General features: G+C 31.6%; 2 protein-coding genes across 3 annotated transcripts; both read left to right on the top strand.

The window, feature by feature from the left end:
- Positions 1-568: 568 nt before the first annotated feature.
- LOC111642287 lies at positions 569-2206 on the top strand. Its single transcript, XM_023388618.1, has 2 exons — positions 569-627; positions 1061-2206. The coding sequence occupies exons 1-2, from the start codon at positions 569-571 to the stop codon at positions 2007-2009; spliced, it is 1008 nt and encodes a 335-aa protein (XP_023244386.1). The 3' UTR covers positions 2010-2206.
- A 2988-nt stretch (positions 2207-5194) lies between these two features.
- Positions 5195-96223, top strand: LOC111642282 (centrosomal protein of 120 kDa-like). Of its 2 annotated transcripts, none has more exons than XM_023388613.1 (19): positions 5195-5502; positions 21484-21816; positions 26855-27052; positions 30213-30332; positions 37063-37164; positions 39229-39466; positions 42541-42727; positions 42851-43000; positions 51315-51435; positions 57879-57946; positions 58046-58151; positions 59380-59490; positions 60436-60525; positions 70587-70679; positions 76592-76704; positions 82200-82248; positions 85529-85651; positions 90802-91043; positions 95899-96223. In XM_023388613.1, the coding sequence occupies exons 1-19, from the start codon at positions 5296-5298 to the stop codon at positions 96221-96223; spliced, it is 2976 nt and encodes a 991-aa protein (XP_023244381.1). In that variant the 5' UTR covers positions 5195-5295. The 2 variants fall into 2 exon arrangements, with proteins under 2 accessions (XP_023244381.1, XP_023244380.1); XM_023388612.1 differs by having other exon boundaries at positions 58031-58151.
- The last annotated feature ends 10223 nt before the right edge of the window (positions 96224-106446 follow it).

Here is a 106446-nt window from a genome sequence, read left to right as displayed (position 1 = left end):
AAAAAATTGTAGACCTATAAATTTCCACTGTCGTCCATCCGTCGTTTGTCTGCCTGCCTGTAGCGTTGCCAATTTAGCGAAAAAGTCGCTATATTTGGCGAGTTTTTGCTTTAGTTAGCACCCTTTTTTTTTGAAATTTAGCGACGGAGATTTTTCTTAGAGATATATTAGTAAATTTAGCTACATTTTAGAGATTTTCCACGAAATCAAAAAATTTAATAAATTTATTAATTTATATTATTTTTAATGTGCAATAATTACATGCATGAGTCGCAAATCTTATTTTTAATAAGTGGCAACACTAATCAGAGCTCGAGTTTTCATATCATGACCAAATATGGTAAATATTTTTAAAGGGGACGGAGCTTAGTGGGTATTATCGTCGCGACTATCGGTAACAGGTCTAATCCCGATTCAAATAGTTTATCAAACTTTAAGAAAATTGACAGTGATCGTTGTTACATTCAAAATTTTGGAATCCTTATATAAGTTACCTATCCCGGGTAAGAATCAAGTGTTGCCTGAGGGGGCGGGAACCCCACAGTGTCGACCCCCGTGTGATCAAATAATGTCAAATGAAAGAAAATACACTCAAGAATTTCGAATAGAATGGCTTCGTGACGATAGGTTTAAAAACTGGTTGCAGAAAATAGGAGAAATACAAAGTGTCGCTGTAAATATTGTAACTGCATTTTGAAAAAGTAAGTGATTTAGGAAAGCATAGGAAAACTCAAAAACATATAAAGGCTAAGCCATCGTTTAGCATTCAGCGGAGTGCAAATATTCTTCCATTTATGAAAAGTTCAAATGTTCATAGAACAGAGGGAAATATGACGCTTTTTATAGCAGAAAGTTGTCCTATTAGTCATGTAGACAAACTAACTAAATTCTGTACAACAAATTTTTCAGATAGCAAAAGTTGTAATAATCTGACTTGGACGAACAAAATGTTCAGCCATAATTTCAAATGTTTTAGCATCACATTTTAAAGAAAATTTAATAGTTGATATAGGTGATAGCAACTATAGTTTACTAATTGACGAAAGTAATGACATTTCAGTTTCCAAGCTTTTAGGTATTGTACTGTAATTAGATATTACTCTCAAAATAGAAAATGCATAACTACAACTTTTTTAGATTTAGTACCACTTAAAGAGTGCAATGCTGATGCAATTTGTGAAGCAATTAAATTTTCCTTGAGAAATAATGCCTTGGATTTGCATAAACTCGTTGCAATTGGAACAGATAACGCTTCTGTAATGATAGGAATCAATAATGGTGTATATGCTAAACTCAAAGCCGAAGTACCTGCTTTGATTCTGGTACGTTGCCTCTGTCATTCATTACAATTAGCGATTTCCCACGCTACAAAAGAAGGCCTTCCAAGAAATATAGAATTTCTTATTAAAGAAACATTTAATTGGTTTTCTCATTCTGCGATTAGACAATCCAAATACAAGGAACTCTATTCTTTGATGAATGATGGAAATGAATCATTGAAATTAGTACAAAGTAGTGAGACTCGTTGGATGTCAATTCAGACCGCTATTGATAGAATTTTGAGACAATGGAATGATTTAAAGGCAAATTTTAAATTGGCCAGAACAAACGAAAGATATTATACAGCAGAAATTTTGTTCTCAATGTTTGATGATCAAAGAAATTTCTTATTTCTTAAACCTGTACTTGATGAAGTTCAGAGATTAAATAAAATATTTGAATCTGAGAATAATGATCCTACGAAGTTGCTACAGGACTTGCTAAATTTAATAGAATCTTGTTGTTCTAAGATTGTTATTCCAGGAACAAAAATAACAAATGAAGTAGTAATTGAAAACCATTTAGCACTCAATCCATATTTGGGTTATCAGTTTGAAACTGAAATAAACAATTCTGCACTGTTAGATAAAGAAAAGAAAAATATTCGTAGTCGCTGCATTGCCTTCCTTTTGTCTCTTATAAAACAACTTCGGCAAAGGTTACCTGACAATACAGTATATCAATATTGAAAACCATGACGTCACTAAGTATTGACCAATACCTCAACCCAATTAAAAGTGATATAATAAACTTTGCGAAAATGTTTCTCACTGATGATGCAATATTAACTCGCATTGACTTTCAATGGAGGAAAATCCATACAATTCAGTGGAAAGAAACTTCCAGCACGATAAACCTGTGGATGGAGGTAGCTCAATACCGAGATGCTGCCAGAGATTTTCTCTGGCAGCATCTCGGTATTGACTCGGTATTGAGCTACCTCCATGACGTCACTTTCCTTTCATGACCCTTTCAAGACTTGGTCAATTTTGTTTTAAAAATTCTTTTATTACCTCACTCAAACGCAGAAGTAGAGCGTTTATTTAGTCAGATGAATATTGTTAAGACCAAACTGCGGAATAGATTGAATATTATTTCACTCAGTAGCATATTAACGATTAGATATGGTTTGAAAAGATTAGGGAAATGCAGCTATGATTATGAATTGCCAGCAAATGTCATTCGAAAAATAGGTACTATGAAATCATATCAACATTTACAGTTTGAAGCAGGACCATCTTTTGAACACAATGAAGAAATTGAAGAAGTAATGGAATTTAGCGACGAATTGACTTTTTGAATAAAGTTAAAAATAGATTAATTAAAGGTAGGTTTTTATTTTTTGTTTAGCCATTTTTTTAGCGAATTTTGAAAAATTTTTTAGCTATTTTTAGAGAGTTGTTTGTTTGCTTTTAGCTACTTTTATTTTTTTGAGTTGGCAACCCCAGTTTTAATTGCCTTATCTATATTCCTGCATTCTCACTTCAAATTATAATTTTAAGAAAATCTGTAAATGTGATGTGGCCCATGTGAATCTTGCCAGTTGCATTAACTGGCTCATCGTTTAGATGAGTTTGACACACCTGGGTTATAAGAATGCCAAAGTACTGGAATATAAAGAAAAAAGCAGTTTTTTTGAATGAATAATTATTCTAACATATTTTGAAAATTTAAACTCTATTATTAAAAATTTATTAGTATTGTGTAACTCTGGTTTTTTAATTTTAATAATACAATATTGCTTTAACATGAAAAAGAACTTTTGCTTTCTTTTCTGGCACTCAAACCATTAGGAAGTTTGATAATTTTCAGTTATACTAGGATATAAAATTTAAGCAATAACAAAAGCTGTAATTAAAGGAGTAATTTTGTTAAGTTATGATAAAAATCTCCATTTAAAAAATATCCAAGTTTAAAAAACATTGACACTAACCAAAAGTTAAAATTGTGTGTGGTGCCATCTGTTATGAGATGTTATTAAAATTAAACTTCTATATTATTAATTATTGTAAAAAGGTAAAAATGGCTTAATTTTATAGGTTGAGATGAGTCTAAAATTTTATAAATGGCAATAATGAGTAAAATTTTCATTTAGTCCAATCCCACTCAAGATATGACATTTACTCTGACTCTTCTTTCCCTCCCCACCATCTCAAGTTTCATACTCCAAAATTTAATAGCATCAATGACCCTTATATACAAATTACGATGTGAAATATTATGTCTTGATCAATATTCCCTCCTGAGATATTAAATGAAACACACACATTTAGTCATTCACTCATTGCAAATTTTTAATTTTTGCCATCTGTATTTTTATTCATGAGTCTCAAATATTGAGATTTGCAAAGAAACTTGGTGGGTCAAATTTATATGATTACTATACTTTCTATGTTATAACATCCAGGAAAGTAAAACTCCAAGGTATCTTTTAATATCATTTTTATTAATTGTCATAATTATGTAAGTAGTAATGCATTTATGGAACTTGATATCTTTAGTAAGTTTTTTATCATTTGATTCTCTTTCTATATGTAATGTCCATATATTGTATATATTGATGATATTCTGATTATATGGAGTTGGATAGTAAATATCAGTTATTTGTTGCAGTTTGAAATATACTTATGACATAAGTGACTTTAAAATTAAAAAGAAGAGCAGCTCAACACCACCTTCTTCAGTTTGCTATAAAATAACCAGATTTTTTAAAGATTTATGTTAGAGGATTTTGTGAAAATTTTGAAGCTGTATGATTTCCTAATGTTTCTCTTCAGATTATGAGTAACAACTAATTTACTTTAATTCATGTAATATATTTGTGGAACTATGTTAAATGTATTTGTTCTAATACACTTGTAATTTTCACAGCTGATGATCTTATAAAAGAACAAAAACTGTTCTGAAAAAAAAAAAAAAACTTTAGTTTCTTGAATTAAACATTTTTCTCATGTTTTTTTTTTTTTTTTTTTTTTGTATTTCTTACACTGACCTTGTCTGACTTTTTCATTAAATGTGTTAATAACAATATAAAAAGAGACAAACTAAACTATTATTATGGTGGAAAAATTTTTGTCATAATACTCAAGGATACACAATTCTGTAAAAGATGTTATGATTCAAATTCACTTGCTTAGAATTGAGTCTTATTCAAATTTTTTGATTTAATTGGCTATGATGTATGATGATATACAGTCGACCCCTTATAACATGGTAGATACATTCCATTCTTTATGAAATTGATGTTTTACAAGTACATGAGCCAATCACAGCCAGGCACGTATGCAGTTTACAGACTACGGCTGTTTGAAAGGTTTTCTTCCATAAAATTAATCGATTCTAGACAAATTCGACTCAACATTTTCAAAATACATATAATTTTTTGGGAATAATCCATATAAACTATGCTATAAACAAAAAATTGTAGGAGTACTTACCGAGTGTGCATCGTTTGACAATGCCATTGCTTAAGCTTGTTTTCGTCGTGGAGCTTGTCATTGAATGGTGTTTGCGTGCTTCCTGATAAATTATTTTTTTTGTGAAAAATTCACTGAACTTTGGAGACATCATTAATATAAATGTAATTTTTATGGACGTTAAATAATAAATGGTGTTTAGTATGTTCGCTGCTTGTTTAAACTCAATGGTTTGTACAATATCCACTATTGGTCTAGATTCGACCAATCCTGTCACAACACGCGTTGGCAATGACGTTTTACCGAATTATACGAGTTTTTTTAGCGTGTTTGTACGAATACTGTTGCAATTTTTTCGCCGTGATATAGGAATCCGAACTATATGAACTTGTGTTATAGGGGGGTCTACTGTACTTTCAAATATTGATTAGCTGATATTAGATTTTTGCATTATTTTACATTTTATGTTATATTTTATGTATTTTAAATTTTAGGAAGAAATTTCCCACGTCGACAAGATAAGAATTTAATTATAGAAGCAAAATTTGATGGTGAATTAATGTGTACTGATCCCGTTCTTCATGATAAGACTCCAACTTTTAATACAGAATTGGCATGGGAAGTTGATCGTAAAGGGTTGCAATTGCATCGTTTACAAAGATCACCCATTAAAATACAATGTTATGCTGCTGATATTGTAAGTCTTCAGAAGGAATTGATTGGTTATTTAATTTTGGATATTCGTTTAGCTCATGAGAAGTTACAGGTTTGTTGTTTTGAATTTTATTTGTATTATACAGTATGGATCAAATAAAATGCAATCCAGGAACAACATGGAAATAATAAGACATTGCAGACAATGACATTTTATTATGAAATCCTTATAATAAATATTGAAAATTGATCTTCTTCAATTTTGTCTGTGGTACATGGATTATTTTGTAAACAATATTTTTAAATACCATATTTACTTGCATATAAGATGAGATTTTTATTCATTTTTCATTGCTTCAAAAACCTATGTCATCCTATACGTGCAAGCAAAGGATTCTTTGCGTTTTTGCAATAATTTTTGTGAACCATGTGTTCGCATTTTTTATTGGATGCTCAACCTCTGGTGTTTAAAAACAAAAGTATTTTATCTGGGTCATTTAAATCATTCTTGTGTATTGTCAGGAGTAAAGATGAATATCAATGGGAGAAGCAAGGCTTTTGAATTGAATTCCAGATTGAAATCCAAAATCACACAAGAGCACGATATAAGTTTTAATCCATTCCCACACGAAAACAGATGATTATTTGGAAATTGAAATTTGGAGAAACCCTACACACCAACCGAATGCCGAAAATCTATCGGGCTAGTATAAGGCTAATTATTAAATGAAATTACGTAATCAATTTGGCAAATTGATTACGTAATTTCATTTAATAATTAGCCTTATACTAGCCCGATAGATTTTCAGCATTTGGTTGGTGTGTAGCTTTATTATATATCGGGTTTAGAGATGTTTGGAGAAACCCGTAAGTGTAATTGACAAAGAGTGGATTCAATGGTTAAGAATTGGCAAAAAAAGTTTCCCCGATTGTCCAGCTTTACATGAACAAATTATGTTGTCGATTTTACAAGATTTTTCTTTACTGTTTAAAATGCCAGTAATTTTTGTGANCACCCCCTTGCACCCCCTCGCTACGCCACTGCCCTTGGTTGCCCCAAATTTATACCCTTTAACTTTCTTTACCACTGAGGCGCCCCCTAGGACTTAGCGCCTGAAGCGGCTGCTTTTTTCGCCCTATGGTAGGACCGGCTCTGCTCGTGCCCATCTTTATCTCTGCCTCCTGTCCTCGAATCGACATCTTCCAATCACCGGAAGTCGACTGATTTGTCCCGGAGTTGTCGAGACGGCGAGGGAACCGTCATTCGCGAACCACGGACACTCCTCCTTTTGGGACTATCTTGGAAAAGAGAGGAAGATCGACGGTTCGCTGCCGACTAAGAACTTCCAAGATCGCGTAAATCTTGTAAGACCCTTTTGTGTCAAATAAACGGTTTCTTGTAACCGTATTCTGTCTCAATGACCTTCGCACCCACATACCCTCTGAGCGACCCCTCAATTCTCTTGACATTCTCTCCGTCGGAGTCTTACACTTATATTTTGTACAGTACAAGTAGAAGTATAATGGAATGTCAACAGAACGTTTATTTGTACATTTTTTTTTTTTTAAATCAATTTTAGCATTTTATCAGTCGGTATAAAAGTATAGCTGTTAGCAAAATCGAAAAGTATGAAAAAGGTGATTCTTATAATCGAACAAAGACTTTCGAAAATTTAGTAGCCGTCTAATGGAGACTACCGGATGGCCGAGCGGTCGAGGTGGCAGTCCAACGCTCTGAAGGACCCAGCATCGAATCTGGGCGGGTCGAAAAATCCCCAGGAATATTTTGGGGGTGGTCCGACCAGATATGTCGGCCCTCGTCCCTCACCACCCGGCTGCCTCATGTGGATCTGGCCGAACCCATAATAGGCTTGCTACAAGAGGTGCTCTTAGCAGTGGCGTAGCTTAGTGGGGGCGTCCAGTCCCGGGCGGCACTTTTAGGGGGCAAAATTTCACAATAAATAATAATAATATCTTGTAAAAATTTGAACCATTTCATTTCATATTTTTGTCGCACCTACGATCCGGACCGATTGAAATGAGCACGGAATTTTTCATTACTTATTCTGTGACGAAACTGAATTTTAGTCTTTTAAATTGAGATACCTAAATAAGGGCGAAATTTTTCTCCGCCCCGGGCGGCTGACACCCACGCTACGCCACTGGCTCTGGGCGAAGAGTTAAAAAAAGCGCCCTCTAACGGAAAAAAGACACGAAATACCAATGAGAAGGCGATATGTACTGTACAGTACAAAAATGCTAATTGCGAATTGAATTTTTTAAATAGTTAACGGTTATTTTGAGAATAAGGCGTATTTCTGAAATTATCGTACATCGTACGGCCCCCGAAATAATCGTACAAATACGATAATTATCATACAGTATAATTGGCAAATCTGGCATCATGCATTCCAGTCTTCAGATACCGTGTATCTGACGGCTGGATGGCATGACACAAAATAAACTTATTTACGTACGCTTTCAAAACTACGCTTGAATTATTTTTTTATTATTTACACGAGAAATATTTTATATTTCTATAATGTAAATTATAAATAAAAATTTAAATATGTATACCGTATAAATTAATCTAATGAAATTTTACCGAGTTGCGCCCTCTGTGGTTTGACAAAATGGCGGTGTTTTGAAAAGTCGAAGTTGTGGTTGGGTTGTTTTAGTATACATGGCATGTATCATCGAGTTTTAAATAGTTTTTAAAGGAGATGATATGGGGCCTAGTTTTCTAATTGTCGTCTCAATTTCGGAAGGTAAAACAGTTTTGATTTTTATGTATATAAATGCTGTTTTGGAGATAAAATTATAAATTTTTTTAAATTGAAAATAACGATGTATGTCTTTAGCGAGAAGTATAAATAATAAAAGTTTGATATATATTTATAGATTTTATTAAACTGGTCAAATGTTTAGACGATATATTAAAGTAGTTAAATGGTAAATTAATAATTGTAAATTCATAAACTGGTAGAACTCTTTAGATAATTTATTTGTTTATGAATGTACAGGGTGTTCCATAAGCCTGGCGCCCAAAGGAGTTATATTATAATAATCATGTTTGATTATTATATTATAATAATCATGTTTGATTATTATTTTACAGATGAAGTGTAGAGCTGAGTAAAGAGGAATGAATTCAAGTTATTTGGATGATGATCTTCAGTTGGCTTGGTCACGTAAGAGTTTGAGACTTGTAGCTGAGTGCTGTGTATGATTGGTGGGAAGTCTGCATGCATCCTGTTAAACTCTGGTGGCTTCACATTAACCAAGTCCTCATCATCAAAATTTGAAACTTGAATTTGTTCCTCCTTATTTGGTGCCATGCTTCATTTGTAAAAGAATAAATAAATAATTAACATAACTCCTTTGGACTCCTGGTCAGATTTATGGGACACTCTTTATAAACAAATTACCTAAAAGTAAGTTCTACCTGTAAATTAAGAATGTTTTGAATTTGATAGTTTTAGATTATACATTTCTAAAGTTTTCTATGGATTTGTCTGTGTTTTTTATTATAATACATTTTTTCTTTGATTATTTAATTTTGAAATTTTGCATATGTTGACTGTCATTTTATTGAAGCGGAGCTTCTTCTAAGAAGCTTACAGAATTGTGTTTGTTCTCAAAATCCGTTTGATAGATTTTGATTAAACTTTGCCATTTTCCTTTAATTGTGATGCGGAATCCAAAAATGGAATAAAAAAGGGGGTCCATGACTCGAGATATAAAGTCATTTCACAAGTGCGTGACAAAGCGATGTCGCATGAACTGTGCAACTTTGTTGTACGATGTTTCATGGTTGCTAGCACGTTTTGTATGGGCTTATAGAATTGAGTTTGTTCTCAAAATTTAATGGATTGATTTTGATAAACTTTGACATTTTCCATTAATTGAGATAAGGAATCCAGAAATGTAATGTGAGTCCATTTAAATGTAAAAAATGCAGCAACGAATTAACTTTTCCAGCAATATTTAAAATTCTGGTGGTGCTATCTGTTACAATAATTCATTAAAAACTGTTTACATTTTTAATTACAGTACTAAAAAATAGCAAAAAGTTTAATTTTAAAGGTTTTTGGATTTAAGGATTTGAATGTGTTATATAAAAAAATTGTAAGTGCTGATAACGAGTAAAATTGTCATTAAGTCCAACCCTACTCAAAATATGACACACAACTACCCTTTATCACTCTACCCTGTCGACCTTAAACCACTAAAATTTAATAGCATGAATCTAATACACAAACCTTCCATCAAAATTTCAGAAATTTTCAAAAGCACAGGAGTTATTAAGCTTCAAAGAGTTTGTTCTCAGTCTTTGAATCCAGATATTGGAAAACTAATAGGAGGAAGATAGTGCTGGCAAGTTTCTGATGAAAACAATTAATTTTCGTTTTATAAAAAGTTAAATAAAATAAATGTTTAAATAAAAGCAATGCTATAGCAATTATACAATGTATATTGTTGAGTCAAATTCACTGAACTACATAATGTGTTTTAAGTAGCGTTGCCAATTTAGCGAAAAAGTCGCTATATTTTTGCTTTAGTCGCGAGTTTTTGCTTTAGTTAGCACCTTTTTTTTGAAATTTAGCGATGGAGATTTTTCTTAGAGATATATTAGTAAATTTAGCTACATTTTAGAGATTTTCCACGAAATCAAAAAATTTAATAAATTTATTAATTTATATTATTTTTAATGTGCAATAATTACATGCATGAGTCGCAAATCTTATTTTTAATAAGTGGCAACACTAATCAGAGCTCGAGTTTTCATATCATGACCAAATATGGTAAATATTTTTAAAGGGGACGGAGCTTAGTGGGTATTATCGTCGCGACTATCGGTAACAGGTCTAATCCCGATTCAAATAGTTTATCAAACTTTAAGAAAATTGACAGTGATCGTTGTTACATTCAAAATTTTGGAATCCTTATATAAGTTACCTATCCCGNAGTGTAATTATAAATTCAGTTGTAAAATTAGAAAATAATTATAATTACAACAATTAAAGGTGCCAACAAATAGTTTGATGAGTTTAAAATGTTTACTTCCAGTGTTAATTTCTACATAATTGTCCATTTTTCATTAGTTAAAGTATGATTTTTCTATTTGCACTTGAGAAGAAATCATTTTATCATTTTACATGATATAAAGGTTATATGAGAAACATTTTGCAGCAGGAATATGCAGTTAAATTGAAACACATTAGAAAACAAATTCAATTGAAGATAGAAATCCTTGTAATACTGTAAAGTTATTTTAAATGAGAGCAAGAAAAATTGTTTTTTTAAATATAACTTTAAAAATTAGTTAAAAACTGAACACTAAATCAGTAACACTACTTCCATGCCACCAACTTGTTTTTATATATATAATTTCTAAAATTTTTCTTCTTAACCAAGCAGACTGAAAAAGAAAATATATACTAATATTATAAAGAGATAATGTTTGTAAGTTTGTATGTAGGAGGTAATCTCTGAAACTACTAATCCAATTTCAAAAATTCTTTCACCAATATTTAGAACGGAACTTCATGATGGACATAAGCTGTATACTATTCCGTTAAACATTCATATAAATTAAAAGATATCATCTAGGGTTAAGGCTTTTATGTCCAACAGATGGCGCTACGAGTACAACAACCTAAGTTTGCTTTTCTGTGAGGATGAACTAAAGCAGATCATCATCTATCTATCTACATAAATAAAAATGTAATGTTCGTTTGTTCCTACCGATTCCTTTGAAATTTTGACACATTACTGCATTCGAATACGCACGTGTTTTTATATAATATACATGTTGAAATTCCCCCCACTGGGGAGAGATGGACAGGATTAAGGCTTACCGTAAAGAACTCTGCTATTTTAGATGCGGTGTTTTGCGTTTTTAAATGCATTTTAATAGGGTACATCAAGAGAATGTACACTAAGAAGGGATTTTTCAAAAATTCCCCCCACGAGGGAAGTGTTATATATTTATAATAGGTACATTTTGAGCCACAACAACGCGTGGCAGGGTCTGCTAGTTTTGAATAAAGTTGTTTTACAGTTATATATTTTCATATATATTTTGAATATAGAAAGTTTGTATATCTGTTTTATAATTAAATATCAAACTCAGCTTCTTTTAAAACACTTAATAAAACATTTAACATACTTAATAAAACATTTTATGTTAAATGTTTTATTAAGTATCTGTTTTATATTTTAGACTTACTTAATGCACAATATGAAATACATTTTATGTGCAAATCTTATTTTATAATATATAATTATATTAAAAATATTTCTTGCCTGAAGGAGGTTTGTTGCAAATGCTATTGTCACTGAAAATATGAATTTTTCAGTTTTCTCCGGATTGGTGTCACCTATATAATATACACCATTTTCTATATTTAATTGTGGTTTCAATTCCAAACAGGATTGTTGTCTATCAGAAGCACTTGCTGCTTTTGTTGATATTTCAGTTTGCGTACTGCACTTCACATGTGGTTCCTTTTTTACTATATTACTTGTTGATTGTTCTTCTGGCTGTTTTTGTTCATTTTTTTCTAAGTGAAGTGAAATAAGTATTTCTGGCCTTTGCCTTTGATATTTAGAATTTAACAATGGATACCATTTTGGAGGCTGAAAAATAATTTAATAAATTAGTATTTTTAACATATTTAAATAGAACAAAATAAAGAATAATCAGCTTATTCATTTAATACTAACAATTCCATCATTAACATTTAATCTTAAGAAACAACACTGCTAATAAAGTTCAAGAAATCATCATCTATTATGATTAAATGTTTCTTGAGATTTCTTGAAATTTACATCTCATCAGCAGATCAAAATCACAGAACAAACACACAGTATTCTAACATATTAAAACAGAACAAACGACTGATTCAAATATAAAATCTTTAAAGATTAATTCTTTTGAAGACAAAGTCCTTTCCAAAAAATAGGAACCACCATTTATTAACTTTGTGTTCCAGACATTACACTTTTGGCAACTGACCTTTTCTTTTAGGCTACTGGCTGCCAAACAGTCCTTTAAAAAACACAAAAATATCCAGTTAAAAATATAAACATTTTTAAAAACCAGGAACTGGTGATGTTCAGACGTCTTCTATTTCCCATCATACCTTGCTGGGGTTGTTTCGGCTTTTATCTACAACAAAATAAGCACTGGTAAAATGTAGATGAGAAAAACTGGCCCCTGGTGACTATACTTTAAAATTCTTTTTGTAAATTTTTGTCCGATATAGATAAATTTTACAAAAAGAATTTTAAAGTATCATCACCAGGGGCCAGTTTTCCTCATCTACATTTTATCAGCGCTTATTTCGTTGTAGATAAAAGCCGAAACAACCCCAGCAAGGTATGATGGGAAATAGAAGACGTCCGAACATCACCAGTTCCTGTTTTTTAAAAATGTTTATATTTTTAACTGGATATTTTTGTGTTTTTTAAAGGACTGTTTGGCAGCCAGTAGACATGCTTTGAAAGCCATACTTAAGGAGTCAATATCCATAAGAACCAACAATGTAGCAATTCATATTCATAATACTGTGATATTAATGCTATCATGACAATACTATATCTTGATTATTTTCAATCAGTTAAGTTTATTTAGTGCATTGACATTAGTAGTATACAATTAATACACTCTGACATAATTACACAATTTTTAATATTCACCAACTCAATATTTGATATCGCCTATCTCAATACTGTAATTATTCCAGTATGCATGGGGATCCCACTAAAATGGGCATTTCCCCGGCCCTGTTTGATACATACTGGCATAAAATGACTAATTGATATTGAATATCTAATATTTGATTAGCAAATGTTAGAAATTATGTAATTATGCCAATGTGTATCAATTGAGTTGAATGAGCACCATCTTGGAAATTTTCTAGCATAGTCATGATATCAGATAATCGAATATTTGATACTGACAGAAACAAGGCTGTGTCAAAAGTTGACCAATCAGCATCTGATACATTCTGGCATAAAGTTTCATAGCCTACTATTTAATTATAATTATTAAATCTAATAAGAGACAGCACTTAACACCAAACTCTAGGCCAAATTATTCGGTATTTAATTATTTAATCCAGCAATCATTTGGCTTTACTATAACTATCAGGCTTAAATATATTTATAGATAGTCTAATAATTTTGTCTTTGATTTGTTTTTGCTTTTTCTTTTGTAATGAAACATGTAACAAGCAATGCATAAAAATATTGAATAAATCTCTATAGATGTTAGTGGATCATTGTGTATTTATATTCATTTCTACTTGCTCTCACTTAGTGTCTTTGGAGTTAAAAAGTTGTGTGTTACATTTCAATTCTGGTAGTAAAATACTTATGTCTTGGGATTGTATTCCTCATAGGATCCATCCCAAACAATTATTGCTTCATCTTTGTATTGCAAGTATAAAATTTAGTAATGTGTGATGAGAGAGTTTTAAACACCTTTCTTTCTATACTTCGCACAATTAAGTTCCACAAGTACAGCTGATAATAGTAAGCCATTAGATACCCCCATTTGTTGAATAAACACTTTTCATAGCAGTTGTAGTTGTTCTGAATAATAAAATTGAGTGCTTCATACATGTGTAATATCTATTGGGAAGTGAAATCTTGTTCAAGTAATAACATGTTGGGCAACATCACAGCTTCAAAGGGTGGCACTAATGGGTAGAGAGAGACTTCTATCTAACTGGTAAAAAGCATATGATGTTATGTTAGGTGTGTCATCACCAGTAACTTTATATATATACAGTAGGCACCAAATCAGTTATCCAAAAAATAAGTTATCTGAACAACCCCAGTCCCCAATTGATTCGGATAAACAACGCTCTACTGTATATCAAGATAAACTAGATTTGCCTTGCACTGACAAAAGATACTTAAGGTCTAAGTAGGTCTACTAAAGTTCTGAAAATGATTATGAAAATAGGGATTGAATTTTACTCCAGAGATCATTTTACATAAACACAAGGTTTAAAAAAATCTATGAATATTAAAACTCATCATTTGGATAACATTTAGTGTGAAAACGTAACAAATTTTAACAAAAGTGTGTCTAAAATGTGTGTTTAAGGTAATCTCCTAAAACATACCTGTACACCTTACAAGTACAGAAACTGCCATCAAGCATGAGTAGATCAATCATTTTCAAATTATTATCATTTTATCTCAGATGTACAGTACATGAAACGCAATACAGTACAAAACCTTCAAAGACTACATTTTACATTCATAATTATTTGGCTATGGTAAGTCCTGATATCAGGAATGTCAAGTAATCATTTCAATGTCAAAAGCTGTAATAGTAGTGTCAAGAATTTTCATTATATACAATTTTGTATTGGTGCCAATGTTTTTTGATAAAAGCAATATTTTGGTTTTCATATGTACATTTGGAAGTATGTTCATTAGAGATCAGAATTCCTTTCACTGTTGCTTTAAAGCAGTGGTTCTTAACCTTTTAGTGATGAGGGACCATTTATCAAAATTTTTGTCTTGCCATGGACCACAAGCTGTTTGCAGTAATATAGATTCTTATAAGGTTGTTCTATAAATTAAACATGTATAAAATTATTCGGAACCACAGCTTTAAAGTCTATATAATATGATAATAATTCCTTCAAAATGTTTATAATAAAACTGTATTTTACAACTTTGAAATAATTAGTTATGAAATAAATCTGTAATGCAAAAATATTTCTAAAATATTTAAATGCTTTGAATTATTCTATGTTTCATTTCAGAAAACTCTCTAACCCATTAAATACTTAAAAATTCAAATCTATCATAACTAAATCTGAAAAATAATATTGTTATTTTTTTTAATGAAAATTAAAATTTGGTTTGAATATTTGATTATACTGAATTTATATTCTATATTACATAATAAATAAATTAACTGTTTTTGTGTCAATACTGAATATTAAGTATAGAAGTTTCAAATAAAATGCAATGCAGTTTATGTGCATGCATTGCTGAGCAATGCAAACAGGTGATGCAACCACTGCATAGAAAGTATGTGACCTTCAATCACAGCATGCTATCATAGTTGTCTAGTTTTTGTTTGCAATTGTTATTTGTCATTCACTATTATTGTAACAAAGTCTGATATGATGCTTTTTCCAAAGCAATGAATTTTCATTATTATTTACTATTTCTCTTTTTGTTCATACAGGACTGTTTGAGAATATGAAACAGTTTCCTTCTTTGCAACTAATCAACAAAAATTTAATAAAGTATCCAGTAGACAAGTTTTAATATGAAGATGCAATGGGTTTTCTGTTACAGCAACAGTGTAACAGAAAATGCACAGTTTTGATATACTAAAAAAGTGTCAGAAATTCACAAAAAATTTGGCAAAAATCTAATTTATTTGTTCATAAACTAACAATCATAGTTAAAACATCTCCTAAGTTGCATGTCTCTATACTATGTACATATCCTTACAAGAACTGAAATCCTCCAATTGTGAAAAAACTGCATTTTCCTAATTGGGTTGATAAATTAACTAAAGATGAACTTGGTAAATTGAATAAGATATGATTTCCTTTGTCAGGATATTTCATTACTCAAGCATCTTGGTCTGCTGAAAACCTGTAAACATTTTGAGGAAAAAAAAACCATAGTCAAAAAACAATTAGGGCAGGGTGTGAATTTCTTAGAGAAGAATAATGGGCCAGTACCGTAAACAGTGCAACTTCCTAGAACATTATCACTCAATTCATTAGCATGTTTGAACCACTGAAAAAATTTTGATGGTTTCAACTAGATAGGACAAACTAACACACAAATGTGAAGACAATAGCTTTCTTTTCCAAATTTTTTGGTGAAAAAATTATTTTGACTGGTGATTAGTTTCCAAGAAATCCCAACTTATCACCTCCAAATTTTTATGCAGAGTTACCGTATTTACTTGTCTAAAAGACAATCTCGCATATAGGACGAGGTGTGACTTTAGAGATCAAAATAAAGAAAATTAGATTTATTAATACAATTTAATTTTATTTCATTTAATCACAAATAAAATGTCAAAATGCATGTAAATGCACACATTGTCTCACAAAAATTACTGGCATTTTAAACAGTAAAGAAAAATCTTGTAAAATCGACAACATAATTTGTTCATGTAAAGCTGGACAATCGGGGAAACTTTTTTTGCCAATTCTTAACCATTGAATCCACTCTTTGTCAATTACACTTACGGGTTTCTCCAAACATCTCTAAACCCGATATATAATAAAGCTACACACCAACCAAATGCTGAAAATCTATCGGGCTAGTATAAGGCTAATTATTAAATGAAATTACGTAATCAATTTGGCAAATTGATTACGTAATTTCATTTAATAATTAGCCTTATACTAGCCCGATAGATTTTCAGCATTTGGTTGGTGTGTAGCTTTATTATATATCGGGTTTAGAGATGTTTGGAGAAACCCGTAAGTGTAATTGACAAAGAGTGGATTCAATGGTTAAGAATTGGCAAAAAAAGTTTCCCCGATTGTCCAGCTTTACATGAACAAATTATGTTGTCGATTTTACAAGATTTTTCTTTACTGTTTAAAATGCCAGTAATTTTTGTGAAACAATGTGTGCATTTACATGCATTTTGACATTTTATTTGTGATTAAATGAAATAAAATTAAATTGTATTAATAAATCTAATTTTCTTTATTTTGATCTCTAAAGTCACACCTCGTCCTATATGCGAGATTGTCTTTTAGACAAGTAAATACGGTAACTCTGCATAAAAATTTGGAGGTGATAAGTTGGGATTTCTTGGAAACTAATCACCAGTCAAAATAATTTTTTCACCAAAAAATTTGGAAAAGAAAGCTATTGTCTTCACATTTGTGTGTTAGTTTGTCCTATCTAGTTGAAACCATCAAAATTTTTTCAGTGGTTCAAACATGCTAATGAATTGAGTGATAATGTTCTAGGAAGTTGCACTGTTTACGGTACTGGCCCATTATTCTTCTCTAAGAAATTCACACCCTGCCCTAATTGTTTTTTGACTATGGTTTTTTTTTCCTCAAAATGTTTACAGGTTTTCAGCAGACCAAGATGCTTGAGTAATGAAATATCCTGACAAAGGAAATCATATCTTATTCAATTTACCAAGTTCATCTTTAGTTAATTTATCAACCCAATTAGGAAAATGCAGTTTTTTCACAATTGGAGGATTTCAGTTCTTGTAAGGATATGTACATAGTATAGAGACATGCAACTTAGGAGATGTTTTAACTATGATTGTTAGTTTATGAACAAATAAATTAGATTTTTGCCAAATTTTTTGTGAATTTCTGACACTTTTTTAGTATATCAAAACTGTGCATTTTCTGTTACACTGTTGCTGTAACAGAAAACCCATTGCATCTTCATATTAAAACTTGTCTACTGGATACTTTATTAAATTTTTGTTGATTAGTTGCAAAGAAGGAAACTGTTTCATATTCTCAAACAGTCCTGTATGAACAAAAAGAGAAATAGTAAATAATAATGAAAATTCATTGCTTTGGAAAAAGCATCATATCAGACTTTGTTACAATAATAGTGAATGACAAATAACAATTGCAAACAAAAACTAGACAACTATGATAGCATGCTGTGATTGAAGGTCACATACTTTCTATGCAGTGGTTGCATCACCTGTTTGCATTGCTCAGCAATGCATGCACATAAACTGCATTGCATTTTATTTGAAACTTCTATACTTAATATTCAGTATTGACACAAAAACAGTTAATTTATTTATTATGTAATATAGAATATAAATTCAGTATAATCAAATATTCAAACCAAATTTTAATTTTCATTAAAAAAAATAACAATATTATTTTTCAGATTTAGTTATGATAGATTTGAATTTTTAAGTATTTAATGGGTTAGAGAGTTTTCTGAAATGAAACATAGAATAATTCAAAGCATTTAAATATTTTAGAAATATTTTTGCATTACAGATTTATTTCATAACTAATTATTTCAAAGTTGTAAAATACAGTTTTATTATAAACATTTTGAAGGAATTATTATCATATTATATAGACTTTAAAGCTGTGGTTCCGAATAATTTTATACATGTTTAATTTATAGAACAACCTTATAAGAATCTATATTACTGCAAACAGCTTGTGGTCCATGGCAAGACAAAAATTTTGATAAATGGTCCCTCATCACTAAAAGGTTAAGAACCACTGCTTTAAAGCAACAGTGAAAGGAATTCTGATCTCTAATGAACATACTTCCAAATGTACATATGAAAACCAAAATATTGCTTTTATCAAAAAACATTGGCACCAATACAAAATTGTATATAATGAAAATTCTTGACACTACTATTACAGCTTTTGACATTGAAATGATTACTTGACATTCCTGATATCAGGACTTACCATAGCCAAATAATTATGAATGTAAAATGTAGTCTTTGAAGGTTTTGTACTGTATTGCGTTTCATGTACTGTACATCTGAGATAAAATGATAATAATTTGAAAATGATTGATCTACTCATGCTTGATGGCAGTTTCTGTACTTGTAAGGTGTACAGGTATGTTTTAGGAGATTACCTTAAACACACATTTTAGACACACTTTTGTTAAAATTTGTTACGTTTTCACACTAAATGTTATCCAAATGATGAGTTTTAATATTCATAGATTTTTTTAAACCTTGTGTTTATGTAAAATGATCTCTGGAGTAAAATTCAATCCCTATTTTCATAATCATTTTCAGAACTTTAGTAGACCTACTTAGACCTTAAGTATCTTTTGTCAGTGCAAGGCAAATCTAGTTTATCTTGATATACAGTAGAGCGTTGTTTATCCGAATCAATTGGGGACTGGGGTTGTTCAGATAACTTATTTTTTGGATAACTGATTTGGTGCCTACTGTATATATATAAAGTTACTGGTGATGACACACCTAACATAACATCATATGCTTTTTACCAGTTAGATAGAAGTCTCTCTCTACCCATTAGTGCCACCCTTTGAAGCTGTGATGTTGCCCAACATGTTATTACTTGAACAAGATTTCACTTCCCAATAGATATTACACATGTATGAAGCACTCAATTTTATTATTCAGAACAACTACAACTGCTATGAAAAGTGTTTATTCAACAAATGGGGGTATCTAATGGCTTACTATTATCAGCTGTACTTGTGGAACTTAATTGTGCGAAGTATAGAAAGAAAGGTGTTTAAAACTCTCTCATCACACATTACTAAATTTTATACTTGCAATACAAAGATGAAGCAATAATTGTTTGGGATGGATCCTATGAGGAATACAATCCCAAGACATAAGTATTTTACTACCAGAATTGAAATGTAACACACAACTTTTTAACTCCAAAGACACTAAGTGAGAGCAAGTAGAAATGAATATAAATACACAATGATCCACTAACATCTATAGAGATTTATTCAATATTTTTATGCATTGCTTGTTACATGTTTCATTACAAAAGAAAAAGCAAAAACAAATCAAAGACAAAATTATTAGACTATCTATAAATATATTTAAGCCTGATAGTTATAGTAAAGCCAAATGATTGCTGGATTAAATAATTAAATACCGAATAATTTGGCCTAGAGTTTGGTGTTAAGTGCTGTCTCTTATTAGATTTAATAATTATAATTAAATAGTAGGCTATGAAACTTTATGCCAGAATGTATCAGATGCTGATTGGTCAACTTTTGACACAGCCTTGTTTCTGTCAGTATCAAATATTCGATTATCTGATATCATGACTATGCTAGAAAATTTCCAAGATGGTGCTCATTCAACTCAATTGATACACATTGGCATAATTACATAATTTCTAACATTTGCTAATCAAATATTAGATATTCAATATCAATTAGTCATTTTATGCCAGTATGTATCAAACAGGGCCGGGGAAATGCCCATTTTAGTGGGATCCCCATGCATACTGGAATAATTACAGTATTGAGATAGGCGATATCAAATATTGAGTTGGTGAATATTAAAAATTGTGTAATTATGTCAGAGTGTATTAATTGTATACTACTAATGTCAATGCACTAAATAAACTTAACTGATTGAAAATAATCAAGATATAGTATTGTCATGATAGCATTAATATCACAGTATTATGAATATGAATTGCTACATTGTTGGTTCTTATGGATATTGACTCCTTAAGTATGGCTTTCAAAGCATGTCTACTGGCTGCCAAACAGTCCTTTAAAAAACACAAAAATATCCAGTTAAAAATATAAACATTTTTAAAAAACAGGAACTGGTGATGTTCGGACGTCTTCTATTTCCCATCATACCTTGCTGGGGTTGTTTCGGCTTTTATCTACAACGAAATAAGCGCTGATAAAATGTAGATGAGGAAAACTGGCCCCTGGTGATGATACTTTAAAATTCTTTTTGTAAAATTTATCTATATCGGACAAAAATTTACAAAAAGAATTTTAAAGTATCGTCACCAGGGGCCAGTTTTTCTCATCTACATTTTACCAGTGCTTATTTTGTTGTAGATAAAAGCCGAAACAACCCCAGCAAGGTATGATGGGAAATAGAAGACGTCTGAACATCACCAGTTCCTGGTTTTTAAAAATGTTTATATTTTTAACTGGATATTTTTGTGTTTTTTAAAGGACTGTTTGGCAGCCAGTAGCCTAAAAGAAAAGGTCAGTTGCCAAAAGTGTAATGTCTGGAACACAAAGTTAATAAATGGTGGTTCCTATTTTTTGGAAAGGACTTTGTCTTCAAAAGAATTAATTTTTAAAGATTTTATATTTGAATCAGTCGTTTGTTCTGTTTTAATATGTTAGAATACTGTGTGTTTGTTCTGTGATTTTGATCTGCTGATGAGATGTAAATTTCAAGAAATCTCAAGAAACATTTAATCATAATAGATGATGATTTCTTGAACTTTATTAGCAGTGTTGTTTCTTAAGATTAAATGTTAATGATGGAATTGTTAGTATTAAATGAATAAGCTGATTATTCTTTATTTTGTTCTATTTAAATATGTTAAAAATACTAATTTATTAAATTATTTTTCAGCCTCCAAAATGGTATCCATTGTTAAATTCTAAATATCAAAGGCAAAGGCCAGAAATACTTATTTCACTTCACTTAGAAAAAAATGAACAAAAACAGCCAGAAGAACAATCAACAAGTAATATAGTAAAAAAGGAACCACATGTGAAGTGCAGTACGCAAACTGAAATATCAACAAAAGCAGCAAGTGCTTCTGATAGACAACAATCCTGTTTGGAATTGAAACCACAATTAAATATAGAAAATGGTGTATATTATATAGGTGACACCAATCCGGAGAAAACTGAAAAATTCATATTTTCAGTGACAATAGCATTTGCAACAAACCTCCTTCAGGCAAGAAATATTTTTAATATAATTATATATTATAAAATAAGATTTGCACATAAAATGTATTTCATATTGTGCATTAAGTAAGTCTAAAATATAAAACAGATACTTAATAAAACATTTAACATAAAATGTTTTATTAAGTATGTTAAATGTTTTATTAAGTGTTTTAAAAGAAGCTGAGTTTGATATTTAATTATAAAACAGATATACAAACTTTCTATATTCAAAATATATATGAAAATATATAACTGTAAAACAACTTTATTCAAAACTAGCAGACCCTGCCACGCGTTGTTGTGGCTCAAAATGTACCTATTATAAATATATAACACTTCCCTCGTGGGGGGAATTTTTGAAAAATCCCTTCTTAGTGTACATTCTCTTGATGTACCCTATTAAAATGCATTTAAAAACGCAAAACACCGCATCTAAAATAGCAGAGTTCTTTACGGTAAGCCTTAATCCTGTCCATCTCTCCCCAGTGGGGGGAATTTCAACATGTATATTATATAAAAACACGTGCGTATTCGAATGCAGTAATGTGTCAAAATTTCAAAGGAATCGGTAGGAACAAACGAACATTACATTTTTATTTATGTAGATAGATAGATGATGATCTGCTTTAGTTCATCCTCACAGAAAAGCAAACTTAGGTTGTTGTACTCGTAGCGCCATCTGTTGGACATAAAAGCCTTAACCCTAGATGATATCTTTTAATTTATATGAATGTTTAACGGAATAGTATACAGCTTATGTCCATCATGAAGTTCCGTTCTAAATATTGGTGAAAGAATTTTTGAAATTGGATTAGTAGTTTCAGAGATTACCTCCTACATACAAACTTACAAACATTATCTCTTTATAATATTAGTATATATTTTCTTTTTCAGTCTGCTTGGTTAAGAAGAAAAATTTTAGAAATTATATATATAAAAACAAGTTGGTGGCATGGAAGTAGTGTTACTGATTTAGTGTTCAGTTTTTAACTAATTTTTAAAGTTATATTTAAAAAAACAATTTTTCTTGCTCTCATTTAAAATAACTTTACAGTATTACAAGGATTTCTATCTTCAATTGAATTTGTTTTCTAATGTGTTTCAATTTAACTGCATATTCCTGCTGCAAAATGTTTCTCATATAACCTTTATATCATGTAAAATGATAAAATGATTTCTTCTCAAGTGCAAATAGAAAAATCATACTTTAACTAATGAAAAATGGACAATTATGTAGAAATTAACACTGGAAGTAAACATTTTAAACTCATCAAACTATTTGTTGGCACCTTTAATTGTTGTAATTATAATTATTTTCTAATTTTACAACTGAATTTATAATTACACTTATAAAAAAATACATATAAAATTACACTGAAACATTAAACATATAGATTAAAGAATATCTTCATTATACAAAATATAGATGGATGTTCTGTTCCATTGGACAGGGGAAATGGTAGATGACCAGCTGAGAGAAGATTGCATTATAGCTTGGCCAGCTAAATGACCAGTTACTGTTATATAGAACATGTTTATTGTCTATTACATTATTATATTTAGCATTTAATTGGTGTACTGTGCCAGTGGAAAATTTAACTAATTTAACTTGTGCATTTAAATTATTTAAAGATATTAGTAAATGTATGTAATTTTTTTTCATATGAATATAATAATAATTTGATTTTTGGTAAATTTTTAAAATAATATCGACTGGCTGACCTGTGTTGCTTTTGTACAGTTTACAAAATTAACATAAACAAGATGACAGTGGTAAAGGGTTAATTTAGACATAATGATAAATGTAATATTTCACCATTGAAAGGAATAGAATATTTTAGAACCAAAATAAAACATTATGTTAATGTCAAACATGTAAGGTAAACGCACCGGTAGTGGACACTGCGTTAGTAGTGGACACTTTGAACTTCAAATATGAGTAATAAGGTTGTAGACGGCTTCACTGTTCAAACATACAAATCATTCAGTAGACAGAACCCTCTAGTGGTGGTAACTCGCACTGATCCTTTTCTAGTGTGTCATGGGATGTTTTCCTACGCTCATTAGTGATGGCATTCCTGCTGATATAAGAAGACAAGTGAGTCTGCTGTCTGTTTCCTTAAGGTCTAGGTAATTTAAATCACGCTTGCTGTATTAACAGTTAGTTTCACGGAAGTTTTTTGGTGATATACTATTAATATGAGCTTCGTTGGTATGTTTTAAGACCTTCCTGATAGTATTTTTATTTTCCAAGTCAATTGAATGAGATGTCCACTAATGAAACAAAAATATCGTATATTTTTAGTAGTGGACAAGAGGTGGCCACAACTAGTGAAAATGAACTTTTCACTTTTAATCAGTATCAAGTCAAAAATTAAATCACCTAATGTTAAGTAACATACAGTATTGATTCAAGCATTTTTTGGTTACTCTGTCTAGTCATGGACAGGGGGTGTTCACTATTAAACCGTGAATGTCCGTTTATTGAAATGAGGTGTTTCAATAGTGGACAAAACATGGTTTGGTGCCATGGGATCCTACAGCACCCGGTATGCTAAGTAGGAAAATAATGTGCAAGAAGAAGTCAGACAGTACTCTCACGAAAAGTGATGTAAGAGTTGGTTTTGAAACATTAAAAATATACATGGGACCTGAGAAAGTGGGGTTATTTGAGACTGTAGTTTCTTTTGAAGATGTTGAGGCTACAGACAAGTCCCTGTTCAATTTATGGCACCAGATGAAGACAGACATCATGAATCAAGTAACAGCTGGAAACAACAGCAAATCCTTCAACAATAATGAATCAGAACATGAAGATTCGACGGTTGAAACTTCAAATCAATCGCAGCCATGAGATAAATGATGTCAGTAACACCAGTGCATTTAGTGATTCATATATTCATGATATTCATAATGACTACCACTATCAAAATGAAAGACCTAGTACTTCAAACACTGGCAATACCATTGTTGCCACAAGTACACACAATAGCCGCAATAACAGTCAGATCTCTGAAACAGTACCTAGTCCTTTCAAAAGGTCACTTCTCTGGTCAGAACCCAGGGAAATCACTAACAAAAGGAAGAAAAAGGAAATCATACCTTCTGTAGTTACGTCAAAAGCTTGGCAGGAATATTATGAAAATAAGGAAAAGAAGAAAATAGTGGAACTAGAACTGAAAAGGGAGAGAGCTTTGGCAAGACAGAGAAAGAAAGAACAACAGACTGCTGAGAATAAAAGGAAAGCTGAAGAGAAAGCTATGAAAATGAAAATGAAGACTACAAAGCAACGAAAGAAGAAAATGAGAAAGGAAGAGACATCATCAGAAGATGAAGGTTCTTGGATTCCCTCGGATGGTGGTAGTACAAACGATGTTACGTTAGATGTAGAAGACACTATGGAAGATGAAGAAGAAGAAGACGACATTATGCAGTTTCAGGAAAATATTGAACCCCCTTCAAACGAAACTATTGGACCAAGTTCAGCAATTAAGGAATCGAAAGATACAGAAGAAAGGGGAGAAAGTATTGAAGGGACTTTAAATTGGACTCGGAGGAAGGATATGTCCGAAAGACACAGTCGGAATACCATTGAAAAGGAAAGGGAATCAAACATCCTGCATGAGAATGATTTTGTAGTTGCCACCTTGTCTGGTAAGAAAAGAAAGTACAAATGTGTGTGCAAAATTACCAGTTTAATCAGTGATAATATCGCAGAAGTGATTGTGTTTAATTCCATAAATAGGATGAAAAGCGTATTTGCTAAAAATGAAAAAGATGTACAAACGATAAATATTTCTCAAATTGACTTGAGGCTTCCTAAGCCTCTAATTTTTGGAAGAGAGAGTCACTGTCAATTCTCGAAAGGCATTGACATAGATAAGTAGTTCAACACAAATTAACAATGCAACAATATTTCCTTAAACTATGCTGACGTTAATATTTGAGTTCTCCTAAATGTAACTTAGAACCCAGTTTTATACTATTATTTTTAAGTGTTTAATATTGAGTGTAACAATAATCCATTCCAGTATGTTAAAACTGATCTCATTTATTTCAACATTTGTATTCGTTAAGAATAATGTAACAATAACAAAATAAGAAAGTTTCTTATACTAACTTTGTAATGTTTTATATTTATGTTTCATAATACTTATTAGTTCAATTTTCATATAAACATTACAAACTATACACATGTAATTTACATTTGTACAATTTGATATTTTAATTAATTTAATTAAATTATGAGTTGTCATTATAATTAACACAGTGTTCTTGTTCTTTATAGTAAAGACTGTCAAATTCTGCAAGTTGTGAAAAATAAAAACGATTTCATCTTGAATATAATCATTTCTATATTCCTTGTCCACTACTGGTGCAAATGCCTGTCCATTACTAAATATCTCAATTTTTTCAATGTCCACTACTGAAACATTTTCAACCTTACAAAATAAATTAAATTAAAATGTATTCGACGAGACTGACATAATTAAAATCCTTACAGTGAGTGAAGAAAGATTTTGTCTAACAGACAATATAACTTTTAAGCCATAAGGTTTCCAAATAGGGGTCCAGTTTCAAAAAAGTCGAAAAATTTTCCTTAAAGTGTCCACTACCGGTGTGTTTACCTTAAATGATACTCCACTGTATTTATATTTGATAGTTAAATTATTTATTAAGATAAATTTAATGGGAAGCATTAATTTCCAAAAATAAAAATTAAAAATTAACTTTCTTATAGCAATTTAAACTATAATGTGTTTACTAACATCAAACCTTTCTCACACTTTCAGCAATGAATATTTGTGATGATAAATATTCATTGTCGGAAGAATGAGGTGTGGTGTTAGTGACTACTTCCAGCCTCTGTAAAGTGATACTATATTCTATATTAGAAGAAATATGTATATACGTTTATAAAACCATTTTAATTTGAAAAAATTAATTACTTAATTATGTATATTATCTTACATAAGAATTTTTTTTTCTGTTAAACTATTTTTTAAAAAGTTAAATGTAATAATCGTTAGTTTTATTTATTTTAGTTAGTGCAGTTATATCCATCAATTTCGAATTCTTCTGGAAATTTTTACTTTTATTACTCATTGTTTGGTAATGATGTAACAACTGAACCATTTGGAAATTTTCAAAATCCTGATTTTCCTGCTGAAAGAGCATCTGTCAAAATTATTAGCAGTGTTGATGTTTTAAAAGACTTCTTCATTCAACAGCCTAAATTACAGGTAAAATATATTTTCTAGAAAAGTGAAATCTTTATGATGTAAATGTTATTTATAATATATACTGCTAAAAACACTAGAGAATGAAATGTATATGTAATTAGATTTATCTTTAATTATAGATATAATATATAAATTGTTTTTTACACGCGCTATGTCGATGATATTCTTATCATTTGGAAATCCAAGCGAGATCTAAATGCTATACTGTAGATAGTGAACAACAACCCATTCGGACTTAAGCTAAAGTTAGACCAGCAAGATGATGAGATGGCCCATTTCCTTGACCTCAATATTTTCCTGAATCTTGGCTGCATAACCACAAACGTTTTCCTTAAGCCTAATCTTCAATCTTTCTTCATCCCTGCAACCTCAAATGACCCATTTACTTATAAAATATCCACTTTTAGGGCTCTAATCTGCAGAGCTTTTACTCATTGCTCTAACATTAAGGACACGCTATGAGAATTCCAACGCATCAAGCACCTCGCCCCAGCCCATGGTTACAACGGTAAATTTATTGATAGGCTTGCACAAAAAATTCATAGATGCTTAACAACCGAAGATGTCAATTCCAAACTTCTAAAGCAACAAGGTAAGTGCATTACCGTCGATTTTGACTCTAGAATGAGCCGAGCTTTTAAATTCACAGCAAAAAGGGTCAATGCTACTCGTATACAAATGCAACCCTATGATTTATAAACTTCTGGCTAATACCAAGGACAAATGCAGCGAAGCCAGGAGACCAGGAGTCTACACGGTTCCACTAAAGAACAGCAGATCCAACCTGTGCAAACAACTAACATACATTGGCTCAACCAATAGATTGCTTAAAAGGAGGAGAGCTGAACACAAATACGACGCATACAACAAAAAGTTCATTTCCACCCTAGCCCAGTTTGCAGGTGAACCTAGTATAATGACTAAATGGAAAGAGGCGAAGATTATTATTCCTATGCATGACTATAGCAAGCTTAGAACAGTTGAAACCATTGAAATATTTACTCATTCCCTCAAAGAGAGTTGTATCAACAGCAGAGATGCAGACTCGCTCTCCTCCGCATGGAAATCACTCTTCGATAACCCCTTAAACTAAATAGACCAACCCACCCTCAGCTCTTACAACCGTTACCACTTTTTACTTGTTGCGTTTATTTTTCCAATTCTGCTTTCCAAGCATAGCACCTTTCCCATCTATGGTCATTTGCACGTCTTTTCTTATTATATCATAAGTTATTTAACGATGTCGACATCGTCTATGCTCCATTATCAACTATGACATCACTTTCCATTAACCCCCAATCATGATAGTGCATCTTCTTTACTTAGCGCGTTTATTTTCTAATTTTATTTCCCAACTTTAGTGATTATCTTATCATGAACTATCCACATACCTTTCATTTTTACCAAAAGAAAGAAAATTTAATGCCCTCAGTATCATCTAAGCCTTATCATCAACGATGATGTCACAAGTAAGACAATACCTATATATACATTGACACCGTTTGAATTTCTACCAACTGACGCTCTAACAGATCACAGTGTACCTGAAGAAGGCCGAAAACGTTCGTTCTCATGTATAAATGGCTAGAAACAAGTGAGAAAGGTTTTGTCTTGGTTATGTTAACAGTAAACATTCAATTCCACTTTTCCAGTTTCCTAATGTTTATATCAGGTGTGTCAAACTCATTTAAACAACAGGCCATTAATGCGACTGGCAAGATTCACATGGGACATTTACAAATTTTCTTAAAATTATAATTTGAAATGAGAATGCATGAATGTAGATAGGGCAATTAAAACATATTATGTAGTTCAGTGAATTTGACTTAACAATATATAATTGCTATAGTATTGCTTTTATTTAAACATTTATTTAATGTATATATTTATAAAACTAATATTAATTATTTTCACCGGAAACTTGCCAGCGCTATCTTCCTCCTCCTAGTTTTCCAATATCTGGATTCAAAGACTGAGAAAAATCTTCATTATGGAAGATAAATGTTTATCAATTAATCTCGATCTGTCAGCCATTTTATGTAATTTCAGAGCATCGTGGCATGCAGGTCACTAAAAATTGCATTGGGCCACCAGTTTGACAACCCTGGTTTATATCATGAGTATATTCACTTTTCATAGGTGATAAAGCAAGTAGACAGTAAACATAAAGTTATAATTTAAGAAACATAGCCAAACAATCATCTTAAATACTCAAGCTACAAATCCACTATTTTTAATAATAAATACTAAGTAATTTGCTACTAGAGGTAGGTGCACAGCAAGTGGAGGTTGTGGGTTCAAGCCCTGCCCTGAACCAATTCTTTTCTTCCAGATAATTCTAAATTATTTAAATTATAATTATTAATTTAGTTAAGAGATGATGCCTAATGTCTACCACTAGTAGCAAATTACTTAGTATTTATTATTAAAAATAGCAGATTTGTAGCTTGAGTATTTAAGGTGATTGTTTGGCTTCGGGTTGTTTAATTTACTTATATAACTTAAGAATAATAAAATCAAAACTATAAAATTATTAATTATTTGAGTTTGTTAAAAATAAATTTAAAGTTTATTTTTAAGACTGCAATTCTAAAACTGAATTTTCAAGGAAGAGAAAAATTTACATTTAAAACAGAAAAAAATTAGGCAAAATATATAAACCCATGTAATTTACAATTATTTTATGTAAAAATTGCATTGAGTTGAAAAAAGTTCTCATGGAAGAAGTCTAAAGCCAGTGATCTTTTAAATATGAGTAAGGCACACTGCCACTGAACCACAAAGTCTCCAATGAAAGATTTTGCAAAACTTACCTGTAAATTGCTTGGAATTTTTAAAACTGATTTTCATTTTCAAGAAAATCAGTTTAATTCATGTTTTTTCCTTTTGCTCAATAAGGTTTGTACCAAGGCTAATCCAAATAAACAATATTATTAAAATCTCCAAGGACCATGTCATAATCTCTCTTTGTTAATTATTTATACATTTTTATGAATATATAATAAGATCTGATAAAAATTTATGTATAAAGAATTATAGAACACTATTATTATTAGTTTTAAATGTAATTAATTTTTTGGAATTTATTTTAAATTAAAAATAAAATTTATATAAATTACTAGATTTAATTAAAAGATCTATTATTATATAAATTAAATAGGTATTCTTTTGCTGTGCTGATGTTTCTATTGGAATGGCTGATATACCAATTTCTCACATTTTAATGGAAGATGCTACTAGAATTGAAAATCATCCTGTGTCAATAGAGGGGACTTTTGAAGTAAGTTAAATTTCAAATATTTGTTTATATTTATGAAAATCTATATAAATATTAGCAATTATTCATTGTGACATTGTCACAATGCAGAGCTACAATTTTTAATCATATTTTTAATTTATTTAATTTAAAATATATGTATCCACCTCAAATTAATACCATATTGTCTTACCCCTGTACATCATAATTTTCCTTTAACAATAGAGTCATGCCAGTCTTCTATTAACTGCTTTCAGGGGAAAAGTTTTGAATTGAAATAATGTGACTTCTGGTTTTGATTAGAAGTTCGTATATAGTTAATTTCGGCCTTCTGCCACTAATGTTTTTATATCTGGTCTTGATGTTCATCTATCTAACTCCATTCTCAAGATTAAAGAAAGATATAATTAATAACTAAGCAGACACAGTCCTGTTTCCACTCCAATGAAGACACAGTACATTCATTGCTTGTAACATTAGGAAAATTAGAAATTGAAAATTGAAAATCTGGTAATTTTTTCTGCAAAATAGGAATTGAAATTGTTATTCAATGTTTCTGTGATTATTGTGCATTGTCCCAAGTAAAAATTAATGCACTCATATCAATATTAACATTAACAGAGGACCAGACCTAGTTTCTAAATGAGGGTTACTTGTTTTTAATGTATACATTTCTCAGAATAAAATTCACAGACAACAAAAAGTGATTATGAAATCAAACTTTTATAATAGTTATATATACACTTTTTTAAAATATTTTTAAAACTCATTAGTCTCCAAAGTTGCAAATGTTGATTTTCAAAATATTTTCAGACTCTTTTACAAAAATATCACATCACCCAACTCAGCCAATGTTTGTGAAACAAGCTGGTACTATTGTACTTATGAATGTGATTTTACACATAATGTGATGAATGTGTTGTTATGTTATTAGTGCAATGTGCATATCTGACAAGGCAATTACATTGTACATATAGTGTACCAAGAAAGATTGGAAGTGGTTGGAAATTGTGTGTGTGAAATGGTCATTGTAATGTAATTCTGTTTATTCAGACAATTGCTTTTTACAGTAGAGCCTCGATTATCCGACCCCTGATTAACAGACACCTCAGTTAACCGACCGTCCTAGTCGGCAAATTTCAAATGTCCACTAGTGATGTGGCGCTATAATATTTGGCTATGTCTTGGCTACTTTAATATTATTTTTACATGTTTTAGCTGACAGCACTCATTCGACCATGAAAGGAAGCCAGTATTTAAACGAGGCTTAATTTTCTAATTTTTAACGATACAATAGCAACGATTATTATTTTAAAAAATTTTTGTTAGGCTTAACATTGATGAAAATTCAACACAAAGTAGGTTAATAGCAATATACTAATATACTAATTACATGGGATATAATAATATACTACACTAGTAATGGATTTTTTCATACTTTTCGGTTATCTGACTTTTCAATTATCCGACCAACCCCAGTCCCCAATTGAGTCGGATAATCGAGGCTCTACTGTAAAAGTATTTATCAATTTTTGTGTGTCATTATTAACCAAGAAGAAACCATATTGAAAGTTTGCTTGCATTTAACCCAGGCAATGCTGGGTCTATCTGCTAATATGTAAATACTCTGGAACAAATCATATGAATCAGAAAAAATATTCTAAAAACAATTTTAATTTAATGTGTGTGTCAAACATAAATTGCTTCAATTGTTTAAGGATATAGTTTATTAAATTTACAATAAATCTTTAAATTTTTTATGATTGTGATACTTAGTGACTTAATAAGGTTTTGATATTGAGAGGAATTTCAGATGGATGTTTTTAAATGGTTGAACCACATAACTGGCAATCTTTACATCATAACTGGTTTAACACTTACAACATTATCATCATCTTTCTTGCTTTGAGCTTTTTTGAATTTAACATCATATTTATATTTCTATTCAATATTCAATATATTATATTCATATTTATATTTCTATTGCAATAACCAATGTTTTACTGTTTTGAAATCTTTGTGATCTAGCTTTTCAGCCAACTCCCATAATTTAGTTTTTAGTGTTGAATTATTGGTATACATACTTTATACAGTTAGGCATCATTGAGAGCTTCACTGTTTGTATCATTGTCTTCATGTTTCTGTTTTTTTGGATATTTCTTTTTGCACTTAGCATAATACACATTCCTCCCAGTTTATCTTGCTATCACACATGCAATTATAGATTTAAGCATTCCAGTAATCTCTGCCAGCTTTCGCTGGTATTAGATTGTTAAGTTCTGATTTGTGTAAGTAAAGCAATTTTGTTTACTAATATCAAATCAGTCCATGCCATCTTGGTAGGTGTCTCAAAGTTTTATAAAATTATTTTCAAAAATCAAAACAAAATCACTAGACTGAATACATTTTTTTCTTACTGAGTGATTCAACCCAAGACTACATATCTGTAGTACAGGTAACCCTTGTATAACATGGGAGTTACATTCCAAAAAATTGCCATGTTATGTGAATCCATGTTATACGAAACAAAGAACTAGTGCGAAAAGGGAGGTTAGGTTCTAAAAATTAAAAAACATGCTGTTAAATCCTTATTTAAATTGGATTTATTATTCATTTTTTTTATAGGTAAAATACTTATTATTTAAGTAAATATTTTAGCAGAGGATTATTCATCCTATATGATGATCTCAGCATGACCATCATCAACTGGTAACAGTTTTTGGGTGCATTCGTTAATAGCAGTCGCTCTGCAATGGGAGTGCGCTGCTGTCTGTAGGCATTTAGAAACGATGGTGAAAGAAAGATGGCGGCATCCACACTATCAATAGTATCGTGATGGAAGAATCTATAATTCTAAAATGAGCTTTTAGAGGCAAAAGAAGGGTCCCAATTGTAAAATTTAACCATTAAATGGATTATTTGTTGAAAGAGCATTCAAAGTAGCCACAAAAACAATTAGAATGCTTGCGTGGAGTTCCACGGAGGTATAAAAGAACGCACCCTTTATTACATTTCATGTTGTACGAGGGTTTTACCCAATTCCTGAACCATGTTAGAGTGAACCCGTGCTATAAAAGCACCGTGTTATACGGGGATGTTCCCAATTCTCAAACCATGTTAGAGTGAATCCATTCTATAGAAGTGCCGTGTTATACGGGGTTACCTGTAATTACAAACAGATCATCTAATAGTCAGTGCAGGTAAAATCATTACATTGTCTGAAAAATGCATGTTCATTACTGAGTGATTGAAGATGATATACTCAATAAAGGCCTACATGTTACATGTCACAAGTCACAAGCCAAGCATGCCATATATCACTGTCCTGATTAAACAGTATGGTGTTTCAAATAACTGACACAAATTGTCTATTTTGTTTTTAAGATAAACATCTGCTTTGATTAACTGATGATCCATTAGCCAGAATCTGCTATATATTAAAAAGTGTTCTTGATGATTTTAAATTTTAGAATCAAAGTTATTTTATTGATTTTATTTTCACATTTAATCATGAATCCAAAATCTTAGATCCAAACTCAGCATATCTTATAATTTGCTAATTCTCAATTTTTCATTACATTTTAACTATAATTTTTCAGCTGTTCAAAAAAGAGAGAAAAATCTTTCTGTAAGATGTTAGCTTTGTCAATCTGTCTTATACTTTTTCTTTTATACTACATCCAACAATATTATTTCATCTTTTCCTTAAATTTCTGATATTCTTGTATATTCTCTACATTTTTATATTGTATTTATCTGTATTTTTGGCATAAATATCAGAGTTTATTGAATATTTTTTAAACTAACTAATATTTGATTATCTATTATTCTGCTGTTTTTTGCTATCTTTCTGGTTAACTTTCTTACACAAATTTTCTTCCATNACAAAATAACAGTAACAATTTAAACAAATATTAAAGTCATTGACTTGCAACAAAATTCAAAAAATAATTGATGATGCATTACAAAATTAAAATATCAAAACAAGTGAAATTTATAATGAAATCCTATTTAAAAGATTACAACATTTTGAACAAAATTGAACAGAAGATAAATTTAATAATAATAAAATTATTTTTTGTTTAATTTTTACCAAGTTCATTTTATTATTACTACTGGACAAAGGAAGTTAGTCATAAAATAAAAATGATGCATTGTAATTATTTATAATTTTTTTTTTGGTTTTCTCTATGAAAAATTAAAAAGAAAGAAAAAAATTAAAAAATCTATAACATTCACCAAAAATTAAAAAAAAATTGATTTACCCTAAAATCTCGGTTATAACTGCCCTTTCATATAAGCTGCAAAAGCAAAATTTGTACAGGAATGTTGACTTTTTCACAAATAAGATGCTCTCTTGTAAAGGCCTTAATTTATAGCCAAGGATTTAGGATATAATCCAGAACAAGAACCAATAGGAAAGGAACATTGACAATACAATGAATTTCATGAATAAGTTTATAACCTTTGTTATAGGCTATGGCATGTAGCCAAGGTTATAAATTTATTCATTAAATGAATTCAATTTATTCATAATTAAATAATTCTTTGAAGAAAGATTTTACCTTTTCTTACAACATTTAATTAATTCAAGTGTTTCTGAAATATAAATTTTTTAGTATTTTTGTTTTTGCAGTAAGTAGGTTAAATAAAAAAAATATAAATAAATAAAAAACTGTCATTGAAATATAATTAATACAAAACACTTTATCAACATAAAAATACTAAAAATAATGTTTTGAGTTAGGAAAATCTAAGTTTATCACTTCACACAAATGTTGAATTGGACATGTTTTATCAACAATACTATTAATTAAATAAAATCACAAACTTATGATTTAGGGGTCAGGTATAAATTATTAATGAATGTTTTTGAATCTTTTTTCCTTTTTCAGATTAGTACTTTATTCTTTTCTAATTGGAACATTGAAAATAATTATGAAAATTTGAAGCAATTAGAATGCACTTTTGAATAAACTGCTGGTAAATTTTTTAAAATTTAAATGTTTCCAATATGATGTTATAAACATTAAAATTTTTCATGATGTTAATAGTTTTGAAAATAAAAAAAACTAGATATATCTATGATTTTAGGATATAATGTTACTGATACTGTAATGTCTTTATCACTCAGATGTAAAGCAACATAAGTTTTAATAATATTTTAGACAAAATTGTTACTTTTTTAGTTATTTTAGGTTCCTCTAATTATTAGTAATAAGTAAAAAAAATTCTTGCAGTACAAACTGTAAGTAAGGATGTTGAGATTAAATGGTCAGAAGCCAGAGTAGGTAAGTACACCCCTGAGAAGAATACTTTTGCTATGAACCACTAAAGAGCTTTGCATTGCACTTTTTAAAATAAAGTGTAACCCAGAGGAAAAAAAGAACATTGTTGGATGCATGGATGTGGGTGCTAAAATAACTATGAAATAATAAATTTTAATGATATGTTACACAAAAATATGTTGCTTTAAATCCAAGTGATAGTCATAGTATTTGTAGCATTATATTGTAAAATAATATAGATAAATCTACTTATAGTTTTTTTTATTTTAAAAACTATTAACATTATGAAGAATTTTAATGTTTATAACGTCATATTTGAAGCATTTACATTTTATAAAATTTGAGAGCAGTTTATTTAATGTTTATAATTTTAATTTCAGTTAAAATAATGTTTTTAAATAAAACGTGAAAAGAATTATGAAAATTTGAAGCATTGTTTCAATTGGGAAAGAACAGAATAACAAGCTGAAGAAGCAAAAAGCTATAAAAACATTTATTGACAATTTATTCCTGGTTTCTGTATTATAAGTTTGTGGATTTTATATAACTGTAACTTAACAGTTTGTATATTTTTAAATACTGTATATATTTGATTATAAGCCAACACTAATTGTAAGGCAACCCCAAAATATCAAAAAGAAAAAGAAAAATTTATTAATCAAGCATAAGGAATAAATTTTATACCATTTAATTGTTCATTTGCTGTCATCAGATGACCCTGTTCGAAATATTGATTTGATTTATGTTCTTCTGTTTTTTCGGTTAAAATTGTTTTCAAACTACGTGTAATCAAACTGTCTTCAATTGTACATACTGTAAATATTGCAATTATTGTCTGTATCTGATGGCCAGGAGCCATATCTGTATGTTTCATTTGATTCTTAATAAAACAGGCTGGGCGCCCATGAAACTTTCCCTTTTCATCCCCTTTCCTATCTCGCTTTACTCTTTCCCCTTCGCCTCTTCCCTTAACTACCTTTCCTCTACTCTTCTTCACACTCAGGCAATACCAATGAGTAGTCCCGAGTCTTCATCCCCTTTATGAAAATGAAAATGTCATCAGATGACCTGGATTCATAATCACTTGATTCTTTATCACTGACTTCATACAGAGCATCATCATCTGTGCCATCAAGTGCATTTGAGATTGAACACTTTCAGAGATGACTTCTCTAGAAAGACTTTTCCATGATTACATACAAAATTTATAGAAGCTTATCTGTGGTGGTGATATTTTTGTTATTGATTTTGTTTTGATATTGTGGTTTTTAGTGATATTTTCTGAACTTTTGATTATGTCAGTAAAGGGCATCACCTAATTTACCAACCATATTAATGACACCAATTCTAAGCCAAGGGACATTTTTCTGAACCACAAAAAATTATAAAAAGGTTGGCTTGCAATTGGGTAAATATGATATTAGAATTGTTATGTTGTAAAATATTTATTTTTATTTTTATCTTAGATAGTGCCAATAACAGAAAATAAAGTTGACTCATCTTCATTTGAATTTGACTCAAGACCTGAAATTGGTATTTGTGTCATGTTACACAAATTAGAGAATGAGGTAAGATTTAGATTGTAAATTTATATATATATATATAGGGTTGTTGCAAATAAAGTGGCTGTTTTTAAAATTTAAATTTTCCAGCCCTTGTAGTTTAACTTTGTTCCATGTGCTGTATCTTTGTAATTGGAAGAGCACACATATAATATGTGAATTTAAAATGTAATCTCATTTATATTGTGAGTTCCACATGTTTAAAGAGTACTTTTTCTGTTGGCGTGGAAAAAATAAATTGAATAATTTTCTTTTTCGAGTATAAGTATGGACATAATGCAGCCAAAGCAACCTGAAATACCAATAAAACTTTTGGTGAAAGTTCTGTGAGTGAGCAGGCCACCAGGCATTGGTTCAAAAAATTCATTCTGGGAATACAAATCTCAAAAATCAGAATTGAATTGAAGAACATCATTGAATCAGAACATCAACTTGACTGACCAGGAAATCATGGAATGGTTGAACATAATGGACACTATTCTACCATTTCTCGACATACAGAGCATCATGTTAGGGAAAGTCAAGAAACTCAACAAATGGGTATGCTACATGAACTCAGTAAGATAAATAAGGAGCATCATTTGGTCTGAAGTTCTTTAATTATTCATCACAAAAATGAACGTATTCAAATGAAATTTGTCCCCATTCACATTATTCTCAGGACTTCTTGCCATCACTTTTTTATACATTTGGATAGGTTTTAGGCAAAGAAAGTCTTCAAGGAAGAGAATGCAATAAGAAGTGCCTTTAATGGCTTCTCATTCTAGTGATTTCTATCAAATTGATGTTAATGCATTTCTATTGTATTGGGAAAAGTGTATTAATGTTGGTGGAGATAATTCTGATTGAATATATAAATTTTAAATTAAATTAATAAATGCTTGAAGTCAAAAATAAGAATTGGCTATTTCATTTGCAACAACCTAATATACCAGGGTATAATACACACAGATCAAACTTTCCATGTAACTGGAAATCATTGTTATCTGTTGATTTTAGCACCACAAAACTAGGTCATATACCTAACATTATGTTAGATTCTGAGGTAAATTAATTTATCTTTAAATATGGTAATTGTATTATAGTACAGTGGTGCCTTAACTTAAGAGTTTAATTCGTTCCGTGACAGAACTCATAACTCAAATTACTTGTCTGCCAAATCAATTTTCCCCATTGAAATGAATTGAAATGCCATTAATCTGTTCCAGACACCCTGAAAACATTGCAATTTTTTTGTTACGTGTTTTTAAGTAAGAAAAATATACTTAAAAATAATGAATATTGTATAAAAACACAATAGAATGTACTGAAATAAACCGGTTTTGTGGATGTCATAACATTTGCTGCATAGATAAAGAAAAGGATGGAAAATTCGAGAAATGAGAGACTGTGGTGCCACACACAACATGAAAGTGAACTAATGCTTACATTACTTGATCACATGTTTTTCTATAAGCTATCCTGTCAGGCATTCAAAGAGTAATGAAAATGATGAAATTATGGCAGTTTTCCATCTTTTTTTAATCTATGGTTTGTTGTTGTGTTTGCTGCACCCTCTAGCAGTGGGGTATCTGAAGCTGGCTTGAAACCTGAATTTTAGCTCTCAACTCAAAGCAAAAAATCGGCTGACAGATGGCTAATATCTTGAAAAGCTCATAAGTTGGGACACTTCCATTGTATCAGGTTCAGGTTCATTGGTATCAGGTCACAGGTTCCATTGTATTTATTATTCATGAAACTTTAAATGCAAGTGCTTGATGTTGTACCCAAAATACAAAAGCATGTAAGTTTCTGATTATCCAAAATTTCATTATTTGAAAGATCCTTGATCTCATCAGGTTTGATAATCAAGTTACTACTGTATATAAATGAATTCTAAAATTAATCATAAAATTCAATTAGAATTAAAATTAGTATTTATTTATATAAAAAAAAAATTTACATTTGTAATTGAGATTAAGAACAAATGTAAGTTCAGATCATTGTTAGAGATAGTTTAGTTTAATAAATGTAATTAATTTCGTTTTGTAAGTTTTGTAAATAATTTTTATTACAATATTTATTCTGAAGGATCACCATAAAAATATACTGTTATCATCCAATCACATTAGTGATTCATTAAGTACTTCCACTTCTGATGCATCAGAAATATTAAATAAGGTTGCAGATATAAATATAGGAAATGATGCTTGTCCAGTTAAAGAAAAAATTCATCTAGAGAGTTATCCTTCACCACCTCAAAGATTAAGTAAAAGTGAAGATTTAAAAGAGAAAGTAACAGAAGTTCCAACACAATTATTAAAACAAAGTAAGTATAGATTTCAATTGAATGCTATTTTATATTTATAAAATACTTTTAAATAAAAATAAATTAGACTGGTGATTACGTAGAAATTTTGTTAAAGAAATTTAGTTATTTTATATTAGATCAAAATATTTGACTTCAAGTAGAAAAATCCACTTTAATATTCATTTTATAAGCATTTGAAAGAGACTGTACATAACATTTTTGATATAATAATTATAGTTTTTTGTTCATTAAGTATTTGTATTTTTGTACTAAGATAAGATAAAGAAAACTTTAAATAAATTAGAAATTTAAAAAGATTGAGAAAAATATGATGATAATAACTAGATAATGATTTACATAATATTGATATTATATTAAATGAATTAGTATAATGTTTACTATTGTTTCTACTTTAAAAGAAGTGATGAAAATTTTTTTAATATGTACTCAATTTGAATATTTTGTAGAAAACTTTATTGCAGAGAATTGTAAAAATCTTGTTTCTGGAATAATTAATTAATTACTAATCTTTATTTAGCTGTTAGGAATATATTTTGTCTGGAGCTTTTTTATACATATGAATAATATATGTAACAATTCTTAGATACCTAGCTTTAGATTTTTTAATATTAATAAAAGATATAAATTGAAAAATATATTAACTTTAATACACAAATTAATATACTGGTATCATAATTGGCTTTCAGTTTTTTTATAACTAAGATAATTAGGTATTTCTTCAATTTTGTTAATCTATAGTTAACATATAAAGTACAGTCAACCCCCTATACCGCGGTAGATACATTCCACTTTATAAGAATTTCACGTTGTAGGAATCCTTAAATATATGAGCCAATCACAGCCTGGCACATGTGCAGTTTATGGGCTACGGCTGTTTGAAAGATTTTCTTCCATAAAATTAATCGATTCTAGACTAATTTCACTCAACATTTCCAAAACACGTATAATTTTTTGGGAATAATCTGTATAAACTATGCTATAAACAAAAAATTGTAGGATTACTTACCGAGTGTGCACTGTTCAACGATGCCATTGCTTAAGCTTGTTTTTGCCAAGGAGCAGCACACCAAACGGTGGGTGCGTTTTCTGATAAGTTATTTTTCTGCAAAAAATTCGTTGAACTTTGGAGACATCATTTAATAGAAATAATTTTTATGGCCGTTGAATAAGAAATGTTTTTTTCACAAGAAATGTATAAAATTGCAGTACTGTATTAGACTTACAGTACCTAATTTATGTACAGACAATAGTAAACTCAACTTACCCGCCTAAACTCTCTGTAGCGTGTAAGTATTGAATACTTCGGCTGCTCGTCCACTATTGGTCCAGATTCGACCAATCCTGTCGCGACATGAGTCGGTGATGACGTTTTACCGCATTTTATGAGTCTGTTTTAGCGTCTTTATACGAATACAGGTGCAATTTTTTTACTGCGATATATGAATCCGCATTATATGAACCCGCGTTATGGGGGTCGACTGTATAATGAATATATTCAAAAATTAAATTTGTTTAATATTATCTATAGTTGTTTAAAAATATACGTTACAAAATTAAAAATTGTAGTTTTGTTTTAGACAAGACTTTCTCAAGCTTTAAGTTCAAGACAAGACTTTAGACAAGACAAGCAGTTCTCTATTTGAGACAATATTATAGAGAAATCTTGTCTCAAATTTCATTTAACTATTATTGGTATTTTATATTTATTATGTTTGTAAACTAATTTAGCACAATCTTTTATAATATTCAGCATTGATAAATATGGAAAATTACACCAAAAACAGTTGGTTGCACAGTTAATACATTTATTAGTGATAAAGGTTAAAAATTTATTTAATCAAATTTAAATAATTAATTGTTTAAGAGATGTTAATTTAGAACTGCTGTGAGTAATCGTGTATGGTTATATCTAGGGTTAAATATATCTGGAAGCGAAAAATTACTTAGAGGTTCAAGTGGCATAACTAGCAAGCACACCACATGGTAAGCAAAGGTTGTGGGTTCAAATCCTGTTCTAGGCTAGTTCTTCCAGACGGTTCTAAATTATTTAACAAATTATTAAAAATTATAATTATTAATTTAGATAAGAGATGGTGCCTAACATCTACCTCTTATACCAAATTACTTAATACCTAATCATTAATAATAGCAAATTATATCTTGATTAATTACAGCAATAGTTTGGTTTACACAATTTGTTTTGATCTAACACATTTCAATAAATCTGTCTTTTTAAAAATCTCCATTTGGTTTTAATCTGAATAAAAAATATTCATACTTTTTTCCCTAAAAAATTTTTTTATAGTTTACATTCAAGGCTGCTACACATAATTAAATTTTAACATTTGATTTTTTTTACATTTTTTGACTCTGTGGGTCTTTTAATCTTACCCATTATGGATTTGGTCAGGCTCACAATGAGAATGGCCAGGTGGTGACAGACAGAATACACCTTCCAAAAATTCCTGGTGGTTTTCAACCACTTTTGGATTTGATCTCAGACCCTTCAAAAGTTGGAAGTCAACTCCTCAACTGCCTCAGTTATCTGATTGTCAATTAAGATTTGACTGCTTTATATGACTTATTTGAACATGTGTAAGGACAGTCTTTCATTCTGACTTCATTCTGCAAATGAAGTAGTCAGAAAAAGTTTAATTTGGAGTTTGATGATTTGTTTTTATGATTGGGTTTCTTTCAATTTCTTTTGATACAGAATAGTTATTGTATGCCATTTAATATTAAAAGTTAAGAAGTATTTTGGTGTTTAATTGAAAAAGTGAAATAAAAAATAAATTATTGTGATAAAATAAATCATTAAATTTTACTGTTGAATAAGTTACAATTGTCTTTCTCCTGATTTATTAACTAAATAAAATATTTTGTTTAAACACATTGGTTTAAACATACATTAATTGGTTCATCATATTATTTTTTAGTTTTTTAAGGTCTGGAACCAATCTTTCATTTTTCCATACAGACAGTATTTTTCTTTTTTTTTAGGAATATATCTACCATTTTAAAACAAAATTGGATGTATATAACAAATATAAATTTATTTTATTTTTTGACAGTTCCACAAAGTACTGATGTGCCAAGAGTTTCATTCATTGATAATATTGTACATGGAGCCTCTTCTAATATCAAAAAAATTGAATGTCCTTCTCAGTCATTACTTGTTCCACATCATTTTTGCTTTACAATTGATTTAAGGACATTAAAACTTATTCAGCAGAAAGCTTATTTAAATTGTTTTCTGAGGTTAGAATTATAATTAAATTAATAATGTATAATTTAAAAATTGCATGCTAATTGCTATGTAGGTATTTTGCATTTTGATATTTATTTAAGATATATATTTTGTTTTAATAATATATTTTTTAGGTATTCTTATCCATTTTTTGGAAGCACTGTTCCAATTTTAACCCATCCATGTGTTGATGTTCGTTCTGGAATCGAAGTAACTCTTCCTCATGGTTATTGTGCTTTTAATTTTGCAACACTTCATCATCAATTAGAAAGTACATTTAAAGAGTAAGTATTATTTCAAAAAGTTAATTTTTTTGTGTAAAAAGAATAAAATTTTAAAATAAGATTTAATACATTTTTCTATTTTTAAATGATGATACAATAATCATTCTATAATAATCATGCTGATCTAATACAATACATATTATTTCTTTAGATTAGCATGAATGTATGATTATGGTAATTTCAGACTGATAATCTGTAGGTTATTTGTGTTTGAAAGATAATTTGAAAGGGAGTGTAGTTATGGAATGGGGTGCGTTATATGCTGATTTTAGATTCTTATCACAAATTACAGTTGATTTAAATTGTACACAATTTTTACCCTGGATTCATTTTCGAGACTACATGTCTTATCATCAGAGCATAAAATATGAAAAACTGAAACAAAATAACAGTAACAATTTAAACAAATATTAAAGTCATTGACTTGCAACAAAATTCAAAAAATAATTGATGATGCATTACAAAATTAAAATATCAAAACAAGTGAAATTTATAATGAAATCCTATTTAAAAGATTACAACATTTTGAACAAAATTGAACAGAAGATAAATTTAATAATAATAAAATTATTTTTTGTTTAATTTTTACCAAGTTCATTTTATTATTACTACTGGACAAAGGAAGTTAGTCATAAAATAAAAATGATGCATTGTAATTATTTATTTATTTTTACACTTAATTTATTTACATAATTGAGACTGATTCAAAAATACCTGCGATTGAATTACAGAATGGCTAGTTGAGAACAGGGATGAATTTCTCAGCAGCCACTTCCCTGTTAAGACCAAGTATCACACATACAAGGCATCTTCAAATATGCATTATTAAGAAACTTAAAGCAGCAAATACACATAATTTAAGGTAAAAATAACACAACTAAATGCCCTAAGAATAAATTAAAACACAAATACAAGAAACAAAATAAATAGCGTGTAATAAAATGAAAATTGCATTTACTGGTCGCATACTATTGAGTTTGGCATCTTAATTAAACATAGCTGCCAGATTCACCACATGTGTACTGCTTTCATGCTTTGCATAAGTTCCTTTTTTCATCTCAGCCTTTTTCAAGCTTTTCTTCTACCAGTTAGACTTTGTTACTTTCTTACACTTCTCAGATGCTTAATAAGTAAAAACTATATTGGATTGAACAAAAAGTTTTTTGGTATTTTTAACAGTTGTTGTTACTTAATATAGATGTGTGGTTTAATTATAACAGAATTTTAACACATTATTACTAATTTGAGATTATAGTCTTTGTTCACAAGCTTATTTCATGCTTTGAGTGCATTTTTAATTCTGTGTGCAGTTTTGAACTTTGAAGTATCATTTGAAACTCCAATGTGAATTTTTGTCAGTTTTGGTATTCAAACTCTAAAGTGTTGAGGTTAGAGTCATTCAAAGTATGAGGTATTTAATAAAATTATTTATTGGCAGAATTTTTACATACTTTTTATGATGTACTAATTTTTGGTAAAGAGGCTGTTTTTAAACAACAATGACAAACTTTTAGGGGTGATAGATGATGCTAAGGGCCAGCATTTACAGGTAGCCCTCGGTTTACGCCGGTTCAATTTACGCCGATTCACAATAACGCCGCTGCACAATTCGTCGTTTTGAGGTGTAATTCCCCTATTTTCCCTATGCTAGACTGATTTTCATTTCAGTGTTGGCTTATTTACTGAGCCGCGACATTGTACATTTGTTAAAAAAAAATATTTTTATTGAATATATTTATTTTTTCTGTTTAATATTTTTAGGTATGTATACATTTGCATTAAATTAATATTAAAATACTAAATGTTTAGGTACCCACGAGTCAAGATATTAAACTTAAATAGTCCAATAAATGGCGTCTGAATCCATAGCTCCAATGAATGTATCCCGTATCAGTTCATTCAGGAAAACACCTTACGACGCAATAGCACTTCCGGCGAACACAAATTATCGTTAGTGAGACAAATCTACTTCTTGTTGGCCAGATGATATTTATCTCTCCTTAATTTTCCCGCTCAAACTGACCTTATATATGCGCTACGGCGACCGGTGGTCAACCAATCAGTGTCTCTGCTCGTCCGTAGCTCTACGTCGGGTTAACGTATCCTTTCAACCAAGGAAAGTTTGACGGATGAAGTTTGTGAGTTAGACAATGGTTGGGAGCGAAGTGCAAATGTAAAAAGGAGCATCATATTCGAGCATATTCCAAAATTCGTAATGAAAGAAATCAAAAATATAAACAATTAAAGATGGATACTTTTTTCCGAAAAATGTAAGAAATTTGAAACTAAAATCTTTAAATAAAAACATTTTATTTTATGTTAAAATACATTTTAAAAATTAAATTTATATGTATTTTGTATTATATTGTATTAATAAACAAAATTATTAGCTTATTTTTTACTTATATAGAACCTAACCCTATACCTCACTGTAAATATGGGTTTGTTTTACGCCGATTCGATTTGCGCCAGCTTTTGTAGGAACGGAACTGCGGCGTAAACTGAGGGCTACCTGTACTAATAAACTCTGGGGTTGAAACCAGGGCTTTGGAGCAACCATTTTTTAGAGTTGCTCCACTCCAACTCTGCTCTGGCATCAAAGTATTTGCTCCAGCTCCGCTCCGTGCTTCGCTCCATGATCCGGTTAAAATATTCTTATAGGAATTACACTAATTTTTTCTTTGATATATAAGTACATAAAAAAACTTGTTTATTTACAACTAATTTATTATTAAAAAAATTAACATACAACCTCATTGATTTTAATAAATAAAATGTCAGACAGCAAATTGTCGTTCATTGACTGCCTATTATCACTTAAAAGCAAGCTTAATCTGGAAAATAGATACTCAATACTTGCTTGAGAAGTTGGCATGCTTGAAGTGATTCTGCATTCTTTTCTGATGACTCTTGCTTAAATAAAGCTTTATCTGTGAAGAGCACCATACTGGAAAATTGTGGCTGTAAAGCACACTCTTACAGAAAATTACTGTGCAAATTGTACCTGATAGTCATTTTTAAACAAAGCCTGGTCTGCCTGCCTATGAAGTGATTACATCTATACCAATTTCTTAGGCATCTGTCTATGAAATGGGTATATATGTATAGTACAGATTAGGCTATTATTCAGAACATAAGCAGCAGCCATTCTTCTGTTTCTAATCATATGAACACATCCATTCTAAAGTAACAACAACAGAATGATAAAAAGATACACTTCCTAGATTTATTAATAGAAGTAGAAAGAGGAGGAGAAATCAATACTAAAGTGTACAGAAAGCCCACTTATAATCCGTTATTAATACCATGGACCTCCACAATCCAGCAAGTTATAAACTGGCAGCATTCAGGGCACTTGTAAAAAGAGCGAACATGCATTGCAGCAAAATGCAGGACAGACATAAAGAATTAGAACACATCAAAAAGTTAGCATGGTAAGTCGGAGTCAATCAGAATAAAATAAAGGCCTTAATCAATAAAACAAGAAAAGATGATAATGAAAGTAATGAACAGGGAAGAGCAGCTACTAACAAAAAGATAGTATTTAAAAGGAACTTAACAGTATATCAGATGCTATGTATGGACAAAGATCTTATAGACCAGAACCTTATTCCTGGAGTTTACAGAATATCTGTACAAGATGAGAAGCGGCAAAAAGAACTGTACTACACTGGAGCTACAAGGAGGTCATTAAAAGAAAGAATAAAAGAGCATAAAAGGAACCTGCAGAAGGAGCAACTGTCATGGCTTTAGTGACATATGTTATAGCAGACCCAACAGAGGTATCAGTGTAATGGGAAAGAGCATAAATAATACATAAGGTTCAGGACAGGAGACATTAAATATGCAGAAGCCTGGCATATTCACAAGAGCAGTCTAGCAGTACAGGCTATAAACTTCAAAGAATCATATAAAGTATCTGCAGCATGGAGAGCAGGTGCATTATGAACGTATCAGCATAAAGATAAAAGCATGCACATACGTTAATAGAAGCCAGTTATATCATCTATTTCTTTATTATTATTATTAATTTGTATTTTTATTTTTATGTATTAATGTATGTGGATATTTGTACATTATAATTATTTTCGGACTTGTGCAATAAGCGCCGAGAAAGCGGTTAAAGTTTAAACGTTCTATAATCAGTTTCATTCATCATAAATAAAAAATTGTTTGTTTGATCCTGACAAAAGTCAATTAATTTGATCAAAAATATTAGATTACATTAAAAAAATAGACTGCATGTTAAAGGTTAGTAAAGGAAGGTTATATTTAAGTAAGTGCAGTTTGAGAAGAGCATATGAACAATGTCATGTGTACTGGTGAAAGGTAATCCTTTAATGTGCACCAATACCTCCTCAAAAGTTGTTATATAATTATGTTATGGACAACTTGTGCCATGTTATTTTACATGGTACTCAATACAAAATGTAATTTAGATTTGTACAATAATCTTCTGTATTCTTTAGCCTCCTTTAGCATCTTAAGGTGGTGTTTCTGCCTCAGAATTTATTAGTAAGAATTGACTGTGTTGTAACCATATATTACTTTTATAAATTCAATGTTCAAAAGCACTTTAGTTCATGATATGAGCATGAGTTCATTATAGAAATGATTGAATGTTCTGAACTTTCTGTTATGAAGGTGAACTGAAGCTAAAAACTCAAAATTTTAAAAGCATTCTTTAATTTAACCCCTTAAGGACATTGACATTTTTGATATTTTATAATTATTAATTTAATTAAACATAAAAAATATTTAAAACTGAAAAAAAAAACAAAAGAAATGCGTTAATTTTGAAGAAAAAGCTTCAAAGTTTAACTTTTTTTGTCTGTCCTTTCTGCGAAATTTGACACTGATGAGTCATTGTTTACACAGCTGGATGACCTTGAGAACATCTGGTCTTGGATTTCCTGGGGCATTCTCATAGACGTCTCGGGAGGACAAGGGTTTACAGTAGGGTGAATACTAGCTGGCCGTATATTTTTACATATTTTTAAAAAATTAAAATTTTTATTGCGATTTCCGACCCCCCAATTAAATAAACTTATATATAATAAAATATATTAATTAAAAAAATTAAAAAACTATTGGAGGTCGTTTTTGATATCAGAAACTAGCTTTAAATAACTTTACCGAAGTAAAATCGTGCACTACAACTTTAGAACGATTAATTAAATTTCATTAAAAAAATCCCATAAAAAAAACAATTAAGTGTTAATCATGCGTCATTAAAGGTTGATTAAAATCGCAATAAAATTTTTTTGTGCGGGAAAAAATTTTTGAAAAAATTTGGAGACTTAAAAAACATTCCAAAAATAAAAAAAAAATAACAATTTTTCCAGGAGGGCCTGAAAGACCAATTTTTCATCACGCTATGGGACATGCTCGAGTCAGACTCAAGCGTGGTGCAGAAGGGTTAAATTAATCTCTAAAATTTGTTTGATTCCATGTTAGCACTATCAAACATCCGAATACACTTATTACAACTGTAGATACATCTCACTATTACATTGATAATCCCGAAAATGAAAATAATATAAAAAGACTGTATATTACAGTCGAACTTAATACTAAAATACAGAAAACAACAATAAAGGATAATTACAGACAGAAGATTTGGCAGTTTATTGCTGCAACACGAAATAAAATGCAGCTAACATGAAATGCCAATGTAGCTGCAAGAATACAAAATAAATAAAACAAACAAACAAACAAACAAACCAACCATTGTAGCCATTTGCTGCAAAAGTCTTTGATAACCTAAGTTATCCATAGGAACAGACCCGACATCATTGTTAGCTAGAAAAACAAAATAAAAGTTTTCCTCAGAAAAGCATATTAACACAGTATCTAAGAATGGTAAGGTTCATTGTTGGGTTCTGCTTAGACGTTCGCACTTAAGTTGTAGTGTGATTACAGTACGAAGTTAACTCTGTTAATTATTCATGCCTTTACTCACTGATATACAGGACATGACCTGTCCATAGTGTTGTGGTTTTTTTTTAGGTTCTCCTTTATACAGTTAGCACATTTCACACTATTGTTCTTATTATTGCAGTCTTTATAAAGATGGTTACCACTACAATGGCTACAAAGATGTGATTCTGCCTGACAATCCTTTGCAAAATGCCTGCCCATATGCCAAACACTTAAAACATTGATGGACAGGAACAAACAGTCACTGGGCATCTGGTCCATTGGATACTTAATTTTTCCTCTTTTAGAATGAGATCCTGAATGTGGGGTGTGATCTTGATCACCCATGATGTATTATTTGCACTTTTCTGGATAACTAGCAATATGATTCTCACATTACTGACAAATTCCATTGAAGTATAACATTTGCTTAGGCAAAAATTTTGCTCAATAATAGATTCCAATAGATTATCCTTGTCAATAGTCTTAGGCACAGAACTTATTTTTAGAAGTTGAAGTCGCTTCTTTGCACACTCAGCAGTTAAATCTGGAATATTCAAGTAGCTGCCTGAAGATTTTTCATGTCTGCCATATCTATCACATCAACTGCCACTCTACCCTTGTTTATATTCCTAATAAGCTGTACCCCCATATCAAGACTTGCAGGCTTTACACTAGATGTAAGGAGTGCCCTTGTCTGATCAGACATATTTTCCTTCTTTTTACTGTACACCAAAACGATGAAAGTCGGTTTAGGGGGCACAATTACTGGCTCTAATGGCTTTATGCCTTTCTTTAGTATTTCTCTATAACTTGAAGTTTCCAGCACTTCCCACCTAGGTGGACAGATCGTGTGGTCTTACTAATATTACAAATGTCCTCTTTGACTTTTGTTATTGCCTCAATCATCTTATCACTATGAATAGAAATTGCCTTTTCTAACTCCTCTTTAGTAATAAACAATGATAATCTTTTATCTAATATGTCAGGTAATCTATTACCCTTGATGGTCATCTCAGCAAGATCTATAATCTTTGTAACCTGCTCGGTAACATACAATAAGTGATCACGTGTACCCAACCTGCCCTTAGGGTTTTCTGCAAAGTATTTCTTAATTTCATCTAATACTGTGAAGGCCTCTTCTAAAGTCCTCTGCAACATTTGCCTCCATTGCAAATCACAGATGACAAACTTAGAACAACTAGCTATGAAGGTTGTAAATTTGGAATGCAGACAAAACAAATGTATTCACAACATAAGTATTGTAGTAAAACTGATTTTAAAAACTCTACAGGACTGACAAAAGTTGGGCATCGGGTGTATACATGGTTCCCTTCATAGACAACAGATTTCAAAGGGATTTAGTATACATCAGGCCCACAAAGCACTCTCTAAGCAAAATATTACAGGAGCACATATATATCACTAACAAAATGCATACCAATGCCTTATCCACCTACGCCACAGACCCTGACATACGGGCTGACCTCCATAAAGCCAAACTGGTCAGATTGTCACATCGAATTGAACACCTTCAGAGCCTTGAGGCATTAGAAATTTACAAAGCCAGCTTGCATGGCAACTGTGTTAACACAAATGATGCCATTAAGGTTTCCTATGGCATCATTGGAGATACTGTTATGAAAAAACGGGCAACACTAGCAGTTAGCAACGTTTTTCTATACCATTATTTATATTGTATTATTCACTGTTTATGGTATAAATATATTTCTATCGCCATGGTAACATATATGGATAAAAGTTGTCTACACATGCTTAGATTGTTCCATAGATTTTAAAATAATTTTTGAACATGTTGTTCTATACATTCCGTAGGTTTTTAAAAATAATTTGTAAATGTTGTTCTTTGCAATTGAAGTTTGAATCTTACTGGTTTAAAAACTTGAGGAAGACCAGGATATGATCAAAAATGTTAGTTATCCATTTTATTAAAGTGTTGTTGTTGTTACGGGACTCCTAAGGTTCTCGAGTGCGAATTATATATTCCAGTAATTCTGTAAGAAGTTGTTTTAAATACTTTTCATTGACAGAAAAAAAAATCGCTCAAAACATTGCTTTTTTTATTTGAAGGTTTATATTCCAAAAATGATTCAGTATGTTTCCTTTTTTTTTTTTTTTTATCAGTTTAGGTGTTCTTTCTGAGTACTGCAGCCTGGAAGCAAAGATTTTGTACCAGGTTTCAGTACTCAGACAAATAACAAAAACATTGTTAATTGTTTTTATTGTTTAATTAGCTTTATATTTAAATTATTAAAATATTTATATTTAAATATTTTATACAATCTTAATATTATATATTTATACTCATAAATATAATTTTATGTATTTAATAATAAATTTTTGAATATTAAAATATGTGATGTTTTTTTTAAAGGTTTCCTCTTATAATTGAAGTGATGCATCGTGATAAAGAAGGTAATCAAAAAGATAAATTTGTAGGAAGTGTGAAATTACAACTAAGCACTGTATTAGGAGAATCTGCAACAACATTTGCAGTTAGTATTTTCTTTAATTTTTGTTAATATATTTCATAAGATTTAAATTCTGATAGATATTTTATACAGTCATCCTTGCTTAATTTGAAATGTTTTGGACCTTGAAAATGGGACTTTGAATTATCTGATTTTGAACTAAAAGGGTAATTTTCTTTTTAAAGAAATACCTGTATGGATTTTTACTGTTATACAGATCATCCATGCTACGTATGGTGCTGAAAATTTTATTAAAAAGCATTTTTAAAATTTTTATTTCTTGGCTCTTAACACGTTCATGGCATTACGAGGCACATGTGACTCGTCTGGACATGTCTAGTTAGGGCTACAGACATAATTGCTTGTTTTTCAGTGGGGCAGTGCATATGTTTTGATAACATAATTCTACAAACATCATACTTGATATATCGATTTTATTTTATTAGGTGCAATAAAATATATTAATTTAATAGTACGAGGCATGGGTGACTCGTGCTGCCCTGTATTAAAATAGAGTACAAGTCACGGGTGACTCGTAATGCCTAGCAGCTGCCTAAACGTTTAACTACTGACACCATGAACGTGTTAATTGGGCTAGTATTGATCTGTTTTTTATTTTTATTACAACCATATCATACTTTATGATTGTTATACATTTAATAAAACACAGGTTAAAAAAAATATTTCAAAAAATTCAAAAAAAACACATAAATTTTAAATATTATTTAAAAAATATTCACTGCATTAACTAGTTAGATCTGTTGTTTCTCTTTCAAAAAAATCAAATTTTAAGTTTCTACTATGATTAAAATGCTATAGAGCTCCAATTCTTCCAAGAAATCTGGGCAAAGCCAAATTTTAATGGGGTAAATTGCATAACACTGCATGTGGAAGACAGATGACATTTTACACACAGTTGTACATAGGTAAAACTTCAATACAGGTGGTTCAAAGAGGAATACAGTTTAATGCATTTCCTGTGTTTTGGCTATGGAGAGAAGGAGTCTCAACTCCCCTATCTCAGATTAAATGTTAATTACAAACAATGTACTGCAGATACAGACATGAAAATTAGACAGTTGGTAGTAAACATCTAAACAAAACAAAAAGACATTAAAATTTTAAATCTAGCATGTCCAACTTTAGCATGCAGAGAAAATAAAAAGCCATTATAAGAGCTGCATGTAGGTTATGCAGTATTTAATGTGTTTATAAGTCATAAGAATTCAATCTCATTTGCCAGACTGAAGGGTATTTGCTAAGAATTGCTGGGAAAGAAATTGATCTTCCTGAAATAAAAATAAACAGTCTTCACCTAGCCCTACCAAGATATAAGAAGTGTTTTACAGTAATTTCATTACAGTAGTCTTCTATGTCATTACTGTCTTGCAATTATACTACTATAGCTTTCTTGTCATTAATAAATACACAATTAAACTTTTAGTGCTTATCACACTGACTCACTTGATTTGTCTTGCAGTTAACTTTTATCTTATCATCATCTAAATGTGCTTATGTATATAATGATAAAGCATACCCTTTACGGCATCTCCATCTTGTTATGAGGGATCCAGTTGTATAGCTTATGAATTTGGGCTACTGTATTTCAATTAAATTTCCTTGTTTTGGATGTTTACAGTTGAGTCTGAGTTGTGCATTTGCTAATGTTGACATGATTGTGTTGAAGACTGGAAGATATCATAAGCTGAGAACAATATCAGAATATCTGGCAATATTGTGTTGTATTCAGTCTTGCATATATAGGCATTGATCATTTTCCCCCAGTTTACATTTGTAACCTGGGAAATTGTTTTTCTTTTCATTCTGCATTAGATGAGGTCTTTATTAGGATTTACTCTTCATTTTCTAGGATTCTGTTGATCCTATTTCTTACTTTTCTTCAAGAGTGTCTTTAGAGGTGTGAAGGATGCTACTGAGGCATTCTAGCCAACTTTCTTTTAGGATCTTGACTCTGAACTTATCTCCAAGATTGTGATAAGGAAGAAAAGATGGCAGAGAGCAGCAAGTATGATACTTTCAGATATTTCTCTGACCTCTTCTGTTCCTTCCGTATCTAAAAACTGCATTGGTGCTGAGACGAGTCTGATTGACTCTATGATTATAGGAATGCTCTTTTCCTTAATGATGAAAATGGTTTAGAGAGTGGCAGGTTTGAGACCTTCAAGTTTCTCTGGCATTGTTTTTATTTTTTCTGTCTGCAAAGTTTAAACATTATTACTGGAACTCTGTCAAAGACGTATTCAGATGTATATGACTCCATCAATCAAACCAACACAAAAAATGCTACAAATATTAAGGAGTCTTTGATGTTTTAATCAAACTTACATTTTTTTTTCCTGAAGCATTTTGCCTCATTATCAAATCACAACTGATTTAAATAAAGAACAGTTTTTCAAAAATATTCTGATGGTGCTATTTGAATGTTCATAATATTGTACAACACTGAAATTTGATGTTTGAGTCATAAAACAAACATCTTATGGACTAATCTGTTAAAATAAAAGCATGACATATAATACTGGGAATCTGCAGACATGTAGATCCAAGAACAATGTTTTAGCATCATTCTGATATTCTATGGTGAATGAAATAGAAGAGTTAATTGAGGACATCATTTCTATAAAAATTAATAGTTCCTTCTCTAATTTCTCCCAAGTGATTAAGACATCATCTACATATTGTAGGTAAAGGAGAGGGTATTGCATAGCATCACATTCCTCATAATAAAATCAGTTAATAAGTTTTTAAAAAAGTTGCTTGTTATATTTTTGTTCCGTTCAAATATGAAAAACCTTGTTCAATTTGATTTCAATTGAATCAGGCTAGTTGTAAGCTATGAAGTTGATGAGGCTAGTTGTAAGCTATTGAAAGTACTTGCAATTTTGAATAAAAAGTTGCTTTTAATGCTGTAAGACAATGAGCACATTACATCATAACTATTTTAGTGTGAAGTGTAGTTAATTTGATAAACACTTTCAGATCTCTTTTCTTAGTCTGCTTGATTGGCTTCTCAGAAGAATGCCTACTTATTTTCAAGATCTGTTATAGCTGATTTACAGATGAATATTAGACTGGTAGTGGCATTGATGCAGGAATCTGTGAGGAGTATTCAAAGGAAATTTGAGTGTATTCTTCAATCAGCTCCCACAATAATATCAAGCACTGGCATTTGTTATTGCTTGGTGTGTTTACACTATTTTGAATAAATGTCTTTGTGATAGGACTATCTATATTGTCTCTGATAGTTAGGCCACTGTTTGAAAGTACCTAACTCTTGTTTTAGACTGATTACTGTTTTCTGAACTGGTTATACACATCAGGATTTTTTTGTTGTGGGTATTGAGGTACAAGTGAGGATATTGTGGTTAACTCTCATGCTGATTTGTTGTCCAGAATATTCTAATCTTTTATTTGGACCTGAACTTGCGTTAGGTATTCCTTTTAACCATTTTTGTAGAGATGTTGGTGACTACATTTTTACAGGTATCTTAATCAGAGAAGAAAAACTATTTTTCAAATATAAGTTTTTTTTTTTATATAGCTTATTTTTTTGCAAAAATTGAAGAATTTGTATTTAGTAAGAATTATAAAGGTATTCATTTTCTGTTTGGTATTATGATTGGCTTATGTCACTTTTGGAAACATGTTTGCCAGCTCAAATTTTTCTTCACTTTATTCAGATTTTTTATCAATTCTTTTCAGCTCATTTATGAGTATATGATATTTTTTCTAGAAGATTTATATTAACCTAGATTCTTTATTTATAGCATAGACATTATCTCTCCTGTTGGAATTTGTTGCATTTTTTTAAAAGGGCTAGACTCATAAAGTGATTTTATGTGGGGTTGCAGAATGGGTTTTATATATAAAAATATGTAAAATGAAAAGTATTTGCATGTTGCTAAAAAGCATTAATTTGTTATCAGGTGAATTCATTAGATTCATGTAGTTTAAATGTCTATTGAGCTAAGTCTGTCAGAGCTATCTATATCTGTGAATAACATGATTCAATCCAATTTGCAAGGGATGAATTTTGTTGTAATGAATACTGATGCTTTAGCATTTGTTAAGATTCTTGATTAAATTTCTGAGCATTTGTATACATAGAGAATATACATTTTAATAAACAAAGTGAAAGAAAACAATATTCAGCAGAAATGCATTCCAAAGCAGATGTTTTTGACATCTTCAGGTTAACTGACCTTTACAGCTGTTAAAACAAGGTGATTTATATGAAAGCTCTTGCTTTTGTATAAATTTCTGCTGGATATTGGTTTTCTTGTTTTATTTATTAAGTATAGCCAGTTTTGAGCAGTGGCTTATATACAGTATGTTTTTAGAGCATTTGTGTATATAGTTTCTATAACACTTTGTATCTACTTTTTACATTCTGTGTTCTGCATAAGCATCTGTGTAATTAATTTCAATTTGGCAACAAAATGGCTATCAACTACAAGGACAACAACATACAGCTTGGAGAGCATTATTAGATACAGTCGACCCCCCCTATAAGATCATAGATACGTTCCATTTTTTAGGAATCCGATTTCTTACGAGTCGTTCCAATCACAGCCCGACACGTGTAAAGTTTACGGACTACGGCTGTTTGAAAGGTTTTCTTCCATAAAATTAATCGATTCTAGACTAATTCGACTCAACATTTCCAAAATACGTATATATTTTTTGGAAATAATCCGTATAAACTACGCTATAAACAAAAAATTGTAGGATTACTTACCGAGTATGCACCATTCGACAACCCCATTGCTAAAGCTTGTTTTCGTCGCGAAGCAGCACACCAAACCACGGCCGATTTCTGATAACTTATTTTTCTGCGAAAACTTCGTTGAACTTCGGAGACATCATTAATATAAATAATTTTAATCGCCGTTGAATAAGAAATGTTTCTTTCACAAGAAATGTATAAAATTACAGTACTGTATTAGACTTACGGTACCTAATTTACATACTGTACAGACGATAGTTAGCGTAAAAATCTCCGTAGCGTGGCGCCACGCTAGACGGCGGAAATTATATATTTAATTATAACAAAGTTACAATAAGTTAATATATAATTATATATACAGTACCTAATTTATATATAATTAATATATAATTATATGTACAGTACCTAATTTATATATAATTTATATAATACTGTCCAGACGATAGAAATCTCTCCGTAGCGTGGCGCTACGAACGGCGGGAAAGTAGTTCGGCTGCCCGATGACGTTTAACGTAATTATAGGGGGTTTTTTACCGTTTTTTACGGATACCGTCACAATTTTTTCACAGTTTTATAGGAATCGTAATTATTGGGACTGTAATTATAGGGGGGTCGACTGTATTTTATATTGCTTTTGCATCTAGATCAGGGCTTCTTAAACTTTTTTTATTCACGACCCCATTTATGATTGTGATTTTTTTGCGGCCCCAAAAAATATAAAATAAAGATATATACAAATTTGCGAAAACAATAATGGTGTACTACCACAGTGCATAGTTGTGTTACAATGGAACAGAGACAACTGAATACATTGAAAAGCAACATTACTACATTAGTTCACATTACAATCAATGTTGCTGAATCGTTGTCTCGCTGCACCAGAAGTGACACAACTCATGAAACCTATGACACAAAGCGTGCCATTTTCTGACTCTTACAAATTATTTTCAATATTTTGCATTAAAATCTCGCGACCCCAAGATTTCGCTAAGCGACCCCAAATGAGGTCACGACCCATAGTTTAAGAGGCCCTGATCTAGATATTTACATCCTGATACAAATATATGACACCTGATGGTCAATCAGACATTTGTTTTATATTTTAAATTAATACATTTCATCATATATTCTATTTTGATGTATATTTCCAAAATAAGTTTTAATTTGAGGATGATTGCTAGCAATCAAAGATTTTTGTTTTTCTCCATTTCATTTGTGTTTCATGAGTTGGATTGGTTGAGCAAGTGTTTTGAATATTATCCAGTATTTAGTGCATTTATTATTTGTTATAATGACAGTGAAATTGAAAAGAATGTTATTGTCTCAACAAGTTGGAAATATTTGATAATACTTTGAAAGGAGAAATATTTGTATTAATCCTTAACTATACATACAAATTTTCAAGTATTAGTATAAATTCAAAAGAGTGTCTTTTCATTAAAGTATTACCAAATTAATGCTTTAAAGTTTTTACATAAAGATATGCTTTTATATTTCTTAAATAAAAGTATATTATTTTTTTTAAGTTAGAAATAGAGAGAGAGAGAAAATCAGAAAATCATTGTTCAAAATCTAACATTGTAACTATTTTTTCTTGTTGATGGTACATATTTTGAAGAGAATATTTCATTTAATTTTCTGTATATAATAAGTTTTTGATTATTAAATCTATTCTCTGATATAAATTAATTTTGTAAAAGTTTATTTATAATTATTTTAGCGAGAAAATGGAGTAATTGGAACAAGGCAAATAACTACTTGTTGTATTCCTGTTCTCTCTGATGAGCAGTAAGTTTTATTTTGTTTAGATATATAAAAATAAAATAAATAAACACTTTATAATATTTTTTTAATATATTTTTTAAAATATTGTAACATAATAAAAAGAAGACAAATTGGTGACCTTCTTGTAGTAATGAGCTTGGATGATTTAGGTCCAACAAACATTCCTGTAGTATTAGCTGAAGCAAATCAGCAAATTCTAAATTCCTATGTAAGTTTATGTATTTATAAAATAAAATTTAGAACTTAGATTAATATGTGGTAATGAGTTTTACTTTCCCAGCTGTTATGTATACATAACAAGGGAAAGTAATGGAATTGTGTCAAATTTGACCCTCCAAGTTTTTTTGCAAATCTCCATGCTTTGAGATCCCTGAACCCAAAAATAAAAAAAATGGCAAAAAATTCTGTGCGCAGGTGAGTGTATGTATTGGCATCTATTTCACTTGATATCTCAGAACGGGGTGAAGGTAAAGAAACAAAATTTAGCACAGTAGTTTGTATATAAGGGATATTGTTGCTATTAAATTTTGGTTGTGAAAGGTCAAGGGGATGGAGAGATAGAGGGCGGTCGTGTGATATAGCTCATGAGGGGTCAGACTTAATGAAGATTTTACTTATTAGCATTTATAGTGTTTTGTAAAACTCATCTCTACCCTAAAAATTAAGTCTTTTGCTATTTTATAATAATTTTCATTACAATTTTTACTCCTTTTTCCCAGAGAAATGAAATTTTCATTTATATGTACTTTTATTAAACTTATTCTTAATTGGCAATGTTTTAGAACCTCTTAAATCAGACAGTTTAGCCACTATTGGTGACTTAAAAGGGTTGAAAATGCTCTCAATTAAGAAGATTAACTGGATTTAGCTCTATAACAAACAGTAACAGAAATATAAATTGATAATGGTGCTAAGAAATAAAGTCTATAAAGATTTATTAAACTTTGTTCTGTTTTTGAATCTCTCTTTTTAATTAATTTTGTATAGATGATCTTATTAAGTCTATATCTTTATGTAACACACAGTTATTTTTCTAATTGATTCTGAAATATTGTTGTAAAAAGTGGAAATTTTTTCTTCAATTAGAATATCAGATTTAGACATTCTGATCAGTTAATTTGATAAAATTATTTTAAAGTTAATTTATCAAAAGAAATTCATAATTTTTTGAATTCCAGTAATCTGGTAATCTAATGTGATAGCGTTTCCAGAATTTATTTCTGAGGTTGAAAATTTACTATTGATTTTATTAATAGTAAATTTTTATGAATATTGCTATTTTATTATTTTTGGGCATAGATCTTTGATACAATGTATTAGAATTAAAATATATATTTACATTATAATTTTATTGATAAATAAATAGTCAAAGCTGATTGCCATTATTGTACATTTGATATTTATATATTAAACAAATAAAATTTTTTATATTTTAGTCACAACAAGATCATTATGAATTGAACTTAAGCAATAAACTTACAATGGAAAAACATACAAAAATATTTGAAGAATGGAAGACTGAACAGGAGCATATTTTAAAAGAAAAGGTATTTTTAATGTATAATCTATATTGACATTAAAAGCTCAGACAATTTTAATCATTTTAATAAGAAATTTATTTTGTACTTATAAAAATGTAACAATAATAATAATCTGCATTATTGTATTTCACTTTAATAACAGGTTATCTCAAATATTTTCAGGTAATCAATTTATATGTATGTCATTTTCCAAAAACAATACTACCATTTTAAATCTTTGTAATTATGTTAATTATTATCTGAGAACATTGTACAGTACATTACAACATTGGAAAACTGCCAGTTTCATATTTGCCCATTACAGTTTCTCAGTGCATGCACGTTGTGTCACATGGCATGCATATGACTGATATTCAAATTCTTCCTACACTTGCTACAGCGTATCTGTTGTCATTTCTCCCACAACAGCTACAATTCTACAGTTTCTGCAGCTCCTGCAGATCACTCATGTTGCACAATGATGAGTGATTCTGACTTTAATAGATTGCCTTCACAAACACAAAAAGACTTCCCTGTTATGAAATCACTATTTTTATTTGTGACTCTTCCTAGAGATGGTAGACAACAAGATGTTTGAATGCAGATGGAAGATGAAAATTGGACAGTACTCTCTTATTAGTGTATGTTGCATACTTCTTGGATAATAATTAACATAATTACAATAATTCAAAATGGTAGCATTAATTTTGGAAGACCCATGGTATATTTTTGATAGAAAGGGAATGTACAACAATTTTAAAGGTGTTTTATGTTTGTGTATCATTCCCATTCACTTATAATAAATGTGATTTTTTGATAGTAAAAATATTAAGTCATTTGAAATCTACACCTTTTCAGAATGTATTTTTTGTAGTTCACTTGCTTTTATTTATAATATAGATCTATTTACTTTTTTTTATATTTATATTTCATTCTGTTATGTAATGAATTTTAATTAAACATTATTTTTAGTTGAAACAAAAAGAAAAAGAACATATGGAAACATTAATATTAGAGTGGAAGAAACGTGACATGGAAAGAGAATTATTAATGCAACGTAAAGTAAGTGACAAAATTGTATTTTTTGACTTATCATATTTTCATTCAGAGAGTCTGCAGTTTACCTGTGTTCGAAAGGCACTTTGAAAGGGATTGTGGGTTCTGCTGTTTGACAGTTATATGCCAAGTTCAAGAAAACAATATCTTTCCTTTAGTTCTCTCTGTTTTTTTCTTTATGTTTAATCTATGCTTTAATTGATATTAGAAGACATTCCTGTTTGAATTTATATCTTGAAAGCTGATAAATTTCCAGTAATTATCCCCATCTACATAATGATATTATTTTATAGAACTCTGATGGTTAGCATATGTTATTGGGTTATCATCATCCTGATATGCTATAAACTTGTTGCTTCTTTCATTGTTACAAAGTGAATTTAGGTGAATAAAAATAATTATTTACATTTAAAACAATAGCTCTAGCTTAACTGTGCAATGTTTAATTTTATTTACATACAGCAGCATTGCTTTCTGGTATTTTTTTACCAAAATCAAAACTATAAACATCTTTACAATTTTGATTTATTTGCTGAATGTTTAAAAATCTATTTTAGTAACATTTTTGTATAATCTACAATATTATTAAATATTTTCAAATTCAGTGAATCCTGGCACCATATTGTCAACCATTAAGGCCAGCACAAAGTAGACAGTGCCATTCCTTTTGACATGATGGCAAAGGCAAATTTTATGGTCACATGACTAGTTTGCTTTGACTATCAGGCAAATTCAGCACTTATGCTATCATTCATGACATAGTTCTACAGAACCAATTAGCATTTTGTCTACCCCTCTACAAACTATTGCTTGGTAGTTTGTTTTGTATAGGGTTGGCAACTAAGTGATTGCGGATTTTAAATAAGAATGAAAATTCAAAATTTTTGTTTAAAAATATAACTTTATTCAATTAGGTATCGTCCATTTTTGTATTTGACCTCTTGCCATCTTTCAGGCAGTGTCATAATTCCATGTTCATAAAACTTCTGATTTTTGCCAGCAAAAAACTGAATTAAATGTGTTTTTTCATCATCAGCGTCATTAAAAATTTTACCATTTAAGGAGTTCTGCTTGGAACGAAATAAATGTAATCTGAAGGTGCAGGTCAGGGCTATATGGTGGATGTGACAACACATCCCAACCTAGCTCCAATAATTTTTGGCAAGTGACCAAAGATGTGTGGGGCTTTGCATTATCATACTGGAAAACAACATCCTTACGATTTGCTAATTCTGACCGCTTTTCTTGAACTGCATCGCTTAGTTTGGCGAGTTGTTGAACGTACACATTTGAATTAATCGTTTGGTTTCTTGGTAAAAGTTCAAAGTACAGAATTCCTTTATAATCCCACCAAACTGACAGCATAATCTTTTTTTTTTTTGTGAATCTCAGCTTTTGGTGTCATCTGGGCTGGTTCATCTCACATCACCCATGATCTTTTCTGATTAACGTTGCTATAAACTATCCACTTTTCATTGCCAGTAATCAGTCGTTTCAGAAATGGATCAATCTCGTTGCATTTCAGAAGTGAATCGCAGATGCTAATGCATTGCGTCAAATGAATTTCCTTAAGCTGATGAGGGACCCATAAATTCAGTTTCTTGACATAGCCAAGCTGTTTTATTTTTTTTGAATGCATGTATGTGATACGTTGAGTTGAGTCGAAGAGTAAGCAGGCTGTCTGGTGACTTAGCCCTTGTGAAGTGGAAGTAGAAGATTGGGGTAGGTTGTGTTGGTTAGTGAAGGAAGGGTGATAGCTGATAGGAAAGGTGTGAAGGGAAGATAGTAGGATGGGGTCCCATTGGCACCTTGCGTCGGCATTTATTGAGAGGACAAGACAATATACATTATGCAAGTACAATATACAATATACATAACAGAGTCCAATCCGGGTGGGTGGTATAAGCTCGGGATTCATAGAATCACCTGGTTGCTACATAGGATAATCCGGTTTTACATACCCGTACAATGCGATAGACAAGATTATATACAAACAGAATCCAATTTGGACAGTTGACGTGTGCGCGGTATACAAAGCAGACCGTTTTACATATGCATATGATGAGAGAGACCAGTACAGCAGAGGCCGCCTTAAGCGATTAGGGGCCAAGAGCCAAATACCGAGAACACTAAGCATACAACAAATAGCAGAGCAGTGCATGTTATCAGAAGAAGAGATGCACCACATGACATCAAGACACTCTGTTGTTTTGAAAGATTTCACAGTCCAAGGCAAATTTTTCCAGTTGGTGGAAGTTCTTCTTCGTGGCGCAGAAAAAGTCCCATGGTGGGGGCCAACTCTTGCCGTTGGAGACACAGTAGTTTTTTAGTATTTGTCTTTGGCTTGTATACTTAGTGCAACTCAGTATGATGTGGTTGATGTTCCCGATCGACATGCCATCACAGTCACAGTAGCTGTCCGCTTTCTTTTTTATACGAGCCAAGTAGCTAGGAAGGTTCCCATGGCTGGTCAGGAGCTGCGTGAGACCATAGGAAGGTGAGAAGTAATTCATAGTGATCCGGTTTGCAATGGAGGGTAGAAATTGGTAGGTAATCCTGCTTGTGCTAGAGTTGGTCCATTCTTGTTGCCAATGATCCATGATTTTGTTATTGATGTACCTGTGGATGTGGCTTAGAGGGAGTTTGCTGAAGGTAGTCGACAGTACCGCGTTGCCTGCCGCCCTTTTAGCAAGCTCGTCCGCTCATTCATTACCTGGCTGGCCAGAATGCCCGGGGGTCCAGCTGAAGTTGGTGGGCCTGAGTTTGTTTAAATGTCTCGCTAGGTGCTGGATTTTAATCCCTGTTTCAGTCTGCTTCTTGCCCCCTTGTATACTCCTTAGTACGTAGCGGCTGTCCGTAATGAAGTTTATCATGCCATTCGTTTTTTTGATATTTCTGTTGACGTAGGAGAGGGCCCTTTCCATTGCCCAGAGCTCGGCCTGATTGCTTGAGCAGAAATCAGCCAATCTATAATATTCCTCGTGTGCAGTGGAATTTAGACGGTTATTATAAACCACAAAGGCCGCCCCTGTACCCTTATCGCTGCTGGTCCCATCTGTGTAAACATGCCAGTTGTAGTTGGAGTGGTCAGTTTCATTAATGTGCATGAGTATGGCGTCCATCTCTGCTGGGTGGTTATGAATGGCAGTACCGGTTTTGTAGTAGTCCACACCGTAGGCCTTAATTTGGTCCATTATATCAGCGTCCTCTTGTGAGGAGGTGTTTCTGTAGGTAATTATTTGGTTGTCTTCCTCGTTGAGGCGACTATTTTCCTTCTTAAGTGTCCTGGACCAGACCATACTGTTGATTTTTATATGAATTGGTTCAATATTTGCGATGGCGAGGAGGGCATCTGTAGGTGCTGTGCAGTAGGCTCGGCAAATTCTGATGGCGAACGATCTTTGGACCGAGAATAGTTTCCTTTTATTGTGCACGATGTTGGCTCTGTCGCCCCAGATTTGAGCAGCGTACAGGAGCGCCGGCTCAATTGCTCCTTTATATATTAGTCTGCAGTTTTTCGTGCTGATCCCCCAAGAGTTTCTGGCGATGTGATATAGCATGTTTGCTCTCCGATTTACCTTTTTACAGAGCTCCTCAATATGGGTCTTGTAGTTCAGAGTAGGGTCGAGTAGTATTCCCAAGTATTTTAAGTGTGTAGTTATCTTGATTTTTTTGATTATTGATGTAAAGGCTGAGCGGCCTTTGTAGTTGTTTCTTGTTTGATTTTTTAGTGCAAACCAAGGCTTCGCATTTCTGGTAGTTAATCGGTAATTTGTTTTCCTTACTCCAACGGTTTAAGATTTCGAGGGTGTCATTTCCAGTCTTCTGGAGGACATCACAGTTCTGGTGCCTCACCATCAATATCGTGTCATTTGCGAAGCCTTGGATTTGAGCATCAGTTGTTTTTGGGATGTTATTCAGAAGGTCGTTATAGACAAGGTTCCAGAGGCCGGGTCCACAGCGAGATCCCTGGGGGAAACCCCTGTCTACCTCTTTGATGATGTTTATATTATTATGGAAAAAGCCGGCTTTTCTCCTCGTCAAATAGTTCTTTGTTAGATTGTACACATTCCTGGGACAGTGCACTTTTTTTAGGTTCTTTAGGATGGCAGGCACCATAGGTGGTCAAAGGCTTTTCTATAGTCAATACTGACCAAGAGAGCATGTTTATTCTTATCCCAAGCTTCTTTTATAAATTCAGTAACTTTTTCGATTGCATCGATTGTGGATCTTCCCGGCCTGAACCCATACTGCCCATCATTTATATGACCCTTGCTTATTAGGTGCCAGTTAATCCTTCCTACGATGAGGCCGTCCAGCACCTTACCCAAAACCGGAAGGAGGCTTATTGGTCTGTAGTCTTTTTCCGCTGTAGGATTGACCGTCTTAGGAATGAATTTAATGCATACTAACTTCCAGGTATCCGGGAAGTAGCCTTGATGGAGGCAATCGTTATAGAGGACAATGAAGGCGATGGGGATCGCCTTGAAGGCCTTCTTAACCATCTCTGCTGTTATCTTGTCATGCCCTGGCGCCTTTTTATTTGCCAGAGTATTGATAGCTTGGCGGACCTCCCCAAAAGAGAATCATCTGTCATCTTCCCCATCTGCCTCCTCTAATATTTCAGAGCGAATACGCCTGTGGCTGCGTTCATCCTTTATCGGATCTTCGGCCGGAAAATGGAAGTCAAGGAGTTTTGTTATGTTCCTACTTATGTCATAATTACTACTGTTTGTGTTACCATGGAATGTGAAGATATTCGGAATTGCTGCCCCTTTCTTTTGCTTAAATGTAATCCTATATGGTTTACCCCATGGGTCGATAGTTGGGTCTCCACAGAACTTGCGCCAGGCGTTTGACCTGGTTTTATTTATGTTATTTTTATATGCTTTTAAGGCCTCCGTGTATTCCTTCCCTCTTTGTTCCTTTCGTGCACCATTGCTTTCCCTAAGCCACTTCTTCCTGAGTTTCCTCACTCTCTTTTTTTCGTTTTCAAGGTTCTTGTCCCACCAATGAGTGCGGGACTCTCTACTTTTCAGCTTCGATGATTGACTGTGGGCATAGGTGATTGAGTAAGTGATGTGGTTAACATAGTGATCGATGTCTTCTTGGTTTCTGTTTTCTGTAAATCGATATTCCCTCCACTGTCTAGCGAAGATCTCATGAAAGAGATCCCAGTTGGTAATTTTGCTGTAGTATTTATTTGTCTGAGCCCCTTGCTGGTAGTCATTTTTAATTGTTGTCAGAATATATCGGTGGTCACTTGCGGAGTCTTTGAGGAGGGTATTGCAACTTATGATCTTACTTCCCACCCCAGTGGGCACCAGACAGATGTCCGTCCAGCCCTTTGCCCTTGCGGTCTGAAAGGTGGGTATATCAGAAGTGTTGAGGGAAATACCATCTATTTCGTTTAACAGGTCTTGCAGCAGCCTCCCCTTGTTATCTTCTATCTCATGATACCATATGGGGGATTTTGCGTTGCAGTCGCCTGCGATAATATACGTATTCTTGTCTAGTTTCCTCAAAACTGAGGCTAGCTCATCGACACAATCTTCGTCACTGTCGAAGGGTGAGAAATATATGCTTAATATGTAGTCCACAGGTCCTTGGTGGAGTGCCGCTATGGTAATCCAGTTGGAGCTGAGCTCGGGTATTAATGCAATGCTGACATGGTTGTTCCTGACAATTATTCCACATTTCAGCCTTTCACCATCAGTATTTTTGTACAAAACTTGCCAAGTACCGAACCTTACAATTTGATCCTTTATGGTGTAAGGTTCTTGGATGAGGACAATGTTTGCATCCAAGTCGTTTGCCGATTTTATAACAAGTGAAGAGGCTGCCTGGCTCTTTTGAGTGTTTATTTGTAAGATTTTAAAGTTACCTTTATCCATGATGTTGTAACTTTGTCTAGTTGTAGAGGGAATGGTACTTGTGTTATTCATAATTGGTTTGTTTCACCAGTAATTTCTTGTAAGATTTTAAGACGGGACAGAACAGCGAGAAGGCATTATGGTTTGTATCGTATTTGTGATCGTTTTGTTGCCCTTTATTTGCTTTCACACAATTGATACATGTAGGTGTATCTTGTTGGTTTCCACAGTCCTTAAACTTATGGCGCTTAGTGCTTAAACTTATGGTGCTTAGTGCTTACCACAGCGCTCTCTGTGGTCGCAGGATGCCGCCATATGCCCGAATCCAGTACATCGGTAGCACCTGACTATGGGGATATAGTCGTCGACCACCAGAGTGCCCCATTCATAGCTCACCCGTCTCATATTAATTAGTATATTACGCAGTGCTGGGGGCACTGACATCACCACGTGTCTGTATCCTGGTTTTGTCTTGGAGTTTATCCCATGCGTAATTTTTATTTCTTGCTCAAAAGCCTCTTTAGAATATTTGTTCCGTATTTCCTCGTTCTGTTCGTATAGTTTTTTAATTAGCTCCTCTTTTCCCTCCACAGCCGGTACGTTTAAGAAAATCACTCTAGGTCTTCTTCGTTTGAGCCTAGTCATCCTTACCCTCTCGTTCAGCTCTGGTAATTTCTCAATTGCCTCTTGCAAGTTTTTTGCATCCCTTTCCGTTTTAACCCGGAACTTAATTCCCTTGCCAGGAACAGCTGATACTTGCCTCATGCTTATGCCTAGACTTGCTGGGTCTATCTTTTCACTTATAACATTCATCATCTCCTCTGGACATTCATCATTCCCCTTCTTTTGTCACTGTTGACACTATCATTAAGTCTTGTGTCTTCTCCCCTTGCTGGGATGTAGCAATAGTGTCAGTTATTATATTTGTGGTACGGCTTCCTCTATGAGAGGTGGACCCCCTTTTTGCCACTTCCATGTAGATGCTGTTACCCTCTCCTGCACCTTCTTTGGTCCTTACGGCTAGCACAATACCGTAGATACTATTAGCGGCAGCGTGCATATCGAACGCTGCTCGCCTGATGGCTTTCCTATTGCTCACTGATACCAAGCCATGGGAGTTCACCGGTACAGCTTGCATAATTATATCGAGTCCCTGGGTGATTGTCTCTAAGAAATCCATCTCTGGGCGATCCATCATCAAAGATTCGTCGTGAAGACACGGAAAAAATACAAAAACAGCCCAACAATATACAAATGCGGGTAACCTAGGATGATGTGACCAGCGAGACCCGAAAAACGAGACGAACATCCACCGAATTAGGGTTGGTTAGGGTACTTGACCTGGCCACGTGCAGAGGTCAACGACCTTTGACTCCTTTGTCTGGTACAGATTTAAGATTGCTCGTTATTTTAAGACTAATATACATGGACACATGAAATTTAGTACACAGATAGTTAATACATAGATAAAGGAACTGCCCGAATAAGAAGGAGAATGGTGGCCTGAGAAGCCTGCACAACGGCCCGAACTGTGACTACTTTCGGTCGTTGTAGAGCGTGAACAAAACGTCGGAGTGAAAATCCAATGACGGCGTTGGAAAGCCCGTAAAAAGCCGAGAAAAATGATGTATTACACTACCTCTTACTGGCGGGATTCGCCTGGAAATGGCGGACAGAAAACACAAAAATTCCGGGGGTCCTAACTACTGAACCGTTGGTCCAATCCGGAAAAATCCGAAGTCGTTCGACAGCTCGTGAAGAGACGAATCCGGCGATATAAGTTAATCCACTGATTGATCAAAGGTAACACCGATGCGGCGATCCAAAAACAGAGCACATCCACTCACTGCCTAACTCAAAATCCCTAACAGGAATGGTATGTATGTGATACATTGAGCTTCTGTGCAATCTCATGCGTTGTGCTATGACAATCTGAATTGATAATGGCCTTGATATGGGTCTCATCAACTTCGACTGGACGGTCAGATCGTTGAGCATTTTTCAGTGAAAAATCACCAGAATGAAATTTGGCAAACCAATTTTGACACTGCCTTTCTTTCAAGGCTTCATTCCCATATACGGCACATAACTTCTTGTGTGCTTGTGATGCATTCTTGCCTTTTTGGAAATAATACAATAAAATATGTCTGAAATGCATGTCTTGTTCTTCCATTTATAAATTGGGATAAAAACGAAACTAAATAACTAATCGATACAATTTTTTTACTAAATTAAAGATGAAAGTCCAAACGACAAGAAAACAATATAGGTTAAATGCTTTGAACACGATGACAAAGCAAAAAAATGTGCTAAGGCCACCTATTGACAAAATCCGCAATCACTTAGTTGCCAACCCTATAAAACGATGATGACTTCATAGTTGATGTTAGCTTCGGCTGCTTCCCTTTGTTGTTTGTCAGGAATTTAATAAATAAATGAAAACAAAATTGAGGACTTGATAGATTTATACCATATTTTTGCAAAATGATCAGCATTTGTGTGGGGCACCACACAAATGGGGGAGAACAGAAAATGCTGGAAATCTCAGGATTACTGGCATGTTGGTTAAACTGCGACTAAAATATAAAATTAATCAGATCTAACAAAACTAGTTGTTAATTAAACATTAAAGAAAACATTCTTTTGAGTACAATGAACTAATAACATTGTAATTTAACTGACTTAAAATCAGGAAGAGTTTTTGTTTACAAGACAACAAAATAATTAACAAGTTATTGACATTAGTACTACTAGTAGTAGTTAGTCAGTCAGTCAGTCAGTCAGTCAGTGTGGGCTATACTGATCATCTACCCTGACCTTAAAAATAACACTTTTCTCTCAAATTTCACACAAAGCTTTGGCTTTGTGTGAAATTTGTTTGTTAAGCAAGTTTGTTAAATTTAATATGTTCATTTTTGTGGTTTTGAACCTTATTTAAACTGGCATGCCGACATTCCCTGTGATAAACTGGCATGTTGGTTTTTACCATATCATTTTTACCAAATATCTGATAACATGGGTCTCCCCAGATAGACCAGCATTTCAGCGAAAATATGTTAAATTTCAATAAAATAATTTATATTGTTACTTCAATGAAAATTTATCAAACAGCTCTGTTTTGTAATCCCAGCATAGCTAAGATATGGCCAAAATGTAAAGCACAAATGTCTTCTTTGTAGCCTATGTTGCATGCTCCTTTCTCACAAACTTTCAAATGTGCACGAATTTTGTCGTTCACTGCCTGAAAAATCAAACTTCTTAGATGCTATAGGTATCAAACAGACCACCTACTTTCCATCAAAGAGTATAATGTAGAGTGATGTTGATTCAGTGACTGGCAATCAATGACCATCAGGCGTGTGATGATTGAACTAAATTGCTTCGACCAGTTTGCTTTGATATTGTCTAGTTTGTGTCAGCCTTTAAGAAATGAAATTGCTATTTCTGGAAGACAAAAGTTTATTAATGTATAAGGAATATTTTTGGCCTATCTTATTACAGTAATATCTGTGTGAATTGGAATTGCATGGTACTGAATTTTTTTCTTCCAGTTTGAATAGCTTTTAATATTTTTCTTTTTCGTTTTTATTTTACTGTATAAATGCCACACAGTTACATTTATTTTTATAATAAAATTACATATACAAAAGATGCTTTATTACTATAGTGCTGTTCACCATAACTTTAGACTATTGCCAAAGCTAAGCAGCCTTTTAATAGTGTCATTATTAGTCATTATTATAACATATAATAATGATTTTGTAAGGGTTTAATAAGTTATGCCTTTCTTTGGACTATATTTTTTTGTGAATTACTTATTAGTGTTCAATAGTCCAAAGTTAAGGTGAACTTCACTAAAGATTTAATCTAAGTTAATCTAAACTGATTTTTAAGTAAAGATTAAAATATTTAAATGCAAGAATTGAGATCATTTGATTCTAAAAAGTTCTTGTTTTTGAGAACTTGGGCTAAATATTCAAATACTAAGAGTTCTCAGATTTTATCCTTATGAACTCATGTAACAGAAATCAAGCCAGTTTAAGAACCAAGAATCAGTTTTTTCATTTTGCCATCAGAAATTTTAACCACATTACAGTGAATTTGAAATGAAGTTCTACTGGGTCTTTGAATTAGTAATTTAAGTGAGCTTATAAATATTCTCAATTTATTGATTGAAATGTTTAATTTATTCAGTTACGAGAATATCAGCAAATGGAAGAAAAGTTAAAACAAGCTCTTTCAGACATCGAAGTTAGAGAAAGGCATCTAACAATAAATGAAAATGAGGTAAGATAGTATTTTAGTGAACTGAATGAATCTGAATATTTACAGTTTATATACTGCAGATATTCCTATTTATTTATTAAGCAAATATATAGATTTTTGAATATTTTTNACAATCAATGTTGCTGAATCGTTGTCTCGCTGCACCAGAAGTGACACAACTCATGAAACCTATGACACAAAGCGTGCCATTTTCTGACTCTTACAAATTATTTTCAATATTTTGCATTAAAATCTCGCGACCCCAAGATTTCGCTAAGCGACCCCAAATGAGGTCACGACCCATAGTTTAAGAGGCCCTGATCTAGATATTTACATCCTGATACAAATATATGACACCTGATGGTCAATCAGACATTTGTTTTATATTTTAAATTAATACATTTCATCATATATTCTATTTTGATGTATATTTCCAAAATAAGTTTTAATTTGAGGATGATTGCTAGCAATCAAAGATTTTTGTTTTTCTCCATTTCATTTGTGTTTCATGAGTTGGATTGGTTGAGCAAGTGTTTTGAATATTATCCAGTATTTAGTGCATTTATTATTTGTTATAATGACAGTGAAATTGAAAAGAATGTTATTGTCTCAACAAGTTGGAAATATTTGATAATACTTTGAAAGGAGAAATATTTGTATTAATCCTTAACTATACATACAAATTTTCAAGTATTAGTATAAATTCAAAAGAGTGTCTTTTCATTAAAGTATTACCAAATTAATGCTTTAAAGTTTTTACATAAAGATATGCTTTTATATTNTGTTTTATTTTAATTAAATGTTGAAATAATTTAAATATAAGAAAAGTGAAATATTTATTTTTATAGATAAAATTTATTATGAATAGAAAGAGTGAATTATATGATTCCGAAGTTCAAGAATTTTCTGTTACAATTTGTATTTTTAAATTTTAGGTTTTGCTTGGCATAGATTTGTTTGGTAAAGGAAGTGTAAATTATCATTACTTTTGGGTCTATAATGACTCCAATAGCGATAACTTATTATTTTATTAATCATTAATAAAATGTTTTCATTTGTCATTTTTTAAGAACCAAAGAAATGTGTGTATTGTTAAAAATATTAAATGAATGTGAGGATCCATACTATTCACTAAAATTTGTTTTAAAAAGTTTTAGAATATGAAAAAATTATTTAAAAGATATAAAATATTGTTAGTTAAAGTTTACATTTTGACGTGAACTGAATTAAACAATGTAAGTTGTAAGATCAACTATTTTTGGTTGGGATTGGAATTTGATGATATGAAACATTGACAATTGATCTCTCCCACAGCCTAAATTGGGCTTGAATTTTCACTTGGAGACCCATAGAAAGAGAGGTTGAGAGATCAAGACCAATCAGAATTGCTGTCTTAAGGATTTTTCTCTGATCAGGTACCCTACATCAAAAGCCAGAAAGTCTTCAGGTCATCTGTTACATTTTGATCTTTTTCTCAACTCACATGAAGTCTGTCATCTTTACTTCTTGAGATCTGTCATTTACAATCGCCTTCATCACTTGAGGTGTCTGACCAGTGGTAAAGTTGACCATCACATCTCAGTGTTAGAAGTGCGTTGAAAGCATTCACTGGACCTTCCTACAGCCAGCTACCATTTTTTTTTTTCAATGACAAGACCACAATCCTGCTAAACAGTCAATGTTCTATAAATACAGGTAATTATTCATACTTGTAGAACATTGACAGCCAATTGCACAGACAGAGTTTACGTTAAACAATGTTTATCAACAGAATGGCCTATAGACGTTGGCTGGCTGAATTGTGGTTTAAAATGCATTACAAAGATAATGATCATCTATTTCTGAACGTCCTCTACATGAACTTCGGCAAAATATTGGCTCTTACTTTCTTCGCCATTACTCCCCTGTTTTAGGAGTCGTTTGGTCAATTGGGTTATTTGTTTGTGACATCAGAAAAGATCGCCAGCTATATTCAGAAAGCTTCTGGAAATAAAATGTTATGGCTGTCAACAACCATTGTTCAGAAATTAATGACAATCCTTTTTCATTTTGATATTTAATTTCATCGCCAACACAGTTTAAAATACGAACAAATCCATATTTAGAAAATTTATATCTAATTCAAAATTTGTCTTTGGAATAGATTTTTAAGGAATTATTTCATCATTGTGTTATTATCTTTCTTCATAACTGTCTAAATGAATAATTTTAAATATTATATTATTACTATTACATTTTTTTATTTCTATAAAAAGATTTCGGTAATTATTAAAATTGTCTCATTTGTTTAACAGAATGTTCTGATTAGGGGATTAACAACAATGACCCTGAAATGCTTTAACATTTTATAACCGACATGATTCTGGAATTGTAAATCAATGCATCTGATTTAAATTAATTAAGTCTTCACCCATTTGAATATCAGAATTGGAAGATTTAAAACAAATTGAAAGTATTTAATTTTGTTATTTTTGCTCCAAGCAATTAATTAATGAATAATTTTGTCCATTCGTACCATTTACAATATTTATCAAAGGATCGATATCCATTTTTATCTAAACCAGTGTTTCTCAACCTCTAACGAATCGTTGCCCCCTTCAATGTAGTATTGCCCCCTTCAATAAAGCCGTTACGTAGTATTGCCCCCTTCACTTCAAAATTCCAATGCCAAGGGCCAAGGCTAACATTAAATTTTGTACTGCATTGAATAGACTAGTGACTAGTATAATGTTATTTGTTTAATTATTGTATGATATAACGAATAAAATATCCAATTATTCTTAATATAATGTTTTACTGTATCGCCCAGAAAATTGTTTTTTGGCTTCCAAAATATAAATTGTTACTAATTGCCCCCTCAACATGGAAAAACGCCCACGTGGGGGTGATATCGCCCCATTGAGAAATACTGATCTAAACTTTTCCACGAACAAAGTGTGAGAATCTAGAAATTGGAAGAAAGTCATTTTGTGTCAAAACAAGGAGAGAAAAAGATCTATAAATTAATAGAAAATAATATTTTAAACTTCAACGAATTTTACAAAAACGGATATCAAAAGAAACTTTCGATTTTAGAAAGGAAGTTGATTTCCTTTCCACAGCCGATTCGTGAGATGAGTCAAAAATGCAGCTTTTGCACACGCTACTTAGCCATCAGAGAAGGCCGATATAAAAGGGACATTTTCCTGCCATTCGAAGAGAGACCATCATACGAAGGGAGATCGCCATTCAGGGAGTCTGCCATTCAAAGTGTTCTCCATACGATATAGAGAGTCTGTCATACAAGTCTGGTCCTATGAGTTTGTTAATTGAAAGTCATACTACAGAGTCCTCCATATGATATATAGAGTCAGTTATACGACGAGACCGTCATAAGAAGAGTTATCTTTACAAGAAAGTGCCATAGAAAATATAAGAAGATTATCCGTAATTAAAGAAGATTCTCATACATTGAAATATTGAAAGAACTGAGAAGGTAATATGATAACGGTTAGATCAATGTGAACTCTCTCTCATGCGTCAGTCAGGTTTAAAATAAGATTAGGTTTAAGTTAGTTATTTAGATTTAGGTTTAAGTGCGATTTGTTAGTCATTCATTTGTATACTTTTGATATTTTTGATTTATTAAATGTTTTAGTTTATTTTATAAATATGGCTTGGTTAATGTTAGATATTCACACTTATACTTATTCAGGTTACTTGCGTTCTTCATTATTAGAAGTTAGTGATAATGCATGTTAATGCGTGTGTAATAAAACTGATTAACTGGTGTCAACATCCTGACATGATCTAGACTTTACTGTCTATATCCTTATTCACTTTAAAGCACTCCTTAAAAATTTTGAGATCAAATCTTGCGATTTGTGCCAATTAAGTGGTGCTCCAAGTTGTACCCCCAGCTAATCTCACACTTTTTGCTCCCCCAAAATGTAAATTGTTACTAATTGCTCCCTCAATGTGGAAAAATGCCCACATGGGGGCGATATTGCCCCCATTGAGAAACACTGATCTAAACTTTTCCACGAACAAAGCTACCACTCAAATTAAAAAGTCCTCTAAACCTGCTGTCTAGTGAGTCTAGAAAATAGGTCAAATAACTTGTTTCTAATCGCTGTCTACATTGTGGCAAGCAAGAAACACCGTCTCTACAATGAAATTTTTCTAAACAGTGGTCTATCCGATCTGTAAACCATCGTCTGCCTCTAAACATTGTCTCTGCAATCAGCTGTGACTGTTGAGCAGGACTCAAATTAAACCTGGATCCTCTTAATTTAGAAATATGTCATGGATATGCCAAGAACAATGTAAGAAATCTATCTCATAAAATAAACAGTCTTGCTTCACTGTCCACTTTATCCATATACTGTACAACCTATCATCCTTCTTGTCATCCTGAGTGACATCTTTTTCTCTAAGAGAGTGTTGACTGCATTGCCACATATATCATTTTTAACATTTACATTTTTAACAGTATATAACATTTTTATTTTTCTGGCTGTTATATATATATATAACAGCCAGGAAAGTAAAAACATTTTTATTCACTATTACACCAATAAAAATTATTTTTTAATTCTGAGAGTATAAAATTGATATTCATTTGATGACCTCCATGAGGTTTCGTCATAGTCCAGATATTGAATGTGGCAATGCAGTCAACACACTCTTAGAGAAAGAGATGTCACTCAGGATGACAAGAAGGATGATAGGTTGTACAATATATGGATAAAGTGGACAGTGAAGCAAGACTGTTTCTACAAACAAAACTGTTTATTTTATGAGATAGATTTCTTACATTGTTCTTGTCATATCCATGACATAATATATCATGGATATATATATATATATATAACAGAGGGAAAGTATGGCAATGGGTCAAAAAATGACCCTTGAAGATTTTTACATTGGAATCAGGACCTTAAAACATTGAGAAATGCAAAAAAATTCAGAGGTAATTTCTATATGTATGGCTGTGTGGGGGGCACAATTTTGTTCACCCTGTTTGAAGATTTTTACAATAACTCCTGTGCTTTTTTTCTGAGAGTTTATCATTGTCAGCTAGACAGAGCTGACAATGCTGAATCAATTTCTTCTATCCACATCTGTCCATTGTTATTTAGTAGGTGAAAGTGAATCTTAATTTTTTTAGTGCAGCACTCTTATTTGGATAATTTAATTTTTATTTTCACATTTAATGTAATTTCTGCAAATATTTCTGTTTTAATTTTTCAACTTTTACAGAAAACTCAACAAAGAAAAAAAAAATAGAAGCTGTGCAGACAACAGTTGATAAATATTTTGAATGGTTTTAAAATTTTTACTCCATGTTTTTCTTTCTTAGGCTGCTTTAGTGGTTAGTCTAAACTCTCTCTAATCAATCTTTAATCTTATTTTCCATGATTTGTCTTAATTTTTATATACAAATACACTGTATTTTATTTAAAATGTTTAATTAATTGATAATTTTTTAATATAAATTTTAAATAATTATATTATATTAATGTTTTCGATTAAATTATATACTATAGATTGTTATCATAAATGAAATTAATTTTAAATTTAATTCTTTTTAATGTAAGTTTTAAATTAAAAAATTAACATAGTAATTTGTTTGCTTTAATGATGATTTTTGTTTTTAATATTTAAAGTTTTAATTTAATGTTTATTGTGTTTTGAAATGATTAATAAAAGCCATTTAAAAACTAAAAAGATGAGCAAAAAAGACTCCATTTTAGATTTCATTTTTTACTCTCCTTTTGAAATTTATAAATTATTGAATTTTGAAGTTTGGTTATATAGAAACAAGCTGTAAAGAGAATAATAATAAATTATAAAAATGAAACGATATCACTTTTTGGGGTTATCATCATTTGATTTATTTAATTTTGTTAATTAATCTGACCTAACAACACTTAATTTGTCTCTTATTTTAGATTTTAAGATCAAAAGCTGATTTAAAACATCAGAAAGAAATTATGGAAAGGGAAGCCAATGAAATAATTAAACATATAAAGGAAGAAAATGAATTTATGGTTGAAATTGAAAGGTATGTCTATAGCAAAGCTATTTTTATTGATATCGTATTTATTTGCATATAAGACAACCTCACATACAGGACGAGGTGTGACTTTAAAGATCAAATAAAGAAAATTAGATTTATTTATACAATTGTAATTTTATTTTGCTTAATCACAAGTAAAATATCAAATGAATGTAAATGCACACATTGTCCCACAAAAATTACTGGCATTTTAAACTTTAAGGAAAAATCTTGTAAAATCGACAACATAGTTTGTTCATGTAAAGCTGGACAGTTGGGAAAACTTTCTGCCAATTCTTAACAGTCGAATCCACTCTTTGTTGATTACATTTATGAGTTTCTCTGAATTCTGATTTCTGAATAATCATCTGTTTTCATGTGGGAATGGATTAAAACTTAAATCGTGCTCTCGTGTGATTTTGGATTTCAATCTGGAATTCAATTCAAAAGCCTTGCTTCTCCCATTGATATTCATCTTTACTCCTGACAATGCACAAGAATGATTTAAACAACCCAGATAAAATAGTTTTGTTTTTAGACACCAGAGGGTGAGCATCCAATAAAAAACATAGCTCACAAAAATTATTTGCAAAAACGCAAAAAATCTTTTGTTTGCACTTATAGGATGATCTAGGAATTTGAAGCAGTGAAAAGTGAATAAAAACCTCATCATATATGCAAGTAAATATGGTATATGAACATGTATTAATAAAATTGTCTTTAGTATATTAGTTGATAAAAATGTTTTTAACTGTTGTTTAATTCAGAAAATTTACAGTATCTATGAATTTTTAAAAAGTATTTTTTTTAAAAATGTGTTAAAATTTTATAAGAAGTCTGAGAAAATGAATAACTTCCTTACTTTGCTGTTTAAATCATAAGCATTATATATAAATGCTGATTTTTTTACAGTGTTCTTTTAAAAAAATTTGCAGATATTTGTGAGATATCATATGGTAATAACACTTTAAGTAGTGTGACAATCATTTTTGTATCTTGCTATCTAAAAATAGCACACAGCACACACAACTGTTGGTGTTTGATGTTTTGCATTTTGCTTTGAATAGTTTTTATACTAGTTACAAATTTCATTTGTTCTTATGCTTGAAATAAAGCCCATTTTTTGTTTGTATTTGAGACATTAAACAAATCAGTTTTGATAGCTATCAAACTGTTTTATAACAATTCAAAATTTTATATTAATTTTCATAATAGATATTTTCTTTAAGAAGAAATGGTATACTTATTTTAGGATATTTTAGTAGTACTGTTTATTCTATTGATTTACAATATGTTACATAAAAATCAAAATAGAAAATTTTTTAATAAATTATTGATGACATTTGCACATATTATAATAAAGAAAATATAAAAATCTTTACTCTAATGACATTTAAATATAGACTATCACAATCACATAATAATACTAATATTTCGAAATAGGTATAAAATCATGAAAAATACTTTGACCTTCTAAAACAGTAGTGCCCAAACTTTCAATTGGCAGGCCAAATTGCATAAGTCATAAGTATGTGGGCCACAAATATTTTGTATATTCCATATATACAAAATAATTAAACTTGCTTCTATCATTTATAAGTGATGAATCAAATATGGTTGCTGGCTGGATTAACCTGTGCCATAGGTCTGATTTGGGCATTACAGTTCTAAAAGTCACAAATCCATTTGTACTGAATACTAGTTGCAAATTTCATTTTTTGATTTTTGTACATGCATGTATCTGACATCTAGGTACATTATCAGTGTGTCTAGAAAATGCCAGAAAAAATTCATTAGTTTATAGTTTGTTCTGTTTGTGTTTCTTAATACATTATGTTTTATTAATGAAAAATCTATATATATAAAAATGAATGTGTGTGTGTGTGTGTGTGTGTGTGTCTGTCTTTCATGCATTACCACACCGTTTATCCGATTGCCATGAAACTTTGGGAAGTTGTTTAATATACTCTGGCGAAAGTTTGTGGCATAGTACGATTGCCATGCCATAAAACTTTGGAAAGTTTTTTTAATTTTTTAATACACTCCCGCGAAGTACATTTATCCTACGATAGATGGCGCGCGTTTACACGAGCATTCGCGCACAGTGTGTTCGATCGATTTCAAATTGTGAAGACCATTTCCCCCCTTCAAAAAATATCTCTATATATGCATTTGTGAACTGTTATTTACGATATTTATAATAAGTTTTGTTTAATCACTTTATTTCAACTTTTTTTTGCTAATTATGTATTCGCTCGAACTTCGTTAAAACCTTAACTGTACCCCGAACAACAACCGAAGTTGTAGGAAGAAATTCGCGTATTTTACCGATCTAGGTATCCCCCCTTTTCCAAATTTTAATATCGACTCAAAATAATTTAAAAAGACAAATTACAATAAAACGGTTTATTATCCAACTATCAGAAATTTCACAACATGCCAAGGAAGAGAGGAAGGAGCAATTAAATAATTAAAATTATAAAGGATTTAAAAATATATATAAAAATGGGGAATATCGCACTTCTGACAATCGCAGCGAGTGTGTGGGCTAAATTTGGAGAATCCGTGCTTCTCGCATGGACAACTGTATGTGGCCGGCTCACGCGTCGAAAAACCTTCCGATTTATTCGTGTACACACCAGAGGAAAAAACAAAAAATATCGTGTATCCACAAACACTCCAATAAATAAATAGAATTGAAACAACACTTTGAAATGTTTTCCCGATGAAAATGAATAATAATAATAAGTTTCAATAAAAATAATAAAATGTAAATTGAATTTTATCATAACGAGTTTGCTTGAATTTCCTTTCTTCTGAAATCGCAGCAATGCGCAACGGGTAAGCTAGTATTTATTAAATATGCAAAATCAATTTTGAAAAAACTTTTAATTTTGTAATTAAATGAAAATACATGAAAATGTAATTGCAAAATTTATGAGATTAATTTTTAAATATCTTTTTAAAAGTGTACTAAAATTGCCATCTATTGGAATTGGTGTTTATGAATTAAGTTGGGTCCTCGGTGTTAGCTTCCAAATTAAGACATGAAGATTTTTTAAAATAGTTTTGAGAGTTTAGTTATTAGAAATGTATGAGTATTAAACACATTTTGTATGTTTAGAAAAAGTTAATCTTGAAGTTAATTTATTTGCTTGTATATTTTAATTCTAGATTGAATATTGAAATTTCTTTTTAACAGATGTGTTTAAATGTTAGATAATTTTATTTAAAATATTTTGTAAAATAAAGATTAAAAATTTAGGATGAAATATATTTGAAAAAATGTACACTATTGAAGACTAAATTCAAATAATTTTTGAAGTCTTCTGAACATCAATCACTGGAACACAGTTAATACTTGCAGAGTCAATCTTTCTTTATAGGCACTTCTTTGCCAAGATTTACAAGTCCTTTAAAAGTTTTTGTAATATAATGGTTTTTTACTCTTTATTTTACAAATATCTGGTATCACAGGAATTTTTGAATGACTTATATAAATATAAGTTGAGAAGAGCCTATAAAGAAAGGTCAACTCCACTAGTGTTAACTGTGGTTGTGAATTTTTTTCTATTTAGCCTTCAATATTGTAGATTTTTTAAGATTGCGTATCCTTTATTAAACTGAATCATGTATCAAACTTAATAGTCTATTGCAAATCTTTTCTTCAGAAATTCATTCTTGCCTATTTTTAAAAAAATTTTTCAAATCTCTTTATGCTATTTCAATTTCTCACTTTTGTGTAAAAATATTACACAAAAAAAACAATAGTAAGTTATTTTAAAATCTTAGATATTATTAATATCAAGTGATCAAGATCATAGAAGAAATTATTTCTTTTTATATCATTGAATTTCAATTACATAAAAATAATAGATAAATTGTTCTATATAAAACTGAGGAACTGAAAATGAAACTATGAACTTCAAAAAGAAAGAGAAGATAAGATTAAACAATATTTTCTTCAGAAGATTCATACTAGAAAATAAAATAACAATCCTATTGGGATTTAAAATATCAATATACTATTATTGATTGTACCTTAGGTTATGACTATCTCACGATAAAACAAACAACAGATATCACTGTCATGTATTTCTGCCCCTACCATGATCCGACTTTGCTATTTCCACTGATAGACACTTTGTCTGTTCCAACGTTGCCACTTGTCTGCTTTTTGTGCATATCTAGGTGTTATGGAAGATCAAAAAGGTCTGGGTTTTAAGAAAAGTTAGCCAAATTGTCATTAATTAATTATTTTTTAATGAAGTAGCTGATTTTATAACTGATGAGCAGAAACATTAACTTGATAATTTAATTAGAAAGTCATTTTCAATAACATTCCAGAATTGGGGTCCAGATACTGAGCCTTGAGGACAGCTTTTATTTAAGGAGCAGGTTTTTTAACAAAGTCCAATTTAAGGTTAGCTGTCTTTTAAGAAATGCTTGAGCAAGTAGAATATATTTTGTATACTTTGATATCTCTGATAATTTTTAAAATTGGGGGTCTTCACACATTGTCAAATGTGTCTTTGACATATAGAAATATTAACAGAGCCATCAATCTCTTCTTCTTTCCTTGCTGAAGCATATCATACAATTTAACAAGGGCATTCATTCTCCAGAATGGTGAAACATGAAATCATATTGGTTATTGGTCAAAAACTTTCCATGAGGTAAAATTTTGTTTTTTAAGAATGGGAAATGGCAATTCACAATACAACTACTATTAATATTTGATAGAACACGTGAACACATAATGTATGTAATCTGGGATATGCCTGTAATAATGAATACTTTTTTGTAAACATGATCTTCTGAGGAATATATTGCAATAAACCAAATGTGTATAATGTTTTATGAGAATTCAGAAATGTGTAAAATTTATTCATTATTAATAGTTTGGCTTTAGATTTAAATTGATATTGACATGAATTATTCTGGTGTCTTTTACTTATTATGTTAGATAAATATATATTTTGTATATACATCTTCCAATGCTATCATTTTCAATTACTGTAATTATGTTCATTATTATCCAAGAAGTATGAGGCATAAACCAATCAATAAGTAACTTATGAGTTTCGTCTCCCATTGAATGCAAATGTCATAACTCTAGGAAGTACCATAAATGAAAATGGGAACTCCACAATAGAGAAGGTGTTCTGTGTTCTGCTGTTTCAGAATTGGAACTACTCATCATTGTGCAATATGAGTAATTTGCAGTAGTTATCTATCTATCTATGAGTTGAATTGTGGCTGCTGTAGGAGTGACAACAAATATAACATAGGTAGGTGAGTATAGGAAGAATTTGAATATTAGTTGGATATGTACCATGTTATACAATGTGCATTTATTGAGAAATTTTTGAGTGCATTTTCTGATATTTTAATGTATATTACAACATTCTCAAATAATAATTAACATAATTATAATAATTTAAAATGCTATTAATTAATTAATCAGATAAAAATAATTTGAATTCTTTTTTTATTTATAGAAGTAAAATAAAAGAGTTGCAGCAAAAGTGTAAAAGTTATCAAGAACAAGTAAGTTTAGTTTTTAATAAGAAAGATTTTATAATTTGTCTTAAAATTTTATAAATTTTAAAAGTAAAGAATATTATTAATATTTATTCCAGCAGTTTATAAAATGAATGAAATTAAATATATTATTCATACATTAGTGTATATAGTTTAAATTCAGAGGTTTGTTTAGTTTAGGCAACAGAATTTACATTTTTAACTTATTAGTCAATAATTCTCGAGTCTGAAAAATATCATTAGTTTTGTAATCCAGATCTAAATAAAACAATATTGAATTGAGTTAAAGAATACTGTATTTACTCGCATATAAGATGAAGTTTTTATTCATTTTTCACTGCTTCAAAAACCTAGGTCATCCTATATGTGCAAGCAAAAAGATTTTTTGCCTTTTTTGCAATAATTTTTGTAAACAGTGTATTTGCATTTTTTATTGGATTCTCACCCTCTGGTGTCTAAAAACAAAACTGTTTTATCTGGGTTATTTGAATCATTCTTGTGTATTGTCAGGAGTAAAGATGAATAGCAATAAGAACAGCAAAGCGTTTGAATTGAATTCCAGATTGAAATTCCAAAATTACAGGGAGCCCGATATAGCCTAAGTTTTAATCCATTCCCACGTGAAAACAGATGATTATTCAGAAATCAGAATTCAGAGAAATCCATAAATGTAATCGACAAAGAGTGGATTCAACTGTTAAGATTTGGCAGAAAGTTTTCCCAACTGTCCAGCTTTACATGAACAAATTATGTTGTCGATTTTACAAGATTTTTCCTTAAAGTTTAAAATGCCAGTAATTTTTGTGGGATAATGTGTGCATTTACATTCATTTGATATTTTACTTGTGATTAAACAAAATAAAATTACAATTGTATTAATAAATCTAATTTTCTTTATTTGATCTTTAAAGTCACACCTCATCCTAAATGTAAGATTGTCTTATAAGTGGGTAAATACAGTAATTATCTAATTAAGTTGTAATGTACTTAAAAAATAAAAATTATTGTCATAATATTTAATATATTCTTTTTTGTCATTAAAAATTGTTAGATAATTGAAAATATAAAACAGTTGAATAGTTCCAAGTGCTGTAAATATTATTTTTCTGATACAGTAGAGCCTCGAAAACTCGGCCTAATGTGGACCGAAGTGTGGCCGAGTTTGTGAAAATGCCAGGTTATTGGGAATGGGGTTAAAAAAAATAAGTATGAGTGTTTTCTCAGAAAATACTGTACTGTACTTGTATGTATTGTTTACTTGAGAATACAACAGAGAATAAACTGCCCAAATACCCTTAAACAAAGGAAAAGTATGTCCTTTATGAAGGCATAGAGCCTTTACTACATGAAAATGAAAATTAATGAATGCACTGTGTACAGTAATTTACCTGATAAGACAGACCTCAGAAAAATACTTTGACGCATAAAGCTGTCTATAATGAAAATTAATTAACTAAGGATTTTTTTGCCCTGCCAGGGTATGGCCGAGTTATCTGGAGTGCCGGGTTATCGAGTGCCGAGTTTTCAAGGCTCTACTGTATATAAATAGAGTGAATTTAGAAGACAGATATGAACAGATAACTTAGATACTTTCTAATAAAAAGTTATATGTAATTTAGCTTTTATTTTTGCATTAACATCTAATGGAAAATAATTAAATTTTGCATTTTTTTATTAATACAGTAATACCTCAACTTACGCAAACCCAGAGTTACACGATTTTCAAATCTCGTCGATTCATCTTTTGTTTGAGCGGCACGCAACTCTTGATTACTCACTCCCCCCCACACTATTGTTCAGCTTACATGTTCGGACGCGTCGCGTGGAATTGACAAATAGCTACATTTTGTGTTATTTATTTCTGTGTTTGTTATATCAACGGAGCCTTGAGAGACTCATGTGGTGATTTCTTGTAACCATGAACGAATCAAAAGACGAGATAAGATTAACGAGAACATTTATTAGCTTATATACATCCTACTTGGATTTTACACAAATTGCGAAATTATACCCCGACTTACACAGTTATTGCTCGGTCCCACCTATTGCGTAAGTTTGGGGTATTACTGTATTGTTTTGTTGCATTTAAGAATAGTAAGTTTTTGTTTAATTTGTATAATTATTGATTAAAATGGGTTATAAAATCTGAATAACTAGAAATTTCCCTGTCAAGCATGACAATACTTTTTATCAGAAAGTAGAGATTGAAAAATTGGGAAGAGTGGAGATTTCAAGAAATTCAAGAAAAGTTGCTATTTCTACGAATTAAGTAGTTTATACTGAGTTTGACGTTGTGATGCTGTTTTTGCAGCTTTTGACAAAGCCATTCTTATTTGCTGTTGCTGAAGTCAAACTTCATGGCCTTCAGGGTCTCAGTTGTTCTTATTCTTTTAGATCTATAATTTACCTGACCAATTTTACTCTTACCCTTTCTGCTAGGCATTTTTTTTTTCCAACAAAATAGCAAGTCTTAAATTCCACGTTAATAAAACAAAGATGAATTGTATATACATTAGTTAGATGAGTGACAACACTGTATAAATAATGGGCTCATTAGATTGTTACTTCTGACTGGATAATAGAATGCCACATGGTCACTATGGAAACATTTTTTAAAAATTTGTTGAATTGACACAATGTGACTATCTTCTTTTAAAGTTTAAATTTTAAATTTAATGAAGTAAGTTTAAAATGCCATTTGCCAAAATATGTACAAATGCATCTTAAAGGAAATTTCCTTGTCAAGCATGAATGTCACACAATCACTGATGTCACTGCAATGTAAGTGCAATCATCGATTCAAAATCAATAAAACGTTTATTCTATAGCTAATATTTCCACAAAATAAATAGTCTATACTTTCCATCAGAACATAAAACGAATATAACTTTATATTATATTTGCTGATAATTATGTATTGTGATATAAACAATATGTAATTGTCATTGTAAGCATAACACACAACTGAACCATGAACAGTTGTTTTTAGTCCGGGCCTAAAAACTAACTGAAAACTAAAGGATACATTCATAAAGTTGAAGAAGATAAACAATTGTTTACTAAATATGAAAGTTTTATTTACTTTAGTCTGTTATGCTGTCTGATTTTATAATTTTTTAATTTGTTATAATAATTATTTTTATTTAACTGAATAATAATCTATTACAATGTGTAGAGTGATTTCATTTTTTAATGAGACTAAATGAGGTTTGGGTTGAAATAAATAATTTTAAAAATATTACCTAGATAAAATAAATTTTAATTATAGATGTATTATTCCTAATAGCTAGCTGATCTTGAGAAGAAATTAAAAGAAAGAGATATTCTTATCCAGTCAATGAAAGAAGAAAAGGAAGGAAGTAGAGAATCATATTTACAAGCAGATGTGAAAGTTCTAACAAATGAAAAGGTTTGGGGAAATTTTACCACTAACATTGTAATATATTGAAATTATTATAAATAATGAATTATAAGTGGTTAATTTATTAATCTAATTTAATGATTTACTAGCTATCCTGAGTGACATAATGCATGTTTATATACATGTACACATAGTTAAAGATAAGGCTGGACTCGAAGATATAGACTTTAGGAGGATAGGGAGGTGATGAGGTAGTGAGAGAAAGGAGAAGATTTAGGATGGGAAGGAGGGAGGGATAAAGATAAGAGAAGAGAGGGATCCATGGATGCCTGCTGGAAACCACTTATTGATTTAACAATGGTACAGTTAATCATGTGTGGAGTTGGATATACATATAAATGATAGGGAGGCAATCGAAGTTGGCAATTAGAGGAGTGATACGGAGAGAGATGCCAATAAAGAGATATGTACAAAATTGATGGAGGCATCTAGAATAGTGATAATATATAATAGGTATGGCAGAATAGTGCAATTTAGAAGTGCTACACACATGGATTATAAAACAGCATTAGTTAGCTGAACCATAGGATTTCAGCATAGATGAGAAAGTCCGGGCCTTTGTAAGGCCAACCACCTGTTGGTACAAGTGAGTGGAACCTTAGAACCTAGGTGGGGGTTGTAGTCAGGTAATTTGTCAGATTAAGCTTGTTGATGTAGTTTACAAAAGTTTGGAAGATTTTACTATCTTCCATAAAGACAATTAGTTGACATGGCCAGTTGTGTCCTTTTTCTTCCACAATATTTCGAAGATGATGGCAATGCTGAGTGTTTGGTGCATATGAAAATAAGGTGGACAGGGTCATCTTCTTCCTTAATTGCACAGTCACATAGACCATCACCTTTTTTCAAGAAGCGATGAAGGTAGCATTTGAAGTTATCGTGTTAAAATCTGAGCGAGGGCGTGTGTCATATCCAGGTAATTATAGTGGCACCTTTGAGTGACATTGGGGAGAAACTCATGGGTGATATGGCTGGTGCTGCTATCGTCCCACTCCCTTTGCCACCAATTTGTGATAATAGTGAAGACTTCCTTGCTTACAAAGGAGATAGGAACAGGAGTGTAAGAACATTGATTGGTGACAATATTAGCTTTTTTAGTGATTTTATCTGCCCTTTTGTTGCCAGGATTGTCGGAATGTCTTTTGACCCAATGGAAGTTGATTTGAACAATGCCCTCCAGGGCATAGATTAACTCTAGGCTGTTATGAATGATAGGAATTTTATTACCTTTAGCAAGTTGGTGTAGGGCAATCGGCTATCAGAGAGGATATTCAAGTTTTTCCCCTTGAACAGATTGAGATTGTTATTGATGTAACTGGGTGCCTTCCAGATTGCTAGGGATTCAGACTGGTTGATCGAGCAGTTTTTATTAAGTTTGTAGGCAGCCTCCCAGAATAGCTTTTTCTGGGGGGTCCTCTAGATAGACAGCTGCACTTACTGCTCCCTGATGATTGGAGTCGTCTGTATAGAAGCAAAGCCCATTTGGTGGTCCAGTGGGGTGTAAGTTGAAGTTTGAGCTGATGTTGCTGGTAGGGTGAGTGGTGAGTTGGCTGATGTTTAGGTCTATACCAAGCTTCATAACTTCATCAGCCAGGAAGTGAATCGAATCTGGTAGTTTGTGGTTGCTGATGGTCTTATGAATCAGGTCCGGGTTGGTGTTGGCTGTAATCATATTCATGATGAGGTTTTTTATGTACTTGTACATTATCACAAGGTGGATAGAAGTGAGGCCTGCAATTCCAGTAGGGCATCTGTTGGGGCAGTTTTATACGATTTTGTGATAGCAATTGCTGCCGTCTGCTGCGCGGAGAGAAGTTTCTTGTGAATGTGGACTTTATTCACTGCATACCCCAAACCTCACAGCCGTAGGTAAGGATGATTCTACGGCACTTTTGTAAATTATCCTGTTGTTCTTACTGTCAAGGCTCCAGTAATTCCTGGTGATGCACTTAAGGCCTTGATTGGCTCTAACTGCCTTGTTGTAAGAATAGTAGATGTGGTCTTTCCAGGTAAGTTTTGGATCAAGTATCACTCCAAGGTACTTAATATTGTTTACGAATACGGGTGCAATTTTTTCACTGCGATATACGAATCCGCATTATATGAACCCGCGTTATAGGGGGTCGACTGTACTCATACTTTTTTTTCTAAAATTAATCCACAACATTAGATATGTTTGAAGGGAACACTGTATATATAATATTCAGTCTAGGTCACTAGACTTTATTGATGATAGTTTAGAATGATTAATTCTTTAAATGTTAATAAATTTAAATTATCAAAAATATCCAATAGTTTTAATAAAGTAAAAAGTGTTATATTTTGAGTGACTGAATATGATATTTAGCTTCATATTCAGTTACTCAAAATATAACACTTTTTACTTTAGTTTGTGTATGTAAAGTGAGTGTTTCATTTGTTTATTGAACATTCATATATTTATTTCATAAAATCAGGGTCATCTAATATTTCCCCCCCTCTATATATTAGGTTGTTTGGAAAGTAAGTTTTTTTTTTTTTTTTTTTTTTACCTCTAGACGGATTAGTCGTATTTTTCCCACCATTTTTATTCTAAACTGTATTACCATTATATATTTTGACAGCTAGCATTTTAAGGCTTATTTGTAAAAAATTTTGTTTGATTTTGTGCAATTGTTTCTTTTTTGTGTCCCATCAAATATGGAAGATTGAAAGTATTCGATCTTCCATGTTTGATTTGGCATATTTTGCTCTTTTATTACCAAAAAACCAAAATGCTGTTCAAGCAAGAAAAAAATTGTGGTACATGTATGGAGATGATGTGTTGAGAGAAAGACAGTGCCAAAACTTGTTTACAAAATTTCATTCTGGCAATTTCAATATTGAAGATGCACCACGTTCTGGTGGCCAGTTGAAACCAATGAAAACGAAATAAAGGTACTGATTGAAGCAAACTGCCGAATAACAACACACAAAATCACTAAGAGATTAAATTTGTCAAATTGAACTGTTTATGATTACTTGAAACAAATTGGTTTCATTTCAAAGCTTGATGTACTAGTTCCATATGTTCTTAAAGAGAGATGCTCTTTTTGGTGGGATTTTAAGGAAATTTTTTTTTGGAACTTTTACCAGACAATTTAACAATTGATTCGAAAGCGTACTGCCATTGAGTAAATAAATTGAGTAATATCATCAAATAGAAAAGGTGGCCAGAATTGATCAACAAAACAGGTGTAGTGTTTTACCACGATAATGTCAAATTTCACACAAGTTTGGTAACTTGTCAGAAACTGTTATAACTTAGATGGGATGTGCTATCACACCAACCATATTTGCCAGATCAAGCACACTCAGANCTTGGAAGTTCTGCAGCGGCTGCGGTCTCTGGGTCTTCCTCTCCTTTCCAAGATAGTCCCATTTTGAAGGAGTGTCCCTTGTTCGCGAATGAACCATTCCATCACGCCTCGACGACTCCGGGACGATGCCGTCGACTTCCATTGATGGAAAGATGTCGATCCGAGGTCGGGAGATGGAGAAGAAGATGGGTGCGAGACACACGCACAACAACAAGTCCGTCACTTGAAACTTTCGGGAGAAGAAGCCGTCGCGTCCTCGAACTTCTGGGGTTTTATCCATTTTCTCTCAGATTTCCCCTTTCCGATTGGTCTCTCCTCGTCACCTAATGACAATTCAAAACCTTTCGAGGGCGCAAGAGAGGTCAAAATCAAAGTTTAATTCAATCTCCAACCGGAAATGGTCAATGGACTTACATTTTTCTATTGTTTAAAAGTTAGCGTCGCGTTTTTATAAAATAAAATCTATTTCTAACTACTATATATTTTTTCTCTAAAACAATTATTTTAACGTGAATTTTAGTGAGGGTTCAGACCTGTCCAGAGCCTCACAATAACAAAATGAAACAAAAAACTTGGTAAGAAATATAGTGAAATCTGAGTTTACATGTCCATTTGAGTAGACAAAATTACTTGTTTCAGCATAGTAATAGTACTTTTGATGCATTTTTATCTTGATTAAATGGACATTTCTTTCTGTAGAAAATGGACAAAAGTTATACTTTCTATTCTCAAAATCTCTGTTAAGCAGATATTACAATGAACTATCTGTTCCAAGAATGTCATTTTAAAATTATTCTACTTTCCTTAGATACTTTTGTGTCTTTTAGTTTGTCAACTGAACTTTTGCTTTTGGTGCTAAATTATGTTAATTATTTCTATAAAAATAGACCTATAATTTTGGTAGTTCTTTGGTTATTTATGATTTCTGTTATCACACATTTACAGTTGGAAGAGTTTTCAGTCATACAATTTGCTATTTAATAATGAAAACAGGATAGCATGTATGATCTTGCTGTCATTTTCATAATTACTGTATATTAAGACAGGCTTAAAAGTAGGCTTTTTATGAAGAAAAATTGTGTATTTATTATTTGAAAAATCATTGGGCTGTGTAAACTGTGTGAAAAGTTTTTAATGGATATTTGTTCTAAGTAGATAGTCTCTGGTTCCAAAAGTGTAATAAAATTCTGATAAATTGTATATTACCAGAATTTGCATGATTATTTTATAATTATTAGATTGCAAATTTCTTTTAATAAAATGTTTTTACAGTTATTTACAATTATGAGTTAAATTAAGCAAAATCTCATGTTTTCTAAAAATATTATAATGCTTATTTACTATTATACTATTTACATTTATTAATATCTTTTATAAGATGCAGCTCTAATATAACAAAGTGGAGACACATTAGGGGATATATAGATTACCAAGGAATAATTATATTCAGTTATAAAAACAACAATATTAAATACTTAAAATTGTAAATTGTAAATACTATAGTAAAAAAACATCTTAGATTTGGACATTTATATGTATGCAGTGATACTTCAGTATTCAAACTGCTCTCAACTCAAACAATTTGGTATTTGAATACATGTTTGACGGATGAAAATCACTCAGTAGTCATCTGTTTGCTTGGCACTTGGCTGAAGAAACCCAACCTGCTAGATCCAATTTTTGATTTATAACAAATATTTTAATTTAACTTTAATTTTGTTGTCAATAAAAAGTTTTCTATGATAAAAATGAGTAACTAATTTAGAAATAAAATATAAAATTTAATTTTATAATTTGCAGATAGATTTGATGAAAAAATTAGAAAAAGCCTTGTCTTCTAAACAACGATATAAAGATCAGTGGGGACAAGCTTTAAGGAAAATTGCACAATTAGAACAACAAGTATTAGATCTTGAAAAAAGTGCATGGTTAAAGAAAGAAGAATATGAAATTATTCATTTGAATAAATTAGCTAAAGTAGAAGAAGGAATTTTACAGAGTGAAAAAGATACTTTGAATCTAATAAAAGATAAAATATCAAAGTAAGTTTTGTCTTTATTAATATTTCAAATTTTATATTGTATATAAATAATAATACAAATTAATAAACAAACATTTATAAGATGCAAAAAATTTAGGCATTGTAAGGATCTCATCATCATCATCACATGAATATAATGTGATTAGTGATTGCAAATTTACTGAGTATTACATTACTGGTAATTTGGTAATTATATTCGGGATTACTGGTTTATCGGTAATTTACTGGTATATTCGTATTAACAAATGATTTAAAACGAAACTGAATTACTGACAAAATTATTAGACAACCATGTAATTTTGAAAGTAGAATCTTAAAAAAATAATACATTTAGGCTCTTGTTGTCTAATCTAGATCTAATTTTTGTAAAAATGGCAGCTGCATTAGAAAAAGCTCTCTTGGAATCAATACTAGTTGAACATGTCTCATTAGAGCATTGAAAATCTTTTTAAGATGCATTCTTTGATGGAAAAAAAATGAACTTACTTTCTGAACAACCCAATATTACGTATTCTATTTATATGGATAATACCTTGTAAAAAAGTATATATATAACGGTTTCAATTAGTCTTTAATCCTTTATTTTAACATATAATACAATATACAATATTGAAGTGTTATCATACACTTGAAATCTTTGATGCCTTATATGCCTCCTAAAATAACCTTTAAGAAGCATATAGGACATTAAAGGTTTCAAGTGTATGATAGTACATAATTTTTACTGAAGTGTTATGTTTTTGTATAAGTATATTGTATTGAATACATATACTTTTTTTATTTAAAATATATTTCTAAATCAGCGCACACAGAATCTCTCATTCTGAGTGTATCTTCATAGTATACTTCATTTTTTGCTTGATTGTCTTTTTTATTTCATTCTCTTTTCTTGGATATCTTATTTAATGCTTTGTTAATGGTTTTAATAGAAAATAAGGAAAGGTAGCTCATCAAATAAATATGCATTTACTTTTTTATAATGTGGGGGCCGAGGGGGGAGAAATTAAAAAATTAATTAAATTAAAAAGAAACTCAATGAACGATAATATGTGATATATATCATCATTGTCTCCCTTGCCATTTGGACTGCCGAGCGGTAACAATCAACGACATGTGGAAGCAGTTGAGTCAGAGATAGATGCTTCGTTTACAAACAACACAACCGTTTATTAAACACGAAAGAAGCTTACAAGATTTCCGCGATCTTGGAAGTTCTGCAGCGGCTGCGNGAAAGTAGAATCTTAAAAAAATAATACATTTAGGCTCTTGTTGTCTAATCTAGATCTAATTTTTGTAAAAATGGCAGCTGCATTAGAAAAAGCTCTCTTGGAATCAATACTAGTTGAACATGTCTCATTAGAGCATTGAAAATCTTTTTAAGATGCATTCCTTGTATTTTTTGCTCTAAGAAATACTTCTTTTTTTTTTTTAACTATATTTTTTACACTTTTAAACTTACTTATATTACTGTTATCAGTGTCTACACTCATTTTATGTTTAATGACTAAGTATAATTTCGCTTTCATTGTTAAATTTCACTTTTCTATTGTGCACTTTGTTCTCGTTGGATGTGATAAGTTGGTGTGGTAAGCAATGAACACCTCTCACTAGAATCTGAGTCTGAACTAATTTCAGTGACATACTCAAGTCATGATAAGTTTTGTGAGGGTCGTAAAAGCGTGTCGAAATTACGACTAATTACAAACTTTAACGTCAGAGAGTTTCGAAGATAGAATCGGGTCAAGAGGGTATGTTAATGACAGAACCCAGATGGGATGAAAACTTTTTTCGAATCGTAAAACAAACGCGACGCGATGATAAACAACAGGGGGGAATGTCGACAGAGAGAAAGAGCTTTGTCGAGATACTCGCGAACAAGTGTCGGGTCGACGAGTGCGAACATTAAAAGCTCCGTCATCACCTCTCCGACCTTTTCCCAACCTGGATCAGTCTCAAGTTTCGCCTAGAAACAAAAGAATGACCAATCGGGGTAAGGGAGAGGGTGAACGGGACTAATCAAAAGGGTGAGATTCGGGGAAAATCTTATAAAACCCCTGAATCTCAAGGACAGCGGAGAGATTCTCAGCCGCTTCTCTCCGAAGAGGAATTCCCAGCCGATTCTCCGCAGTTCTCCATTCGGACAGGGTTCTCCACCAGTGACCAAAATCTCCGTGCATCCACATCATCACTGGACAGAGGCACCTGTGCAACGGACACTCTCCTGTCAAGCCTGGAACACCAGTCAGCACCCGTTCATCGACATCAAGGAGCTCCCACCAAAGTCGATCTAGATCGCATTGTTATTGTCATTATGTGAGTTAATCTTATGTCAGAATAAAAGGTTTTCGTGTAAGACACTTGTCATCTCTGTCTCCTACCGCCACCACCTACATACGGTTTGACCCTAAGTTTTCCTGACACGCAATTAACGCATTGCCCCAAAAACGGCAAACTTACAGTTTTCATTTTCTGATAAGTGCTTGATTATTTCTAGAATCCTATTCAAAATTATATTTTTGTTAACATTATTGGATATTTCATATTACTTATATTTGTTTGATTTTTCTGGGTTATTTTCCTGTATTATACTCTAAAAAACGGGTTTTGATTTTGGAGTAGGGGAAATACATACAAAATGACATAGGCTACATAATTCGAATTTGGCAGTCTCAAGTGCACAACTGACCATGACACCACGTTATCCAAGCAGCTTTTACTAACCTGTCAAAACATGAACGCACTCCTCTCATTTGCACAGGTGTCATGGCCAACGACAAGTGTTGATATGTTACGAGTTTTTTTCTTGCACCAAGTTTTTTGTATAGATGGTAAGTTTTTCACTATTTTATCTATTTGTGTAGCATTTAAATTCTTGAGGGTTGAAATAAATGCTACACAAATAGATAAAATAGTGAAAAATTTACCATCTATACAAAAAACTTGGTGCAAGAAAAAAAAAACTTGTAACATATCAACACTTGTTGTCGGCCATGACACCTGTGCAAATGAGAGGAGTGTGTTCACATTTTGACAGGTTAGTAAAAGCTGCTCGGATAACGTGGTGTCATGATCAGTTGTGTGCTTGAGATTGCCAAATTCGAATTATGTTGCCTATGTCATTTTGTACGTATTTGCTCAAGTGGTAGTATGCGTAACTTATATATAAAGTGCTAAAGAAAACTTTAAGTTTGTTTTTCTCGATTATATTTGAGTGTTGCACTTTAGTATTTTACAGGTAGTACACTCACATGGTGTACTACCTCAACACCAATGATCATCAAAATTTGTTTCCCCAAAGCCGAGGGTCTCCTTGTACGTCCCAAATATAACATACATCAATATCAATTGTCACTTTTAGATTTTAAAAAAGCTGTATTATTTATAATACAAGATGGCATACACTGTCAGATGGCATTAAAATCTTTTTTATAACATACGTACTTTTAATGATACAAAATCATTGTCATCATGTTAACAAATGTTTCAAATTTAGAACAGAACATTACTACATGCAGTATAACATTCTCAACATTTAAATATTGTAAACACTCAAATTTCAAAGCAGAATTTGAGGTTTGTGAGTACAAAAAGAACAAAATTTGAAATAAAAGGCAAACAAAAACAAAAGATGCAATGAAACTCTCAAAATATTTTTTAAGGCACGAGTTCATGGTGCCTTATAACACGGGATGACTAGGGTAGTGAGGCATTGTGGTTGAAGAATTTTAAAAGTGTGATCTACAAGTGGAAGTGAGGAGGGTTTTTGCAAAATGTAGATATTCCACAGAGCTGACCAGAAAAATAATGGAGTCCAATTTCAACCCCTTGTGGACTCAAACTACCCTCTTCACACCAATTATAGGGTGTTATTTATTTGAGAAGCCCTCCTTCACATTGTGGTCATGCAATTCACTTACACTTGAGCCTCCTAACTGACAGAAAGCAGAAACTGTGCATACTGTAAGCACAAAGAAGTAAAGAACATATGCTCATTAGCACTTCATTCAACTTCACGATTTGTTAAAAATCTTGTCCAGCTTTGTTTTGATGCCACATTTCTGCCTATTGAATACAAAAACTGCCTGATGTTAGCAATGTCATATACAACCTGTTTGTTTATGCTGAAAATCATCAGGAAGGTCTTCACAACTTGAAAGACTCTATAACCTGCTAAATTTCAGCTAAGTGTCAGAATGTTCATTAGATGGCTCCTCCTTAATTGTATTATCCTGCTGACTCTGTACAGTTCTTCAATTATACATATCCCAGATGTAACAAGTGCATCACCAAACTCTACAAATTCAAGAAACACCCAAATATTAACTATACATTGAAAAAACACGAAGTGTACAATACTTGGGGGCTAGAAAAAAATCTGTCATTCCAATTTACAGATCCACTAAAAGGAGGGTAAAATTACATTGATTTGACAGAACCTGGGAAAAAATTTGTTATTCTGAGATGTCTGTTGTTTTGCAATCTGTTAAAATGAGATTCTACTGTACAAAGTACATAAATCATAATAAAATATGTAGGAAAGTGTCAAAATATACAAATACATAAAATTGAGACTATGCATCTCAATTACATACAGTATTATTAAATTAGATTAATGAGGAAATATCTAATGCTCTTAGTTGACAAGTTTAATCTTGGTTAACAATCATAATATTTCATTGGTTATCAATTAAGTGATCTGTTTGATTTTCATTAACAGTCATTTTTACATAAATTAATTTAGAAAGAAAATATGACAATTTTAATATAGTTAATTTGTGATATAATATTTTGTAATTAATTAAATTTTATAAATAGAACTATTTTCAAATAAGAGATTAATGCAGATTTTTAATTAGTTTTACAGAAAACTCTGATGAAAGTGAAAGTCCAAAAGAAAGTAATTCTGAAAATATTGGACATTATCCTAAAAGTGCAGATACTATCCAAAAAACTTTTCTAAAGCCTTCTGCCGCTGGCACTACTACTACTACGACTACAACTGCTGCTATTACTACTACTACACTGGAAAACGATTCATATCATGATAGTAAAACTCTAGAATATTTACAAAGACTGAAAGATGAAAAGAAAACATTATTGGGCACTGGTGTATATACTGAAGAAGATAGAATAATAATTGAATTAAACGAACATATCCATAAAGCAATGAACCAGCTTTAATAACTTTTTATAGATAATTATANCATGTCATCCATGGAAACTGTGGAAGCACTGCTTTCCATGTATTTTCTAATATATAAATACATATTGTGCAATTATTTTCATATTTTAACCTACTTTGAATTAATTAAAATTAATATTTTATTATAACCACATTATGTATCTTATTACAAATTTCTATACTACATGTGAAAAAAAATGATAAGATTGCTATTGTATATTCAAATATAAATTTGTATATGCATATTCCCAATGGACGTGCAATATTGTTGAATACAAAATAGCTTCCAGGGCAAAAATATTTGAATCATGTAAAGCAGCCAGATTATACACATTCGCATATGTGCACTTTACAGAGCACCATCATGCAGTTTAGCTCGTGGATGTTATACACCAAAATATTGTATAATGCTTCTAATGATTCTATCCAGGGCTGGCACAGGTTCCCTATCAAATGTCACCGCATGCCACTGTAATTATGTATAGTTACATAATAAATATTTATGTTTAAAAAGACTATTTTAATTGTAAAAATTTTGATTATTATTCTACTTTTGTCAGGTATACGGTGTCTTCCAAAATGAATGCTATCATTTTAAATTACTGTAATTATGTTAATTATTATCTAAGAAGTATGCAACATACACCAATCGATAGAGTAACTGTCAGGAGTTCATCTCCCATCTGCATTGAAACATCATGTTGTCTACTACCTCTAGAAAGCATTATAAGTAAAAATGACGACTTTGCAGCAGAGGAGGTGTTTTGTGTTCTGCAATTTACAAAGTCAGAATCACTAGTCATTGTTCAACATGAGCTATCTGCAGGAACTAGAATTGTGAAAGGGATGACAGATACACAGTAAAAAGCATAGGAAGAATTGAATATTAGTCAGATGTGTGCCATATAATACAAGGTGCATGCATTGAGAAATTGTAATGGACAAATGTGAAACTTGGGCTGTTTTCCTATGTTTTAATGTTCATTACAACATTCTTGGATAATAACTTAACATAATTACATTAATTTAGAATGTAGAATCTTTTTGAAACACTCTGTATCATTTAATTTTTAGCACTAGATTTACACATTCTAATATAATATAGTTGAACAGTATTATCAAATATTTGATTTACAGCAGGAATTAGTGACATTTTGCTATTGTTAAGCAATATTTAAGTTACAACTTAATGCAGGCTACATAGCAAAAGAAATATGTTAAATGGGTATACTTTTGTAGCACCCCTGTAAACAGTGGTTTTGAAATAACACAATTTATAACAAAAATTAAATCAATGAAAATAATGTGAAAAATTTTTATAACATTGTGATATTACTTAATATTTTGCTTACTGATAAATTATATTGTATTTTAAGATAACACAAAAATTAATATTGTCTTTATTGAATTAAAAAACTTAATTGTAATTAAATACAAAGAACAATGTTGTTCTTTTTCTCTGCTACAAAAAATGTGAGAGAACCAAAACCTCTCTAACATGGAAACACGTGAAAGTTAGAAAATTGTGGTTATTTTGGCCATTACTGTTAAGTTTTTTTTTTACAGAATGGTTTAAGGTAGAGTCTGTGAGATGTGGACAGAAAGTCTGTTTTTCCTGAAACCAAAGCATTAGGAATGAAATCAAAGTCATCAATATTTATTTTGCTTATAAGTTGACAGATTTTAGGAAATAGTTTGGTTAAATAATAATAATATAGTTGTTGATACTGAGTTTGTAAATTGTTTTGAAGATGTAATGTACAGTACATACATACATGATTTAGGCTTAATGACATGCCAAAACACAAATTATAGTTAATATGATTGAAAAGAACCTAGTATCTAAACAATGAATTAGTTAAATCCAAACAAACTACCAGATTATTGGGCTATATTAAGGTTAATTTTAATAATTACTTATAAAGTAATTTGCAAATTATTCTATAATTAATTATTAAAATTAGCTTTATCATAGCCTAATAATCTGGCAGTTCATTTAGCTTTAATTAAAAGTTGGATTAATGGATTGAATATGTTGAAAATTAGTGAAGTTTAACAATCTCATATGTACATTAAATCATATAACAAATTTAGATTTGGTTTAAACATCTTTTGTTCCTATACATGCCAGTGAAATTTGTCATTTTTTTTTTTTTTTTGAATGATGGAATCTCATGACTAGAATGAATCATATTGTCAGAGATTTTTCCTATTGGCTATACTTTGATAGAAAATTTTTCAGTGTGTAAAAAGAAGAAACTTGATTTACTTTTTGTGTTTGATTACATCAGAGACTTCAGAAAATATTGATACATAATTACATTTTCTGTTTCCACTTGCATTTATCTTGAATAAAAAGTTAAGTTCAGCATAAATGAATTGCTGTTTTAACATGATTCATTGACACATTTAAAAATTACCATAAATGTTGAATAATCCATCATTAATAACTTAGAGCTCTAGAATATTCAATTTGAGTTCTCTCTAGAAGTTTGATTTTGAGCAAATAAACCACCTAAAATGGCATCTAAAAATCTATTTTCTGTGATAAAACATGAAGTTTCACTTAGAACAAGTATTTTTTTTTCATGAGAATATATACTGTACTGTACATGAATATATATTTTATTTTCTGCATTATTTTTCTTTTATTTTGAGGTCATTTCAATGAATATTGCAAATATTACATTTAGATTGAAACTTGGTTTAAAAAAGTATATTTTCATGTTGAAGCTGTGACCATTTTTTCTTCCTGGCTGCCTAAGACAGAAAACCTGCTTTAAGTAGGAAAGTTTATAGTCTTGTGTAGTTCTGGCTTTCACAACTTTTATTATACTGCTGATGGTATGGTACATGATTATACTGATCATTTTATAAGTGTCAATCCAATAAGTGTAGCTTAAACTTTAAATGAGGAATGGAAGAATTGTTGATGTATAAAGATATTCAAAAAGATTTAAAAACATTATGGAGCCAATGTGAAAAACTGGGCTGACTGCATGGAGTTTTCCAGGTTTTCCTTTTGTCTAGATGTTAGACACAAAGAAAATAGGACCAATTTTCATTGAAAGTCTTTTGAGAAGCAGATCATCCATAAGTTGCATTACCACATCACATTAAACCAACCAACCAAATGCAGATTAGATAACAATAAAAATCATTTTAAGTGTGTAAATAAAAGATTTTTATATTATAAAATTAAAAATTGGAATATGATAAACTTTTATATTGTCTCAACATTTGAATATGATTAAAATCCTCAAACATGAGAGCAAATATGAAAATTATGTGAAATTCAAATACCAAATAAGTCTGATCCTTTCATTGTAATGCTTAAATCATTCTAATGCAATTATAATGGAGAAAATGAGCTGATACATCATATGCAAGATTCAAATTATACTGTAGTATTGGGCAATGTTTTCTGCAAATTTATGATTTAAAAATAATACATATGAATGCATAAAAATCTATATCATTCAGGGATGTAATTACTCAGGGTAGTGTTTCCCACACTGTTTTTCTATCCCTTGCTCTCTGCCTGCCCCTACTGTCACCCCACAAATTTAAAAGTAAACAATGTGAAAAAACTTTCAAGCAGTTGAACACTGGATGAAATACAAAACAGGAACATCAAACTCAAATACTAGGCTACATGAACAACCACGAGGTACAGAAGAATAAAATTTAATACATGTTTTCATTCACCTTTTCATTTTTTTTATTGAGCATCATTATATGTATCACTGGTTTGCATATGACATGAAAGGTACTGCCGCACCAGTATGACAGCTCCTTGCACAATGTTATGTTGCTAGTGATCTTGACAGTCACTGTTCAGGGTGCTGTGAATGAATAAGAAAAGCAAGAAGCTGCTCACCTTAGATTACACATCAGACATTTAGGATAAAATACACTGTCACATATGTCAAGTGCATTATGGAGTGCACATTGTGACAGTTACACTTGCTGTTCTGGGAAAGGTGTTTCATCAGATCATAAAATTGTACCAAAGGAGGTGTGGTTCATCATGCTATAAAATTAATATTGTATTGCACTACTGAGATCTCTGTGTGACATTCTCTGCACATTGTGCCAGTTGCATATATCAGCAGTATGAGTATGTGTCATGGCAATGTACTATCCAGTGTATTTGTGTCCACTACAGTCCACAACCTAACCTAACCAATATTGAAAAAGATCTCTTTAGCCCCTGGATAGATGTTTAATGACAAATTTGTCTGGCTGCTCTAGAGTACTCAGAATGCTCTGCTTGCTCTTTCCTGTTCAGTTGGTCAGAGTAGAGCGGTTGTTTGGGTCACTTGTCCAGTGATTAGTTGATTATGCTCTTTCAGAATGATGATGTCATCAACTACTACTACTGCTAGGTAGTACAGCCAATGGAATTTGTCATAAGTGGATACTCTGTATATAAACTGTTTTTTATTTTGGAGCCGTGGCTAATTAATATTCACACAAATATTGACCATAATTATAACTAAGAAATTATAAATACTAATGTGAGATTGCCGATGGGGAGAAGCAGTATTTTAATCCCTTTTCCTGTCAAGAAGAACTAAGGATGAGAACATAATGTGAGTTGGGGTTGACACAGTCACTTTTACATAACAAGCAGTTTATTTGGAAGACAGTATTTACATAATTCGGGTCGAGAATTTTTTCTCTCGGACGGAAACAAACGTAGAAAATTCAGTCTATAGTGCATTGTTATAGTTTATCCGCGGCGATTGGACGGCCTCGGGGTAGACTGGCTGGAAGTCGGCGTAGTTCGGCGGAACGAAGATGATGTCCGAGATGACAGGGAAACCGACACAAGAAATAAACAGGTTGAACAAGGGTTAAGCATTGCTTTTCCGAGTGTTTGTGCTATACTTTCTTCAGTTTTGTGATTTATATATTTAATCAATATGACATCAAAGAAAGAAAAAAGTCATAGTGGCAATAGAGAACGACAACGCGCTATCGCATTTGAGAAAAATTTTGATTAAAAGAGTAAGACAATCAACTTTAGATCAATTTCTTGTTCCTTACGGAAAGAGTTTGTTTCTCTGTTAAATTATGGCAACGCAACACTTGGGCGATCTGACTAGGGGGAATGCCTTCTGGGAGGTGTTTTTAAGGAAAACTGACCCTATTTAGGCGTTACGGATGTGGAGAAATCCCGGAAATCTCCACGTGGCCAGCCCATCTGAGCGAGGTGCGAACCCACGAACGAACTCCCCGTGTTCAAGGTACGAAGACCACTTAGCCACTGGTAGGTTTTTTACCGAAAGAGACTTCGACTCGAACAATCTTCCGATGAAGTGCTACCCGTTATTTTTTTGGAGGGGATTCCCCTTCTAAGCATTAAAGTTTGTATATCTCCACTTTTCTGCCACCAACTACAACAAACGAAGGTATGTACAGTACAGTGCTATTTTATTAAACAAAGTTTACATGTTTGTTGCTGTAATGATAGATACTACGTTTTTCTACATTTTCATCAAAGAAAATTACTGTATATTACAAATAAAATGACAAAAATTTCGGAGACTAGAACAGATTAATTGCATTTGCATTAATTTCTATGAGGAAAATTGCTTCGGTTAACGAACGGAGTCGTGGAACGGATTAAGTTCGTTAACCGGGGTTCCACTGTAGTTTCAAATTACAGAATAGATTAAACAGTTTAGCGATCGTGTCGATTGAGAGTCAAGAAGCAAGCCAGTTGGACTTTGATACTATTTTAGAAGATTTTGCAGAACAAAAACTTCGGAACGTATAAAACATCTCTTTATAGGTTTATATTCAATAAAATTCAATTATATTCATTCATCAACACATTATAAGATTTTTCATGGCAAAAATTTATGTAGTTATGAGGCGTGTTCAAATGAAAGTGATTCGAAGTGTCGCATGCGAACAGTTTCCAATGTATTTTCGTGAAACAAACGCGATAGTGAAGGTTTATGTACCACGCATGCGCGTGCGCAACCAGCTTTGTGATAACTTCATTCGTAAGGACGTGGCATTCATTTCAAAATGGCTGATGTGGATGCAACTGCGTCCAAAATGGATCAGCGTGCTGTAATTAAGTTTTTAACATTGGAAGAGTGTAAGCCGGTGGATATTCATCGCAGAATGCTGGCTGTGTACGGTGACACGTGTGTGTCGAAGCCCACGGTGACGAGGTAGGCGAGAATGTTTAGCGACGATCGACACGAGACAAGGGATTTGCCGCGGCCCGCTCAGGCGCACAAAGTTGTGACAGAGAAGCTGATTACGGACATTGACTGCGATCAAGGGAAATCGACGCCGAAACATTCGTGACGTCGCAAATGAGTTAAACGTTTCCATCGGTACTGTTCACAATATTGTCACCAACATTCTGAAGTATCGAAAAGTTTGTTGCCAATGGGTACCTCGCATGCTGTCTGAACACTACAAGAAACAGCGAATGGGCCTGAGTTTACAGCATTTGTTGCGCTACAGGGATGACGGTGACGACTTTCTGCAGCACATAGTGGCAGGGGATGAAACCTGATGTCACCACTTCCAACCGGAAGGGAAGTCCGTCAGCATGCAATGGAAACATACCGGCTCACCTAGGCCAAAAAAATTTAAAACTCAGAGTCAGCCGGAAAGGTGATGTTGACGGTATTTTTCGACATGCAGGGACCCCTATTACTGGAGTTTAAGGAGCCAAACGTCTCCATTAATGCCCAACGATACACCCAAACACGTGATAAGCTGCATAAGGCTATCAAAAACAAACGTCCTCGTATGCTGTCGTCAGGTGTCATCATCCTGCACGACAATGCAAGGCCACATGTCGCCAATGTGTGTGTCGAGGCACTCGCCCGTAAAAGTGAGAAGTCCTGGAACATCCAGCTTACAGTCCAGATCTGTCGCCTTGCGACTATCATATCTTTGGACCGCTGAAGAAAAGTCTAATGGGTCAACGATTTCACTCCGACGATGACGTAAAGGCTGCAGTTCTGAACTGGTTCCATGATCAACCGACATCGTTCTTCGCGGACGGAATTCGTAACCTTCCTAGGCAATGGAACGCCTGCCTAAATGCCATGGGTGATTTCTTTTAACAAACTTTGTATGCATTTCACTCATTAAATATTGTTTTTTCTATGTAACTGTCCAATTTCTGTCCCTACGCATCTCATGGATACACATCTCGAATCACTTTCATTTGAACACCCCTTATATATTCATTTAAAAATATAGAAATATTAAAACATATCTACGCATGTTTATATTCAATAAAATGTAATTGTACTGTGTTTATATTTGATAAAGGTTTTTTAATGTAGAAATTTGTCTATCTTATGGTTCATGACTTTTGATTTTTATAATTAGATTTTGGATTTTGTTTTAAATAAATATTTAAAATCTATATTTCAATATGTAAATTAACTGTTAAATAATTCTGTTATTTAAAGTTTTGAGGGGCCCACAAAAAAATTCAATCGGGCCTCGCACCTATTGCATCCGGCCCTAACGCCACGGGGCGTATTTTAAAAATTATCGATAGCAGCTGATTCACTGGAATGTTGTTTATTAATTCATTAATATGTAAGAGTCATTATCAGTTATGCATTTTTTGACTTTTGTCCTAGAACCGTCTAACTGTGCAGCGCGTCAAGAGCAGCGCTTGGCTGCCTGATATTTATGCCCGAGGGCTTGGCTGCCTGATATTTATGCTGAGAAACCGCGAGCATCTACTGTTCTTTGGTCCTGTTCTATAAGTACGTATAGCATACTGTATATATAGCAAATAAACGTGTAATGTGTTAAAGACTTGTATCTATCTCCTTAGACACAATTCAGCAAGATTTGCGGAAATCTTACGCCAAGATTTCCGCGAATCTTGGTGTAAGATTATTAACATATTATATATACTTATTAACATATTAACATATTTCTGTATAATGTGCCAAATGTCTTGTAATTGATGTAATTTATTAAGCAAGCGGACTATAGTTACGTATACAGGTTTTCCGAACGCTACTTTCGTTAATTAATAATTAATAAAAATAATATAAATCAGTGTTTTTCAACCTGTGGGTTGCGCCCCCAGTGGGGTCGCAAAGCCTTACACGGAGGTCTCGGGTAAAAGAAAAAGACAAGTGTTTGTAGGTCCTACACTACAAAAAAAACTACTATTTCAGTGAGAAGGCTGTGCCTGTTTATTTTACAGTACAATTGGTTTTTCGATCGATATTTAGGTCTCAACAGAAAGAAAATTAAATACGTAGTTTTTAAAATCACTGATATAGTTTTTATATGGGCCTGGGGGTTGCCAGAATTTTTAACTTGTAAAGGGGTCGCGTATTCAAGGACGTTGAAAAGCACTAATATAAATAAACTACAGGTAAACAGCAAATGTCCGGTGAGAGCCTCACAGGACGCCAGATAGGTTTTATAAAAGTAAATCAGAATTCCTAGAAATGTAGCTCAAATTATTTTTAAGTGGCCCAAAAAGTAGTAAGTCTCCCAAAAGTAGTAGCCTAGAGTCCTACAAATATATCAACCTGCTGCCTGTAGCCCAATCTTACAATCCTGAAACCCAGCCATATTTTATAAAATAAGAAAAAAGGGGTAGTCCATATGTAAGGTGGCACCCAGAAATGTGTTACTGTAAAAGCAAAGCCATGTTGATCAAATTAGAGTTGTTTTTGGTCTATTGTTCTCTTATAGCAGGTCACCAAACTTTTTTCACAGCGGGCCAGATAACTGAGAGAATGACGAGCGCGGGCCGTATAACCATTTTGTTCAATACAGCACATTGAATACAAAAAATAAAGACAACTAACATATTTATTTACTAATACACAAACACGATGGCTGCAGCAAGCTGGTAATCGCTTTCCTTAGAAACTTCGTTGCAGGTATACTTATAGAAAAAGTGCTCTGATATCCAAAGTCGCAAAAAGTCGCCGAATTTTTTATTTTAGTAATTTTCCTAAAAAGTTATATTACTGTCAAATGAAAAAATCAGATTGGACTAATTTTGGCATAATTAATTACACTTTTAATTTTTTTACATGGTAAATTTATCTACAATCTATGATATTTCCATATAAATAATTACATTTTAGCTCATTTGTGGCACAGTGCGGCAACGGGCTAGTTGAACTGACCTCGCGGGCCATAGTTTGGTTACCCCTGTCTTTTAGCACGGAGACATTTCGATCTAAACGAACGAGTTAAAATACGCATATCATAGTTCGGACAGAATTTTCACTTCGAATTTGAAGTAGCCGTATTTCGAACTAACCTAATTCCCTAACATGCAAATCTCTAGGATTTCTCATTTCCTGGTCTTTTGCTTGTCCCGGGATTCCGGGATAAAAGTGAACTGTTTCCCGGGATCCCGGGAAATCCCGGGATAGAATTAATTATTTTTAAGGTATACAAAATATCTTGAAATTAAATGATATAATTATTTTTTATTTTTTAAAGTAAGTTTAAAGTTCTGTATCATCCAAAATCATATTAATAATGCTGTGTAAGATATATAATAAAAATTACCTTTGAATTACGTAGAAATTTTCACAAATAGAAAAAATTTAATAATTTTTGCTAGAAACTGCATACAACAACAACAACAACAAAAATGCTTTGAATTGAGTTAAAAATTAAAAATTTTTCAATTTCCTTGATGTGATTCAATTGATGTGATTGGAATCGTGTTTAATGCATTTAAGAGAAGACAGATGTTTTTTCACCTGTAGTCTGGAAGATTTCGAGTTTGTTTTCGAGATTGTAGTACTTCTTTTGCTCTCTAGTATTTTTTATTTGTCTACCTCGGCTGCTTTAAATTAATAGCGGCATCAAGCTTATAGCTCAATAATTCGGCAATTCGTTTGGCTTTAATAATCAGGTTTATGAAGAAAAACTTCATACTTGTAGACATTATACTCGTTTGTATCTTTGCTCAATTTGCACAATCTGGCGTCACGCATTTATTGAAGCTACTGGGTATGGTTAAAAATTAAGACAGCGTAAGCACAATTATTCCATATATTACAGGTTCTGACAAGTAAAGAATTTTCAGAGTCCTGCCACAAATAAGCTACGTATTGATTATCGACCATTTGTGACATGCCGTAACGAGCAAAAATTAAAAAAAAAAAAATAATAGGTAGATTTAAAATTAATAAATACAAATGTATTCTGACAGTGAATGAGATAATTATGCTTT

The sequence above is a fragment of the Centruroides sculpturatus genome, unplaced genomic scaffold, assembly GCF_000671375.1.
Source record: "Centruroides sculpturatus isolate CEXI.00-Female unplaced genomic scaffold, Cexi_2.0 scaffold751, whole genome shotgun sequence".
Lineage (NCBI taxonomy): Eukaryota > Metazoa > Arthropoda > Arachnida > Scorpiones > Buthidae > Centruroides > Centruroides sculpturatus.
The sequence above is the reverse complement of the archived record's forward strand: the minus strand, read 5'-3'. Positions and strand labels throughout refer to the sequence as shown.

Excerpts from the sequence above, each read along its gene's own strand:
- LOC111642287 (XM_023388618.1), top strand. The coding sequence starts at position 569 with ATGTCAAATGAAAGAAAATACACTCAAGAATTTCGAATAGAATGGCTT. Across the intron at positions 628-1,060 it reads GAATGGCTTCGTGACGATAG|TTTCCAAGCTTTTAGGTATT; the intron begins GTTTAAAAACTG and ends ATGACATTTCAG.
- LOC111642282 (XM_023388612.1), top strand. The coding sequence starts at position 5,296 with ATGTGTACTGATCCCGTTCTTCATGATAAGACTCCAACTTTTAATACA. Across the intron at positions 59,491-60,435 it reads AGCATATTTTAAAAGAAAAG|TTGAAACAAAAAGAAAAAGA; the intron begins GTATTTTTAATG and ends CATTATTTTTAG. Across the intron at positions 82,249-85,528 it reads GTAAAAGTTATCAAGAACAA|CTAGCTGATCTTGAGAAGAA; the intron begins GTAAGTTTAGTT and ends TATTCCTAATAG.